Source organism: Uloborus diversus, chromosome 8 (assembly GCF_026930045.1).
Source record: "Uloborus diversus isolate 005 chromosome 8, Udiv.v.3.1, whole genome shotgun sequence".
In the NCBI taxonomy this organism is placed as follows: Eukaryota; Metazoa; Arthropoda; class Arachnida; order Araneae; family Uloboridae; genus Uloborus; species Uloborus diversus.
Window position 1 is genome coordinate 136,958,972 of NC_072738.1, and position 144,179 is coordinate 137,103,150.

At 32.4% G+C, this 144,179-nt stretch overlaps 2 protein-coding genes across 2 annotated transcripts; both read right to left on the bottom strand.

Moving 5' to 3' along the window:
* Window positions 1-9,536: 9,536 nt before the first annotated feature.
* On the bottom strand, window positions 9,537-11,205 carry LOC129228621 (THAP domain-containing protein 1-like). Its single transcript, XM_054863303.1, has 2 exons — window positions 11,053-11,205; window positions 9,537-9,821 (listed from the first exon to the last, which is right to left on the bottom strand). The coding sequence occupies exons 1-2, from the start codon at window positions 11,203-11,205 to the stop codon at window positions 9,537-9,539; spliced, it is 438 nt and encodes a 145-aa protein (XP_054719278.1).
* A 5,365-nt stretch (window positions 11,206-16,570) lies between these two features.
* On the bottom strand, window positions 16,571-63,868 carry LOC129227442 (4-hydroxyphenylpyruvate dioxygenase-like). The gene is made up of 13 exons (XM_054862000.1): window positions 63,683-63,868; window positions 57,807-57,833; window positions 47,558-47,620; window positions 46,280-46,427; window positions 41,400-41,482; window positions 37,019-37,108; window positions 35,855-35,958; window positions 32,129-32,206; window positions 30,578-30,740; window positions 28,538-28,609; window positions 25,671-25,787; window positions 23,964-24,086; window positions 16,571-16,810 (listed from the first exon to the last, which is right to left on the bottom strand). Exons 1-13 carry the CDS (start codon window positions 63,683-63,685, stop codon window positions 16,736-16,738), a joined length of 1,146 nt encoding a protein of 381 aa, XP_054717975.1. The 5' UTR covers window positions 63,686-63,868; the 3' UTR covers window positions 16,571-16,735.
* Window positions 63,869-144,179: the final 80,311 nt, after the last annotated feature.

Consider the following 144,179-nt stretch of genomic DNA (forward strand, 5'->3'; position numbering starts at 1 on the left):
TGTGCATTGATAAATAATGAATGTAAAGCTCAGCACACGATACATTTACACATAGTAGTAATACTCATCTACACTATTTTCTGGTTTTAATTTCATGTAGCGCAATCAAGCATCAGCTAAAAACTCTGGAAATTTTTAAACAAAATGCAACTAAAGCTGAAATAAACCTTTATGTATTAACTATATAACTGGATTTGAATGTTTCGAGCATAAAATTAAGAATCGTCAAAATTGACAGTAATATAAAAGTTTCATCGTAGTAAAGAGACGACAGTAATTATATGAAAAAAAAACGTTATCTAACTCAATAAGATGTTGCTATCTTCAGTTTAATTCCAGCGCCTCATGGCTGCATCAAACTACATCAAGAGCGAAAAAACTAAAGGCTTCAATTATCTTAAATGAAGAAAAGATGATTACTCCATCTTCATTACATACACAATTTTCTGACTTCAGAATTCAATTACACCGTCTCAGAATCATTTTCATTATTACAAGATTTTCAATTGCTTTTATTCTTAGTTTAACGTCATTTATGGAATGGCACATTCTTAAGTAGTGCAATAGTGTATTTAATTTGATACGTGCGAAAATCTTATTGCTTCTGCGAATGGTTAACTGGAAATTTTATTAAACTTTAATGGAAATACTACGAGAATATTGGATGTTCCATTATTTTCAATCAGAATGGAATTAGATAGTATTGAGACAAACGCCTGTTTTGTTTAGTTACTTATGAAAGAAAATGAGTGTGATGTTATTAGAAACAGATTATGATGATTAAAAGGACTGGAAATTCATAATTAGGAGCATTTATTGACGTTTAATAAGAATTGTAAAACTTTTTTCTTTAAACGGTGTGATTTTTAAACAGAACGATGAAGAAGATTCGTTAAAATGAAATTAGCTTCTATAACTTCATAATAGGAGCTAATTTATTTCTACATGAAATTTAAAATTTATTGGATTTTAGAATTTCAAAGCATGTAGAGCATCATTTTTCACTGTTTGTAAATTTAGACTTAGGAAATAGTTAAAATTGTATTCCTCTGTCCTGACAATTTTTCGTTTCCTGATGTTTTATACTGAAGAATTAATGAATCATATTCGCGCTTCCGCGCCGCAGATCCGGGTTTTATTTACGAGATGGGAACGCTTGACTCAGCATTTTATCCCTTTAGTATACCAAGGGTGTACTTAGCACTGGGGCGTTCCGCGTTCAGCTGATCACCTAACTGGAATATCTGTTTTTGCATCCTACAGTCCTCGGTCGAGGAGCCTGAGATGCGCACAGTAGGCCTTGGCCCCAATGAACTTTGGAGCCACTGAGTTTCAGTTTACTCGTATATGCATGTCGGTAAAATTGCTAAATGCGATATCAAACTTTTTGTATAACTGCAAACGATTTTTTTTCCCTTTAAATACCTTACGTCGGTTTGGTGGCGTATATGTAACACGTTGACCTCTTACGGCTTTTTTAAACATTATGTTACGTTTAAAACAAGTGCTACAAGTGTTTTCAGTGGATTTTCAACATGCAAAAAATACCCAGGGACCCATTTTGCACGACCCATGCTCCATTTTTAAGATCGTTTGAAGGTGTTATTTGGCATAGGCATCCAAAAAAATTAAACCCTAGCGCAGTTTCGCATAAGGAGAGCGCAGGTGCTTCCATCTGTCGGAGCACTGGGAGTTAAAGTTCTCTTTACATCATTGACATGTGCGCCTTAACGATAGCACATGAAAAGCACTTAGCAGATCAAACAATAGGTCTGCAAAAAACATTTATTTTTTACACAGCCCAATTAAAAAATATAACTTTTTCACAAACAATGTGTTCAAAATATCGAACAATGCGATACAAAATAAATAATAATTAAAACCCCGCCATTTATCGATAAAATCAAACTTTATACACACTACTACCTTTGGATGCTGTCTTCCATTCTTTTTTCTTTCTACGGGTATTAAACTTGCTTCAAAGCTACATAAATTTCCTTACTTTTTCTTTTTCCATTAAAAACTTCAAAAAGCAACAGTTTCGTTAAGTTTATTCGTTTATTTATTTATTTTTTTTTAGCAACAAAACATCTTGTGCAATTGTAGTATAACAGAAAACAACGAAAACATGAGGGAAACTAAAATACTCTTTATTAAAAACACAGTAAGAAATATCGTAACGTTGAAAGAAAATGCATTTTTTTAAATAAAAGTTTAAACAAACTGAAATTATTATTTAGTTCTTTTTTGACTATTATACGACGCACAAAAGAGACAATAATTGCTCTTCTAATTTTAAGAGGAAATGTTGTCGAGAGCAATTGCAGAAACGTTTGCCAGAGAAATGTGAGTTTAATGACTTTTCACTAAAGCTTTATTACTTTAAGATGATTATTTTTACCGGAAAAAATGCAAGAATAGCAATTAGTTTTTTTTCCTCCGTAGCAAGCAGAACATATTTTTTTTAATTATGAAAAGTCATTTAAATCGCATCGAATTTTTTATTCATTAGGAGCATTACAGCATCGTGTGAAATTTTTAATTGGAGTGTTAATAAGTATCAAAACACAAAAAAAGGTTTTAGACAATCGTGCTAAAAAAAACTCATGATCAGAAAGGTGAAGGGGTGACAAAACGACTCTGAACATAATCCAACATCTAAAACATTTGAGTAAACGTCTCACCATTACTTTTCAATGGATACCGTCACATGTTGATGTATTTGGAAATGAGATTGCTGATGGGCTGGATCGTCAGGGGAGCCGAGAGATTTCTCCTCATAACGGATGCCTTTCTTTTTCAGAAATTGCAACCCGTGTTAAGCAAAGCGTCAGTTCCTTTTGGAGACAGCCCCCTATACATGAATGGTACAAAGCATCCCGCCCTGGTGCTGCTTTACTTCGGGCAAGTAGTAGAGAATATCAAACCGTCCTAGCCCGACTGAGAAGTGTACACACTCGAGCACAGCGACATGTGGCTGGTATTAAGGTTTTCCCCTTGTGCCCAAAATGCAATTTGACTCAAGCTGCTCCCGCCCATATTTTCTCTTGCATCGGCTGTGACTGAATCAGCTGTAGTCTGACCCTTCTGCTGTTTTGGAGGAACTTTGTTCGCACGGCTCGAGACCCACGTGATAACAGGCCAGACAACTCCCTCCCCCGCTTCGTTACGCCACCAGTAGTCGATCTTTGAACTTGGCGCGAAACTTTGAAAGCAGTGCAGTCTACCAGTTAAACAATAGTGCTTCTTGGTCTGATTGAAATAGATGAAATAGGAAATATTAACTTCGGCTGCACATTTTTGAATACAATACTGTTGGATTTATCTCATCCTTTCCACGTACCGGAATTTAGAAGCAATTAAAAAATATATATATAATATAAGTGTCTGCTGAGTGAATTTGAGTCAGTGATTTCCGCTTCCGAACAACCTGCATGTGAAGAAAAAAGCTGTTCGTCTCATGGAATAAATTTTAAAGTTCGGAGGTAAGTACTTTTCTCAGATAAACAAATTTACATTTTATGTAGTTAAGATTACTTAAGTTTTCCTCCATTACACGAACAATTGTCAGTTTCCTTTCTGATATCTTTGTCTGTAATTTGTAATTTTAGTATATTGCTTTAATATTTGAAACGGTTAACTTGCAACTTTTTATTTCTTTATTTTTTCAACTTTGTACACGCATTTATTCGAAATGGATGTCAAAATTTTCTGCAGATATACTTGTTGCTATCAGAAGCAACGTAACTTGGTGTTGATATTCAGTTAATATGTAAGCAAGTTTATTGAAACAGGGTTTTAACTGAACTAATCTTATATTTTCCGTTTCGATTAAATTGTTTCATACGCTAGCATGTGTTATTTTGATCAAAAAACATTCCTTGATGGGCTTCCGTAGTTCTGAGATAGAAGATTAGATTTGAACGCCGGAGGTCGTGGGTCCGATACTCAAACATTTCCCCCCAACTACGCCCCTGCAATGTTATTCAAACAAGCTGGTTCTGTGCGTAAATTAAAAAAATATATACGGTTTTTTTTCACTGTTGTCTTTAAGTTTTATGATATTTATGCACACATTGTGGTTACGTTAACGGTATTCATAATTTCTGGGCTTGCGAAAGATTAGTTTTGAGCAGTGGATACACAACGTGTTTTTGCCAAATGCTCTGTGCTTGTTTGTTTATGCTTAAAAAGGGCAAAATATCTTGAACTACATATTTTTTTAACTCCTTGGGTTTTCTATTAATAAGCTTTCAGGAACTCTGAAACTGTAACACAAATTGAATTAAGGGGCTGTCTATAAAGTATTATGCAAACTTTTGAACAAATTCCCCCCCCCCTCCTCCTTGTTACATGTAACGCTGTTCAACATGAGCATATTGTTATAAACAACGCGTGATGTCACACTTCTTGTTATCCCCTCCCTTCCCCCTGTCACAAAACTGTCACATTGATTTCCTAAAAGAGCATACTCAGCAAAATGTTGATCTAAATTTAACATATATGAGGTTTTAAGTATTAAAGAAAGTTGCTAAAATGGTCATTCTATGAAAAGTTTTATGAAAAAGGTTACTTTGTCATCAATTAATGCTTTTTAAAATAATTTTTCAAAAGCCTAAAATGATGAACTATTAAAGCCCCCCCCCCCACACGCACACAAGAATCATTAGCAGCAGAAAAAGCTGAAAATGGAAAAGTAGCCGAATTCCAAAAAAAAAAAAAAAAAAGGCTGTTTAGATATTGAATACATTTTTTGGATGTACAACATACAGTATTCATGATGTTGTATTATACATTCTTTAATTAACGTTTTTCAAGTTGAATTCCCGTGTAATTTTTCGAGAGTGCCCACCGAAGGGGGGGGGGGGGGGTCGGAATCATAGTCTCATAGTAATGATAGCTTTTCAACGGCTATAGTTATAAATAACTGTGCCCTTGAAATTTTAAGGGAGATGGAGATGTTTTGGGGGTTTTTTTTTTTTTGAAGTTTTCATAATTGAAGGGGGTAGGGCACCGTCTACTTTGGGGGATGGCACCCAAGCATTCACGTCTTTTGAAAAGCATAAATTTGCTCAGCTAAGTTAACATTAATAATATGGTATTACGTACTTTAATTTGATGTTATGTCTTTGAAACATATTGCAGTCATGTTTCCCGTTTTCTTAAGTAAAAATGTTTATTTATTTTTTAAAATTTCATTTAATTCTTATTCAAATACAATAGTAATATTATTTTTTGTTTTGATGTAGTTGTAAAATGAAAGTTCATTTATTTATTTGAATACTTCTTAAGACTTAATGTTTCAATACAATATACGAGTAGTTAAAATGCGATTAGTTAAAAAACAATTTCCAATGAAAAATAAAACTGTGTTTATTTATCACTTTGTTTTAACATGATTGTAAAATAAAATCGTGTTTAGTTATTTGAATACTTTGTAATACTTATAAATGTTTTTATGTCAAATATTATGAATTAAGCTCAGTGTATTTTTTAATGTATGATTATCGGTTCCTTTTTATGTTTTCAAATGAAAAAGTAGAACTTGTAATGCTACTAAAATAACAGAAGTCAATAATAAATAAACCAAATAGTTTTATTTAACCAAAATATTAATCGAAGTGCTCACTTCCCAATATCATTGTGGATCGACAAACGATGACGTCATTTGCTAGTTGGATGGCCTTCCTATGTCGAAGGCCTCGCACGGCTTCATGGACTTGGTTTGATGTTTCTGTCTGCCAAGTGGGACAAGCAACAACAACATGATCAGAAAAAATTCGTTAGGTTTTGAAATTATACTAATAAGCATAATTTGTTTAAGGAATACTTCACAGGGGACATTGTGCGTTCCGAATGAGCTAAAAAAAAAAAGCGGCATAAAAAGGTGTCCCAACCAGCGCCACCTATATACGAGAAAGCCATGGCAGTCATCTGTGACGTCACTCAGAGCAGGGAATTGACTAGCGATAGCGATTGAAAATAACTAGTCTCGGAAAAATTTCGTTTACGCAAACATTAAAAATATCAACAGGGCAACAGATGCAAACTCATTAAAGTTGACCAATCTACTCCAATACATAGCACCGGTTATTTTGTTCTTTTTTACTTTTCTTATTCTATAAATCAAAATTACTGCCTTATTTCTGAATGTAAAACGTTTAAAAACTTTTATTTCAAAATATATTCATGAGCTGTGTTTTACAAAACAGCTCATATTTTAAAGTCACACTTAAAAAGCATTTTAGAAAATATTCAGCTAAAACAATGGAATAAGCGTAGTTTTAACTTTTTCATAACGGAAATAGAAATTATTACACTTACTTGCCATATAGATAAATAATTACCTGCCCATATTTTGGAAAACAAGAGTTTGGTTTAATAAAATAAACAAGAATAAAGAGACAAAATATAACAAAATTATTTTATTCAAAAATGTCAAAACAATACAAATAAAAAAACTTTTCCTGATATTTTTTGAATGGTAATAAATAACTTCTTCAAATGTGAGAACAAGACAAATGTATGTAAAATAAATGTTATGTTCGAAAACAAATGTATGTATAACTTTGAAAATGTTTGCCAAATATAACATGTCATTAAATGTTGTGATATCTCATCAAAAATATTTTCTCCTCATTAAAAGTAAAACAATAAAGAAAGATAGTTTTACAAAAACTGAAGGATACACAAAGCTTAAATGTAAAATTATGCACACGTAAAAAATTGGCTTCTGTATACAAAATCTGCACATGCTGACACACCATAGTAAAGAATATATGAAATATTTAAACCACAGTGTCAAATTTATTGTGATGGGTTAAAAATACATTTTTAATTTCTTAGGATTACTTTGGTGGCAGAAAGTCATGGTAAGAAGTGCATGTAAATTTTAAAGTTATATCTTCCCTAGTAGATAAACATTGTAAAATTTTAAAACTAATGTATTTAGCAAATACTAGGGGAACTCATCATAAATATACATTTTTTAATCAGGGAAAGTAAAATGACAAGACACTAGAAATAAAAAGCCGTTTAAAGAACATACAAACACAATGCTAAGTGAAAATTATATGAACGTAAGGATATATGTCATAACATAATCTGTTCACACTGAAATGCCTTTGTAAATAATATGAACCATTACTCCTTTGGCAAATTATTATATGATGACACTGTTGCAAGCTTTCTTTTTTTGTTCGCTTTTGTCTCATTTGATTTCTTAACATCATTTACCTTCTTGCAATAATTATTTAAAAATGAATTAGTAGCTGAGAAGGCCAAATATTTTATAATTGTATATGCACTGTGGTTCTCACAGCTGTCAATAAAAAGCTCATTTGAAATTGCATGTCTCATAGTTAAATTAACAACTGTTTGTCTATGATTCATGCCACCCAGAAATTCTTTTTCACTTTCCTTCGAGATTAATTTTTGTACAATGATATAACAACAAGTAACAACATTTACCACTTGCTCTTGAGGATAGAGTAATCCTCCTCTATCCATATTAATAATTAAATCATAATTTTTGTCTACAATTAATTCATTTTCTGTGACTAAAAAAGGTCTGCAGAGCTGACATTTTAACTTTTTCAAAGCAACACGAGCACAATAACCAGATATAAAGATCAAAACAGGCAATAGATTCTCCACACTCTTAAAATCTGAATCTGAAACATTTAAATCAAAGTTTGTACAGCATTCATTAAGTTGTACATTATCACTATCTGGATCATCTACATCTTTAATATTAATTAAACCATAAATACTTGATGTTAAGGTTAAGGGAAGAAGGTTCTGAATCCGTATCTTTGCTTCAGCCTCATATATTTGGCGCATTGATACTAAATACTGTGAACCTGCTAAGGACCTGTACTTCCCAAAACGTTCCTCTAAGGAATCTGTTTGAATTTTACCAAATAAAAAATATTTAAATTTCAGATCAGTAAGGCAATATTTTGACATTTCAATATGGGCTCGCGTCGTATGGGTTAAGGCTAAATGGGTTTCTCTTGTTAGAGTTCCACTGGAACAATTTTGAGCTTTCCAGTAATCTAACCACTCAACAAATTTATTCAGAAATTTTATTTGCTCTGAATGGGAGTCTGAAACTGGTTGCTGGAAGTCATCTCGGAGTCTCAGTCCTTTAAATGGGGTTTTGACATTAACAATGGACCACCAACGATAAATAATCTGAATAAATTTAGCAGTATTTTCTGCATTGAGTATATTTTTTCTTTGCCAACTTTATACAAAGCTTGAACAACATATTCATTAAAAACATTCATAACTAATTTAACATTTTGTCTTTCAAAATTAGTAGGAAACAAAGATTTTCTATTCAAACTGTAGGAATAACTGATCAAATTTACACTTTCTATTTCATGTAGTTTTTTCAAAGATAAAAAAGAAGCAGTTTTAAGAGGTTGGTTAAAATTATTAAAATCTGGAAAGTAAAAAGCTTGTTCACAATTTTTTTGATTTAGCCAATTGTTGCGAATACATTTGAATATATGGACAGGATCAATTACATAAAATAATGGTCTATTATTATCTACAGGATGTGGATATACAATGCTCAGTTCAGGAGGAGAAGAAAAAAAATGCATAGATTTTCTGTTGATGGAATTATTGTCAGTTGTAACTGCTATTACAAAGAAACCTAAATTTTCTAATGATATAATACAATTTAAAATAAATTTATGCCATTCCTCTGCTGTAATACTTTTGACGGGAACAATTTTAACTACTTCTTTATAAGAGGAAAGAAAGCTTTGGATCATTAAAACATGGGCAGTTGTTGCTACGGTATCCATATTTTGAGCCATACCAACAATATGACCACCTTTATAATCCAAGTATGGTTTAATATGGATTTCGTCAAGCATTATAGTAACAATTTTATCAGATGAATCAAGGTAAGACATTTTAGATTTTAAATAATTTGAATAATTCATACCTTCAAATTGGGGATTGGTGTTTAGTGAGGAGCAAATTCTTTGAATTGTTCTTGGATGAGGGAAAACAAGATGTGACGAATTTCTGAGGAACCTATAAGCATGTGCAGATATTGTGTACAGAATGCAAGCAAAAATCATGGTCTCTGGCGAATATCGGAGGCTTTCTTTTGCTTGCAAAGAAAGTTTCATTTGCTCACAAGCAAATTTGAAGACGTTTAATTTCTCTTCATCTTCCTCCAAAGTCATTCCTAGCAACATCTTTGAAAATGAAGAAACCATGTCTTCAAGCTGTCCTTTACTTTTCATGTTGTCAGAAGGGAGAGTTTCTAATACTTGAAAAATGTCATTGATATTTTTCACTTTATTAGGAAATTTCATGCTTCCCAGTTTTTGAATAAGTATGTTTTGGTGATGCACTTTTAGTTCCAAATTTTCATCAATTATGACTGAAGCTTTTAAATTTGGCGTAGGTTGGAGTTCAATCCATAAAAATATTATCAAATCAGTTTTCTTGATGAATTCCCAAGGTCTTGGAATTTGTTTACCTTGCAATAGGTTACATAAACCTGTTAGTCAATCAAATGTGTTTTTTGCGTCCCACTCCATTTGAACTTTCAAGCTGTCATTTAATGCTTGATTTAATGTATCATTTTCTATTCGTGAGCGCCGTTTTTCAGGGTCCTCGCGAACAATTTTGTTGGAAGACATATAGGCAGGACAATCAGGAAATATGGTTGGAATTGCACCTTCATTTAGTTGAAAACGTTTCAAAGGTGCAGTAACTTTTTTGCCGGTTCTGTCATCATAACACTCTGCCTCTTTACGAATGTCGCTGTCGTGAAAGTGTTGTTCGCAGACCTGAAGGAGAGAAAATAAACAAAATATATTATTTGAGTAAAATCATTTAATTCATTTCAAGATGGCATATTTTAAATACAATAAGGAAAATAGGCAAGACTATATCTTACACATATCAGTTCTAGCTATCTATGTTTAACATTAATAAATTCCACTACAATAAATAATTTTTAGCAGGCCCAATATTTTGGGAAGTCATTCCCAATCTTTTTGAGATCATCGCACCCCTTTAGAGGTTGACTAACAGCCATACCCCCCCCCCTCTTCTTCTTTGAAGAAAACAGAAAGTTGGCACTAGTCAACATCAACATTTTTGAAAACATAAATAACTAATTTTAATTTTAAGTAAAATGTAGATAGGAAAGCAATTTCATCCAGTCACTTTTAAACTGCACAAATAAATAAATAAATAAATAAAACTTGTTTTTCCTCATACATTTGCTTCTTTTTCACCTTGGCTGAACTTAATAGCTTTCGTATTAGTTTTCAATTTCAATATTTGCAGTCTTTTTATTATCCCCCCCCCCAAACACTCATTGCTCCTTTGAGGTGATCGTCCCCAGGTTGGGAATCATCAACTAAGAAGGGTCAACGACCCCCTCTGGCTTTGCCAACTTTGGTGATTTTTATTGTTTTTCATTTAAATTTTCATAGAATACATACCCTTTGACCCCCGGAAAAATCCGAAATGACGGTCCTGGCTTTCAGAGAATTTTTATGCATCTTTAATCTGAATTAGTTTGCTTAACTACTAATTTCAATTGCCAACTGTTAGCTCATTCATGAGCAACAACAAACTATTCTGTTTATAAGATGTTGATATTATTTATTCCCAAAATAACGGAAAGAAGAGTTATTTTTTTTATGTCAAACACGTTAGCTACTTTAAAAAAAAAATGTAGTGATAAGTAAGTATTAAATGATTTAGCTGACAAGAAGTACCAAATGATGTGCCTTAGTAGCATCTTGGCAAACTTTTGGGAAGTGAGAGCTTTTCCCACCCAATTATATTAGGGATATCATTTCATTTGACGGTAAAGAATAAAAATAATGCTTAATATTATTCTGAACCAAGAATAAAAGCCCATTTTAAGTCGAAAGTCCAAAATACACCTATGTAATATATTCCAGTCTAGAAATTGCGGCCGAAGCATGCAAAAATTTCAGTTCATAATATAATAAAGAAAACATCTACGTTAAACTTTGTGAAAATTTTAAAATATTTTCTTACCTTCGTGTACTTTGTAGGAATGAAATCCTGTCGATTTATTGCACTGATCCATTTTCGTTTCAGTTCGTCATCTTTGGGGAAGGAAAACAACTGCACTTTAGGAGTATTTGGATAATTTCCTTTACACCTCGGCACACAGCATGTATAAACCATTAAGACAGTTTCACAGATTCAAACACAGAAAATAAAAATATCAGCAGCAAACATTTTGATATGTATTGAACAAAGGTAACGCTCAGAACATCACAGCAGCATGCGCAAAGCTTTGTTTATATAAAACCGTTTGAGACATCATCTGTAACGAAGCTTCCGTGGCACAATCTACTGGCGCGTTTGACAGTAACTCGAATGTCTAGTGGTTCAAGCTCATCTAGGAAAGTGATAGGTTTTTTACATTTTGTATTTCTTGAATTTTTAAATTCTTTAGGTGTCCTATCTACTTGAAAAATGTATATAAGCTGTAACCAATGTAACTTTAAGCCTGCCCCAAAATATTTCACGAATAAGCTTTAGGCAAAATTTTCTGTTTTTATAACATGGTTTTAAAGAAATAGCAGTCGCATGACTGGCCAATCGAAATAATGTTTTTATTGCATAACACATGCTCATAATGTTAAAGCTAAAATAAAACAACAAATCAATATAACTTTCTTTAAAATACAGTTGAATTTATTAATTGAACATTCTAAGCTTATGGGTTTCATTAAATCCATAACTTCTGTCGGCCAGTCCCGAGAATGTGTTTTTTTTTTTTTTTTGTCATATAATAATTTAGCGGATGAACTTTGTACCTATACACACATTACAAATTTGCAACGAGTTTCCTTTGCAAGATTTGCATTACATTGGTTTGTTATGTAACTAAGCACTCTTGTTTTAAACGAATAATAAACGTCAGTGAAGCGGGTGAACGTAGTGCAGCGCAGAAAGCTGTTTTAATGCCAGAAAAAGCGAAGTGAGGCTACCTTTCATGTTCTAACAGATGGAGCATTTGCAGGAAGTCCTTCTTGAGGATAGATCGGCCTACATTGGCCAGTTTTGACGACCTATGAAGTTCCGTTTAAAAAAACATAGAAATTGTATCGGAATTCAGGATCTTAATGGGGGTTGTTCCCAAAATTTTAAAAGTATTTTTTTTTTCTGAAAGAGCACGTTTAAAAATATAGGATCCGACCATTTTTTAAATACTTTGACAAAGTTTAATATTTAAAAAAAATTACTTAAATCGGTGCGCTTTCATTATTTATGCTTCTGCCGATGACATCACAAATGATGAAATGCCATTTAGATTTGCCATTCACAGAGCAAAATATTTAATTCGCATCTTTACTCACGTGTGTTGGCAACGATATGGTTAATAGCAAGCGTAGAGCGCAATTTTAATTCATTCTTGATTATCATAACGTAGAAATGCGGTAGAAACATGCGCCACAAAGAGCATCATTTGTGACGTCATCAAGACCACGCCTAGTTTGAAAAATCGGGCATTTAAAAAAAATAATTAAAAATAACTGTTGGGAAAATAAAAGTATTTTCTGGGTCCATGTTATTGTTTTTTCGCTTATTCTATCAATTTCAGTGACTAAAAGTGTTACTTTTAACTGAAGGAAACAACTCCATTGCTCTTCCTTGATTCTAGTCTTCCTAATACTTTTTTGAATTCAATTCTGCCGAAATTTCAATACATATGTGTCGCTAAGTTTAGAAACGGCCCGCTTTAAGCTCTTACCAAATTCATGTTGTTTACTGTATAGAAACTACTTTAAAAATCCTTAGACATTGCAAACATGTTTTAAGGTAAGTGCGCAAAATAGTAAGATCATTGTTAGCTTACGGCGTAGTATCTCGCTTATTTATGATTAAAATAAGCTCCAAATTTTGCACATTCATCGCATGATTAATAAAAGAAAAAAAAATTACTATGCGATAGTCTAAGTTTCGATTATTTTTTAATCGACATTTTATCAGCAGTTTTAACAACTAAAGAATATATTTAAAAAATCTTTATTTTTTATGAAATCAAAGCGAAAGGTAATGTAAATCGAAATTAAGGAAGAAATAATTCTATGTTGTGTGTGCCATATAAAAAGGAACAGTTAAATTATAATACGACGTCCATCTGCTAGATTAAAACCCTTTTAAATAAAAAATCTTTATTTTTTATGAAATCAAAGTGAAACGTAATGTAAATCGAAAATGAGGAAGAAATAATTCAATGTTATGTGTGCCATATTAAAAGGAACAGTTAAATTATAATATGACGTCAATCTGCTAGATAAAAACCATTTTCCTCGGTACTTTTCAATTAAATTCTTATTCATTTGATGATTTAACGAAAAAAAGGGGGGGGGTTGTATAAAGAATATCTCACACTGTTTTACTAATATCAGAAAAAAAGCTCAGCTCTTAGGCGTAGAAGAATTTTCCATAAGGTTTTCATTGGGTAATTCTTTTCTGAGGAGCCTTTAGCTAACGCATTGACTTTCATAGATGAGTGCGAAAATATTCTTTCCTAAAATTACTTTATCCCTCTTTATGATAAAAGAAACCTCTTCCCTTTTAAATAAATAGAAATTTCTTTCTACTTTTTAATTCAAAAATTCAGTTGCGCGTTTTTACTTTTCTTTCTTACTTTTTCTTCACTACCTAACTGAAGATTTATTTCTTGAATTCGTTTAAGAGACAAATTCGAGATGTTATTTTTCGTTGATAAAATTCTTTAACAATAAAGTAAAGAATAATTCGTTGCCATTGGAATGTTGAAACATTTTTTTCCCTTAAAACTGCAAGGTGGAAGAAGGAAATTGGTTTTTGATCAAACATTACCTTCTTTTTTAGGAAAATATTTCAAAGAACACTTAATGCAAGAGAAAAAAATTCCTTTGAAGTGAGTTCCCTCTCAAAAATGCTTTAAAGGAGAAAAGGCAATACCTTCAATTATACGAAAAGGTTTTTAGTGCAGTTAAACGCGTAAAAAATGTTTTTAAATTTTAAAAACTACTAAGCATTGGATTGTTACGCATTGTATTAAAATATATCTTTTTTTTTTTTTTTATCATTGTGAATATTGTCAGTAGAATTTTGGAAGTATTCTATGAAAAGGATGCTCAAAAATTGTGTGGATCAAAAATTATAATTTTTTTTTTCCTTCAACCATGTGTGCACCTTCTCAATAAATACATCTGTGCTATAGCTTGCTAACTGCAGTGTTGTCATAAATTATAATGTAGTTTGACACACATTTTCAATAAATACTAGTTACTTCATTATATGCACTAAAAATAAAATCTTTTCTGTATTTCATATAACCTTCTGAACTAAGGAAAAAAACACGAATCATTCCACGGAAAAACTTTTACATTATATAAATTTTTAAGTAGTGTATTGAAGAAAGAAATGTGACAAACCACAAGGGTTGACTTTTCAATCAAAATGTTTGTTTCTTACAACTGAAGTTGAAATCAACGTGACTCTGAATTATGTCATTTGAAGAAAAACATATCTAGTTTCAATACCGCAGAATATAGAAAGTACACTGTAAAAACGATTCAGAAACGAACCTGGAAAATGATGGGCAGCTGATGTGCCCAATTTCTTCAAGGAACATACCTTGCAAAATCCAGGAACGTTTTCTTCTAATGTTCAGTAACCATCCTGAAACTATCCCGGAAACCTCCTTCAAAATTCAGAAATATTCCCGTTTGGCGATTGCTTGATTTATGAAAAAAGTTCCATAAGTAGTATTGCAAATATGGCCAAAGCAATGCCAGAATTGCAAGCAAGTAACGAGAATTTCATTCGCCTGCAATTCTTGCAAAGCAACGTTGTCCATACTTATTCGCTTCCTTTTGAAGCTTAACCAGCATGGCCGGGTCATAATTGAATTGAATTGAAGCCGATCCACCTTATAAATATTCTCAGTCAATCATTAAACTGGGAGTTAAAAATATTTTTCACAAAAGAGAGAAGTCAGCATTCGTGCAACTTGTAGCAATTCAGGAAACTTTTGACAATGCTACTTGATTTTTCCTATTAAGTGGATAAAAACCATTAAAATCCCTTAACGTTACATTGAAATACTCAGTAACGTTTTGAATATTTTTACAGTGTATAATACCTTTGAAAAATTCTATAAATAATTTTTATAAGTTGAAAATTAGCCTACTGAAATTCGCATCGTGTGGCATATCACATTCTTACCGCGAGCCCTTCATATTTGCAAAACATCAAATGATTAAACTTAAATAATATAACTTCATTCTAATCTCTTAACCCCATAAAGTCAGGTTTAGTAATCTTATTTTATCTATTTATTTTTTTCTTCTTATATTATGGGCGCTTTTCTTGAAACATTTTACTACATTAAATTTTTGACCGGGTAAAATAAATGATTGCGACGAAGAAAATAAATGAAACAAGTTGATTCATCAGATCTTACGCGTTTTTCAAATATAGACGAGCAATTCAGTGAAAAAATATAAAAACTAGCTGACGGCTTTGGTTCTTCTAAAACATCTTTCTTTTGAGGCTTGATCAGTAATCAATATCTCATCATGCCTGAGGCATTTTTGTATTTACTGACCACTTATAAAGTAAGTTGAACTGATATGTCTTCAGTTATTTCGTAGAAATAAGGGCAAATCTAGTAGCAACCCGCCTTGCCCAAGCACAGGAATTTACTACATCCATATATAACGTCAAATCTAAGTAGTAAAATGCAAAGTCACTTCTTAAATAATATTAACAGATATCACAAAATAAATACTTAAAACAAACAAAGACATAGTATGAACCATTTTATAGTAAGCATAAAGAAAATTGAGCTTGTTACGTTAAAAAGACATACGCTGGAGAACATTGGTTACTGATTGTTGTTAGTCAATACTTAAACATTATTACAACTCCCTCAGACACGTTTTAATGTTAAAATGCGCAAAATTTCAAAGGCTTTCACCTATTTTTTGAAACGTACGCAAAACGTTTCTCTCTGCAACGAAAAGACACATTTTCTCAGTTTGCAATGCTGTTTTGGCGTAGAATTAAAACAAATCAGCGTAAAACACAACAAAGACTTGAAATACACAACAGCGTATAATCAAATCCGCGAAAAATAAACCACCGTAAAATAAAACAGATTTGGGTGTACAGAAGATTATTTTTTTTTTTTTTTTGTGGTCAGAATTTTTACGCAAATTGGGACTCAACTGACAAAGTTTTAAATAAAATGAGTGCTTAATAAAGTAATTTTGAGCGACTTTTTTTTACGCGATTTTTTTTCTATGCGCTCCCTATCTACCGCACCAAAACAGGATTGGGTGTATTTAGAAATACTGAGTCGAATTTACCTCTTGCAATAAAAGACTGACTAAAATAAACAAGATACACATTTAATATTACAGTATGCTGGGAAAAATTGGTAAAATAATCCATACACTCATTATTATACTCATTTTTAAAAGTATTCTTTATTTAGCTTCATTATATGTTAGTCAAAAACAGCACAACATGAATTGCAATATTCTTTATTTAAAACAAAGTCATACGGTGGATTACAAAGAGCGGTATTATCTGCATCTACATAAGGTTGATGAACATGACTTTTAAGGTACTTTTCCTCAAAAATCCAGAAGTAGATTTATGTTCCTAAAACATAAAAGAGTTTTGATTTCATTATTCGCCAGATTTATAAGTTTCCTCTTTCAGCTTGATCCAGTTCAATTGCTTCAAATAAAGCTTTGAAATTTCCGGCGCCAAATCCCTGCAATAAAGATAATGTATCAGTTACAGAATCAAAGTAATAACTTTATAGTTTGAAAATAGGAAAAGAAATTCCATCTCTTTTTCAGCGGGTACCGCTAAAGCCAAGACATACCATTTGGTACAGTCATAGAAAAAAAAAACGAAACACTCGATCGTATTCAAAGACTATTGACACTAGAGACACGTGTGAGGTGTCATTGTTTCAGGAATAAAAAGTTCTACATAATTATGTTAAAAAATTGTCGTTAAGGGGTCGTCTTCATATTAAAACGAGCATCAACTTCAAATTTTTCAATGAAAACCCCCTTTTTTATCACATATTTGTGATCAGCACCCTTTTTTTACTTTGTACGCAAAGTTTTGTTTAATTCGATTCAGCCGTTACTTCAGAATCGAGTTTTGAAAAATTCCTCTCGTAATGTTAAAACGTATTTTGATATTTTTACTCATAAAACAAAAACTAGATTGGGCACGGCAAAGATTTTTTTTTATATCAAAATATGAATCGACCCAATAATAAAAACGCCCTTTACAACACCTAGAATGTAATTTTAGTTTTTTTATGAATTATTTTAATATTTTTTGAAAAAAATATGATCTGAAACCATATTAAATTTTAACAGAAAAACAATCTAGACGAGCTTTTATGCGGGAATCCAAAATTTGAGCTCAAAATATTCAATAGTTTTTGCACTATGCTTAAAACTTCGTTTTTTCTCACTTTAGGGGACCGTATACTATTTTAAAACAGAAATTATGAAAGTTGGTTTCCTCGTAAAAAATGAAAAAAAAAAATGTTCAACAAAATAAGCAAACCAATTATAACGTGGATTTTCTACATAAGAGTTACGTCTATGAATTTTTTAAATGCATAAATTTATTCGTTGCCTCTGCAGAAGAACAACACAATATTGCAATCGTCAGTTTTTTGTGGATATCATTCAAACGTCAATGTGTAAATAATGCGAAACACTACTTCATTGTTGATTAAAGAATATTTTATAGAACTTTTTTATTTAAAAGCTACACTAAAATACTTCTTTTTTTTTTTTTTTTTGAGCAATCACGATTGCTTATTGCTTTCATTTGACTGTATTTTTCGTTCCTTTGATTTTTCCCACCAGCAACCTCCACAGCATCACCGTCGACCGGGTCCTCACGATACTGCACCTCTAGCGAAAACCGTCTCCAGGTTTCGTCAATATCCTACACTTACACGCATACATACACGCACATACACATATATACATATATACACCTACACACATACACAAACACATACACACAACTACCCACAAACTAATGACTGCACACAGACACAAACACATATGCCTATACACGCATGCACATACCCCCCCCCCCCACACACACAACTACCCACACACTCATGCCTGCACAAAGACACAAACACACGTGCTAATACACACACACATACCCCCCACACACAAACACACACGCCTACATACACACTCTCGTGATTGCAAAAAACATAATTTGAATCCAAAATGAAAAATTCAAATTATTATTTTTTTTTTTTTGCAATAAACTGTAGAATTAATGGCTCTTTCCGGTAATAATTTGCTAAAAGGAATAATTATTGCCTTGTCTAAATCGGGGAAAAGCACTCGAAAAATAGCCGACAGTGTTAAGTTTTGTCTTTAACAGTATCCAGATGAGTCAATAGGTAATATTTGCTCTTAGATAAGTTTACTGGTTTTTAGGAATTATTATTATTATTATTTGTAAAGTGTTTGAATAATTTTCAGTGTGGTAGGAGAGGAAATTTTAGTAGCAGTAGAGGGCCGCGTGCTTTGAGCCTCATTCTGCACGAAAGTAGTAGTTGTAGCTAATTGTGAACTTTTTTTTTTTTTTTTTTTTGACTTCGTCAAAAAGTTAACAAAACATTAATTTGCGTGTTAGATTAAGTTGAGTTTTTGTCTATTCTTAATTATAATTTAAGTACTTTTTTTTTCTATTTTTTTTTCGGTCATTATCTGTGCATTTCACATTAAAACTATTCTTGCAAGACAAAGATAAAATTTCATTTTTTTTTTAATAACGTGGAAAAATATCGACAAAAAAAAAGAGTTGTAAAAAATTATTGATATCAACTACTAGATGTCTATCTTATTAAATGCATGTTTTTCAGAATTTAATATCTGAATATTCTTCTCCAACTTTATGACACTGGCACTCTAATTTAACTTTCTGGTCTTACTCTTTAAGCAAACACCGGTCACACGGACCAGCTACGAGGGCTAAATGTGGCCCGCGTCTCCACTAAGGTTTGATTATCCCATTCGATGGCTGCAGTGGGTCCTAATAATGAGCACAACAGCCCTTCACCGAACACCTGGTTTAACCGAGCAATGATGCAGGTGTCATGTCATTGAAGCCGAGAGTGCCTAAAAATTGGTGGATGAAGAAAATTTATCTCACCAGTGAGATGCCGTAAACATACAACAAATAAATTTACTTTACCTACCAGTTTATTCGCACTCTTAGCTTCAATGAGGTGACTTCTGCATCCCGCCCGATTAGTTTCGATTCCAGTCTGCGAAATCCGTAGCAAGGATGAATTTGTAGTCTTTGGATAGATTAAACTCACCTGTCGGGTATGCTTTGTGTAATATTGCTGTAGGTGCGATAGCCTCAGGGTATAGGAAATGTTCATTTGCAGGTATGTAGTACGCGAAACAATACCAAATAATAATAAGCTTTACATGAAATACACCACCATGTATTTTTGCTTTAGCCCTGGCTAATGGGCGGTAATTTAATGAAAATACTAAGCTTTGTTTTCATGTGTTAAGTTACAAAATCAAAAAAAAAAAAAAAAAAGACAAGAAGTCTGATTTTGGTTCATCTTTGTTTAAGCTAAAATAACTTTTGTCTTTTTAAATTACGGGTTGGACCATCTCGAATCCCGTTGCTAGAAACAGCATTGGGACATTACTTTCCTAAATTGCTTTTAAGAGCCATTACATGTTTAACTAAAACCGTCAATTGTGTTATGTTTTTTTAATATTACCACGCATTATGATCTTTCGCATCAAATTTGGATTTGAAACAAATTCTCTTTTTTTTTTATTACAAAAAAGCCGCTAGAACAATTACCGCGTTTGTTCACAGTGTTAATTCATATAACCAAATTTTTACCAAATAAAGTTCGAGTATGAACAGTTTGCTCATTAACGGGTATTTATATTCTCCTGTTTCTGTTTTATTTTTCAGATTGATACTTCGTTCATTTTATGTATATAGAGAAAATTTTCACGGAATAAATAAACCTTGCTTCGCTCGTGTCTCCAACCTATTTAATGCTGCGTCTTCCCACGTTGTGCGGTATATTTTTTATATTTTTGTGTGCGATGGCCCAAACTACTGTCGATGTTCTGCGAAATTAAAAACGCGCAATTCCATTTGACATCAAAAGACTTTCTATTCATTCCAAAATAAACCTGTAACATAGGTGCAATACATTTATCAAACATATTCACATGATGATTCTAGGTATAAGGTTTGATATTTACATTTCTTTGAGGCTAATTTGCTGAAAGATTATATAAGCAATCCAATAGGTTCATATTAGAAAAGGCAAAAAGTTCCATTAATTTTAATTTGTCCTTATTCGATTTACTAAACAACGATCTATACGATGGACCAGTCAAACCCGGTCCGTCATTCTTAGGTTAATCCTGATAGACAAAAATCTGTAAATATTTTAACTTTTTTTTCAAAAAAAAAAGTTTTTGACCGTAAATCGCTTTTTGGCGCAACATTATCGTCCCAAAAAATATCGTCCGAAAACTAATCGAATTACGGAAAAAAGAGAGAATTTCAAAAGATCATGAATTGAGCTGGATAATCTCGTTCTTTTCTTTGTTTACATTCCGTATTGATAAGCCGTGACCTTGAAAGAAACGTTTTCAATGTGGTGACGGTCCCTTAAACGTTTTTCGTTAATAACTCCTGTTCTACTGCACGGAATGCAGTGACATTTCATACCCTGGCTGTTTTTAGCGGTCTAAACATAATTATGTAGCAAAAAATAGGGGTTCCTATTTAAAAATCAAGAGTTTGTGCTCGTTTTGCTTTGTATATGGTCCCTTATCAAAATTTTGACTACATAGTTTTAAAGAAGACTTTAAACCAAGTCGGATGACACCTTTGTTTCCTTTCTAGCATGTATAATGGCCGAATAATTAAAAGTGTTTCGTTTTTTTTTTCTATGACTGTACCAGTAATGCTTATATAAGAGGCGTAAATACGAGATTGTGTTAGCATATTGTGTTATTATGGCCCAACACAGGCAAAATAAAAACAATTATAAGTATTAACTGCAGATTTACACTATAAATCTTCAATAGGGTCCATAATTAATTGGTATTAATACAGGCTGGTCAGTATTAGAGGAAGGTTGCCGTCAATGAACCGGTTCCCTGACTAGACTTGGAAGACATTTTCCCCACCAGAGCTTTCTCAGGCACGAAATCAGTTCTAGTGTCTTCTTTTTTCTCAAAACAATCCAAAGCAGAATCGTCAAAGTGCTTGAATCAGTACATCATATTGTAAAACGTCCAAATAGAATTCTACTGTTCACTTACTAATTATTGATGTTTGTATTTTGCTTTTACATGCTTTGAATATTACTGAACAACTAAATGGGAACATTTACTTGAAAGAGTACATTTTGAAGTACTATTCCCAATATTTAAAGTTTCATCATGAATCGCCACAACAGTGACAACTATGAAAACAGTCAAAACGACGCAGTTGCTATCATTGAACTACTAGGCGTTTTTATGAATGAACCAGCTAACAAAGTGGTTCATTCTTGGAATCCTATAAATGCTATTGAAGATTCAGCTCACTTATCTTTAATAATTGATCAATCTTTTGAAATAAATGTGATAATGATGGAAAAATATGTTTAAAATAAGTTTTAAAAATTCCTATCAGTTATCATATTTTCAACTTAAAAAGTTGTGTAGTTGATTCAGTATTTGTTTAAGTAAATTTTAATACCATTCCAAGTACGTTTGTTGTTCGAGAAAAATGCCAAAATAAGTGAAATAAAGCCGGTGGATAACTGAGGGCATGCAATGTGCTATAACAAAATCCTTGTTATCAAGTAAACTTTTTGTGGATCAAATTTTTTGAACTTGAATGAAACAAAAGACTCCCATTTGTTCAAAAGAGGCCCCGTGAAATTTTTGCTAAGAGTAAGTCACAAGTTAAAAAATATCAAGTGGTGGCGAGTTTTTATATTTCTCCTGTGATAAAAACAATTTTTAAAAAACCAATTTTCTCTTTTTAAACAATTACTGTTATTTGTAGTCTATGTTTATCTCCTGTAATAAATATTTCTATTTTACAGTTTGATTTTCTTATTTGAAAATGTGGTCCTTCAAAGGAAACTCAATGGTCCATCCATAGCAACTGGTTCCCATGAATGGACCACATGCTAAAATATTTCTTTTTAATTTTTATTCTTTATTGAATACAGTCAGCATAAAAGTGAATATTTTTATTAAAGGAGAAATATGCTGAGTTATTATTCCTATCGTCAATATAAAGTTTGAGACTGAACTACTTCCTAAACAAGTTCAAATGTGCTATGTGGTTCATTGACGGCTACCTTCCCCTAATACTGGCTTTGTTGTGTTAAAAGTTTAAGTAGTAAAATATTGAAGAAACTACAATAACTTGAAAAAAGAGTATTTTGATTAACCTTAAATTACAACATGTTTAAAAAAACGTTAAATTTACTTACAGAATGTTTATAGGCAATGCTAAAACAATTCATTTTAGAAGAAAGATTGAAGATAGCACCAAGAGATGTGCACGTTCAAGGGCATGTTTCAGTGTTTTAGTAACATTTTCAAACGTTGAATGAAATACGCTACGAAAAATTCCATATTTTTCGAAGCAACCTCAAGGAAAGAGCAGTCAAAAGTAAAGTTCATGTAATGTCAAGTAAAGTTCTAAGAATCATGTGTGTATATTTAATAAAACAATGTCTGAACAATTACGGAGTACTAATTTGACTCTTCTATTTATATGCATTGACCTAAAAGAAGCCAATGTAAGCCTCAAAATTAAAAAGTGTTAAGTGCAATTACATGCATAAAAAAGTGGTTTCATTTCGGTGATACAGTATTTTGATACAAAGGAATGCATAGTAATACTTTTTACTCAATGTTCAATGCAAATATCGTGTTTTTCCCCCCACAAAAGTCTGATTTGTCACCGACCGCAATAGTGGCGAAACTGAAAACTAAAATTGAAACTGTAATAAACATTTATAAAAAAAAAAATTGAACTGAGAGATCTGCTCTTGCGATAACACTGGTAATAAATTATTTTACATAACTGGTGCATGGTGCTATATAAACGGTATTATGAATAGTGAAAAAGCAAAAAAAAAAAATCGAGTTTAGAAGAAAAACTTACACACTATTAATACACACCCTGTTAGTTTGGACTGCAAACCAACCATAAACAAATCATAAAACACCTTTCGCGTAGATTGTGAATAATTTTTTTGAAAGTTGTAGTTATGGAAAACCTTGTTATTATTTTTTTTCCTTTTTTTAGCTGTGGCCTCTGCTGCGATACGTCTATATAAATTTGAGTCTGATTTTCTGGTGATACTGAGAAGTTATTATATGAGTTTGTGTGTGTGTGTGTGTGTGTGTTACACATATTTGTTACGCGTTTTTCATAAAAAATGCGTCCTTAACTTATCGTACAGATATTGGGAGTTGATTAGGTACCATATTAAAACGACGGTTTAATGAAGTTATAGTGATTGTCGAGAACAACAAGCAAGTAAAGGCTATTGCATTTTAAAATGTTTTTCTCTCTTATTCGTTTCTATTTTTTTCTCAATACATAAAAAACTTTTTTTGCTGTAACTCAAATAACGGTAATCCATGGCTGGGATACTTAGAACAAACCACTGTATGCCAACAAACATCATTAAGTCATAAAACAGAAATTGGATCTAAATTAAATTGCCTATTTTGTTATCCACAGTGCCATAAAACAAATGTTCAGGCAATTAAGTTTAAAGGGAAGTACATTAAGTATAAAGGTAAATTTACGATTTGTGTAAGAAGAAAAATATCTCAGATTCTAAAAATTACTTGATGGTTATGTCTCTGTATCACTTCCAAAAACAGGGTTGGTCGATCTTGCATTGGTTTCGTGAAGATCTGAAGTAGATAGCCGTTGTCATCATAATCTATTAGGATGTTCAGTTTCTCAAGCTGTAGAAAAAAACAAAGGACTCTTAGAGAAAGAACTGTCGGAAAAATATTATAACATTAATTGTAGTAAATAAAATCATAATACACAAAAATGCTTACTATTATAGGGTGTATTTGATAAGGTTCTTTAAAACAGAATCATATCTAGTTAAAAATACAAAAAATAAAGAGTTGTTACGTTTGTGAAAATAGTTGAGAGTTTTCAAAGGACGAAATTTTCGGGGGGAGGGGGTGTAAAAAATCAAATTTGAAAGAATGAATAAAGTTGCATTCGGAACATTTTTCGTTTGAGAGTTTATTTGCTAAGATATGCCTAAAAGCATATTCAACTTTGAAATAAAGAATTGATTTTTTTACAGTTATTTATGTAATAACAATTATTTTATGCGCTTAATTAGAAGTAATTTATATATTTAGTTTTGTATTTTGAATGTTTCTCGTAAAATTATCCCAGAGACAATGATGAAGAGAATATGTAAAACTTGCACCACAGAAAACTATGCTATGTTGTAGCTAATTTAATATCGCAAAAAGAGGAAGATAGAAAACAAAACAAAGACAAATCCTTCTCTTTGTTTAAAATAGTTTTTTTAATGAATAAATTGCAAAATGCATCAAAAGTCACCCTTAACTTAAATATACTGTAGTGTTCCAAACAGTAGTGATTAAAATTGTTAACGTAGGCGAACACCCAAATTATCGAAAAAAATCGATTTTGAGATTTTGAGAAATTTAGAGAGCTCTAGTGTTCTTTTTTCTATGTCCGCAATTGTTTTTTTTTTTTTTTTAATCGAGAGTTATTGAGAAAACTAGAAGAAATTTAATGAACTCAAATGCACTGCTTATAACTGAAATTTACTTTTTCTTCATTGATTTTTTCATAACCACGGTTTTAAGTTTTTATTTACGCCAACAGCTCTAGCGAAAAAAGTATTAACTTTAAAGATTTGAAACTTTGCAAACATGGTACTTGAACAAATTACTGTGATATAAACCTCGAAAAGTTAATGTACATGCAATGTGTGGGTTTGAAATAATTATCAGTTAAACTTAGGGGAAGTAAAACACGTTTTACGGGGGAAATTTTCAAACATATACCCGTAAAACATGTTTTTAGTAAATAATTTTCAAATTGGAGGGTCATATCACTCTCTCGTATCTCACAAAGAGATAGACACAAAAAGTTTTTTAAATTATGAAAAAATGAAAGCATTCGAAAAGTTAAGGAGACGGTAGTTTTTTGCTAAAAATATGTCACTAAAAAAATATATATCGAAAATTTGTTTTCAACAAGTAAGCAGTCAAAATGTGTTATTTATGTCATGTTCAATAATCGTATAAAATTTAAGAAAGGGGCAATGAATATTGAAGAAAAAAATATTTAGGGTGTTCGCTTAGAAAGTCAAATTATAAAATGCAACTTATAAATCACTTTTAAGCTCTCTTGATTCGTTTAATCTAAATCTGTGATACATTTAGGAGTGATCTACTACTGCAATAAAAGTTATAAATAAGTCCCAAATCAATGCGTTAGAAAGCTTGAATCTAATCTGTAAGGATTTGCCATGTAAACTTGAACAGTACCTGGTCCATGTCTTCAGTAATACGAATCTTGGCGCTTTTTAGCTTTTCCTTTAGCGTTTTGTAATATGTAGAAGGAATACTAAGAAACTCCATTCCTCTGGAGCGTAGGTGAGAAATCTGGAAGGAGAAAAAACGATTATCATGCATTAAATATTTTTACATCCAGTTAGGTTGAGAGCCTGTTAATTCTTATATTCTGCAAAAAAATATAACAAAAAATACGTTTCTCTGCAGCGTAAGTAAAAAATACTGAGATTAGACTACGTTAAGAAATAAGTACGGACTTAATTTTATTTATGTATTTATTTTATTTTGTTTATTTATTTTTTTTATTTTCACCAAAAAATGCGTTTTTTTCCCCTTTTCTCTCATGGTAAGTCTCTTGTGCATGTTTAAAACCATCTCAGTGTAAAACGAACTTAACAAGTCATTGTAAACTGAAACACTATTACCAAACTAAGATTTATTGAGCGAATTAGCACATTTTTCGAATTACAATGTCCTACAGCTTAATATGTCTTGACGTAAAATTTTGCCAGAAAATTATTCGTAATACTATTTATCTTAAGTTTATGTATTTTTAAAATGTTTTTTTTTTATGCTACCAAAAAATACCAATGGAAATATTTTTTCTAAAACTTTATAATTTGCGAATCGACAAAAAAGAAAACTAATTTTCAATTAACGACTCCAACTGAGTAGAAAATGCAAAATTGTAATACTCAATTTAAAAAGCAACAAAATAGTTATGATAGATTAAGTCTAAGTTACGTTATTATGCTTAGAACAAAGCAACACACGGTTAAATTGCGATTCCTCAAAAATTTTTTTTTAAGTTTTGGAAACAGGTGTCTTTCGCGGTATCACCTAAAAGTCCTTCAAACTAGAGAACTATTTCGAACACCAACACATTACGCGGACATATTACAAAAAAAAAAAGAAAGAAAGAAAAGAAAAGAAAGAAAAATAAATGGAACCTGGTTTTTATATCGAAGACGCTCAATGGGATGGTAGGGGCCTAATTTTTCTCAACTCTCCTAGTTATAGAAAAACAGAAGATTGAACTATAGCATATAATGGTTTCAATTTCTGCACTGTAAAAAAATTCCGAAACGTTATTGAGTATTTCCGTGTCACGTTTCGGAATTTCAATGGTTTTTATCCACTTTCTGGAAAAATCAAGTATCATTGTCAAAACGTTTCCTGATGGGCTACAAGTTGTTCAAATTCAGACTTCTCTCTGTTATAAAAAATATTTTAGCTCTCAGTTTGAAGACTAACTGAGAGTATTTATAAGGTACATCGGCTTCATTTCGATTACAGCTCGTTCATGCTGATTAAACTCCCAAAGAGAGCGAGTAAGTATGGACTACGTAGCTTTGCAAGATTTGCAAAAGTGAAATGCTATGTACTTACGTGCAATTCCTCCTTAGCTTTGGCCATGTTTGCGATACTTCTTTTGTAACTGTTTTGGTTTATTAGTTGGTTTATTTATTTTTAATGGCGCAAGAGCCCTTGAGGGCTATACTGCGCCAAATAACTGTCTTGATAAATTCGGCAGGTACCAAGCTGTTATAATGTCCCTACACTGTAAAAACGATTCAGAAACGTTCCTGAAAAATAATTGGCAGCTGATGTGCCCAATTTCTTCCAGTAACATATCTTGGAAAAACCAGTAATGCTTTCCGCTAAAAGTCAGTAACCTTTCTGAAATTAACCTTGAAACTTTATGAAGACGTGCAAAATCTGCCATGTTAATACCAGTCATGTCTGTAGAACCTTCTAGAAAAATTAAGTAGGTTCAGCATAATAGATTAGAACCTTCCTACTTTACCAAAAAAGCTCCATAAATATCAGAGCAACCACGGCTAAAGCTATACAAAAAGGAACCAAGCATATCTATTGCCTGCAATTCCCGCCTTGCAAAGCTGTAGCTATCCATTGACATTTTCGCTTTCATTGGGAGCTTAGACAGTCTGGACAGGACATAAGCAACTTTAGGCCGATACACTTAATAAACACGCTCATGGAATCTTTAAACTGGTTGCTAAAAATATTTTCCACAACAGTAACAAGTCTAGACGCGTGCAACTTGTAGCGATTCAGGAAACTTTTTTGTGATGATACTTGCTTTTACGGGGAAATAGGTGAAAACGTGTGAAATCCCGAGACGTTCTACGGAAATAGCCAATAACGTTTCGGAATTTTTTTACAGTGTACCTAAGATTACTCTGAAGTTCCAGAGACACGACTGGCTTTTAACGGAAAGGTTTCTGGATTTTTCCTGGAAGGTTACTGAATTTTAGTGGAAAACGTGCTTGGTTTTTGCAAGATATAATACTGGTAGAAATTGGGCTCATCCGCTGTCTATTATTTTCCAGGAACGTTTCTGAATCGTTTGTTCAGTGTGTTAAAAATCCAGTGTCCATGTATGAAGTAGTCCCAATTCAGTTTTTCTATTTAAAATGTGCCTGAATTTTTTTTGGATCCTGTTCGATATACGCGACTTGCGCGATTAAAATACACAATGCTCCTTGTTACTGGTGCACGCCTCGAAAACGGAGATCTCGCCATCGAATTCAGTACCCTCAATATATATAGGAGTAATTTATCATTTTTTTTTCCTGTTTTAAACAAGTTCATACCATCTCCTCGCTAGAATTGTTTCAAGGCTAAAGGATTGGGAAACATTTTCTAGTGAAAATAACAAGATCAAATGTGTTCAAGCATAAATGTTAAACAGATTTGTGCGTTATTGACAGAGATCATTAGAAAAACATCAGGGAAAACAATGCAGTTTTCTCAATTATCTCTGTCCAAGAGGCGAAAACTCGGTTTACGGTGATTAATATAATAAATTTACTTACTGCTTTTATAATATCCTTTGTATTTAGCGCTATATGTTGGATTCCAGCTCCGCCATAGTAATCCACATACTCCTATGAATATCACAAAAATAATCTATGACTTTTATGCATAATAATTGCTCTAAATCGTTTCAAATACATCACATGGAATAATATTTTCACAGAAAGAAACTAATTTCGCAATGTTCCATATTGTTTGAAGTTCAATGGTTTGAGTTTGATGTTTGTACATATAGCTCGCTTTGATTAAAATTTTAAATGTAGATTTAATCCTTGCACTATGTCAATGAAAACTGGTTGCGCCAGCGTACTCACGTGCTGCGTATAAACCTTTACCAATTCCAACAAAAAGTTATTTTTGCAGAGCTAAATAAAATAATTTTTTTTGCAAAAAATACCGTAAAATAACGCTTCTAAAATAAATAACGTGCCGAAGTTAGAATGTTTTCCGTAAAGCTCTACAGAGCTTAAATATTTTTTAAAAGTGGTATGCATTTTATTTTTAAAATGCTTATTTTTCTTTTCTTGTGTTCCTAACGAATAAAGTTAAACATTTAACACATGATCATATATTCATTTTTTTGTAGCACACCTTCACTACAATTATAATTAACAAAACTTTAAAAGTTATTACTTAGGTAGTACAAGCTTTTTTAAATACGCACAAGCGCACATTTTTTTTAATTGGCACCCTCAACGTTTCTTTCGCCATTATTATTCATTACAGTTTCACACTCATTACTGTTAATACTGCCCCGATAAACAGTTGAATTTAGTTAAAACGAAATGTGAAAAATGCACGAATTTGTTCGTATTAACCTTTATTCGTAACAACCGTGAAGGAGTGATGCGGTGAAAAAACGACAAAATGCTTACTTATATATTTAAAAAATTTTAATACTAATACACACATTGTAATCTAACTATTAGTAAATTCAGGAAAAATCACTTATTTGTTATGCAAGAATGTGTTTGGAAAATATGAAGAAAGAGGCCGATTACCGACAATATGTGTAATCTACGATGGATGATGAACAGTTTTATCTCCAAGTAAATTGAAATGTCCGCAGGTAAACAAATGAACGAGAATTTATTGTATTAGCAAAAAATTTAATATTTTCTTCTCGATACACAATGGGACTTCTACTACCTAACAAAATGATGAATAATTTCCAAAATGGAAAATTATAGTATTCAACCACGAACATTTCAAGCAACATTTCCAGTAAATTTTTGTTCGTCATAGCCGAGGCTTTAAATTTAATGTACGTATAATACTGAACTTTTTAATGCAATTAGATAGCAAATCAAAGCAGAAAATCTTCGTTATAGACGTGATTTCGTATTAAATGGAATCGTATTAAGAGTGTTCAAATGTATTACACTATCATGTTATTTTTTAACGTCCTTTATAGCGACTAAAGTTGAACTTGTAATATACATGTTTACTATTTTAAGTATTTTGCTTCAATGATTTGAGTAGTGTTTATGTTTTAACTGCTATAGCTACGTATTTATTTTCGTAAATGCTGTTTTAAATGATATTATAAAATAGATAGATAAGATAAGATTTATTAACAAAACAAAATACACATATATAACAGTAAGCAAAATAAAATAAAGTTAAGTTAAAAAACTTACGTAAAGTTATAAAACATAAATTACAAACGTCATAACAAAACATTAAAAAATCTTGACTATAGTTCAACATGAGTTAGTAGTAAATTCAACACTAAAGAGCGCCAAAGGCACTGTCCGCAGTGTTTTTTAATTGGTTTAGTATGGAGTACAAAAATATGTATTAACAGTAATATTTACAAATTAATTTTACACAAGTAATAAAAATTTTACACAGAACAATTATTGAACTGTTTGACTCCAGAATGAGTCAACAGTCCAATTCTATATATATATCTTCAATTATCTATATATCTATCATGAATGTGTAGATATATAGATAGATTGATGATTTTCGTTAAATGGAATGGTATTTATGACGTTAAATGGAAAATGGAATAAAAGGAAAAAGTAAAACAAAACCTGAATTTGAGACTTCTTCTTCCCTGGTGCAGGCTCGTTAATGGGCATCTTTATAGTTTCTTCATAGTTGGTAACAACGATGGATCTGAGAGCAGAGTACTCCGTGTGAATTTGACTGTCGTCAACAGACCAGAATCTATGAAACATGAGACTACGCTCGTACCTGGAACAGAGTTTTATGTTTGGTGATTCTTCTTTTAAAACTATTCAATAAGCTAACCTTCAATATTTTTTGTTCATTTGAATAAAGTTTCATTACGGTAAGTGCATGTAAATTATGCAAATAAAGAAACTTAAAAAAGTAATGTAAAAACTCAGAAAAACTCACAGAAATTGATGGGTGTTTAGTGTGCTAAACTTTTGCAAGTAACGTCTCTGAAGAAATATAGAAAAGTTTCCTGCTAAACATCAGTAACCTCACCGAAATTCGTATGGAATATTATATGGAGGATTCAGAAAAATTCCCAATAAAAGTCAGTCACGTTTCTAGAATAAATCACGAACTTTCCAAGTGAACTTATGTATGCTCATCGTAACAACATAGAAGCTTTCTGATCCACCAAGAAGGCCCCAAGAGAATTTTAGCCGAAGCTGTGACAGAATTTCAAGCCAACGTCGAAAAGTTAATTTGCCTGTAATTCTTGTAAAGCTACATTTATCCTGAGACTACTTCATCCTAGTATGGGGCTCAGGCAGTATGCAAAGAACACCGCCAAGCTCAAGATGATACACTCAATCAAATCAGAAAATAGGCATATCGTCACATGGGTAGCTAAAATTAATTTTCACAACAACGAGAATTATGCATTCATAAAAATTATATAGCAATTCAGAAAATATTTCTCTAAGATAGTTGTTTTTCACAGAAAACTGGTGGAAACCCGTAGGTCCTGAAAAATTTTCGGACATTTTTAACAGTCTGACTAAAAGCCTATGGATTATTATTTATTTAATTAAATATATTTACTGCTTTTACAAGATAACTTCAATTAAAACAACTGAATTTTTATAGCTTCTAAATTATTTTTAGGCACAGGCTAGTTTGGTCAGTGACTTCGTAGTTAATTAATCAACGAATATTTAAAACTAGGTCAAACATTTATTCAGTAATGGAAGGACTATAATATTTAATAGGGTGCAATTTTTTATGTACTTAAATTAAGAGAAATTTAAACAATTAATTTACAAAATATGATGTAGTGCAGTAAAACTCAATTAGTAGTTTGTACACGCAGATTGTGTGACATCAACGTGATTCTGATGTTAAAATTTAAATTTATACAAAATTTAAAACTTTGTAGCTCACTTGGCGTCGAATCCTTGTAAGGATTTTAAACGTTGAACTTCTTGAAATGAAAGAAAACCTTTCATTCATAAAAAAATATTTTTAAAAACCTTTTTCAAGTAAGAAAGAGTACAAATGGAAATTTTCCTGTCCCTTAAGTTCTACTGTATTCATTTGTGGAGTCATTAATAGTAAATGCGCTTTGGCTTCCAACCAAAAATGCATTGTTAGCGCAAAAAGTCTCACAGAGTAAGGAATAAGCTTACCAGTTTGTTGCTGGAACCATATTGTTGTCTGGTTGATTTCCCACACAATGGTCGATAAAATCTAGGCCGGCTGGCAAACTATTAAACAAAAGTAAGAAAAATCTGAATAAAAAGCAGATTTTTTCTTAAATTATTTTTTTTTACATATTACATTTAATAATACATATATATTACAAAAAAATATAACAATATAGCGGACAGGAAAACCTTTCATCGTGCTAAAAGATAGAGCGAAGCCTTGCAGACGTTGCGTTGCAAGAAGAAAAATAATGACTTTAACTTTCAATTTAGAATGCCATAAATAGGAATTTAACAAAGATAGCGATATAAGTTTGTGAGTAAAAAAGGCGCTTGATATTTTGGTGACTGATTGTAAATAAATGTATATATTTATGTTTTTTAATTTTGCGGCTTAATATTTTTATTTATTCAACCTTCTGATTAATTGTTTGATATTCGATAATAATAATATTCAAAACATCAGCAACAATATTATATCCTACCTACTGTGTAAATTCTATATCGCTACTTTTTTTTAAAATTTAATTTTTAGGTTATGTATATATACAGGTTGCCATGAAATAGACTGTTTATTAATCTTTTAAATATAAACAATGATAGTACACTGTAATAACAATAAAAAAAATTCAGAAACGTTCCTGGGAAATAATGAGCCTGTAACATATTTAATTTCTGCCAGTAACATATCATGTAAAAAACACAAATGTTTCCCATTAAAATTCAGTTACCTTCCTGAAACTATCCTGGAATCTTTTTCTCCAGAATTCAGTAATCTCCCCGGTTTACCCCCCCCCCCCCATTCATATCTCTATAACCTTCAGAAAAAAACTTAACGTAGTTTTAATATAATAACTCGAAACCTTTCCTGCTGTGACAAGAAAGCTCCAAAAGCATTATTACGAACATAGCCAAAACTAATATAAGACATAATAGCACGCAATTACGTACCATGAACTAAACTCGCTTGCAATTCTACTAAATCTGCGAAATCCAGAGAATTATTTGCTTTAATTAAGAGCTTAGTCAATCTGGAAGAGCCGTAACTAAGCTGAAACCGATACAATTATGAAATACGCTCAGTTAATATTTATATTAGTAGCTAAAAATATTTTTCTTAACAGTGAGAAGGGACATAACAAAAATAATTGATTGTTACAGAAAAAGGATAAAATGTGAAATCACGAAACTTTCCACATGAATAATCAGTTACGTTTCGGAGTTTTTTGATGTTAAAGTTAACGTATCCGCTTCGGGCTTACTTCCTCTACTAGACATACTATTAGATTTGTGTTAATGTATACAGAACAGCTTTACATACATAGAGGCAGCGTACAAAGCGCCTTGCCTCTGGTAACACACAGAAAGATATAAAACTCAAGAGAAGGAAATAACATTCAAGGTACCGGCGGGAATCGAACCTACGACCTCCGTCTTAGAAGACGAAAAAGTCTCGCAGACTCCCGTAAAATTTTATTTTTAATATTATATAACTCTTTGGCTCTCTGCTATTTCCAAGTTTTTACTTTAGAGGCTGAAACCCCTTTCTTCAATACTCTCATATACTCTGTGGGGCCACTAGCCATTCATTTGGTGACGCATTTTTTTCAAAATGAAAAAGCAACTGAAGTTCGATGGTTAAAATACTAAAAGATCTTGATTATATAGTGGTGCAGAAATGAAGCAATAACAATAAAATATTGATCTATATGCAAACGCTCTAGAAATGTTCCTACATCAAATTAAAAAATAATCCTACATTACAAATAATAAACCTAAGTCTGCCATAACGCGTTTTTTTATTTTCTACAGTTTAGTTCAAGTATTTTGTATGTAATCAATGTGAGTTTTTTTTTTTTTTTTTTTTGTAGGCAACAAGCAATGTGCTTTTCGAAACAAAATATAAACGTTTAACAATGCTTCTATAACACTTGCTTTGCATTATAACTCCATTCGATAACTTTGCGCCAGTGATGTCCAACTACGACTCGCAGGCCAGATGTAGTTCGTGGAGCCGATCCATATTGCCCGTGCCTATGTTCAACGTTACGAATCGAAAAATATACTCTGGAACTTAGCAAAACAATTGATAGTCTTTATTCGGTATAAGGTAAGGATTGTTGCAAATTTTAAACAAAATATTTCGATCTTTGCTTTAAAAAAACTGATGGGAACTTCTTATCGAGTATGTCGTAATGATAACACTTCTTGGTTTGAATTTTTCTTTCGTTTTCCTATTGAGAAAACAAATGCAAATATATTTTTATATTGTATGCTTTAGTCTGCAAGATCTTCGTATGAGGAGCGAAAAAAAACGTTGGGCACCACTTCCATAATCAATAGATAATTCAGTGCGTCACAAAATTTTGTAGACCACCTTTTCTCTTGAAACCACGGGCTGACTAAACTTGCAAGCGACACGAAAGAATTAATGACATAGATAAAGTAGTAAAATGCTCAAACAACCTTTACTGCTCACATATATATTTAAGGAAAATGATGTTCCATATATATCTAAACAGTTATAGTTAAAAACTGATTTATGGATTAATATTCAAAAACTGCATATTACAAGGTTTACTAGTGTCGCGAACGTTTTTTGACTTAAAAACGAAAAGGTGTTCCCGGTTCGGGAGAACGAACTTTTTTAAAGAACTATGCATAGCAAGATGCCTGACTATGTGTAGTTCTTTTTCAACGAGAAAATTAAACAATTAGAGAAAGAAAGGTAACAAAACAGCCAGGAACTCGCTGTCCCCATCCCTAGCAAGCTCGAATCATTCTTTATTCTTTAAATAAAGTGTTCAACACTTTCATAGGTATACTTAAGGGGTCTAAGGACCTTTAATCTTCAGAATTTTCGATTTTCTGGAAAAAATATATGTTATGCATAATTTTATTCTGAACAATTTGATACCTTATTTATTACCATGCGCCAAAAACTTTTCGAGTTATTGGAAAAATGCGTAAACTTTCCCCGTAGAGATTTATGTTAACAGCAGTTGTTTAAGCCTCTTTTTCTCAGGTGCCGATTTCTTCGGTTTTCTCGTTTTGCGCGCATGATATTTCAGAAAGTTTTTAATATATCTCCGTAAATCTTTTCATGCATATTTGTCTGATATATCTTAATGATCTGAACCTAAATTTCAACTAAAAAATTAAAGTTAATATTTAAAAATAAACATTTTTTTACCCAAAGTTTTGGAAATTTTCGATATTAACTTACCAAATTTCAAAGAAATAAATAAATAATTTTAAAAAAATAAATAAATTTAGGTTCAGGTCATAAATATAAACCAGATAAACATACATTAAAAGTTTTACGGACATATATAAGAAACTTTCTGAGATATCATGCGCGCAAAACGAGAAAACCGAAGAAACCGGCATCTGAGAAAAAGAGGCTTAAGCAGCTACTGTTAACATAAATCTCTATGGGGAAAGTTTATGCATTTTTACAATAACTCGAAAAGTTTTTGGCGTATAGTAATAAATAAGATATCAAATTGTTCAGAATTAAACTGTGCATAACATATATTTTTTCCAGAAAATCGAAAATTTTGAAGTTTAAAGGTCCTTAGACCCCTTAACTACCAGTGTACGCCAATCCGCCGATTCCTTTTTCATTCATCGTGACATAAGTACAATCTACCAACTACAGTGAATACATCGTTTTCCACAAAGATTTTTTAAACATTGAATACTTACAGCTTTTGAAGACTGATATCACGATGGAGAGGCTTTTTGTACCCAGGTAAAAATAATCCTTTGTATTTACCTCGTTCAACAAATGTATGTGTTGTATCTCCAAACTATAAAGCAAAATGAATAAGTAAAATTATACTAAAACATTTTCATCTAACGATCAAACTTAAAAAAATTCGTTTGCAGTATGTATTTTTTTTAATGCAGCGCAAAGTAAGGAAATTGTGCTGTTGAAAATACCTTTTGAATAGCGTCTTTGAATAGAGTAATAAGCGTTAATATAGGCAAAAATTGAGCTATTTGTCTGTTAATCTCAAGATAGTGAAAACATTCAAAAAGTATGGAAAAAACTGAAATCAAGGAATTGCAAACACAGCAATAATATTCTGACAAAATCAAGCAGTTGTAGCATGTGTGCTTTGATAAAACTTTGGTATGATTTTTTTTCATATGAGACTGAAAACTTTACAAGAATGAAAACAGATAATATAACTTCATACAATTGGTGATATATATATATATATATATATATATATATATATATATATATATATATATATATATATATATATATATATATATATATATATATATATATATATATATATATATATATAGTTTTATATATATATATAGTTTTTTCCTTTGTTCGAAGTCTGAATTTCCGTTGTATTTTTACAATAGTTTTCTAATTTAATATCATTTCCTACTGATTCGAGGTAGCACTGTATGTTGTTTGTTACATCATAATTTTAAGATCTGAGAAACTTTAACTATTGCCTTGAAAGAAACTGACCTACGCTATATACTTAAACTTTTACTGCCACAAAATTAGGATAGAACGAAGCATGTTTTTCTTTCATTTTCTTATTGATACGTATAAGTTTCTCCGGTTAAATTCATAAGCTATAACGTCGTCACTTAAACTGAATGAATGAGAACGAACTTTTACAATACTTACAATTTTTGTGAAATTTGAATTTTTTGTCGTCAAACTTATGAGTTTTGTCTGTAAACCATTTTAGATACCACATTCTTATATTTAATAGAAATAAATTAAAAAAAGAAGGGAGGTAAATAAAAATAGACTTGATCTTTTTGGCTGAATTTCAACCATTTACTGGATTCTTTCAAGTGCAATATGAGTTTATCAAATTGTTTTCTTACCGTGCGCACAACAGCAAATCTTACAGTACCACCTTCATCAGTTTCTTCCCAAATGTCTCTAACGATTTCTGCTCCACGTTCTTTTGCCCTCTATATCAAAAGAAAATATTGCTATTGAAAATATGCATGTTGATTTTCTCAAAGAAAAAACATGTTAAATCAATCACTTAACACAACGATGTACAACAATCATTTCGTTCACGAGGCTTTAATCAGGTATTTTCATTGAAAACAACGGTTGGCGAATTTATTTATTTTCATTATTTTTTGGAATGTAGGGCAAAGTGAAGAGGTGGATATATACTATGTTTTAAGCATCACCTATTAGGTAATATTTTAACTATGCAGTATCCCATGTAGTCTATTCCAGTCAGAAAAAAAAAAATAACAGATCAATGCTTCTGCAAGAAATTTTCAAAAATTGATACCTATATTCCAATATTTTTGTCGTAAATCAAAAAATTGTTTTTGTTTTTTGTTATTATACAATGTTACACTTCTTGCTATTAACATTTTAAATATTAATTCGGACCTTCTAGTTTTCGGAACACTATTTATTTCTTTAATATTTAGCTTATATTATTTTAATATTTTGGGCAATTTGTCAAGTGCTTGGTCAAGTGCATGCGGGGCAAAAAGGATGGTGGAAACTGAAATAGTTAATTTCACTTACTAATTCAATCATTCATTGAATCAATTGCATATTCGTGTATTAATTCATTTATTTGCATTCCTCAACTTTATAATTCACATATTCATCCATTAAGTTCTCTTACTTTCCTTTTTATTCACCATTTTATCCGCATCTTTAGTTTTTCTCACATATTAATTAATTTTTATTCGTTTATTGATTTGTTTATTCCTTATTTATTTTATTTACATGTTCATTTGTTTAAGAATATTTTCCAAAAATTAAAAAAATATATTTATGAAAACAATACTGCAATTTTCACTTTGCTCATTAGAAAAAAAAGTGAAACATTTCTACTTGTTTTTGAAGCTATAAATTTACTGCGAAAAATAATGTTCTAGTTCAAGTTGTATTATATTATACATTGTTCTAGGTTTATGTACTGTAATTTTTAAAACAAATTTTTAATTCATTTTTTTCGAAAAAGCTAAGCTATCTGAACTTTTTCACTTTGCCCCAAAGTCCCCTAAATTCAACATTGCATATCTATTAAAATGTGCAAATCTTTTTATTTTTATTATACACTAGTTGCACCCGCACGGCTTTTCCCGTAGTAAAAAAATTAAAAGGTATTTTGCGTCGCCTGCATATTTACAAATAATGTACGGTGATTTTCTCACCAATTGACTTGCCCATGCTACGGTTCCACATTATGATAACTTGGTAATTTACTCGTCCATATTGCGATAATTTTGCTCGGGAAAATGCTCTTAAAATTGGAATAGAAAAAGAACAAAATCGAATTTTCGAAAAATCACTTCGAGGTGCACATCCCATGCTACAAACTAATTCTGTGCCAAATTTCATGAAAATTGGCCGAACGGTCTAGGAGCTATGCACGTCACAGAGATCTTGACAGACAGACAGAGATCCGAACAAAGATCCAGAGTGACTTTCAGCATTATTATTATTAAAGACTACTCAGCTCCTTATCTTAGTAACTAAAAGTAAATGCCACCTTTAAATAAGAAATGGAATATTTCTTTTTAACAATCCATGAACAGATAACTATGTAAATAATAGTAATAAGTCTCATAACATTCAAAAATATGAAAAATTTCACACAATTAACCATTTTACATCCTTTTACAAAAAAGGAAGTATTGTGTTCGCAAAAATATTTTCACTCAAAAATCGGCCTTAATTTCCATTTTTCTCGACCCCGAATAAATGTTGAGTTTTTTTTCTTCGACTCGACCACACGTGGATATATGCCTAGGAACGTACAGACACCCCAAATATTCATTTGGACGACCCTCGAGTTAATTACAGCGAATTTTCTCATGACGTCTTTATGTACGTATGTATGTGCGTATGTTCGTATGATTGTATGTGAGTATGTATCTCACATAACTCAAAAACGGTACGTCCTAGGAAGTTGAAATTTGGTACGTAGACTCCTAGTTGGATCTAGTTGTGCACCTTCTCTTTTGGTTGCATTCGGGAGATTCTAAGGGGGTCTTTTGCCCCTTTTTGGGGGGAAATCATTGTTAATTTCAATGTTAACTCAAGTGGTGTTATAATTTGGGGGACACTTGGCGATATATCGCCAGTCTTTTGGTCGCCAAGTTTTGTCGCCAACTTAGCGACAAATTTGGCAATTTTTTTTTAATTTGGTTTCAATTTGGCCATTGTTGGTGATATTTAGAAAGTAAAGAATTGAATCACATTAAAATAGCCAATAATGGGGAAATGATATTAAATTGGAGTAAAAGGAAGTCATGTGATGCACACATCAGCTCGTTTATTTAATTCCAAGCTGATCTCAATAGCAAAAGCAATCTTTTTGCTATCATTGCACGACTACAGAGAAAAATGCCTTTTTACGCTTCGAATATTTGACCGCAAAGTGATTGATGCAGCGCACTCGAAGTAGTAGGTCATTTAGGTTATGACTGAAGGCCATCGTTGAAGAAAATGACTCTTATCGTCCTCGATGCTCTTGACTGCTTACGTGTGCATAAAACGTTATATTGACGTGAAATATTTGAAAACTTTTAATATCAGTTGAAGCGGAATACAGCTTCCGCTTACTACGTTCATTTTTATTCAAGCACAGTAGAACCTCTCAATAAGGGACACTAATGGGACCCAACATTATGTCCCTTAAATAGAGGTGTCCCTTCTTCGGAGGTATTTTAGTTTACACATGCGAGATGTTAACTCAGTATAATTTTGTTATGAACTTACAAACACTATTAACACTTAAGATTAAATACTTCTCATTTTTCACACACAACTAAATCAAATTCACTCTTAATGATTTTCTTCAATTTTTATTATTTTATTAATTATAATTGAGTTAAAAATTTGGTAAGTTCAAAAGTTTTTCCCCATAAACCAATTATTTTGAAGTAATTCATTGCATGAATTTGCTTCATTGTGATTTTTTGAAAATTCGATTTTGTTACTTTGCTGTTCCAATTTTAAGAACATTTTACCGAGAATTATCATAACAAGGACGAGCAGATTACCATGACGTGAACGGGCAAATTATCATAACGTGGACGAGCAAATTACAGTAACATGGGCGAGCAAATTAACATAGCTAATTGGCGAGAAATTCATCATTCATTACATTTGTAAACATATAGGTGAACCAAATGACCTTTTAATTTTCTACTACGCGCAAATCCGTGCGGGTACCGCAATTTCGTTAATAAAATCCTGATAAAAGTCATTTCTCGTGATTTTTTTTTCTTTTGTTTTTTTACGTAGCTGCATAGTGTAAGACTAGTGTGCACTTATAAGAGAAAGTAGGTAAACTAACAAGTGGCCATGTGCCATTCATTAATTACGTAAGGGTTGATTTCGGCAGTTTTTGACCCCGCTCCCCCCGTGTAAGGATATGTAAGATTTTTCAAACCCCTCTCCCATTTTCTTACGTCAGATTCCATTTCGTTTTTTAAAACAATAATAAAAACGAATTTTACAGCACTGGAATCGTTATTAAGTTCACTATAATTAAATTAAACCTTTTTGTACAAAGAAATATTTACTAAAAAGTTGGAATCTAGACTGAATGCTTTTTTGACATTTTTTTTTCTATATTATATTTTACACTATTCATTTTTTGTAAAACATAAAAAGCAGCTCATCCTAATACGTTTTTTACCTTTCAGGCGCAAATGAAATATGATCCCTGCCAAACCACTTGACCGCGCCATTTCTGATATAAAATATCGACTTGGAAAATATTATGTAAGAATGGACTTGCCCACTCCCCCCACAATAAGTGTATGTAGAGATTTTTCCAACCCCCTCCCCCTCGGGATCCTTACGTAATTAATGAATGACCCCATGGTTAGACGTTTTTTCGTGAATTATTTTCTGCGGAAAAGAAATAAGCAATCTTGCACAATTAAGTTACAATAACTAAAAACGCAAAAAATGATAATAATAATAATAATAATAATAATAATAATAATAATAATAATAATAATAATAATAATAATAAATAAATAAATAAATTAAATTAAATTACATTACATTAAAAAAAAAAAGAAAAATTAAAAGAGAGCCGATAGAATTTTTTTCCTTCCAACTGCAGTATATTTTTAGCCTACCTTTTAAGTAAAACAAAAACACAGCGCCAAAAAGAAGATAAACGTTTTTAAACCGAAAATATCCTTTTTATTTATATCCAAATCCATACTTTTAATTTTTAGAAAACTGAATTATGCTTTTTACCTTTATTATTGATTCCAAATCTTCCACACAAAATGCGATGTCTTTCACACCATCTCCATGAGTTACCAAATGATCGCCCATTTCTAAATGATAAAAGAAGAATAATGTTCCACGAAGATTATTCTAATTACCTTAAGTACAGGTCGATGATTTTAATGATAAGTTTAACGATAAGTCAATAATTACGCTCGTTACTTACTGTTAATAAGCACCAGTAATATTTTGCAAACAGATATACCCAGACTGAATGTCCAATTAAATAGATTGTGAAAAATAAGCACTCACTGTTTTTCTTTTCTAGTATTTAAGAAAACTCTAATAACTAATCAATCAGATCCTTAATGAGAATAATTAAAACTTATTACGAGCGAGTAGTTATGAATGTGCTTAATCAATGTTCCTGACAGTTACATCAAAAATGTGAGTTTCCTTCAGCAAAATTAATTGTTGTTTTTACATTAGATTGCATACTAATTATCGTATTTAGTATTTAAATATCTATGTGTAAACAATATCCTTGTGTACAAGAAAAAATATGTGCTTTATCCTTTCACTGTAAAAAAAATTCCGAAACGTTACTAATTATTTTCATCAAAAGTTTCGGGATTTCACAGGTTTTCATCAGTTTCCCTGTAAAATCAAGTATATTTGCAAAAACGTTTCCTGAATTACTACAAGTTGCACGAATTCAGACTTTTCACTGTTGTGAAAAATATTTTCAGTTACCAGTTTTGAGATTGACAGAAGCATGTGTATTGGTGTATCGGCTTCAGTTCGATTACGCCCCGTCCAGATCAACTAAAATCCCAATGCTAGGAAATAATTCATTGAATAGCTGCAGCTCTGCTGAGCAAGAATTGCAAGCGAGGGAGGTGCTTGGGTTTTACTTGCAATTCTGTCGTAGCTTTTGTCCATGGAAGTAGAAAAGCTTCTGGGGCTTTGTTTGTAAATCAGAAAGGTTCGAATCAATTACAGTAAACCTATTAAGTTACTCTAGAAGGTTCCCAAGGCATGAATAGCTTTCCCGGAAGATTTCCAAATTCTTCAGACAGTTTACTTTCATTTAACGGAAAACTTTCTTGTTTTTTTTTTTTTTTTTTTTTTTTTTTTTTTTTTTTTTTTTTTTTTGCAAGATTGCTGGTAGAAAATGGGCACATACTACCCATCATTTCCCGGGAACGTTTCTGAACCAGTTTTACAGTGTAGGCTTAAACACCATCAGCGGATTCCGCTAAAAAATTTCAGTTAATGTCCATTGGAAATTGGGGGGACTATTAATATGGGGACTAAAAGTCATTTCACCCACTGACATTAATAATGAATCAGAATCCTGATGTTTTTGTAATGGATACAATTTGTTCGCACATCCTACGTTTAAAAAAAGAGTTTTAAGTGCTTGTAGCTTGAGTTTTTGAGCTGTTTTTTGCTCTGTATCTTTGTTATTTTCCTTTTCTCGATTTTTTTTCTTGCCTTGGCTATAGTTGTTTTAATCTGATAAGATATGAAGCAGTGGGAAGCAAAGGGATGTTAAGTGGCAAAATTAAAAATTTGGAGATAATCAGTACACATGGTAGGGGTGAACCTCTCCTCTGTCTTTGGGCAAGAGTAGTACTACACTGTAAAAAAATTCCGAAACGTTACTGGTTATTTCCGTGGAACGTTTCGTGATTTCAGAGGTTTTTACCTATTTCCCCAAAAAATCAAGTATCTTCGCAAAAAAGTTTCCTGAATTCCTAAAAGATGCACGAATGCAGACTTTGCACTGGTGTGAACAATATTTTTTGCTACCAGTTTAAATATTGACGGAGCGTGTTTATTAAGTGTATCGGCTTTCGATTGTTTATGGCCCTTCCGGATTGACTAAACTTCCAATGGGAGCAAATAAGTCACTGGATAGCTACAGCTTTGCGAGGCAGGAATTGCAGGCAAGAAACTTGCTTGCAATTTTCGCGTAGCTTGGCCGTGACTGCTCTAATATTTCTGGAGCTTTCTTGGTATTTCTGGAGCTTTCTTGGTAATCAGGAAGGTTCTAATAGAATAAATTAAACCTATTTAATTTTTCTCGATAGTTCACGACTGGCTTTAATAGGGGAGATTTATTAATATTTCAGAAAGGTTACTGACTTTCATCAGAAAACGTTCCTGGTTTTTGTAAGATATGTTACTGACTGAAATTGGGCACATCAGCTGCCTATTATTTTCCAGGAACGTTTCTGAATCCTTTTTACAGTGTAGTAGCCCTGGTAGTTGCTGCTATACACACTGTAAAAAAATTCCAAAACGTTACTGGTTATTTCCGTGGAACGTCTCGGGATTTGACACGCTTTCACCTATTTCCCCGTAAAAACAAGTATTTTCACAAAACACTTTCCTGAATCGCTACAAGTTGCACGCGTGCAGACTTTTCACTGCTGTGGAAAATATTTTTAGCAACCAGTTTAATGATTGAATGAGCGTGTTTATTAAGTGTATCGGCCTATGGTTGCTTAAAGCTTGTTCAGGTTGACTAAGCTCTTAATGGTGAGCGAAAAAGTCAATGGATATTTACAGCTTTGCAAGGCAGGAACTGCAGGCAAGAAATATGGTTGGTTCCTTCTTGCATAGCCGTGGTCACTCTGATGTTTTTGGAGCCTTTTCGGTAAATCCCGAAGGTTCTAATCAATAACACTAAACCTACTTAGTTCTTCTAGAAGGTTCTAGAGAAATGGGGGAGGGGAGATTTCGCATTTATTCAGAAAGTTTCAAGGTTAATTTCAGAGAGGTTACTGACTTTTCGCGGAAAATATTCCTGATTTTTCCAAGATATGTTACTGGAAGATATTGGGCACATCAGCTGCCTATTATTTTCCAGGAACGTTTCTGAATCGTTTTTACAGTGCAGAATGATTTATATAAAAAAAATCAATGAAAGCCTACCTAGGAAGTTATCTTTAAACGCGTTTTACACAAAACTTGAAAATGCGCAATTACATCCCTTTGCGTCTTACTGCCTTATATGATTCCACGAAAATGACAAACAAGCATAAAGTCGAATATTTCTTTTTTTTTAAATTTGTTAATGAATGAACTTTAAAGACCAAATATGCTTGAACAATATCATTTTCGCAACAAACTTGTGTGAGACTGCATCAATTACATATGAAATGATTCATAAAATTTTCAATATGCTCCACATATTTATTAAAAAAAAAAAAAAAAAAACTATCTGTTTCCGACTAAACTTGTTTAGATGCCAAGCACAACAATGGCTTTGACTTCATTATCAGTCGAATAGATAACGGATAAGTTCATCAATATTACAGTAATTTATCAAAGCAAAAGATCCAATTTAATCAATTGTATCTTTAAACTGGAAAATCGCCCGTCAATGTATGATGGGTGAAAATTGCTTCTACATTTGAACGAAGCCATTGCCTGTTTGCTGATATTTTTATGGTTGACATTTTAACCCTACACTGTAAAAAAATTCCGAAACGTTACTGGGTATTTCCGTGTTACGTCTCGGGATTTTAGTGGTTTTCATCCACTTCCTGGAAAAAAATCAAGTATCATTGTCAAAAAGTTTCCTGAATTGCTACAAGATGCACGAATACAGACTTATCACTGTTGTGAAAAATATTTTTAGCTACCAGTTAAAAGATTAACTGAACCCATTTATAAAGTGCATCGGATTTAGTTCTCTTATGGCCCTTCCATGCTAATTAAGCTCCCAAAGGGAGCAAATGATATGGACTATGTTGCTTTGCAAGACTTGCAGGTGCGTAAAATTGTCGTTACTTGCAATTCCGGCTTAGCTTTGGCCATGTTTGCAATAATTCTCTTGATCTTCCTTGATAAATCAGGAAGATGCCAAGCTAGTATATTTTACCTTTCTAAGGTAACACTAATTTTTCAGAGACACGATTGGCTTTTAAGAGAAAGATTTCTGAATTTTTCAGGAAGCTTCGTCGATAATGTCAAGAAGGTTACTGAATTGTAGCGGAAAACGTTCCTGGATTTTTCAAGATATGTTACTGGTAGAAGCTGGGCACATCAGCTGCCCATTACTTTCCAGAAACGTTTCTGAATCGTTTTTACAGTGTAGCTCCAGTGGATTAACCCTAAACTCCAGTAGGTAACGTTCATTGTTGACCATTTTTTCGTTCCGTCATTCCCCTAAAATGACACAGGCTTACCCTGTAAAACAGTTAAGTGACCGGATCGAGTTCGGCTTTGTCACAATAAAGCCTTTCCCTGCATGTTAAAAATTACCAAGAAATTTTATCAAATTATCATGCCGTGGCGCGAGTTTCATTGTGGAAACTCGCTGGTTACTTGATCATTGGCTATTATATATATGAGGATTCGTGTGATTTTCCAAGCATACCACAGGGACAAAACACCAGGAGGGAACAGAAGAAAAATTGAAAAATTGCAAGACGTAAAAACAAAATTGGAATTTTAAAATATTTTAGCTACTCCATTTATTATGTTGCACAATATTAAACCCTCAAAATTGTTCATGTTTTTGAGCTACATTTTAATCCATTTTATTCAATGCTTGTAGTTCGTTTTTCTTTTTATATTTTAGGAGTATTGATTTTTTTGCGGAGTTCCTAAGTCCTTTATAAGTTGTGGCTGCGAAACATCTCTTTCGTACCAAAGCTTGTTTAAGTAACAAATCCTCTGATACTCATAAAACAAGTAAAAGCTAAATCTGAACACATACGTTGTTTATACTAAAACAAAAATAGAAATAACAATATATAGCTGTGAGAATTTAACGTATGAATCAAACTATATTAGACCACCCATCGTAGTCCCAACTTCAAATATTGGCATTAAATTTTTTATTAGAGCTTTAGACTTATATATTTTCAATAAGAAGGATAAAATGGTACCTTTGTCTCCCGGGTTGTATGGTGAAATAAACACAAATATTATCTGGTTTTGCTTCACTGCGTGTGCAGCAATTTCTCTAGAACCAGTTTCTAATCCTCTGTAAGCAAGTGGTTCAAATCCCATTTTCGAACAGTAATAAGATGCTGCCTGAAATCAAGAATGTAAGATTTGTAAATCCGTAACATGAAAATGTACTAGCCTCATGGAAAATGTTATTTATTTCACATTTGTGAAAAAAGTTGGGTGTATTTATTTGTTTTAATGTTTACAGGGCTTTATTTTTCGGCTTTGAGTTACATTTATTATGTTTAAGTGTAAAAAATTTCATAGGATTAAAAAAGCGACCTGACGTTTAAACTTAATAATAAAATAATGCAAAGCTAATATTTTGCTGCATGAAAATATTGTAAAGTTAAACAGAAATTACTTGCTTTTTGAGTTAATACAAAGAATAATAAAAATTACATTCCGTTTTTTTTTTTTTTTTTTTTTTTCAATTTACGAAACATTTTTTTGTGTTCTTAAACATTTCTTTACATTTCACAAAGGTGATATGCATTAAAATTTTATTAATAAAAAGGAAAAATCTTGATGTGCACTAAAATCATATTTCGTTCAAAAATCATATAATAAATTGCTTTTTCTTTTATATCATTTCAGCTTTTCTAACGGCATGATTTTAATAGATAGTTAAATAGATATGTAGAGAACCATACCGTGATTTGATTCAAAATTTCATTACAAAATTAATATTACGGGTAACACACAAGTAAAAGTTTTCTTTAACTGGTCAAAAAAAAAATGCTTTTAATTAGTTATGTGTCTGTTTCTGCTGTTTGAGCATTTTTGATAAACTTTGTAAAAGTAATAGTTTCTTTAGCAATTTAGTTACCATAATAAAATACCAATAGGATGAATCATGGTTGAGTTGGCACTGTTTACCTTGTGTTCATTTCTATCAAGTCAATAGATTTCGTAGTCGAGCCCCTACTAATGTACAAATCCAGAACATAAAAGCGGCACGATGAAAACACCACCGAAGCTATTATCTGATTTTGGAACTTAGTACAAACACCACATTATATCGCTTTTAAAACCCAACAAATATATATAAGCTTGCAAAGTTCTTTTGACTTGACGGCACAATAGTATTTTCCTTTTCATATTCAGCATAATTTAAATAATATTTGTTATAGTAAATAAAGAGAACATGTATTTTTTTTTCTTTTTTTTTTCAATTTATAAAATCACATTTCAAACCTTGGTGTTAAAATTACCTGTTTTGCATTTCCGACCCAGAACGTAATATGATCAAAGTGTAAAAAACGTCCTTTGTCGGGCTGTAAAAGAGAGAGAAATACAATTATTACAAAAATTGATGCCGTTTATAAACAACATTTTTCTGAAATATTGATATTGTGCAAAAATACCAATTAAACTAAATAGTTACAGAACAAATATTTGCCAAAAGGAGTGTTCCGTCTGAAGGTTTAATATTACGGAACAAACAAAGGATTTACTTGAAAATCTTACGCAGTTATTCATACCTTGAGCTTCTTATAACATTTTTTAAAATTCTCCGGAGCCGCATCCGTCAATTTTGCAGGTAAAATTTATAGTGAGTAGTTATAGGTGAAAGAAAGGGTACTATTGGGTATTTGGACAGAAATTACGAGAAATAGAAAGCTAAGACTAGACATAAAATGCTTTCTCTATAGTACAAAGACTTAATCTGTTTTGAATGAACCTAATTTTTTTACCCGAAAATCAAGGAACCAGTATATACCAGTACATAGTTGTTCATGAAAAATTATGCCTCATATAGACCTTGATTTTTTTAAATAATTTCTTAAACCTTCTGACGCAACCCTCGCTAATTTGTTTTAAAAAAAAGATTAATGAATAAAAATAATTCTGCAATATTTTACATTTTATTCATGTATTGTTTGAACACTTTGTGGATGTATAATAGTGTCGACGGTTCAGGGGGAGTATGACCTCCATGACCCTCCCCATGTATCCGTTCCTGCATAATTTACGATGAGTTATAGTAGATGGCGATAGGTTTGAAAAATTGCGTTTTTAACAAAAATGATTTTGTATGGTAGTGGATTGTGTAGCAAAGTGAAATGGTTAAGATGACTGAGCTTTTTCAAAAAGATCAAATTAGAAATCTGTTTTGAAAATTACCGCATTAAGAAATAACATTGTATTTTATAATAAAACTTGCATTGAAACATTATTGTTATTATTATTTTTGGAAGTAAAATTGTTCCTTAAAAAATAAAGTGGAAATTTTCCATTTTTTTTCATAGGGCAAAGTGAAATGAAATATTTTTTTTTTGATTGTGAAAATATTTTTGAAAAAATCAATTAGCAAATAAAAGGATAATTAAATAAATTAAAAGATAATGAAACATTAAATTAAATTAATTACTTAATTAATACATGAGGAACCATAAATGAGTGAATAAACTAGTGAGTTAATAAGAAAATAAGTGAATGAATGAAGTAATATGAGAGAATTATTAAATGAAGGAATGTAAATAAATTAATTGTAAGTGATTTAGTAAATGATTGAGTGAGTAACCGAAATGAATTAAATTCACTTTGTCCTGCATGCACTTGACTGATTGTGAAAAATATTTAAAATACAAATAATCTAAATATTAACTAAATGACTATTATACTGAATATTAGCAGGCCCCAATCAATACTTAAAATGCTAATAACAAGAACTGTATTGTTTGATAAATTTGAGCAAAACCCTTTTGCTGCATGTAATATTACTAGGTAAATGGCACTAAAAGCGGAATAAATATTTCACCATTTCACTCTGCTCCACTATTTCACTTTGCCTCATATTCCCATACTTGTATTTTAAATGAAAATAAACCTATAAACTATGGAATCAATGTAACACACAAAAAAAAATTGCAAAGAAAGTAGGTACATATCTCAGAGATGATAATCCTCAAAGTAAAAAGTAAATGTTCCGTCTGAAGGGTTAATTATACAGAACAAACAAAGGATTTATGTAAAAGATACTTTGCATTCATTTATACTTTGAGTTTTTCATAACTACTTTTAATGTAGTGCGTGTTGCTTACAAACTCTGCACAGCAGAAAGCACTTTAATATACCAAACAGAACGTTATCTTTGCCGAAAAATTGCTAAATTATTCTTCCAGCCTTTTCTTCGCTCATTCCTAAGCCAAGCATAGCTAATTTATGTGATTTTAGCGTAAAATAAGTAAAGGCTTTTGTCTTGCTTCTCAAAGCGTAGGTCATTATCATCATACCTCACAGGGAAGTTAGGCGTTTATTAAGATGGCTTTTTCTTCAACGAGAAGTTTTCTATCTTTGCTTTAATTATGAAGACATTAGCGGTAAGCAGGAAAACCCAAAAGTTTGCTCTTTGAAGTCCGTTTACGTCTGAGGAAAAAATATTTTCTTTTAATGACTAGCCATTATTATTGTTTTTTACTTAATTACAACGAAATACTGTCTTTTTACTGATAAGTCAAGGTAAAGCTAATTTGTTGGTACCATTAGTGTGCGTTTGTGTTAACGTCAAATGTTAGTCTTTTCAAATCAGAGGCTAAAGAAATAAAAACTCTGTTAGTCTTCTGTCTTTAAATATAAAAAGTAAGTCTTAGCAAGTGCGGGATAAATTAGGTCAGTTTTGGAACAGATTTTTGGTTTTCAAACCATTACACAGTAAAAACGATTCAGAAACGTTCCTGGAAAATAATAGGCAGCTGATGTGTCCAATTTCTGCCAGTAACATATCACGCAAAAACCAAGAACGTTTTCCGCTGAATTTCAGTAAACTTCCTGAAAAATCCAGAAATCTTCTCGTTTAAAGTTGTCGTGTCTCTGGAACATCAGAGTCATCTTAAGTAGAGATAATATAACAGCTTGGCTCCTTCCTGATTTATCACGACTGTTCCAAAAACAGTATTGCAGTCATGGCCAAAGCTAAGCCAGAATTGCAAGTACGTATCAAGCATCGCACTTGATTGCAATTCTTGCAAAGCTACGTAGTCCATACTTATTCGCTCCCTTTGGGAGTTTAACCAGCATGGACAAGCCGTAGCTGAACTGAAGCCGATACACCCTATAAATACTATCTGTTAATCTTTAAACTGGAAGCTAAAAATAATTTTTGCAACAGAGAGAAATCTGCATTCGAACAACGTGTAAGAATTCAGGAAACTTTTTGACAAAGATACTTGATATTTCAGAGAAGTGGATAAAAACCATTGAAATCCTGAAACGTTACATGGAAATACTCAGTAACGAAGCGGATTTTTTTTTTTACAGTGTAGTAAACCGGTCAATTTAGGACAGACTCCAAGCATGTATGATAGGAAGTTTCACAGCATTAAACGAATGGCAGTTCCCTGGTGATGTGGAACGCAGGTGTGTTCGTGTTAAAAGAAGTATTCCAGTCAGGCGTAAAGAACGCTTTTTAGTTGCACATGAATAGAAAATTCCTTTAAGCGAAATACAACTCTTATATTTTATTTATTTAACCTCCACCTGGAGGGATCTTTTAGAACTATACGAGTAACTACCATGATTAGCTTACTTTCCCGTAAAAGTAAAAGAAAGAAGCTAAAGTATGAATGAGGGCTTAAAAATATCACCTAAGACAAAAATAAATAAATAATTATCGAAAAATTAAAAATAGGAATGTTGGGTTTTAATGTAGGAAAAATATGTGTGCATCGGTCTGTCTGTCTGTTGGTTTGACCTCCCTCCGTAATTACATTTGAGTGAAAAATCCAATTCGAACCAGATTTTTTATTTTAATTTGAAAGATCTCGGCAAGGACACCTCAGTCTCACATTTCACTTTTTGATTTTAACAATTTTTCGTTCAATTATGCACAGAAGCCTTACCATTAGCTCTTACGAGGAGATGTTAAATCGTTCTAAATCCTGAACGTAACGACAGATTTGCTTCAAACAAACTTCGTTGAGAAAACTCTTGATGAAGAACACGTATAAAAAAGATTTTCTTGATTTATTTATTTAAAGATTATTTTTTGGAAACTAAAATTTTTTTAACGTTAAAGACAACATTATTTTTAGTACCGAAACATGGAAAACGTTGCACAGATTCTGAACATGTTCTCATTTTATGGTTTAAAGAAATAAAAAAAAAGTTATGAATAAAAAATTATTGCGATATCTCGTTGACTTGACTTTGACGCAAGTTGAAAGATTTTGTTCGTTTATTTATTATTTACGCATCTTTTCTGTAGATGAGAGATTAATATTTCGTTTTCACAAATCAACTTTAAATGTTAAAATTGTTCTGTTTGACATAATTAGCTTCTTAGCGTCTTAGCTAATTAAGAGAATAATGAATAGATGCTAGAAAGTCAATGTTGGTATTCGGAAAAAAAGGCTCATTTAGTTCTAGACGGAACTTCTAGCGATAATGCATTATTTTTTTTTTGAGATTATTAGATTAGTACTTTAATTATTGAAGTTCGTCGTCTTGATTTTTAACAACTTTACTCCAAATTCTGCATAGACATTGTAAACATGTTTGGTGTATCAAAATTCAGAAATATGGCTCCAGTTGTCTAAATGGGTTTCAAAATGCGCTCTTATTGTGCTCCGTGTAAAAAAAAAAAATCTGAACGTGTTACAAAATCATACCATAACTTCTTCCAAATTTCCTCTCACCCATAAAGCAATGGATGACTCCAAACGCACCACAAAAAGTTGTCTGCACGACAAGTTCCACTCCAACCCGTTTTAAACAACCAGTCATTGTTGCATCTATACTAATAAAAAAACTGAAATTCTCTCTGTCTGGATCTCTGTGAAGCACATAGCGTTTAGACCATTTGGCCGGTTCTTATGAAATTCGGCACAAAATTAGTTTGTAGTCATTGAGGTATGCACCGCGAAGCGATTTTTTGAAAATTCGATTTTGTTTTTTTTCTACTCCAATTTTAAGAACATTTTACCCAGAAAATTATCATAACGTAGAAGAGTAAGTTGCCAAATTATCATAACGTGGAACCGTATTATGGGCGAGCAAATGAACATAACTAATTAGCGAGAAATTCATCATCCAATATTTGTAAATATACAGGCGAACCGAATGACATTTTAGTTTTCTACTTCGGGCAATGCCGTGCGATTACCACTAGTATTTGCATAAATGTTTGACTTTTGAGGAGGTCCAAACAAGAAAAAGCCAGAAAAACAATGATGAAAAAAAAATGTTAAGGTGAAAATACTGTTTTTTAAGGGACATACACTGATTATGTACCAATAATAAGACATCATACTCATCTTCCAAGAAATAAATAATAACAATAAACAAAAATGCATTTTTTTTTTTCAAAAATATTAACTTACAAGCTTATTGTTGATAACGAAAGGTGTTGATCCATTAATTTGATATTTTCCAGCCTCCAGCTGTTTCGGCTCTTTAAGTTTTAAATTTTTAGAAAATGATCAGCGAAATGTCACATTTATTTTTCAAAATCTTGAGTTTTCTTCATGTCGTCAGTGGCAAAAGATAATACCTGATTGTGCTGAAAACTGATGCCTGCCTTTTTTTAGTGGCATAGGTGCACAACTTTTCCCCAACCAAATGTTCCATTATTTTTCGTCCACCCTATTAAACTGGGCACTACCCTACGTAAGTAGGTCGGTCTTGGTCTCATCTGTTTTAACAGTCACTGATCAGAGACTGTAATGCCTCTTATATAGTTTATTTGGATTGTGTCATTGTTAAGCAATCGAAGTGAATTAACCACCAGAAGAGCAAATAGTTCGGTTAAATGAAAAATTATATCCTCACATAAATAATAGCGAATGATCAAGTAGCGATCCTGACGTCATCAACAGTGAAACTCGCTCCAAGCCATGATAATTTAATAATATTTTTTGGTAATATTTGACATGCAGGAAAATGCTTTATTTTGATGAGGCTGAACTGGATCTGGTAGCTTAACAGCTTTACTGGTAAGGTTGTCATTTCAGGGGAATGAAAAAACGAAAAAGCAATCAACAATGAACGCTATTTACTGTTGTTTTTTTTTTTTTTTTTTTTTTGGGAAAATTCACTGAAGTTTAAAAGGGTGAAGGGTTAAAATTTCAACAATCAAAATATCACTAGACAGATAATTGCTTCGTTCGAATGTTAAAGCAATATTCAAACGTTATACCTTGACGGCGATTTTCTTGTTTTCTTTAGTTACGAAATAGTACAGGCGATGGTAATATTTTCTCGGCCAAAACCAAGCAGTAGATTATCCACATCAAATACATTCAATGGAAAACAAGCCAAACATCTTGCAGATCTGCATCACGATCTTTCTTAGAAATATTTCCTGAATCTTACTTTTGTTTTCGCTTTTTTATTTTGACCAAATTTAAATAAAACAAAATTCAACAACACGTAAAAAGGACTCTAACTATTCTAAGCAAGCTTTGTTTTTATTCGTTTCTCGAAATCACGGTAATTAGTTTTAGATCAAGATGGAAAGATTTCTCGCAGACAATAATTCGATAATTCTGAGCTCAATCTTATTCTTAACAATTCAAATTCTTCCTACTGTTGTTTAATAATTACTTAAAGAGTTCCGTGACAACAGTAAATGTAAACTATCCTAACAAAACTCTACTTCAATTTACGAAATATCACATCTCGCAAATGCATTTCGATAAGATTATCTCTCATCAATTACGAACGTCAAAAAAATCTGATTACACAATGATTAAACTTATACAACTTACTCCCAGCGGAAAGACGTCAAAACTTTCTTAATTTGATGTGAGGAACTTGCTAGATAATTTAAGATAGATATCTGAGGAAATGAAAGATTATTTACTCCACAGCATCAGTTGCATAATCAGGAGTGTGTCTTTTCAAAAAAAAAAGTAATAAAAATATTAGTCTAATATTTTTCAATATGGGTACATTATTTCAAGGCATTGCAAAAGTTATAAAGAGGAATTAATAATTTATTGAAAAGTTTTAAATGAAGTTTTATCATTTACTAGTGGTACACGCACGACTTTGCCCATAATAGAAAATTAAAAGGTCTTTTGGTTCGCCTGCATATTTACAAACAATGTATGGTGAATTTTCTCCCCAATTGACTAGTGCCCATGTTACAATTCCACGTAATGATAATTTCGTAATTTACTCGTCCATCTTACGATAATTTTGTTCTTAAAATTGGAATAGAAAAAGAACCACATCGAATTTTCGAAAAATCGCTTCGAGGTGCACACTCCATGCTACAAACTAACTTCGTGCCAAATTTCATGAAAATCGGTCGAACGGTCCTAGGCTCTATGCGCGTCACAGAGATCCTGACAGACAGAGATCAGGACAGACAGAGATCCTGACAGACTTTCAGCTTTATTATTAGTAAAAGATTTCATGAAATATTAAGCAAGACCAGTTAAGTTGTTCTGCTTACCTATACCGCCGTGCTAAGAACGTCAAATCTGCAATTTTGGCAAAGATGAGTTACTGTCACCAGGTAGTTCTTTGTCACACATTTTACCCAAATGCAATGTTTTATGGTCATTTGTCGATGAGAAATATTATTAAAAAAATTACGAGAAATATTCATCTGAATCAAATGCGTGGAGGCATACAGCTATAAACGGGAATTTCTCATTTTGAACTGCGCTTAGTACGGCAGTATACCTGAATTTCAGTTGAATACAAGACACTGTTACTGTAGTTGAGAGGCTAACCTAACCAGGCAGCATTTAGAAGGCTACGCAGACCCTAATCACCTGCATTATGACGCTGACAGGTTAGGCTTTCCCAAACTCTAGTCACATTTATTAAGTTCAAACTACTCATTTTAATCTTGATATAAATCCGTAAATTTAAATGCATCTTTCTTCGTTTGTTTTTGTCCCATGGTTCTGGCATATTCAGCGATCCCTACAATATTTTCTAGACAGTTTAATTACAACTAGGAAAAAAATTGTATTTGTAACTTTAACCTCGATTTAGTAATTATTGATTTTAGATTCTAAATATTATTTCTCAAATACAAACCTTACGAAATCTTGGTTTTCTAAATTTTAAATTATTTAAAAGCTAAGAATCTCTACATAACGTATAATAATCTATCAAAAGGCTTTGCAATGGATAAAATTGTCTTTGCGCGTAAACCTGAAATATATTTAAGCTTTGAGAGCTTATCGGAATTAAGTTTAGTGTGTCCGTTATTGTTTAAATAAGAGTTTGGAGAAAGTTAAACTCGAGACGCTGTTTAATGTGCAGATTATTTTATGTGTATATGAAATTCATTGTGTGCACAATTAGAAATTTATCTTATGCTTGCTTTTGAAAGTGTTACATATTTGCAGTTGTGTTAAATATTCATGCATTAAGAAAAAAAAAATCTTACTTGAATAAAATAAAATTTTAATTTTTAATGATATGTGAAAGAAAAGGGATGACTCCGTACTCCTGTATAAACAAAAACCAGTTGACCCGTATAAGTAATGTTTGGTCATTAGTTTAAGTATTTAACATTTTTGCAGTTGTGTTCAATATCCATGCATTAAAAAAATCTTACTCGAATAAAATTTAATTTTTTTTTATGATATGTGAAAGAAAAGGGATGACACCCCATACTCCTTTATAACCAAAAACCAGTTGACCCGTATGGGTGATGTTTGTTCATTAGTTTAAATATTTAGCATTTTTGCAGATATGTTAAAAATGTATGTATTAGGAGAAAAATCTTACTCGAATTAAAATTTAATTTTAATAATATGCAAAAGGAAAACAATGACTCTGTACTCCCTCATAAACAAAAACTAATTGACCCGCATTAGTAATGTTTGTTCATTAGTTAAAGTATTTAACGCTTTTGCAGTTGAGTTCAGTATCCATGCATTAAGAAAAAAAATCCTACTCGAATTACAGTTTAATTTTTAATGATATGTAAAAGAAAAGGGATGACTTCGTTCTCCTTTATAAACAGGAACCAGTTGACCCGTATGAGTAATGTTTGGTCATAATTTTAAGTATGTAAAATTTTTGCAGTTGAGTTCAATATCCATACATTGAGAAAGAAAAATCTAACTCGAATTAAAATTTAATTTTTAATTATATGCGAAAGGAAAAGAATGACTTAATACGCCCTCATAAACAAAAACTAATTAACCAGCATGAGTAAGGTTTGGTCATTAGTTTAAGTATTTAACATTTTTGCAGTTGTGTTCAATATCCATGCATTAAGGAAACAAAATGTTATTTGAATTAAAACTTAAATTTTAATGATATGTGAAAGGAAAGGGATGACTCCGTACTCCTTCATGAACAAAAACTAATTAAACCGCAGGAGTAATGCTTGATATTAGTTTTAGTATTTATTTTTTTTAAATATTTTAACTCTGCTAGACAATCATAACCATTTTGGGACTATTTTCTTTCTCATATTTATGGTAATGTTATCACTACAAGATGGGCTCAAAAATTATGTTCAGATCTTTGACATGTTGATTCAAATGTTTCACTGTAAAACCGATTCAGAAACGTTCCTGGAAAATAATGGGCAGCTGGTGTGCCCTATTTCTGCCAGTAACATATCTTGCAAAAGCCAGGAACGTTTTCCGATAATATTCAGTAACCTTAATGAAATTATTTCGGAAACCTCCTTAAAAATTCAGAAATCTTCCCGTTTAAAGCCATTCGTGTCTCTGTAACTTTAGCGTAAACTTTGGTAGGTATAATATAACAGCTTGGTCCCTTCCCAATTTATTAATAAAGTTCCATAAGCAGTTTTGCATACATGGAAAGAGACAGAATTGCAATCAGGTACGTCGAGAATTTCACTCGCCTGCAACTCTTGCAAAGCACCGTAGTCCATACTTATTCGCCCCCTCTTGGAACTTAATCAACACGGACGGGCCGTAAGTAACTTGAAGCCGATTCACGTTTTAAATACGCATAGTTAATCCTTAAACTGGGAGCTAAAAAAATTTTTACACCACTGAGAAGTGTGCATTCGTGAAACTTGTAGCAATTGATGAAACTTTTTGACAATGATACTTGATTTTTCCAGGAAGTAGATAAAAATCATTGAAATCCCGACACGTTACACGGAAATACTCAGCAACGTTTCGGAATTTTTTTTACAGTGTTGTGATTAACGAGTGAATTTGTTGATAAAAGTACTTAAAGGTAAGTAAAAAATTATACATCTATCAAACTTCTTTAGATGCGTTAAAATTCATTAACTAATTGACTCTACCCACAGCACCTTCTTTTTGTCTAATGCGTTTAAATGTAAAAGAAATCGTATAACAAATACTATCAACAGGTTATATGGAAACCAGTACTGAGTTATACAAATTTGTTATCAACATTTTATTTTAAATATCAAACTTGTTCGCCTTGCGCTAGACACAGAATGGATCTTTCGTAAATACTGCCTGTATACACATACATGTATTGTATATAAACAAAAAACTTTTTTTTTTTCAGTTAGATAATAAAACTGTTGCTTACCTTCGGCCCTTTATCTGTATACGTTGTCTAAAAAAGAAAAGGAAAGAAAGGATGTGTTAAAATTATTTTAACGCACAACATAATAATGCAACAATTTTGCTTAAAAAATTGCTATCTATTATATATAGCTAAGATGTTTGCATTAAAGTTTGTAATAATTTACAAAATTTGTCAGATAAAAGAAAATAAGCACAAAAGTAAAAATCATTAAAGCAACCATTCATTAAGATAAATAAATATCTTTGTGCTGAACAGTAAATTAACGTAAAGTAGCAACGTCTAAAAAGCACAAATTCGCAGATTGCTGCAGACATATGTTTCTGCGAATTTGTGCTTTTTAGACGTTGTTACTTTACGTCACTTTACAACCATTCATTCTTGTTTTTTATTGTTTTTTTTTACAAGTGGTGGCATTTTAATTTTGTATTTGTGAAAAATTAGGGGGAAAATGGCTAAGATTATATTTTTAAAATGCATTTTAAAAAGTATACTTTGGAGGGAAAAAGGAATTTGAAATATTTGCTAAGTGCTAAAAAGATGAAAGATGAAACTGAGGGAGTAAACGTTTGTGTTAGGTCATTAAATACATTATTACTTATTGTATTTAGTAAATATATAGACGTATAGATTTTGAATATATTTCGATTTTCATTTTAAGAGTATAGGATAACCCCAGTAATTGGCACTTTAAGAGTTTGTCCTTAAACTTACCTCTGTTTTCATTTGTTATAAAAGACATATTTACTTGTAAATATTTTTGCATCAAAGAATGCACATATGTGCAACTATTTATTTCACTAAAAGCAAAAACATTTGAAAAGATATTTTTATAAAAATATATGTGTAAAAAGTTACTAAAATAACCAGTAATTGGCACCTGATACCCTACACTGTAAAAAAGATTCAGAAACGTTCCTGAAAAATAATAGGCAGCTGATGTGCCCAATTTCTTCCAGTAACATATCTTGGAAAAATCAGGAACGTTTTCTGCTAAAAGTCAGTAACCTTTCTGAAATTAACCTTGAAACTTTCTGAAGAAGTGCGAAATCTCCCCTGTTAAAGCCAGTCATGTCTCTAGAGCAATCGGGAAGACTTAAGTTTAGTGTCAATGATTAGAACCTTCCTGATTTACCAAGAAGTCTCCATAAAAATCAGAGCGACCACGGCCAAAGCTATGCAAGAAGGAACCAAGCAAATCTTTTGCCTGCAACTCTTGCCTCGCAAAGCTGTAGCTATCCATTGACTTTTTCGCTCTCACGGGAGCTTAGTCAACATGGTCAGCCCGTAAGCAACCGTAGGCCGATACACTTAATAAACACGCTCATTCAATTTTTAAACTGGTAGCTAAAAATATTTTCCACAACAGTGAAAAATCTGCTCGCGTGCAACTTGTAGCGATTCAGGAAGCGTTTTTGTGAAAATACTTGTTTTTACGGGGAAATAGGTGAAAACGTCTGAAATCCCGAGACGTTCCACGGAAATAACCAGTAACGTTACAGAATTTTTTTACAGTGTAGTGTATGACACCTTGTAATCCAGTGATTGGCATATGTTAATAGAACTAGAAAATCACTTTATTTTTCACTTTAAGATTGCATACAAATTTCATCATCATAAAAACAAAATTAATGTTATTTTAAAGTAGGTGATTTTCCTAAATTATTGTTAAATCATAGATCTTGACATTAAAATGTATTTTAGAGAAATAAAAATTTGGAATGTTACATGGAAAAAAATATCGAAATTATTGTTTCATCAGTCGGCATGCAGTTTTGCTTTTACGAATTATAACTATTTTCACATAAAAAGGAACATTTACCCGATGATTCAAAGATACTATTAAGAATGGAACATTTCTCTACAGTCGCAATATCTGCCTGCAATGGCCAAAAATTTTTTTTAAATTGTTTCTCTTAAAAATTTAACAGTATATTCTGTAGAATTCAAATCATTAGTAGAACCCATATAATAGTTGCTGAAAAAGTACCAGAAATCAAATTAGTGACGTATTCCACAACACATTAGTGTTTATAGGCACATGTGCTAATTACTGGAGATAAGCAAAACTGAGCACCACTAAATGGCATTCATCATTACTTAAAAAATCCAAAAGGGGACAAAAATATACTTCTACCCACTCAAAGTAACACCTTTCAACTAAACAAATTTTTTGACAACAAAAATGTAAAAATATTTTAAGTCAGATTTTTATGGATTGATGCGCATGCTTCCCTTAAGCCAGAGAAAACGCTTTTGCAACAAATATGGCTGATTTGACAGAAGCCACAATTGTTTCTCATTCCAATGCACTGCTACCATTTAACAACATGATTGTAAGATATAACCTTTAAAGTAAATGTACATTCAGTTGGTATGTAGCCTTCTACTTTAAAAAGATTGGATACGAATCTTACTTTAGGAAATTTTTGTTGGAAGTGCCAATCACTGGTGACCTGCCAATTTCGCGGGGTGTTACCCTATTAAGATTATTTTTTTTAAGTTTTGATAAGCTTGTGTATCTCTCTTTCTCTCTCTCAGAATTAATTCAAAAGTCTGCAAAAAAATCTAGCTGACAATAGCTTCTTTTATTGAAAAACAAATTAAACACAATAACAAGCAAATACCGAAAAGTTCAGTTAAAGCATTTAGTATTTGGTTGCAATTCTGCCTCAGCTCCAGCTATGGGGTGGTTGTTCATAACTTTAAACAGATAATTACTCACAACTCATTAAAAAATACGTTTTCTCATCATTTTTGAACAAAGAATTGGTTCACTGTTTGTAAATTCAAACAGGTGTGGCGTATGAATGCTGTACGATCATACATACGCTTAATCATAAGGTATCGGAGTAGTGTGAAGTCGCTAATTATGATGAAATTGGCTATCTTTTTTTTTATTATTATTACTCACATTCACTAAATACTTGAAATCTCTGCTTTCAAAAAATACCTGGTTCCTGCTTCAATACACCTTTCTTATGAAGTTTCATTGTTTTTTTTTTCTTTGTTAAGTGAAACCTCTAGTAATGAACCAGAAATGTATGTATTTCAATACATTTTTGCTTTTCAAAATGAAATGTCAAGGAATTCAGTTGAAAAATGTTAATTAAGGCAAACCTTAATCGGAGCTGGTCAGTAGTTTTTTTTTTTATTTATTTAATTAATTGTTGGAGTATCAAAATCTGGCAACAGATTTTGAAGAACTTTGGTTTCTTTAAATATTTTTCTCTGAAACCAATTTTAGTCGTATCTTACACCACTTTAAAAGATATATCTCAAAAAGTTTTTCAAATAATTACCTACTTGAAATTTAGAAACATTGCTAAATGTGTAGAACGATTTTTTCTTCTGAGAACTAAGAAAGCAGAGTATCTATATAATTTTAACTAGTTTCCGTTCATAAATGGGAAATTTTTGGAAAATTTGCTTTTCTTAGTATTTTGATCCTTAATTCAGTGATAAAATGCTCATGCTAAAAGCTAATAGAACAAACCAATATAATAATCTTCTGAAAAAACTGGCACATGAGAATTTTTATGTTATGAAATAACAAGTTTGAACAGTGGGTGTGGTAATGTACAAAAAACGCCGTGTTTAAACATAAAAATTGCTCAGTAAGTTATCGCCCTATAGCCAGGACTAAGGCAGAAATACATGCACGAAACTGCAGTCCTCGGCTGGAATTGACTGAACTGGCGGTGCTTTTCATGTATAAAATTTCTCATTTCTTCAAAGGAAAAAAATTACTTTTGCCAATTTTAAAAGTTTTTACCTAGAACTGAAAAAAAAAATTAGCTTAAAAGATAGATAGCTATAAAAGAAAAAAAATAGCTATAAAGGAAAATAGTCGTCGTGACCAGTAAGATACCCCACTGGAGTGGTTCCAGGCTTACACTATAAAGCTCTTCAAGTACAGACTAACCAAGGTTTGTATGGAATTGGCAAACATCCAGTTGTGACGAGTCTATCTGAATGAGGAGGGAAAAAATTGATGCTCGTGTTTCGCTCATTTGAATGTGACTCCGCTTAATTGAGAGTCTAACATACACCTGCAAAAGCTGACATCCCCGAAAACTAATAGATGCCTCCATTTCCGCCTGTAAACCGGATATTTTTCTTTCCATACAATCCGTGGTCAAACAGTACGCAATTTTAGTTGTGAAACACCATAATTTGTTGTTGAATCTACACTGTAAAAAAGTTCAGAAACATTACTGACTATTTCCGTGTAATCCACACTTCCTGGAAAAATCAAGTATGATTGACAAAAAGTTTCCTGAATAGCTACAAGTTGCACGAATGCAGACTTCTCTCTTTTGTAAAAAATATTTTTAGTTCCCAGTTTAAAGATTAATTAAGAGTATTTATAAGGTGTATCGGCTTTAGTTCGTTTACGGCTCGTCCATGCTGATTAAACTCCCAAAGGGAGCGAATAAGTATGGACTTCGTAGCTTTGCTAGAATTGCAAGCAAGTGATATGCTTGATACTTACTTACAATTCTAGCTTAGCTATGGCCATGCTTGCAGTGCTACTTTTGGTACTGTCTTGATAAATCAGGAAGGTGCCAAGCTGTTATATTATCCCTACCAGAGATAAGTTTGAACTTCCAGAGACACAAAGGCTTTAAACGGAAAGATTTCTGGATTTTTCAGGAAGGTTACTGAATTTTAGCGGATAACTTTCCTGGTTTTTGCGAGATATGTTACTGGCAGAAAGTGGGCACATCAGCTGCCTATTATTTTCCAGGAACGTTTCTGAATCGTTTTTACAGTGTAGGTAGGAACTGTACTTTTACTCAAAATGAAAAAATATATATTATGCGCTCTTATTAGTTGTGTTCTTGCTCATACAATTTTAAATTTTATGTATGAGTACGGAATTTTAAAAGTCTACTAATTTGAAGTGGATTATCCGGATATATACATAAACGATGGAAGGATATCAAAGATTCTCTTCTATGTGCATGCATACATATCCACATCTAAGGGGCCATTCATAAATTACGTAAGGGTCTCGAGGGGGTGGAAAAATCTCTACATAACTTTACTTGGGGGGGGGAGGAAAGGGGTCAGATCCATTCTTACGCAATACTTTCAAAGTCAATATTTTATATTAGAAACCGCGCGGCCAAGTGGTTTGACAGGGATCTTATTTCATTTGCTTCTGGAAGGTAAAAAACGTATTAGAGTGAGCTGTTTCTTACTTGTTTTTCAAAGAATGAATACTGGTATAAAATATAAAAGAGAATCGCACTGGGTATGGCGTGTCTTATTTTTAATTACTATCGCATTATTTTCAAAAAATATTTGTCAGTTAGTAAATATTTCTTTGCACCAAAAAGGTTTTTTAAAAATTTATAAAAAAGTGAACTAAACAACGACTCAAGTGATATAAGAATCGTTATTTTATTATTTTGAAAAAAAAATGGAATCTTGCGTAAGATAAGGGGGGGGGGGGTGAAAAATCTTGCGTACCCTTACATGGAGGAGAGGAGGTCCAAAATCTAAATTGGCCAAAATCATCCTTACCTAATTAATGAATTGCCCCTAATCAGAAGAGAACATCATTTAAAAAAAAAAACTTTTTAAAAAATGCAATATTGAAATAGTGTCCCAAAATTTTCTAAATCGTCCATTAAAATTTTCAGAATAAAACACTTTCTGGAAGGTCGCAGTGACCTCTCAGCAGGACGCCCTTGTTGGCCTCTAACATAGCGGGGGCAGCGTTAGAGCCTCTAACAAATATCATCGACGATTCTAATGCAGCGCAATCTGATCACATCATGTGGATGGGCCCCAAGCGAAAATAAATTATGGAAGCAATCACAGATAAATACAATCTTTATAAATATTAAAATAACAAACATATTCCTTACCATGACTATTTTAAAAGCAATAGATAATTCCTGAATCCTATTGAGACCTGGCTCTGACAAACCCTGAGAACTAAGATCGCTTTCTATTTATACTAAACCTACGATTAGGAGATTATAAGATGTAGTCTCTAGAAATATCTCATGATGTCTATCTTATCCGCATCATTCGTCAAAGATTGGCCCACATTCGCAGATTAGCAATACTTCCTTTTGAAGTGATGAAAGTGTCTTGATTTCTACGATTCAAATTTTGATCAAAAACGCTATCGAACAACTATGCTGTTTTATTTTCTTCGGTTAGATAAGATAATCGTTCGAAGCTAAGAAAACGATAATAAATTATAAACAAGAAAAGAAAAAAATAGGAATATATTGCATATATTTATCCGAAAAATTTTGATGGCTTGTTTCAAGGTTTCTCAACCTTTTAGGCTTTACGCCCCCCACCCTCTTCCTTTGTACACTGACATGAGGTCACGCCCCCTTAACCATACGCAATTAATAGGGGAGACTGGGAATACTTGATCCCCACTTTTGTTTTCAGTTTCTTTCTCTGCTGCAAATCATCAGGTTTTTTTTTTTTTTTTTACTACGTGAAAAAGCAATTTTTTCCTCTATCTGACAGCCATTTTTTTTATTTGAAAGTAAACAGATAGTTTTAGTAAAATATTTTTTTTTTCAATAATTTCCTAAAGAGATCATGTGTCCCCACATCAAGGGATACAGGATCCCTTCATGGAGGATACATGATCCCACTGAGAAAATACATAGACTTTTCATTAGATCAACAATTTATTTATGGATTTTCGTTTTGCACATAATGTTTGTAAAGAATAACATTATTTCTAATTTTATTTATTAGATTGTAACAATGTAAACACAAAATACCATTGTTTTAAATTCCGTTAGGACATTTTAAAAAAATGTACACAGCTTTAATGACCTTATAATGCTTCTGATCAATTACTGATTCTCCATTACAGTAGTGAACAATATATTTTGTAAATAAAACTAACCATTTTTGTTTAAGGTAGCGTAATGAAGTTAAAATTACAAGAAATAAAAAAAAATGGATGACAAGCACAAAAATAAACTTTTTTGCTTATTGTCTTACAATAATAAAATTAAGAGTTTTATCAATCGAATTAAATTTTTAAAAGAGGGAAGAAAACTGTAAGTATTAATGTACTTATATAAAAACAAGAAAGCCTAGCATATGTTTTCAAAACCTGATAAGTCAAATGCAAACAATTCGCTCGTTGTAGTTCTTAAAGTTCCGCTCAACCCAACTGAATGTGTAAAGCTTAACGCATTTTGTCAATTTTTCAGGAGAAATAGATTGATTAAGCGTAGTAACTTTTCATTTTAGAAAACGTATTTCAAACTCTAGAAATCCAACTTTGCATTATATCCGCTACTGGGTCTACATAATGAGCAACTCACTTTTTTGTTGTAAATCAAAATAAAGCAAAATCATTGTTTTCCTTCAAATAAAGATTTGACATCTATCTCTATTTGTTCCAGCTCATTTGGCTTATCAGAACATAACTCATCAGTAGAGTTAGTTTATGTTTAGATCTTTGAGGTGTTATGTGGGTTACAAAGTGCGAACTAATATTTTATTTGTTTTTAGCATACTTACTGCAGTGATTGTTTAAATATATCACTCATACTGTAATAAATTTTATTATGTCAACATGGTTTTGAATGTTTAAAGTTAATGTCAACTAAGTAAACAACAGTTATATTGTTTAAATTGTGCTTATGTTGTCATATGGATACTTGATCCCTGGGATTATGTATACCTCTAAAGGAAGGGAATAAATATCCCTAATATGCGATTTTTGCAAACATACTGGTTCTATTATTAACAATCAGTGGCAATTTACTAAAAATATGTCTCAATTATTAAAGAATGTCTAGACTTTAACATTACACTTCGGTATTTTTTTAAGTTGTATATAACGGATAATGTAAACCTCAGAATGCTTTCCTAATGAAATTGATCTTGACTTTCAGACATTGTCTTTTCAGACAATCATTTCTTGAGCTAAAACATAATGGCTGAAAAAAGCAAAATGTTGCCAGTTTTTTTGTAAAAGTATAACTTTAATATAATTGTCAGGTTTCAAATCTCTGCCTAATGATTTTGGTACATTTTTGGCTGTGGGATCTAGTATCCCCAGTCTCCCCTACATGCAGTACAATAGAAACAAAAACTAGTTTATAAGTAAAATCTGGATAATTTCAAGCACATAATTTAGCATTACTATGCAAAACTTTATTTTGAACATAGTATTATTATTCAAACGTATAAAATCCAATACGCGACGAAATTAATACATTTTTTTATTTAAATTTATTTATTTATTTATTTTGAAGTATGTAATTTAGGATCTAGGCGAAGTTGAAATGCGCATCAGTCTCTTTTCCATTGTTTTAATATTCACTCATCATAAAATATTGAATAATTTATTGCTTGTTTTAATTTTTATTTTATCCTTTTTTACACTCACGCCTCCATTGAAATTTTTCCACGCTTCCCTAGGTCAAGAATAACTGGTTTTTTTCATTTTATCTAAAACCACTTTAGATGAGGGGTCGACTTTTGCACCATTTTGGTCCCACAACATCTTTGTATCCAACCTTGTTTCAAGTAATTTCAAATAAGTTATTTTAGTCGCTGGTTAGTATGTTGTAAATCGATTGATGATAAGTTGAGTAAAACGTTACTTAAGGTAAAACCAGAAATATAATGTATTTCACATATTCAAGAAGAGTTTATTGGGAAATATTTGCTGTAATTAACTCCATTTTCACACCTTACTTGTTTTAAAATCTGAATTAATTGTATATTTTTCATTTGTTGGATGAAGTAGTCAAACATCAATCAGGAAAAACATCTGAAGCAAGGACACCAGTTTCCTGCTACGTGGATTTTGCACACATACAGTAGAAAATCGGTTTTCCGGGCCCCGTTTATCCAAATCTCCGATTTATCCGGATTAACTTTGTAGTTTTAAAAATTTATTTACTTAAAAATTGGTTTAAATTATAATTAAAAGAATATAACTATAAATACACTAAATGCTCGGTACTGATTTTGATTAGACGTCAGCTTCTGCATAGAACACACAATAAATCTCATATAATTGGCCCCCAATCATCCGAATCTCCGGTTAATCTGGATCAAATTTGTAGCATTAGAAATTATATTTATTTTTAAAAAAAATTTCAAACTACGGTTGAAAAAACGGAACTATAATGACGCCAAAAATTCGGATTTTGTTTCAATTAAACGTGCAGCTCTTGAAAAGAACGTACAATAAAGCATAAGTCCTAATTTAAAAAACCATATTGCGTACTTTCGAGCGTCAGTCGGACACCACTGATACTGAACTATAAATGATAAAGCATTTGCGAGAAACGGTGCTATGTAGCTCTGTTACAAAGTTCTGTTACCGTTTACTTTACTAATAATAAAGTTGAAAGTCTGTGTCTCTGAATATCTGTCTCTGGATGTTTGTATTTCTGAATGTCTGGATGTCTGTTACGTGCATAGTGCCTAGACCGTTCGACCGATTTTCATGAAATTTGGCACAGAATTAGATCGTAGCATAACGGTGAGAACCACGGAGCGATTTTTTGGAAACTCGGTTTTGTTCTTTTTCTATTCCAATTTTAAGAACGTTTTACCGAGCAAATTATCACAGCGTGGACGAACAAATTATCATAACGTGGACGAACAAGTTACCGTAACGTGGACGAGCACAGTACCATATGCGACCATGCACTGTAAAAACAATTCAGAAACGTTACTGGAAAATAATAGGCAGCTGATGTGCCCAATTTCAACCAGTAGCATATCTTACAAAAACCAGGAACGTTTTACCGATAAAAATCAGTAGCCTTCCTAAATACTGAGAATCTCCACTGTTAAAGCCAGTAGTGAACCTTCAAGAAAAAATGAATAGGTTTAATATATTTGATTAGAACCTTCCTGGTTTACCAAGAAGGCTCCAGAAGCATTAGCGCAATCATTGCCAAAGCTGCGCGAATAATTGCAAGCAAAATCCAAACATATTCCTTGCCTGCAATTCCTGCCTCACAAAGCTGCAGCTATCCAGTGACTTATTTGCTCCCATTGGGAGCTTAGTCAATCCAGACAAGCCGTAATTAAACTAAAGCCGATACACGAAATAAGCACGCTCAGTCAACTTTTAAACTGATAGAAAAATAATCTTTCACCTCAGTAAAAAGTCTGCATTCGTGCATCTTTTAGAAATTCAGGAAACTTTTTTCCGAAAATGCTTGATTTTGCGGGGAAAAACCTCTGAAATCACGAAACGTTCCACGGAAATAACCAGTAACGTTTCGGAATTTTTTTACAGTGTGGGGAGCAACTGAACATAGCAAATTGGCGAGAAATTCTGCATCCATTATATGTAAATACACAGGCGAACCAAATGACCTTTTAATTTTCTACTACGAGCAAAGCTTTGCGGATAGCACTAGTGCTGTCATAAAATAAAAGTGCTTATTTAAGGATTTATTTTGTTTATTACTCACATTATCCGGATTTTCGTTTGTCTGTATTGTCTTTGTTCTCAGTTCGGAGAAACGAGGACATCCGTACAATTCTGGAACCAAAATGACGGATAAGTCAGTTCCCCTTATAGATTGGCTTCAACACTAACGAAGAGACGGTATGCACTTGTTTTTACAAAAAATAATTTGAAACGCATTTCTTATAGTTATTATTTACTTATTTATTTAAACCTCACCAATCACTAGCGTACCTGTCCTGGTGAGGGTTAAACCGGATATGATGATAGGGGGAAAATAACAATTCACGAGCGACCGAGTACTCGCTGATCGCTGGTGATCTCATGTATATTTATTGAGATGGCGAGGATCTAATTTTCCACAACTTTTTCGTTTTCGAAATATGCGCAATTTCAATGGCGTGAGTATCTTTAGTGAGATATGCAACGCTTATCAGACTTCCCAGTAGTCATTGGTCAGTCTCTTAAATAGCGTATTAGTTTTCAATTCTTGCATGAAATTATCAGGTGTCCAAGCGTAAAGTAATTGCAACTTGGTAACTTAAGAGATGCATTAAAATTTTCCGGATCCTTTTCAATTAACCGAGACTTATGCCATTGAAATAGACCATGATATGCTATATTTCAGTCGCGTATATCTCTAAACTATTATTTGTGTTGCGGTTTCTTAGTTTATCCTCAAAAGAGTGTTAGCTTTTAATTAGTGTTTCTACATGTATTGTAAATATTAAAACTAATTATAGTGAGGCAGATTAAATGTTGCACCTTATAGAAGGGGCAATTATTAATTGTTGAGACAATTGCTGATCATGTTCGTTTTGAAACGCGTTTTCGTTTTCATTTTATCACGTTAAGCTTGTTATTTAAAAATGAAATGTTTTTAAAGAAATCTTTTGGATAAATTTGAAACTTTTATAAATGGAAAAAAAAATCTCAAAAATTACGAATCAAAATTCGAAACAATTGCATGTCATCTGAATAATCTTTTAGCTTTTACTGTTACTGGACATTAAAAAAAAAAAAAGTAACGAAAAAAAGTTAAAGAACTCCAAATGCTGCATTGATAGACAAACTGTCAGAGTCAACTTGAGAAAACTTCGAAGAGCTTTCTAAATTTTTAACTTATAAAAAAAGTGCCACAAAAGATTCTTCAGTCTTTTTTTCCCTCCCGTTTTCTTCTTTCTTTTATTTCTTTTATTTTAGTAAATTTATTTTGAAACGTAATATTTTTTCTTAAAAAAATATTCATTTGAATTCTTTCTATAAAATGAACGTTTCCCTTTTCATTGCTGACTCCTTTTACGTAATGCATTCTATCTTTCAGTGAACATGCAAAGTTCATTTGTTTGAGATTAATCATATTTTAGTTTCGTTTTCATTTATTCACTTTCAGAGTTTTGTTTTTGAGGCATATTTGATTAAATACAGTTTCATATGATTGCTTTTTTTTTTTCGTCCTTACTTACTGCTATGTCTAATATATAAAAAAAGAATTATCGTTATTAAAATTTCGAATTTTGGTGGAGGTTCTCATAGAAAATTTTAAATTTGAAGCTCACTTAAAAATGAAGACAAGTTTTTAACTGCAACAAAAGACAGAATTTTCTGTGAATTTAAACGAATGCTTTTTTTTTTCATTGCTGTATATTCTTTTAATATGTTTTCTGACAATGGATATTTTACGACTTTTTTAGAAAGTGAGCTTTCTTTTGTAAATTTTCGTTTTTGTATTGAAATAATTACTTTTGACCATTCCCCTGTTGTCATGTAATGAACTTGATTATTAGTTACAGTCAAAAATCTACATTTTTGCAAAGAGAAGTAACTTTGAATCAGAAACAAAATAGAGTACCGAAATTTCTCAAATATAATAGATTTAATAAAAAAAACAGAAAAATAATATACTGTATCCACTGCGTAACAATAGAGCGCGAGCACCCGACAGGGTTAAGTTTTTGGCTGTAAGATCGAAAGTGGTTTTAGCTACTGCTTTTTGAGTAGTGTAACGTTCTAACTTTTAGCCAACGAGCAAAATTAGATTAACACTTACTTCAGCTTCACCATAATGTGGCGAGAAAGATCCCAAATATAGAATCCCCCTCTTATATTTCCAGCCATTTTCTCCCTTTTCGATGAAGAAGCACGTACTGTAGTGGTGCACTAACTCTAGAACTGTACAGTTATGTGGGCCTCATTTAAAATGTTAGAATGAGTGTTTTTTATTATTATTATTATTGTTATTAACTAATGCGTGCGTTACGGAACCAATTCTCAACCAAAGAAGGTAAAAAAAAAGTAAATAAATAGATAAATAAATAAATAAAATAATAATCATTTAAAACAAAAACCTTATTTTAGTTGAACACAAGAGGTTTCATAAAATAATTTCATGTTTTTGTATCAAATGCTCAGGAATAACAATATACCGTATAAAATCTCCAAATTAATGATTAATTCTTGTTTGCCTTTTAAATAATTAACTATTTATTTATTTAGAAAAGATTTAAATTCCATTATGTTGACAAAATGTAATCTGCAATCAATGTTCCATGTTGCTTATAAGGAATAATCATTTATATTATTCTACTGCAATTTCAATATTGATGCAAACAAAACTTTTCCTCGATTTGTAAATAAATCTTTCCTCAAGAAGAACGAAAATTTCCTAATCTGCGAAGCCGAATATTTTATCTTAAGAGGCTTGCAAAGGATAACGTTCATTCGTCAGACTCTGTCATCTGGACTGTAATCTGCTTGTAATCCCGATGGGCTGCCACTCTTGGCGCGCTTGGCGCATTGGTGGGCTACAAACGCCAGGATAAAAGTTTTCTCGCCATATAGCTTCCTTATTTTTTTTATCTTTTTAAAACTTTTATTGAAAAAATAATTATTATTGTCGTTATCATCATTATTTCTTTTATTGTTTGAAATAATTTTTCGATTGCCTTTTGAAATAATATGTTTTATTATTACAAATATAGGAGAGTAAATAACACATTTTTAAAAAAAGGCAAGTACAGTGATGGAGGGAGAAACTTTCGCTGCAGGGCTTTTTAGTTTTATATATACATATATATATATATATATATATATATATATATATATATATATATATATATATCGACATATAATCGACATATATATCGACATAGATAAGTAGAACGGTAGACACAGTCATAGAAATTGTTATTCATTGAAGAAAAAGTTATTTTGAAATGATTGTTCTCGTAAAGATCAAAGTATTTTGCAGTGATAAAAGAAGTTATTTATTTTTTTGCTTATGTAATGTCGCAGTTCTTAAGAAATATTCTAACAGTATTCTGACAAACACATACTATATAATTGCAGCACGAAAACGTAACGTTTATACATAGTGTTGCTCTGACATTGTATGCTGTATCCTTGACAGTGTTAACTGTTTAGGAGGGACAAATTGCACTGAGTTGAGTTTGGTTGCCTTCGTAATTGTTTTGCAAAAATATTTCAACTCAAATCTGTGCCAATAACGCGTTTATTTTCTCTCTATACGTCCCAAAAAGAAATAAAGATTGTCAAAGTTTCAACTTATCAGAGAAACACTGTACTCCCAAACTGGTTTTTATGCGTTGGATAGGGACCGCAAAAAAAAAAAAAAAAAAAAAAAAAAAAAAAAAAAAAAAAAAACATAAAAAAAAAACTTACTCGAAACTTCACGAGCTATAAAAAGTTGTTTTTGCAACACCGTTAAAAAATGCATTGGATAAGGTCCTCATAAAAAAGCCTCTCGCAGAAAAATAACCCAAAAACTTACGAAATAATCAGGAATTGCTTCCGAAATCAGAATTAACCAAGTGATGATAATTTTGCCGAATAGTCGGACAAAATTTCCCGAATAAGTTAAATTTTTGGGAGGTCACAGTGACCTCCCATCAGGGCGCCCCTGTCGTCACTAGAAGATACTACATCGCATTTGTTTTATTAATAATTTCATATAGTGAGTCCTAGCCTGATTGAAATTTTCATATACCGCACAAAAAATAAGACCACACAAAAACAGGTTTGAGTGTAAGGAGGAGAACCAACAAAAAATAAAAACATAATTAATTACACATACAGTTTTAAATCTCAAAGAAATGAATCATAGTCACAGTAACAATTATTTTTATGTATTCGTTATATAATATGCATATCTTATGGCTTATACATACTGATTAGGGATTTAAATACTTCTCCTTTCATACTCTGATAAAGTTATTAAATTAAAATTATCATTTCTTATCATGTATTTCATAGATGTCTAATGTATCAAAGTGTCATTCTCTCTCTTGTCACCACTGTAAGCAAAATAGTAGAAAGATGATATTTATAAGCCAACAAGCAATAAATTCTGAATTTTATGCTTTCAATTTCAATTTGTTGAACAACATGATGCAAAAATGCATTTTAAATTTATAGTCTATGAAAAGAATTGAATAAGTTCGTTCCCAGTGAGGTGCGTAATTATCTCACAATAGTTACCCATCAGAATTGCAATAAAATAAAATAAAATAGCAAAATGTTTAGTAGTTTAAAAGCTGGTGGCGCAGACAAAAATTGCAATGTTTAAATCTTCAAGTTGTTGAAAATTCCCCAGTGGAATCAATCTGAATTTACCATACCAGGTAAATTTTTTACAATAATCATCAACTCTCTTCGTTTTTTAAGCTAAATAAAATTAAATAATGCATGGAAACTGCATAATCAAACGTAACTTCCTTGTTTAAGAATATTTGTATGTGATTAGTTTTAGACTTTTAGTAATCAATTAGGTATTAATTCTGGAATAAAAATTTAACAAAGTCGTCATTCCTTCACCTACTATGCATAACGTGAGGGAATGGCTCTAAAAAGTTATGCATTCAAAAGGCTTTCTTTTACTTTAATTACATTCTTTTATAATTTCCTTATTCAAAAATATTTTCATTTATTTATTTGCTTCCTGTTTTTCATAATTATTCTAAGCATATTATTAACTTTTAAAACTGATTTATTTATTCAAATATTATGAAAACTGTACAGGAGGAATATTTCTTTTACACACACACACACACACACACACACACACACACACACACACACACTCACACACACACACACATACACACACACTACCACACACACACACACACACATACACACACTTACAACGGCATTGCATACGCCTGTCAATGAGAAATATTTTGACAATTTTTGTTTCGCACGATTTTTTTCCGTTCCTGGAACTCAAAATAGCCATTTTCAAGAGAATGAGCAAACTGTAAACGATGAAAAATAGGTAGCAATTAAAAAAATAAGATGAGCATGCACCCTAAATTTACAACAAATATAACTCCAACATGCGTCATTACTTTTATTGGTCATTAGCGTTTTTATACACGTACATTTTCAGTCTAATGTATAATGCAATATTTTATAAGTGAAATTATGTTAGGGTTTTTTTTTTTTTTTGATACATGTTAATTTGTACCTTATTTTCCTTCTTTCCTTTTTTGCATCAACAAACTAATCTTCAAAATGCGTCGTTGTTTTTTCAAAAGCAAGTATAAATATTCTTAAGTAATCAGGATCTTATTTCCTTACTCAGCAAGGCTATTTTCGGACTTCATGAAATATTAGCACATAGATTCTTTACACCTTAGTCATGCCAAAACCTAAAATTGACATTTCAAGGCATTCCTTATGTAGCGGAGAACGTTTTAATTTTTGTTTAAATTGTTCAGCATTTTAAATACAGGGTTAGCATAAAAGACTTTTCCGGTTTTAGAAATTTATATTTCGTAAACTATTACACTTAGCACTATAAATAATATAAAAAAATAAAGATAAAATGTCCAAGTTTTTTTCACTCGCAAATGTTCTATGTGTGCGCCTTTCGTAACGCGACACAAATCTCAAAATACATTTTGGAGTACATGAAATACACCGCCAGCTCAGTCATTTCCAGCCGAGGACTGCAGTTTCGTGCTTATTAGCAGTCATCAGCCCGGCACGAAACTGCAGTCCTCGGCTGGAAATGACTGAGCTGGCGGTGTATTTCATGTATTTCTGCTTTAGCCCTGGCTAATCGGCGGTAATTTACTGAACATTTTGGAGTGTTTCAATAGAAACTTTTCGTGATGCTACACATATGCGATCTTTCAGTTTACCCAATGTTTTAGGAAATGGTGGTGTATAAAAACTGTCCTTTACGAAGCCCCATAAAAAAAAGTACATGGGGTTAGGTTTGAGGATCTGCCCGGCTAAAGCTTAATGAATAAAATATCATCACCTGCACGGCAATCCAGCGTTGTGGAACGTCAGGAGTCCAGTGAATTGTGTGTGTGTGTGTGTGTGTGTGTGTGTGTGTGTGTGTGTGTGTGTGTGCGTATGAGAGGCAGGGACCCCCCCCCCTTGAGGATTTGGTTTTAACATTGTTTCCAATCCTAATACAGTAGTTAATATACGCGTAAGGATTGTTTTGAACAAAAAGAACCCTCTCCAGAAGGAATTTTTGGCTGCGCTAGTGCGGAACGTGCATGTTTAGGTAGTAACGTACTTTCAATAAAACTTGAACATCTTTATTTTTATGTATAAGTTATATTGGTAAGTGTAATAGTTAATGGAATATACATTTTTAAAACCGGGATATTCTTTCATACTAACCCTGTATACTAAAGCGCAACTGTAAAGTCTTGGAGGTGGAGGTTAAAACTTCCTGATTTTGCCTCTCAATTCACCTGAGTTCTTAAAAAGTTTAAGAATCTCACAGGAAAAAATCCTGATAGCGGCACAGGCAATCATCAAATCATTTTTTTTTTCATTTCTGAAGCTGTTATCAAGCCGCAGGAACATCTGAGACACCAAAATCGGTAAATGCCTCGCCTGGTGCTTGAAATTTCATTGAGATACCATTATAATATCAATAAACTTTCTGACACGAAAACAGTTTATCACTTTTATTTACATGGCATAATGTTTTTCTTGTATGTTATGTTTACATTTCTCAACTGAATCGTTTTCCAAAATTAAGCAGAAGTTTGAAAATCAAAAGAATATATTTTTCATTTCCGAAACCCTTATTCGTTTACAGTGCTTAATATCATCTGCTATCCAAAAAATAGCTTTACTAGATTTTCCTAGTCTGCTAATAGATTTTTCAAATATTGGAGAAGAGAAAATTAAAAATAAACATTTGATAAATAATAAATATATTATATTTCGTAAAGGAGCAAACGAAAAATTGTGTAAAGTTCAATTTTGAAGTCGAAGAGAAATTGAAGTTTACAAACATTTTATTGGATATTTTTTCCCCAAAAAGAAATAACCTTAATAATTTTTTAAACACAAAACCAACTTTTTAAAATTAATTTTAATTACAACTTATCTTTTGCGTTATGTTTACATTTCTTTTGTCAACAGCCTTTCAAAAGCAAGCCGAAGTCAGTGAACAAGCAAAAAAGCATATTTTTCATTCCTGAAGCTATTATCGAGAGTCCCAGGGAAAAGAAAGATATCTGATGCCTCTATCGACAAACCCCTCACCTGGCGGTAAAGCGACTTCGATCGATTTTCTCACGTGTGGGACTTCTTCAGTTCGTAACACTTCAAATGCAACAGCCAGGTTGATCAATAATTTTTCTCTCCCTGGATCTCTTAAGCTGCCGCACAGTCCTAGGCAACGTGGAGATAATGGTGTCAACTTACGGCACGAAATTTGTTTCTGCAGTCCTCTGGAAAGGTTTGATTGGACAGTAAAATAGAAGCGCCGGAACTTGTGATGAAAAACAAATAGAGGAAGATCGAAGAATAAGGATGAACCTCTTTTATTAGGCTTGCATAAGGTTCTATAAAGCACATTACAATTTGAGGCAATTGGCATCAAAGTCAGTTCAATTCATTTTTTTTTATTTATATAAGATACAAAGAACTATTTCACGATTTACCTACTTTTTTTCAAAGAAATTTATTTCTGTTTGAATAATCTTTGGTGCAAAACTCAGTTTTGTTTTCTTTTTTAAAACAGCAGTATTTTCGGATAAACTACAGATAAAATTATTATTTAGATATAGTTGTGTTTGAATTAAAGCGGTTGTTTTTTTACAATTTCATTTAAATTGATGTGGACCTCAATTTTAGGCAATGTATGAGCCTCTTAAAATAAAAAAGTGCTTAAATTATGCACCTTATTATAAAAGTGTTTTTGATGCTACCCGTGTGTTTTCACTGTGACCAGTCAGTAGAAGCATTTTTTGAGCTGATTTTTCAGTAAAACAGCTATTTGACAGCGGTTTTCGACCGGATTGAGAGGGATGCATTTCCAATCGATATTTGGTTGATCAACCAAAAAGGGTAAAATTTCCAAATAAAAGCACTTTTCAATGTCCGTGGGTTGCACTTATTTCTAATGTTAAGCGCTTGATTTAAGCATTGTTTTAAATACATTTCTTATTTAAATAAAAGATTACATTTGATATTTTAAAGACTTATAAAATAAATTAACATTACACACAAAAAATAGAAATGTAATTAAAATTAATTTTAATATCCTGTGCCACTAAAGTTATAAAAGTTACTTAAATAAAATCAAAGTAGTAGTTTTTCACTAACTAAAACAAAACAGTAAAATTTACCTAAAATAAATATCTAAATCATATTGAGGGAGAAATGCCTCTCTGCCGCACTAAAAGTTTTAATTCACTTGCCTTAGCACCCTAAAAACAAAGTTGCGTCTTAAAACGTAAAAACAATTACAGATCATCGTACATTTAACTTCAGACGAACTTTAGACGAACTAGTTATGCTACAGACTTGTAACAGTCTTTGAATAAAAAAAAAAGCATTAAAAATAAAAAAAAAACTTAGTTTTATGCAGTTGGAATCAAAAATTAGTGAAAAAGTGTGCTTGTTTTTTCGGTATGTTGGTGCGAGAAACGCAGATCTACGCCTTTTTCTACTAACGTGTTTTTCATTCATTAGAACAATCAACTATAATAAAAAAGTGCGTGCCATCAGGGATTTCTTTTTTGAGATAGTTAATCAATTATTATTATTATTATTAAGTGTTATTGTGATTATTATTTTTATTATTACTTTGTTGATTTTATTCTTATTATAATTGTTAGTATTTTTATTATTTTAATTATTATTGTGATTATTATTATTTTTTCTATTATTTTATTCTTAGTGTTATTATTATTTTTCTTCTTACTATTCGTACTATTTTCATCTCCTTCTAAATAATAATAATATTATTAATTTTTTTTATTAATATTGCTAGTATTATTATTATTTATTGCTGTTATTATGGTTTTTATAGTACTCATTTTCTTGCTTTTGTGATTTGCGCAAAGCAAATCATATATTGCTTAAAAAGTTACTTCAGGAAACTTAACTAGTGCTTATATATACGAGTTTTGTTACTCATAACCAACCCAATTGACGCAAACTCAAGAGGGAAAAAGTCCTATACTAACTAATTGCATCTGATTTTTTTTTTTTTTTTTTTCGCAAATAAAGTTATAGCGCCGATTTTCTTTCTATTTTCTAGCCATTTCTTTCAAAATAGATTTTTGTGTATTAATTTTAATTTCTATTTTAAGATACGGTAACTGAATAATGAATCTTACGCATAGAATGAAACTTAGACCTTTCTTATATCAACGCTACTTGTATGAAGTTATTTAGAATATGTTTTTTATTTTCTATTTATCTGCTTTAAAGTATATAGGCTTTAAAAAAAATTGTGTTAACAGTATCTTTTCTTTAATATTTCAAGTGCGCCCACTTTTTACTGCACATATATGCTTTAATCACGTTTTGAAGATTGCTTTTTTTTGCGGATATTCTTTTAAAATATTGCAATTAGTGACTATTTTGTGAATGGGTAAAATAATAAACGGATGAATTGATGTACATGCAAAATTACTATTTTTTTAGAGATTCAAAGAAACTGTACGGCTTAGAAATTCGAAAGAAAAAGAAACAGGACGTTCCCAAAGAATAATAAAACAACAATGTTTTACAACTTGGTGGCAATTCTTGATTGCAGAAATTATAATTTTCCAGAAATGAAAATGGTTTTTTTTTTTTTTTTTTCTGAGGCATCACCTGAGCAAAATGTTCCAACATTTTCCCGAACATACAACTTTTTTATCGCCCATTTCGTTTTAAAATTTGCACCACGTTACATTCTCTTTATAAAAGCACTTAGTTTTAACAGGACTTCAAACAAGCTCAAGAGAACTTTTACCGAAAAAATATTTCGTACTTGTCTCTCCTGAGAATTTGTATTTTGGCTTCAGAAACTGAACTGGGACTCCTCAGAGGAGATTTTAGCTCTGAAAAACGTCTTCGATGCCTCAAGTTTGAAACCGAACTTTTTCCTTATTGTAAATTAAGTTTACGCATTACGGTTTTAGCATCTGAATGTTTCTTTTATTCACTTCAAGTAACATACTTTATGCGGTTATAATACCTTCAAATGATCTTTCCTCAATTTAATTATTCTTGTTTTCATTTTCTAAGACGAGTACTTAAATAATGTTTATGTATATAGAGACAGTATTTTTTATCTTTTTAACTCGACTACTTTGAAAAAAAAAAAAAAAAAAAAACATCAACTTTTTAAACAAACAACTTTATTTCCTCAGAAACGTACTCCATAATTTTGCTAAATACGCTAGCAGACATTCTTTGAAAGAACAAAATAATCTTGGTAACTAAGCTGCTTTATCGTTATTTAAGTGTAATAATATTGTTTTTCTTGCAAAGAAATAACACAATATACTTTCCAGAGATTAGCTTTGTTGGAATATTTTGAAAGACGAACGTAACGTAGTATTTTTTTTTAATTCTGTGGTTTTTTCGTTTTTTAGAGTGTTTCGTTTCTAGATATTAACTTTCTATATTCGCCTTGGAATCTTCAAGTCTTCATTCAAAAAAATCCAAATTTCAAACATCTGAAAAAGGGTTTATATTAATTATAGATTGTAAAACAAATTACTAAAAAAAAGGGTTACTGCAAGATTTTTTTTAAATGTATCTCGCTATGTCAAACATTTCGTTTAAACCGTTAAACTCTTTTTTATCAGACTGATGTTTTTTAATTATGTATATTATTCAAAAGGTAATAACTCCAGCTTAAATTATAATTTGAGCAATTTGTTCTTTTTTTTTTTTCTTTTTTCTTTTTCTTTTTTTTTTTTTTTTTTTTTTTTTTTTGTTATTCAATATACGTAAACTGTTGTATGTTTTGAACCTAAATCTAAGGAATTGGTAAAAACAAAACACAAATTTACACTGTGGCGTTAGTAAAAAAAAATGAAGTGCATTTCTGATGAAAAAAAAATATAAACACGATATCCTGAGGATTTTGTTTATTAGTTTAAAAACATAGAGCGGGAATATGATGCATTATTTGTCACCAATATTTTATCTATGGGTGGCTTAGATCTTTTGTAATCATTACTACAAACTATGTTAAATATTTAAATAAATGATAATTATATTAACAAAAGTAAATGCTGTTCATATTGTTTTCAAAGGAAACATAAAAAAACGAAATGCACTGTTCAATGGTAAAAGTCTAGTTTTCAAACTCAAGTTTTAAAAAAAAATGTTCAAACTAATATTTATTAGCTTTACATCCGGCAGCAGCATTTAATGACATCGATTTTTGTATTACATATTTTAGTCACGTCATAAGGGTAATAAAGTCAATTAAAAATCATATAAGCAGTTTCAAAAGTTTCGGTTTCTCCTTTTCAGTTGCTTAAAAGAGCAGGATAAAATTTCTTATTTTTTAAGTTGCCCTAATAAATTTCTCGTTTATTTTTAAAAAGTGCATGGACGTTTGAACTAATACCCTCACTTGGTTAACCATTAAATTTTCATTAAAACTCTAATATTCTTAACAACTAGAAAATCGCCCGTCAAGGTATGACGAGTGAAAATTGCATTTCAGCGAAGCAATTGCCTGTTTTATGATACTTTGGTAGTTGAAATTTTAAACCTAACTCCAGTGGATTAACCCTGAACTACAGTAGATAGCTTTCATTGTTGACCACTTTTTCATTTCTTCATTCTTCTAAACTGATAGTTTTACCAGTAAAACAGTTAAGTTACTGGATACAGCTCAGCCTTGTCAAAAAAAAAAAAAAAAAAAAAAAAAAAAAAAAAAAAAAAAATGCATTCCCCTGCATATCAAACATTGCCAAAAAATATTATCAAATTATCATGGCGTATAGAGTTTCATTGTTGATAACGTCAGAAGCGTTACTCGATGATTTGTTTTTATGAATGTGATGATACCCACAGAAAACAGCATTCCTGTCTTTTAGATAATTTCATTACAAAGATTAACTAAAATTCTTTGCTAAATAAATGTTGAAGAAAAAAAGAAAAAAACATAAAAAAGCATAAGACCCAGGCGCAAACACATGTATACTAACTTCTGTACCGTAATTTCATAGGATTAACGCAACCATTATCACGAATTATGCACATTTACGCATCGTCGTAGTAAATATTGATTAACGTTATCGCTCTAACCTGAAACACTACAGATTTCAAGAACTTATCGATTGATGTACCTTCAGAAAGATTATGAAAGTTTTATCGAAACAAGCTTTTCTGTGAAGTTTCATCTTGAATACGTTAGTGGATAAATAATAAGAAACCTTATAACTTCGTTTCATTCGTTTTACTTTTTTTTTTAACTTATGAATAAAGAAAAGTAGCCTCAAAAGGGATTATTTTTTGCATTCTTAACATATGTTTAGACTGTTCATGCTAGGAAACTACTTGCTGTGTGTAGTTGTTTATCTATGGCGTAAACAAAATTGCAGCATATTGCACGAAAATGCTGCCCACATTGCTAGGCATAATTCATGTTACTTAAGTTCACTATATTTTGAAGCGACATCTGCTGGCATCTCATGAATCCTTGTCAAAAAAGTTTCCAGAATTGATAAAAGACGCACGAATGCAGACTTTTCACTGTTTTGAAAAGTATTTCAGCCACTAGTTTAAAGATTGACTGAGCGTGTTTATTAAGTGTTTCGACTTTAGTTAGAATACGGCTCGACCAGATCGACTAAGCTCCCAACGAGAGCGAACAAGTCACTGGCTAGCAGCAGCTCTTCAAAGCAAGAATTGCAGGCGAAGAATACGCTAGGTCTTAACGTGCAATTCTGTATTAGCTTTGGTCGAGGGTTTCCTGGGAAATTAGAAAGGATCTAGCCCATTCAGACGTGGCGTCCGGTATACCGGACATGCGCTTTAAGCAGCTGCTAATCATTTATTAATTGAATAAGTTACTCGATTTTTTTTCGTAGTTGACTCTTTACAGTCTGCTTATTATTATCCGTACAATATTTTTTTCATTTTGGGATTGACAACACAAAGAAATAGAGGTTGGGAGAATGGGACTGGCTCATTTTCCCAACCACGGATTTTCGTCGCAAAAGCAAGTTTTGTTTCTGTTTTTTTAAAATATATAATTTTATATTGATCATTTCAAATGCTTATATTATGTTTTATTATTAGTTAGAGAATATTTTACAAAGTAGTTTGATGTTTCATCGTTTTATTATCTGAATTACGTATTTCAATAACATATATGTCCGGATTAATGAACGTGTCGTAACTCTTTCAATTTCTTATCTATAAACTTGAAATTTTGTTTAGAAAATACTCTTTACCATAGTACACTGTCTACCAAATAAAAATACTTTTGGTTAAATATTTCAAAATTCCGTCTGAAAGGGGTAAATAATTACAATAAACCTGCGTAATTTTTCTTGAAGGTTCTCGAGACCTGACTGGCTTTAACAAGAGAGATATCCCCATTCTTCAGAAAGTTTCAAGCATAAATTCAGGAAAGTTACTGATTTTTAGCGGAAAACGCTTCTTTCTTATGTTACTGGTAGAAATTCGGCATATCAGCTGGAACGTTTCCGAACTGTTTTTACGGTGTATATATATTTATTTTAGAAAAAGAAAGGGAGGGCGAAAAAAGACATACACATGCCTTTTACACATGACATACTAAAGACATACATGTATTAGGGTAAAAGTAGAGGTATGTAATTCCAGTATATAGTGTAAACTAGTATTGTAAAAAAGTGTATCAGAATTGTTCCTTAATCTGCAGGTAACATATCCGGGAAAAAACAGGAAAGTTTCCCCCTAAAAATGAGAAAATTTCGAGATATAAACCTAGAACCTTTCCAGAATTTTGAAAAACAATAAAAGCCAGTCAAGCTTCTGGAATGAATTAGGAACAGCAATTTAAAAAAAAACACCATTACAGAAAACCAAGGTTTTACAGTAGCAGCTTTAAGCGATTTAGTCTCAAATATTACAATGTAAGCAAATAATTTGCAATGAGATGTTTAATAGCTATTTTTTGTCTAAATTAACAACGCAAACTCAAAGTTTGAAAATTTTTCTTTTAATTTATGAAATTTTAATGAAGTGTCACTACTAATTATATCGCTTTTAAGTCAACACCCACCAGTAATGAAAGCTAACTTAAGTGTTTGAACTGTGTAAGTTTTGTGTCAAGAAAAAGCATTAAATTATTTTTAAGTCAATAATAGAGGTATGTAATTCCAGTATATAGTGTAAACTATTATTGTAAAAAAGTGTATCAGAATTGTTCCTTAATCTGCAGGTAACATATCCGGAAAAAAAAACAGGAAAGTTTCCCTCTAAAAATGAGAAAATTTCGAGATATAAACCTAGAACCTTTCCAGAATTTTGAAAAACAATAAAAGCCAGTCAAGCTTCTGGAATAAATTAGGAACAGCAATTTAAAAAAAAACACCATTACAGAAAACCAAGGTTTTACAGTAGCAGCTTTAAGCGATTTAGTCTCAAATATTACAATGTAAGCAAATAATTTGCAATGAGATGTTTAATAGCTATTTTTTGTCTAAATTAACAACGCAAACTCAAAGTTTGAAAATTTTTCTTTTAATTTATGAAATTTTAATGAAGTGTCACTACTAATTATATCGCTTTTAAGTCAACACCCACCAGTAATGAAAGCTAACTTAAGTGTTTGAACTGTGTAAGTTTTGTGTCAAGAAAAAGCATTAAATTATTTTTAAGTCAATAATAGAGGTATGTAATTCCAGTATATAGTGTAAACTATTATTGTAAAAAAGTGTATCAGAATTGTTCCTTAATCTGCAGGTAACATATCCGGAAAAAAAAACAGGAAAGTTTCCCTCTAAAAATGAGAAAATTTCGAGATATAAACCTAGAACCTTTCCAGAATTTTGAAAAACAATAAAAGCCAGTCAAGCTTCTGGAATAAATTAGGAACAGCAATTTAAAAAAAAACACCATTACAGAAAACCAAGGTTTTACAGTAGCAGCTTTAAGCGATTTAGTCTCAAATATTACAATGTAAGCAAATAATTTGCAATGAGATGTTTAATAGCTCGCAAAATTTTGAGCTGAGTCCCTTTCGTCGCTGGGATGCGAGGCGTTTTTAATAGCATTAACGTTTGGAAGAATAGAAGGCAAAATTGCAAGCAAATGAAGAGCCACAACGTTTAGACACAGCATTTAGCCCCAGTTTGGTGTTTTGTCAATCGAGGAGTACTTTTAAAAAGCTGAAGGTGAAGCACTTAAAAAAAAGCTGAGCATATTGCGGCACTGGTAGCTAACAATGTTCAGGAAATGTTTCGAAAATATACTTAGTTTTAACTGGAAAGTGGTGAAAACCCATGAAATTGCAGAATGCTTCCTGGAAAAAATCGATGATGTTTCGGAAATCTCTTTCTTACTGTGTAGGACTGCCTTCGTAAGAATAGTGCTCAGTTATTTTACCGCTTGCAATCCATCTGGTAAAATACCTAACCTTACGGTAAATCGATCAATTTACTCTTAATCCCTTAGGATTTTGAGCAATCACGAATTGCTTATTGCTTTCATTTGACTGTTGAATGATGCCGGTTCTCTTTATTTTCCCCCGCCTTCCTCATCAGCACCACCATTGATTAGTCCCTTCCGAAGCTGTTCTTCTAGCGAGCACCGTCTCCAGGTTGCGTCGATATCCCTCGCACACTTGTACATACACAAGCACACACACACCTGCACACACGCACGCGTACAAACATACATACACAAACACACACAAGCCTACATGCACACACATTACTGCTCACACATACACACAAACGCTTACATACACGCGTGTATATACACATACACACGAAAGCCTACGCACACACACACGCGCGCACATACACAAATACGCGCCTACACAAACACACATGTCTACACGAACTCACACACGTGTTACACGCTCGTGATTGCGAAAAACATAATTTGAACTCAGTATGCTAAACATTTAAATTACATTTCTTTTTTAAATTAATTGTCGCTTTTGTGCGCTTTATGAGTGTCGTGCTGTGTTTTTTTTTTATTTATACAACAAAAAATCTTGGGGTTTCTAAAAGGGTTGTAGGAGTTATCTCCGCTACTTTGTGTGAGAGAGTTTTTTTTTTTTTTTTTTTTCCGGGAAATTGTCACCTCTTTCAGTTTTTTCTTAATAATCATTATTTTTTTCGTAACTTGAAGTTTATATTTTATTATCATTGTTGTTGTTGATGTGTTCTCAATAAACACTAATGATAATGGATGCCATGGGCTGGAGAGGTTGTATTTATTTTTTGTATTTACAGTAGGCTGGAGAGCTCGCTGACGCTCACCAACCTCCGACGATTTTTTCGCAATCTTATTTTATTCGCTAAGATTTAACTCGTCTTTGTAAAAGAATCAGATTAAAAACGTGTTTCAATTTCCGTTTTGAGCCCAAGTATAGATCTCATAATTGGAACACAATCCCGTTCCCACCCGAAGACAAAAAAAAAAAAAAAAAAAAAAAAAAAAAAAACTTGATAGAAATATGCATTACAAGGATATTTAAAATAAAAAGCGCTTTAAGAGTATCCCTTTTTTACGCTCCAAACTAATATGTACTACCTAGCACTACTATAGGTGCTAAGATGCTCCTGAGCATTGAAAAATAGCAGTTTTGTGCGTTTGAAAAGGCGCTTTCAAAATCGAGGCATCCAGTGATATAGTTTGCTCTTTCGCTCCATGCTTAAATTAAGTTGAGCCTAGAAAACATTCCTAAAATATAAACCCTTATATCTGTTGTTCTATTTAATTGAAAAAATTGGAACATGTTTTATATGATACAGAAAAAAATCTCTTACGAACGACATAGAATATTGAGGGGTGTGGGAAATAATTTATCTCTTTAATAGGCAATATACGTTAAATTTTAGCTTAAAAAATTATTTAAAAAAAAATAATTCGAAATTTCGAATAAAAGCCCCTAGGTGCAAACCTCCGGGACAAAAGTTAATCTTTTAACCCTTTAATATGCCATTTACGTTAAATTTTAGCTTAAAAAATGAATTTAAGAAAAAACTAAACCGAAATATCGAATAAAAACCCCAGGTGCAAACCTCCGGGGCTCGAAGTAATTTTTACGAAACTTCAAGGCTGTAGGTGATATGAGGTCTCCTGAACGCATTTATAGCCTAAATATTATTTGTATGAACAAAGCAAAATGTAACTTCCGTTCGTAAATTTGTGCTTGCAGAAACAGATTACAAAAAGTATGCCAAATAACAAAAACGAAATATAAAGATACCACCGTGTTTACCATTTGCTTACTATTCAGGAAAGCGCATCTTTATTCTGGTCAATCAAAATGTTGATTAGTTTCCCGTTTGCTTGAAAAGAGTCTGGACAAGATTAGGGACTTTACCGCTAATAGCCTTTTAGTGAAGATAAATAATGCTCCAAAGCACTGAATAGAAAACCAGTAATTCCCCATAAATTCGCCTATTGTTTTCTATATTGTATGGTTTAATGTATTTTGTAAATGTATTCTTGTTGGTCTCAATCACTATTGTATTTTTGTTGCCTAAACATTTTAAATGTATATTTATTTAACAATTTTATTTTTAAAAAATCTGTCAAGCATTATTAGACGGATGTCACCACAAATTGATAGGGATCAAATTTAACAATCCTGGAAATTTTAAAATTTCAACATAAAAATACGAATTAATTAAAGATAGTATGTGTACATAAAAGATAAAACTAAAACCCAAGGTTGTTACAGTTTAAATGAGGGAGAGGAAAGGGATTTTTTTTTTTCAAATTGGCTGGGGAAAAAATTTTACGAACAAAATGGCAAGAAATTAAGTAACATATAATATTAATAATACTGCTTCTATAAGAAATGTTACAGCTCCTCCTTTTACATATTTTTCTTTGCAAGGAAGTGCACAGCTATAGTGAACCATTTTTCTTACACTAGGGTGTTTTGAATAAGAAATTAAACTTAGCGCTTGGCAAACCTGATTTTCTACAAATCAATAATATGGAAGACGTCGTCTGCTACAATCAACGCCGTTGCTACGATACCCACCAGTCACATGGTTTGGTTTGTGAGCAGCAAAAGGGTTGCAATAGCTTGGTCTGCTCCTATTATTTATCTGTAAGTAAAACGGTTGCTTTTGAAAAATGAAATTCAAATTCGTAGTCTTCAGTAACATTTTGCTCTATAGGTGCTTAAATTGAGTTAAGCCTAGGACTTTCGCTAAAATAGAAACCCTTATATCTACTGTTGTCATTAATTTAGAAAATTGAAACAAGCTTTATTTGATGCAAGAGAAGAATCCTTTTTGAACAACATAAAACACTAAGGGGTGAAGGAAATATTTCATCCCTTAAACAAGCATTTTACGTGAAATTTTAAATTAAAAAATAATTACAAAAAAATGAATTCGAAACTTAAAATAAAAATGGGGTTCGAAGTAATTATAAGTAATTATTAACATTTTAAACTCATTTGGCAAACATTTCAGGTTGTTTCACGTTTATTAGTGGTCTCATCTGAATCAAAGACCATGTCCTTCGCTGTGTTGATCTTTAGCATAGAGAGAAGACACATTAAAATGTATTTGGGCAGGTAAACGATAGCAGTGTGGGCCAGGCCCTCGAGGGGGATTAATATGGGCCCCCTTACAAGCAAACGCTAATCAGTTAATCAGTTTCCGATAATTTTTTGAATCAGAGGTATCATCAGAGAGAAAATGAATCATGATCTCTCAGGAGCTTTAATTTAACCTTACCCTCATGACAACATTAATTAAAGTTATTAGTCAAACTACGCTCATCTCGTCCAAATAAAGTACCACAAAACTGACACTCTTGATTCATTGATCCACAAGGATGTTCTGTACGTTATCACGAATACAGACACCTTTCTAGGTAATCCCAACTCGATAATATTTTCTGACTACGTTCAATTCTTTGCCTAGCATTCTGACGTACATACTAAGCTGCGGCACTAATATCCATAGTGAAACACTAAATAAAATAACATGCTGTTCAAGCTTTGTAACTTTAATTTTAACTGTAGGTGGCGCAGTTGGGAAACTGATATACATATATATTTGCATGTCTGTTTAATTTGTTTTTCTTGCTGTTGTTTTGTTTCTTCTGAGTTCTTGTACTTAGTTCATTTAGCCTTGTTTCGAACTTTATCTCTTGAAATCTTGAATTGATATAGTTAACTTTAATTTCGTTAGTATTATTTACAAAAGCTTTAGTTATAGTTGCTTGTAACATTTTAAGTAAAATAAAGGATTTTTTGCGAGCTTTTTGAGTTGTGGACAGAATTGCAAATTTTCTGAAAATAGCACATGTTTTTGGTGCGATACACATGCAGAAACGAAACAAATCAAAAGAGAAAATTGGCGAGAAATGACACCAATTCCTATGGAGCACCTAAAACATAAGAAATGTGATTAAAAGCACTAAATCTATAGGTAGAAACATAGCAAGACAAAGCAGAAAACTTGCGAGGGGAGCGATAGAGTACGCGGAGATGCAATATCCAACGTGGCTGGTAAACATTATGTCCGTTGTCAACGACGAAAAAGAAATACACCCTCCCTTCGGTAGTTTGAGCACTATATACCTTATTACCCCGCATTATGCGGAATGCCGGAAAATTCGAGGTTTAATTTGCAACAAAACGAAAGTAAATTCCCCTATTAAGTTCCAATCAGAAACCAAGCTATTCTAAGAAACAAAATAAAAAATACCGAAAGTAATCTTCTTTCAATAAAAAATGTGTATGCATATAATATGTGCTTGTTATTTATGGTAGGTCATTATTAATGGATTTAATTATATGCCAATAAAATAAACAATTCAGAAACAATCATCGTTACTGCGATTTGTTCATATTTTTTTTAAATAAATTATTTTAAGTTCCTTTTAGAGAGGTAAGTTAAATTTTTATGCATTGAATAGCTATGGTAAATTCTTTAGCACACTGGTTTATGGGCGGTTAATATTTACTGCTAAATACTTGCTTACTTAGTTTTAATTTAATTTTTATATGATTATTTGTCATTAAACAATATTTTTCCTGTTAAAATAACAAATGAAATAGTTAGTATAATTTTTACAAAACTAAACTGTTTTTGAATTCTAATAAGATATGTACTGAACTTATATTCATTTTTAAGCTGAACATATATTTTTTATAGTATTTTTTACCCCTAATCTCAGTTTTTTCGGCATGTCGGAAAGGACCAGGCAAGTGTTATTGAAAATCTGGTGACCACCGAATTTATCGGCATGCCAGATAATGCGTCTTAATACGGTATATAGATTATTTAAGTTACCATTACACTGTAAAAAAATTCCGAAACGTTCCTGAGTGTTTCCGTGTAACGTTTCGGGATTTCAATGGTTTTTATCCACTTCCTGGAAAAATCAAGTATCATTGTCAAATGCAGACATCTCTCTAGTGTAAAAAATATTTTTAACTCCCAGTTTAAAGATTAACTAAGAGTATTTATAAGGTGTATCAGCTTCCGTTAAATTACGGCTCTTCCATGCTGATTGAATTCGCAGAGGGATTAAATAAGTATGGACTACGTAGCTTTGCAAGAATTGCAAGCAAGCGAGATGCTTAATACCTGCAATTCTGGCTTAGCTTCGGCCATTTTTGCAATATTGCTTTTGCAACTGTCTTGATTAATCAGGAAGGTGCCAAGCTGTTATATTATCGCTACCTAAGATTACTCTTAAGTTCTGCGGACACAACTGGCTTTAAATGGGAAGATTTCTGGATTTTTCAGGAAGGTTACTGAATTTTAGCGGAAAACGTTCCTGGTTTTTGCGAAATATGTTACTGGCAGAAATTGGGCACATCAGCTAACTTTATTTTCCAGGAACGTTTCTGAATCGTTTTTACAGTGTAGCTTTTTAAAAGTCTACAAATTGAACCGCATAAACCGGATATTTGGATAAACGAGGGCAGGATAACAGTTATTCTACTGCGTCGAGTTGTCTGCAAGATAATTGATCGATTTAAAGTTCATTATTCATTTACAGCATCTAACATCAAAAAAATATCTCTTAAGAATTCAAAAAGTAATACATGATATTTTAGAAATTTGTCAGGATAATTAAGCGAGATATAACAACTAATGATAGTGAAAATATTCACATTTTAATTGCTTATCTCTTCGTTCTGAAAGTAATTTGAAAAGTGAATAATTTTTCGTATCCACTTTCTCGTTAGTTACCTTTTATGACTCTTAATTTTGCAGTTAATTCCTTTTTTAGCGACTTGGCACATTAAAAATGAGAGTAAGTATTTTCGATTTGAACTTTGAAAGTAATGATCATCTATTTAGCTCTTTAAATAAACATTTTATTCATTTTCAAATACTTCGTTTCAGCTTTTGAGGTGTTTTGCAATCATAAATTTCACCCGGTTGTTTTAATTCAGTCCCTATTTGTCAACATATTAAATTGTGTTTCATGTGGGTACTAAATTTGCGAAACACATTTTGAGGGAAGAAACTTTTATCTTTTTTTTTCAGGGCGAGTATTTAGAGCTTTTATATTTGTAATCAAATTGTACCAAGTGAAATTGAAAGGAATGTGACGTTCATATTTTGTTCAGTAACAAAATCAAAAAATGAACTGATATTTAATGTTTCATTTGTAATTTAAAAAATGCAGTGTAAAATCATTTGTAATTCAACCCCCCCCCCCCCAAAAAAAAAGAAGAAAATAATTGAATTTTTGATATCTTGAATTCTTATTATGCTTTTTGCAAGGACGAGTGTGCTTGTATCAGGGCGTGTATGTGTGCATGTAGGCGTGTGTGTGTGTGTAGGCATGTTTTGTAGGTGTGTATTGTGTGCGTGTGTAGGTATGTTTCGTAGGAGTGTGTGTTGTGCATGTAGGCATGTTTTATATGTTTGTGTTGCGTGTGTGTGCGTAGGCATGTTTTGTATGTGTGCGTTGTGTGTGTAGGCTTCTTTTGTATGTGTGTGTTGTATGTGTGCGTAGGCATGTTTTGTAGGTGTGTAATCTGTGTGTGTGCGTAGGCATGTTTTGTATGTGTGTGCTGTGTTTGTAGGCAAGTTTTGTATGTGTGTGTTGTGTGTGTACGTAGATATGTTTTGTAGGTGTGTGTTGCGTATGTGTGTGTTGTGTGTGTGTACGCGTGCTTGTGTGTAGGACATGGACGTTGCCACACAGGAGGAGACTATTCCGGAAGACAGAGCTGCTGGTGGTGGCCCAGAACCAGAAGAGCGGAACCTGGAGACAGTGGTACTCGCGGAGGACTCGAGGACAAGAATTCTAAAAACAGACGAACGTGGAAGTCATTCAACTGTCATGTGAAAGCTAAGCAATTCATGACTGTTCAAATATCTCATAAAACCGCGCAGAGAAAATAAGTTTAAGGGATTGTCCATAAATGAGTTTACACTTTTTTATTCATCACTTTTTACCCCCTCCACCTTTGTAACAAAATGTCAAACTTCACCCTACACCCTCTCCTACCCTTGCCCCATGTCACGCAATATTACACAAACACATTGTTAAAATAATACGTGTTGTCACTCTTCTTGTTACCCTCCATTTGTTTCAAACTATTACAATTTAAAGAACCCCTGTCCCACTTAAAGCGTGACATCATTTATGGACATCCCCTTAACGAGTTTAACTCCATCTCAGCAATTAAAAAAAGGGGGGGGGACTCAATGGGCCTATCACTGACATGCTTTCTTTGTTCAGTGATCATTTGTTCGCACATTTTTTTGCACATTTTAGATAAGCGTTCTATCTACAGCTTAATAAATGCGAGAGATAGTTGCTTTGCTTTATAATTTACTATAGTAGCTAATAGTTAATAGGGCACTGTAAGAAAATTCCGAAGCGTCGCAGGTAATTTCCGGGCAACGCTCCGGTTTCGCATGATTTTTCTGCGTAAAACAAGGATATTTGCGAAGCATTTTCTGAATCACTACAAATTTGTTGAATGCAGACTTCCCACGGTTGTGAAAATCATCTTCTGCTACATGGACGAAGATATACTCAGTGTAATTGTTATTAGGTGTTTGCTGAGATAAAATGCCGGTCTTTTCGGTATCAACGAAAAATAAAAAATAGTATTTAATTAAAGAGTTTTCAATTTTACTTATTAGATATCTACTGATATTTTCAACATAGGTTTCTTTTCCGATGAGACAGTACCGACATCCATCTCTTTATGCAAAAATTTGGCTTCAAAAGCACGAATAACTTATTCCAACCATCGATTACAGCAACATTTTTTTTTTTTACTTTTGAATTCACACTATTGGATTTCGAAAAAAAAAAACGTTTCTATTAGTATAACAAACGACAATTTGTTGTCACCGGTAATGTTTTGCTGTCCTGCTTCGTTATTTTGCTATACATCTGACGAGATAATAGCTAGCAATTATATAGTTCCTTGAAAATTTGTATGAGTGGAAAGGCATAATTAACTGGAACATGTTTTCAGATACTTACATGATTGGAGGGAATTTCGAAAAGATCGAAAATGAACAAAATAAACTAACCAAAGAAAAAATATAAAATTTTTGTTGAGTTCACCGTAAATGTTATACCAAGGTGTTAATTAAAAGCAATCAAAAAGCAATCCTGATCAAAAAGTAATGGTAGAAGATCATGTTAATGTTGGAAAAGAATTGTCTCTGGAAGAAAAACTACTAATACCAGCTAGTATAAATGAAAAAAAAAAAACTTATACACTGGAAAAACGACTCAGAAACGTTCCTGGAAAATAATAGGCAGCTGATGTGCCCAATTTCTGCCAGTAACGTATCTTGGAAAAACCAGGAACGTTTTCCGCTAAAAATCAGTAACCTTTCTGATATTAACCTTGAAACTTTCTGAAGAAATGCGAAATCCCCCCTGTTAAAGCCTGTACGTCTCTAGAACCTTCTAGAAAAATTAAGTAGGTTTGGTGTTATTGATTAGAACCTTCCTAATTTACTAAGAAGGGTCCATAGAAATCAGAGCGACCACGGCCAAAGCTATTCAAGAATGAACCAACCATATCGCTTGCCTGCAATTCCCGCCTTGCAAAGCTGTAGCTATCCACTGACTTTTTCGCTCATCATTACGAGTCTAGTCACCCGGAATAAGCCATAAACATCACAAGGCCGATACATTTAATAAACACGCTCATTCAATCTTTAAACTGGTTGCTAAAAATATTTTCCACAACAGTGAAAAGTCTCTACGCGTGCAACTGGTAGCGATTCAGGAAACTTTTTTGTGAAGATACTTGTTTTTGCGGGGAAGTAGGTGAAAACGTGTGAAATCCCGAGACGTTACACGGAAATAACCAGTAACGTTTCGGAATTTTTTTACAGTGTATAAAAGAAACACACACACACGCAAAAGATGTATCCAAATCTATTGCACAAGAGATATAGATTGAGAGATTTGAAGACTAAGGACTTTGAAGACTTGGAGGCGATAAGAAAAGGTATACCACGCATTTTTAATGGGACCATCGGTCTACCCGAATTTAGAAACAATATTTTCAACTACAGGAAAACTATGCACAACAATATATAAGTTCTAGGCTTAATAAAAATTAAAAAGGTGCAAAAGATTTTTCCGCCGGTATCATGTTTTTAAAAATACTGAATACCGGTATTGCATTTTTGTTCCGATATTGCAATGGGGTCGTTTCCAAAATTTTAAAAGTATTTTTTTTTCTGAAAAAGCATGCTTAAAAACATAGGACCTGACCATTTTTAAAGTAATTTGTTTAAGTCTAATATTTTTAAAAAGTTACTTAAAATCGTTGCGCTTTCATTGTTTACACTTCTGTCGTGTGGCATCACAAATGATGAAATGTCATTCAATGTTGCCATTCACAGAACAAAATATTTAATTAAAATCCTTACTCACGTGTATTGGCAACGATATGGTTGATAGCAAGCGAAGAGCGCAATTTTAATTCGCTGCTTGATTATCATAAGGAGAAAAATGCGCCAAATTGCATCATTTGTGACGTCACAAAGACAACGCCTTGTTTCAAAAATTGGACATTTAAAAAAATTAATTCATAAAAAACTGTTGGGAAAATAAAAGTATTTTCTGGGTCCATGTATTTTTTTTTTTTTTTTTGTCCATTCTATCCATTTTAATGATTAAAAGTAGTACTTTTGACTGAAGGAAACCTCCCCATTAACAGCTGCGACACCTTCATAATTTACCAGTAAAGCTCTTAGAGTAAAAATAGTCGAAACTGAGGCAGAATTGCAAAGCAACTACTAAGTAGTTTACTAATTTTCAGTCCAAATCATATGCATTATTGCGAATGAAATAGGATAAATTCTGAAAAAAAAACATATACTTAATGGTAAATACAAACTAAAAAAACAATTAAAAATTTATAAATTTTTGACGCATAGGAAATGTGCAATTTCGGTCACAACAGAGAGATGCGTATATGATCTCCGAATTTATTTGTCGGATGCAAGTATTAAAAATAGCTACTCAATATTATTTTCTACCGTCAAATAAAACTTCACCCATATAATACAATAATGTATTTTTGTTATTTTTTCCTCTGATTGTTTTTTGGAATGTCTTCCAATTTTTTCGCTTAATCCCGAAATTCCAATAATCACAGTATAAAAAAAGGATTTTCTCACATCTCTGTTTCACAGTGTAAAAAAGATTCATAAACGTTCCTGGAAAATAATGGGCAGCTCATGTGCACAATTTCTGCCAGTAGCATATCTTGCAAAAACCAGGAACGTTTTCCGCTAAAATTCAGTAACCTTTCTGTAATTATCCCGGAAGCTTCTTGAAAAATTCAGAAATCTTCCAGTTAAAAGCCAGTCGCGTCTCTAGAAAATTAGACTAAACTTAACCTAAAGATTACCTTCCTGACTCATCAAATAAGTTTCAAAAGCAGTGTTGCAAACATGGCCAAAGCTAAGACGGAATTGCAAGTAAGTATCAAGACTCTTACTCACCTGCAACGCTGCGTAGTTATATGAACTTATTCGCGCCCATTGGAAGCTTAATAACTCTGGACGGGCCGCAGTCGAATTGAAGCCAACGCACTTTATAAATACGCTCAGTTAATCTTTAAATGGGAGATAAACATGTTTTTCTCAACAGAGAAAAGTCCTCATTCGTACAAATTCAGGAAACTTTTTGACAATGAAACTTGACTTTCCCAGGAAGTGGATAAAAACCATTGAAATCCCGAAAGGTAACACAAAAATACTCAGCAACGTTTCGGATTTTTTTTTTTTTTCCACAGTGCACTTGGAACTATTACAACAAATTGCAAAAAGTTCTTACCTTTTTTCAATGTTCCAAAGTAGTTAACTTATTTTCATCTTCACTTTCTCTTCAGTTAAAATTTTATGGCTCCTAATTATGCTTTTTACACTCTTTAACTGCAGAGTAAGAAAACATAAATAATTCAGATTTAAGTTAGAAAATAATGGGTCTTCTTTTCATAGAAATAAATAACTGTGTCGTTAGTTCCTGGCGCTCATTTTTGCTGTTGAATTTTTCAAAAATTCGTTCGTGTTAAGAAATTTTGTTTCTTTATTTTTTTCTTTGTACTACAACTTTTAAACGAAGTCTTTTTTTTTCGTGCATAATTACCTTGTTTCTTTTATTTTCGTTTGATTTAAAAATATATATATATAATTGTTTTAGAATTATATGTGGCATTGAGAAGCAAAGGAGTGTAACGGTGTAAGTGGATGTTTTAAATTTTTATGCAAAACGAATTTATAGTTTAGATCCTTGATAGGTTTTAACTGAAAGTTATTCTAAACAGGGTTGGGTTTTGGACTGTCCAAAACTGGTTTAGGACAGGAATGGTGTCCAAAACTGTCTAATACTGTCCAAAAGTGTCCGAAACTGTCTTAAACTGTCCAAAACTAAGCTGATGCTAAAGGAGTGTAATCTAATTAATTCGTATTTACTGCAATATTTATAATGCATAAATATAAATATTGATGAGGTCAAAATAATGTGTATTTGATAGTACGTTTCTCTGAAACGTTCATTTTAAAAACATTTTACTTAAAAAAAAATGCCAATATCTGTTACATAAAAACTTCCTTGTTTAACAGTTGGTAGAGTTCTTTAAGAAAATTCACAACACTACCTAGACAACTAATTTCAGTTACATTTGTAACTCAAAAGAATGTTATTAAATGTGCAATATTTAGGTGCAAAAAAAAAGCTTAATATTTTAAGTGGTTTTTGCAAATAAGTTTTGCATAATGTTTTAACAAAAATTATTTTTCAAATCATAGAGTAAAGAACAAGAAATCGATGGTTAAACACTTATATTATTAAACTTGTGCTATTCTTTTTTTAGTTCATAAACTTAATATAATGCATTCTGTAACTACAAAAAAAAATGTTCTTTATTGCATTTAAGCCGATTATTGCGGTATAGTTTGAAAACTTTCTTTTGCATACATGCATAAATGTCGAAAAATTTGGTAAATGAAAAAAAAAAATTGAAATTTTTAATGAAGAATTCAATTTTTACTTAACTAGATTAAAGTCAGATGCATAAATAAGTTACCATACTTGTATGCTCACCTTGAATAAACATATTAAATAGTCAAAAATATAATGTTGACACATTTTGTTCCGTTTTTGATATTTTCTCATAAAATATGGTTTCTCAAAATTTGGACACATTCGGACACAGAGGTTTTGAACAGGATGAAAAAAACCTCTCGAACATTGCTTTCATTTGCACACATACATAAACATAGAAAAATTTGGTTACTATTATGAAAAATTACATAAATAAATGAACTCATTCATACAAATTGAAATTTTCATCAAGAATTCAATTTCTATGTAACTAGATTAAAATCAGCTGCATAAATAAGTTGAATGTTCTCATTGGATAAATGTTCAATATAAAACAATAAAACATTACTTTGATACATTTTATTCTGTTTTTGATGATTCCTCACACAATACATGCTTTCTAAAAATGTAGTTTTGTACACTTTCGGACAGTTTTGGACACTAGGGTTTTGGACAGGACGGTAAAAACCAGGGTTTTTACCATGTTTTTTACCGTTGTATCCAAAACCTTACCAACCCTGATTCTAAATCATTATGTAGAGCAGCATCCACCAGGACTACTAGATTTACCTGCAGTCCCAAAACAGAGGAAAGGATCTTTTACCATATAGCAGGTGATCAAAAATTCATGTAGACCATCTTCATATATATGAAAGCGAATAATCGAGTAACGCTCCCAGTGGTGTAGCTAGGGTGAGCTGGAGGGGCGGTTCGCCTTGTGCTACATACTTTTAGGGGCAGTGATTTGGCATAGTTGACGTGGAAAAAAATCTAAATAAGGGACTCATCCTTTAAATATATTACTGGAGACAAGAGAAAAAAAACCTTTTGAAATGAAGGTTTTGGTGTGACTACAAGTGCGCTTTTCTGTGTTTAAAGTTAAAATATTTCCGAACTGAGCCCTAAATCTTTCTCATTCCCTTAACCTCTTCTAAGACGGACCTAAATTATATTTTTATAACTCAAATTTTGGAAAATGTTCAAGAGAATACCCTGACTCAGTAACGTCACCAAAAGCTAAAACTGACTTCAGTTTTGACGAAGATTCGGGAGAGAATCCCATTTTCTCAACCTTTAAACTGCGATTTGTAATTTATCTGAAATAGGTGGCTGACACCCCCCCCCCTTTTTTTTATAGAAAGAATACGGATTAAATTAGTTTCCTTTTTCTTCCTTAAATGAAGTTTTCAACTTTAAGTTCAATAATTTTCAATGGTTTAATTTATTAGAAAGGATCTCAATGAAAGGGTGGCAAATAGGGAAAACCACCCCGAGCGGCAGAAGCCGTAGCTAAACCATTGAGTTCTCCTGACGTCACCAACAATGAAACTTGCGCCACGACATGCTAATTTGATAATATTTTTTGGTAATGTTTGACGTGTAGGGAAATGCTTTATTTTGACGAGGCTGAATTGGATCCGGTATCTTAATGTTTTACTGGTAAGACTGTGTCATTTCAGGGGAATGATGGCGCGAAAAAGTGGTCAACTATGAACGCTATCTACTGGAGTTTGGGGTTCATACACTGGACTTAAGGTTAAAATTTCAACTATCAAAGTATCACCAAACAGGCAATTGCTTCGTTTAAATGTAGAAGCAATTTTAACCCGTCATACCCTGACGGGCGATTTTCTAGTTATAAATATAAAAGAGACATTCAATAATTAAAAAGACAAATTGCTGAGGAGGAAAGACTGTTGGTAGTACATGGTTTGATACATTTGAGATTTTAAGCTAGCCTCACTGTAATGAGCTCTTATCAGCATATTGACAGAATTTTTAAGTTTATAGCCTCAAAATTAAAATGAAAGATGTCTTGCGTTCTTGAAAATTCCCCATTGGTTAAAAAGTTTTTTGATTGCTGGAGGTGTAAAACCAGCTAATGTATTCTGTAGAATGATTAAAGAGTGTGGTGAAGGTTAAATGAACCGTAAGATATTTTACAAGTTGATTGAACAGTTCAAAAATGGTCGGCAGTCACTGTGTGACGAACACAATTCTGGCCGACCTATTGAAGTTTCAGCTGGCTCACTTCAAACTCGAACTGATGTCATTATTCATGCAGACCGCCGTGTCACGGTAGAAATGATTGTAGAAAAGGTTCAAGTTTGTGTTGGTTCAGTTTATACTCAGTAGAGAAGTGTTATTCACCAACAATACAACGAACGTCCTCACGTTGCTCAATTAACCCATGAAAACATAGCTTAAATTGACTGGTAGGTACTGCTTTTTCTTCTTTATATCCCCGATTAAGCACCCTCGTATTTCCATTTGTTTGGTCCATTGAAGGAGGCATTATGTAGAGGGTAGTTCCAGGACAACGAGGATGTCAAGAAATTTTGTGGAACATTGGCAGCAATTAATAAACCATTTGGAAGAGAGTGCAAATATTGATGGGTATTGTGTTAAAAAGTAGGACAAGTCGTATTTTGTAGAAAGAAACTGTTCTTTCCCGATGTTAGTTTGTCTCATCAACTGTTGAGTGACCCTAGTATTTTGTTTTGTTGGTTTTAAATGCAAGTTATTAAGTTATTTGTTTAATTGGCGACACTATATCGTCGTTGGCAACACTCTACATAGTAGGCGTTCTAGTTAAGGCAGTTTAGGCATTTCGAGCCACATTTTCCAACCCCTGAGCTAGAAGGCAACCGTCTAATCTTGCAACAAGATGTAGATACTGATCTAAGCAAATTTTATGTCGTCCGCGCCAAATTTTCACGCGAGCCAAAAGATTTAAATTAGCAGGAGCAAAGTCCAAGCTGAAAATATCTGTACGTTCTTTTTCAAAGTTTGATTAGTAATTACACTCTTTGCTATAACTTACGAAAGTTTTCTCGCATACATTAATCACTTGCCGTATTGCATTCCATATCTTCTTTCTGATTGTTAAAATCGTATGCCAGAATACAGCATACAAGCTCACAGCAAGCTCAGAACTGACGACTTGGGGTTGATGTGATACACGGGTCCATTAGAGACTGTACAGTACAACATCTCAGCAAGCAGCGCCATCGGATATGTATGCGGCCGTGGGCAGGAAAACTTAAGTATCTGTACAAATTAATTAAATTTTCAAATTGTTTAAAGAAACGCGTTTTGAATTCAAAACTTAAAATAAGAAAATGTGGGAATTCGCCTTTTTTCATCCGAAACCACATAAGCAAGCTTGAACAAAAAAGATGACGTACAATAGATGACTATCATTCAAAAAAAATAAAAATAAGAAAAATAAACATGCAGTTACTGCCCTTTACCGAGGCAGTATAGTAGTTGTTATTTCACAAACGTTTTGACATTGAAAAAGATAATCCTTGTGTAAGTGAACTATCATCAAAATATGCCACTATTAATTGCTATAAATATTTCGTTGCAAAATAGAGGATTTTCATGTTTATGCTGTTAAATAGTTTTTAAAATAATAAACATTTGAGAATAAACTTGATTGCCCTATGTATTTTTTTACAAATAAAAATGAATTAGATGACTGCAATGTATGTATGACTGATATGTATGATGTATTGCAAAAGATGAATATCGTTTATATCAAAATATAAAAAAAAAATTTACAAATCCTTTAAACAAACAACATGTGTTCTTCCCACGCACTTTTTTTCCCCTTGAGACATTCAGTGTTGCATTAGGTCCATTAATCTTGGTAATACATGGATTCATAGAACCAGAAGTGTTTTTTTGCCATCGTACAAAACGTGTCGGATAAAAGTCTTTCGCCCTTATGGTAGAAGTTACTGAACCATAAAATTTTGCGACAGAAATGTTTGAGATATGTCATACCCTATTTTTTCCATGGTAAGAAGAACTGACGGTTTTCCTTTATGACTTAGTTGGTTTGAATATTAGAACTTACAAGAGAGAAAATATTTGGGTATATTTTTCCAGTAACGTAAAAATCACTTTAGAAAAATTTTTTTTTGTCTTTCTGAGTATTGAAAGCCCCTAGTAATTTCCGGTATTTTATGCACGGAGTTATATTTATAATGTAAAGAAATTAGTATTTAAAGCCGAATAGGAAATTTGTATTTCCTTGGAGTTTTTTTTTTTTTTTTTTTTTTTTTTTTTTTTATTCACCAAACACACACATTTTAGAGAATAGTTTCCCCCTTATTCTGAACTAAAACATATTTTACCTTAGCAACGTGAAATTGTACTTACAGACGTGCATTTTGCATTAACATTTTTTTTAATGAATTCAAATCAAGTCTGCCGTTGTTTTAATCGTGAGAAACTTCCTAGAACTTTTTAACTACTTATTAATTTATCTTCTGCTGCATTAGGCAGTTTATTTTTTTCTATTTTTTATTTGACTGGGGGCTCTGCCCCCGGCTCGCTTACGCTCACCAACCCCGAAGATTGCTTTGCAATCTTGATTGATTCGCAAAGATTGAAATCATCAATTCAAAAGAAACAGATTAAAAATGCATTATAAGTTCCATTTGGAACAAAAAGCATCCCTTCACCGGGTTTTAAAACAACTTGTACAAACTTGCTGAGCCGCAAGCTCTAAGGGGCTCCTGAGCATTGCAAAAGTGCAGTTTTGCACGTTTAAAAAGTTGCTTTCATATTTGCGGTCTCTAGTAATATATTTTGCTCTTTAGCTCGCGGCTTGAATTGAGGACTTAAAATATGTGAACAAGAAAGAAGAAACAAACGAATATAAAAGACGTAACTATAGCAACGCTAAATAAAACATCAATAAATTGAGTGGAGATGAGATTTTTTCGAACTTAATTGAAACGGCTTGTAATGTTTTTTCATTGGAGATAGAAGCTTAGGTTTTTGACAGTAGGTAGAATTAGATCTGGGGTTAAAAAAAAGCCGCTCTTTCCAATGGAGTTAAAAAGAAAACAGTGGCACAATTCCTTCACTTTTTACTGATAGATTTAATGAACAAAGTAATACCCAAATTTCGGGTAGGATAAAAAAAAAAATAGAGCTAAAAACGCAGATGACTCCCGCCGTAAATAAGTTAGAGCATAGAAACAAAATACGTAGAACGCGGAAAATTCTACCCTTTCCAACGATATTAATATTTGCAAGTATTTTCTCCCCTTTAATGAGCAATCTACGCGAAATTTGAGCTTAAAAAAGTAATTACAAAAAAAAAAACTAATTCGGAATTTAAATAACAAAACCCCAGGTGCAAACCACCACTGCTCGAAGTAATTTTGTACAAAATTTCAAGGCTGTAGGTGCTATGGGGTCTCCTGGACGCAGGCCCGCCAGACTTCCTTTCAGAATTTCTTTGACCTTACTTTGTTTTAATATAAAGAGATTATTGTATACCTGTAAGAAAACATAATACTGTCTGACCACCGATGAGATGGAATAGACGCATTTATTATCCTACAGGGGTGGTAGTTTGTTCGTTACTGTCGTGCATTGCCTCTTAATTATTTAGATGAAATTTTGCAAAAAGGACGGTTTGTTCACGGTAATATTTTTTTAAAAATCTGATACTATATTCGATTCATATTCTAATTATAAAAATTAGTTGTTTTATTTTTTAAACATAATCTTGAGCTTACCATTTTGCTTTTACATTTCCGGACGGAATGAAAACATTTTATTTTCTTTTTGTTGCTTCCATTAAAACTCTTTTTGTTTAATAGCAAATGATCGAGTAATGCTCCTGACTTCGCAACTATGAAACTTACGCCAGGGCGTGATAATTTTATAATATGTTTTGGTAATGTTTGGCATTCAGGGAAATGTTTTATTGTTACAAGACTGAACTGTACTCGGTCACTTAACTGTTTCACCGGTAAGACTGTCATTTTAGGAGAGTGAAGAATCAAAAAAGTGATTAAAAATTAACGCTATTAACTGGAGTTTAGAGTTAATCCACTAGAGTAAGGGCTAAAATTTTAACTGTCAAAATATCACCAAACAGGCAATTACTTCGATCAAATGTAGAAGCAATTTTCAACAGCCATACGTTAACGTGCGACTTTCTAGTAAATAAATAAATTTTAGTGACGTTATAAAGCACTTGAATCAAAATCTCATTTCTATTTTCCCTTCTCCCTTTCTACTAAATTATTTTCTATGAAATCGTCGTAACTTGGAAGCTTTCCGGTTTTCACGTCTTGCATGGGCAAACTGTACGATTTTTAACCAATTTTTTTCTTTGTGAGTTCCCAACTATACCTCAAGCTAAAAGTTCAGCTGGTCTATAAGATTTATATCTTGTGTAGATAAACTAAAAATAAACCTGCTGTAGCATTGGAAAACATCTAGGAAATTGGGCTTCCACAAAGGTTTCTAGAAACGATGCAACTTCGTCTGAAGACGCATTGTAACTACAGCTTCTTCTTAACAACACCTATCATGGCCCCACTTAATTCGTATAGGCCGTAACAATCACTGAAACTCATGGCAACCAAGAGGGAGATACAATGAACGTCTTTTTCAATTACGTTACCATTGATTGGTGGAGCAGGTGTTCCATACAGTGACTATTGCGGTCGTACAATCAAAAATAAACAAACATTGAAACGTTGGATTTTTTTCAGCAAACGAGCTGTTTTTTTTTTTTTTTTTTTTTTTTGGGTTCTTCATTTACTTACTTATTTATTTAACTATTTTAATTATTGAGTTTTTAAGAAATTCGGTTGAACAATTTAATTTAATATTTTCCTAACCACTAATCATTAAATGATTATATGCACCACTAAGGCAAAAATTCACAAACATCAAAATAAAAATCTCTAATTGAGTATTTTTTTCTTCACCTTCTCACAAATAAAACTGAGAAGTTTTCTCTTGCTCCTAATAAATAATTTTTAGTAACGCTGTTAAGGGGGGTTTTCTACTTTTATTTTATCAATTCCTTTTAAAATAAAAGGAAGCATTAACCTTCTTCACAGTATGTCCTTTAAAGTTTATTGAATGAAAACCCTAAGAGTGAAAATAGAAAGATCGAAACTCTTTTCATATAGAGCAAGTTTGTCAATGTTGGGAATACAAATGTTTCCAGCTCTTTCATTCATTTAGGAAAACAGGAAAACTCCAAATATTTGTTCACTTCTTGTGTAACTACACGAACAGAGGTGACACTTTCGCTTTCATTGAAGTGCGGATTCTGATAGCTGTAAACTTTCCGGCAAGTTTATTAAAGAATTCATTTTTAATTACCCAAATAATGTTTCATTGAGTATTTTTTATGTTATTCCGACAAAAGAAGAGTCATAACATTAGAAGCAAAGCGAAACGTGCCAAGCCGAGTAATGAAGGTGCTGCAGTAGCTACACGATCAGAGGTGACACATCCGTTTTCATAAAGTACGGATTCTGATGGCTGTAAACTTTTCAGCAAGTTTATTAAAGAATTCATTTTCAATTACCCAAATAATGTTTCATTGAGTATTTTCTATATTATTCCAACAAAAGAAGAGTCATAACATTCGAAGCGAAGCGAAACGTGCCGAGCCGAGTAATGAAGGTGCTGCATTAGCTACACTATCAGAGGTGACACTTCCGTTTTCATGAAAGTACGGATTCTGATAGCTGTAAACTTTTCAGCAAGTTTATTAAAGAATTCATTTTCAATAACCCAAATAATGTTTCATTGAGTATTTTTTATATTATTCCAACAAAAGAAGAGTCATAACATTAGAAGCGAAGCGAAACGTGCCGAGCCGAGTAATGAAGGTGCTGCATTAGCTACACGATCAGAGGTGACACTTCTGTTTTCATAAAAGTACGGATTCTGATAGCTGTAAACTTTTCAGCAAGTTTATTAAAGAATTCATTTTCAATTTCTCAAATAATGTTTCATTGAGGGTTTTTTATATTATTCCAACAAAAGAAGAGTCATAACATTAGAAGCGAAGCGAAACGTGCCGAGCCGAGTAATGAAGGTGCTGCATTAGCTACACGATCAGAGGTGACACTTCCGTTTTCATGAAAGTACGGATTCTGATAGCTGTAAACTTTTCAGCAAGTTTATTAAAGAATTCATTTTCAATAACCCAAATAATGTTTCATTGAGTATTTTTTATATTATTTCGACAAAAGAAGAGTCATAACATCAGAAGCGAAGCGAAACGTGCCGAACCGAATAATGAAGGTGCTGCATTAGCTACGCGATCAGAGGTGACACTTCTGTTTTCATAAAAGTACGGATTCTGATAGCTGTAAACTTTTCAGCAAGTTTATTAAAGAATTCATTTTCAATTACTCAAATAATGTTTCATTGAGTATTTTTTATATTATTCCAACAAAAGAAGAGTCATAACATTAGAAGCGAAGCGAAACGTGCCGAGCCGAGTAATGAAGGCGCTGCATTAGCTACACGATCAGAGGTGACACTTCTGTTTTCATAAAAGTACGGATTCTGATAGCTGTAAACTTTTCAGCAAGTTTATTAAAGAATTCATTTTCAATTTCTCAAATAATGTTTCATTGAGGGTTTTTTATATTATTCCAACAAAAGAAGAGTCATAACATTAGAAGCGAAGCGAAACGTGCCGAGCCGAGTAATGAAGGTGCCGCATTCGCTACACGATCAGAGGTGACACTTCCGTTTTCATGAAAGTACGGATTCTGATAGCTGTAAACTTTTCAGCAAGTTTATTAAAGAATTCATTTTCAATAACCCAAATAATGTTTCATTGAGTATTTTTTATATTATTCCAACAAAAGAAGAGTCATAACATTAGAAGTGAAGCGAAACGTGCCGAGCCGAGTAATGAAGGTGCTGCATTAGCTACACGATCAGAGGTGACACTTCTGTTTTCATAAAAGTACGGATTCTGATAGCTGTTAACTTTTCAGCAAGTTTATTAAAGAATTCATTTTCAATTACTCAAAAATTGTTTCATTGAGTATTTTTTACATTATTCCAACAAAAGAAGAGTCATAACATTAGAAGCGAAGCGAAACGTGCCGAGCCGAGTAATGAAGGTGCTGCATTAGCTACGCGATCAGAGGTGACACTTCAGTTATCATAAAAGTAAGGATTCTGATAGCTGCAGATTTTTTAGAATGTTTATGACGATTTATTTTCAACTAGACAATAATTTTTTACTTAGTAATTTCCATATTTTTCCTACAAAAGAAGAGTCATAGCATTAGAAATTAAGTTAAACGTGCGAAGCCGAGTAATGAAGGTGCTACATTAGTTACAGGATCAGCGGTGACACTTCCGTTTTCATAAAAGTATGGATTCTGATAGCTGTAAACTTTTTAGAATGTTTATGGGGTTTTATTTTCAACTAGACAAATAATTTTTCATTTAGTAATTTCTATATTTTTCCTACAAAAGAAGAGTCATAACATTAGAAATTAAGCGAAACGTGCCAAGCCGAGTAATGATGGTGCTACATTGGCTACACGATCAGAGATGACACTTTCGTTTCTATAGAAGTACGGTTTCTGATAGCTGTAAACTTTTTAGAATGTTTATGAGAATTCATTTTCAACTAGCAAAATAATTTTTCGTGGAGTAAGTTCCATATTTTTCCTACAAAACAAGAGTCATAACATTAGAAATTAAGCTAAACGTGCCAAGCCGAGTAATGAAGGTGCTACATTAGCTACACGATCTGAGGGGCGTTTACAGCTATCAGAAACCGTACTTCTATGAAAACGGAAGTGAACATTCCGTTTTCATAGAAGTACGGTTTCTGACAACTGTAAACGTTTTAGAATGTTTATGAGAATTTATTTTCAACTAGCAAAATAATTTTTCATGGAGTAATTTCCATATTCTTCCTACAAAAGTAGAGTCATAACATTAGAAATTATGCGAAACATGCAACATGTGGAGAAGTGAAGGTGCTGTATTATAAATTTAGTCGAAATTAGCTACGAATTTGTTTATATATTTTTATTCATACGAGAAGGGTCATTTTACCAGAATATTGCTACCTATGTTTGAAGATTCGTGCAGTTATTCAGAGTTTTTGTGATCCGTATTTTTTTCTGTTTTAAATTCCCTACTTATAATTTCACAAAATTAATTTAAATATCGGTAGGAAGGCGGACAAAAACTTCCAAGCCTTGTGTGAGTGCCAAAAACCAAGAAAAATAGTTATTATTGCGAGAAATATATACTAATATTATAAAGAGAGAGAGCGGATTTTTCTTTATATGTTCGAAGCAATCGCCAGAACCATTACAACTATATGAAAAAATTTTGACTACATGAAAGGTGCATTCTCACTGAGTGACATAGGCTATAAATTATCCACATCGCTCGTTCACTGTAAAAAAAATCCGAAACGCTACTGGTTATTTCCGTGGAACATTTCGGGATTTCCGATTTTTTTCACCTATTTCCCCGCAAAATCAAGTATTTTCGCAAAAAAGTTTCCTGAATTGCGGAAAGATGCACTAATTCAGACACTGGTGTGCAAAATATTTTTGCTACCAGTTTAAAGGTTGACTGGGCATGTTTATTTAGTGTATCGGGTTCAGTTTAATTTCGCCCCATCTGGATTGACTGAGCTCCCAATGCTGGAGTCACTGGATAGCTGCAGCTGTGAGAGGCAGGAATTGCAGGCAAGGAATTATTCGCGTAGCTCCGGCCATGGTTGCGCTAATACTTCTGGAGCTTTCTTGGTAAACCTGGAATGTTTAATGAAATACATTAAACCTATTCAATTTTTGTAGAAGGTTAACGACTGGCTTTAACAGGGGAGATTTCCCAGTGTTTCCGGAAGGTTACTCACTTTTATCAGAAAACGTTCTTGGTTTTTGTAAGATATGTTATTGGTTGAAAATGGGCACATCAGCTTCCTATTATTCTCCAGGAACGTTTCTGAATCGTTTTTACAGTGTTATTGTTGTGAAAAATATTTTTAGTTCCCCGTTTAAAGATTAACTTAGTGTATTTATAAAGTGTATCTGCTTCAGTTCAGGTACGGCCTGTCCAGACTGATTAAGCTTCCAAAGAGAGCGAATAAATCCACGGACAGCGTAGCTTTGCAGGAGCGTGGAAATCTTGAAAATTTCTTTCAATTCTGCCTTAGTTTTGGCCAAGTTTCCAATACTGATTTTGGAACTTGCTTGAAAAATCAGGAAGGTGTTGAGCTATTATATTATACCTACTAAAGTTTACTCTAAAGGCTTTAAACGGGAAGGTTTCTGAATTGTTCAGGATGCTTCCATAATAACTTCAGGTAGGGTACTGAATTTCAGCACAAAACATTCCTGGCTTTTTCAAGATATGTTACTGGCAGAAATTGGGCACATCAGATGCCTATTATTTTCTAGGAACGTTTCTGAATCGTGTTTACAATGTAAAATATTATGTTCAAAACCCTAAGAGAACCACGTTTGGTGTCAAAATAAACATGTGTAAACGTGCCCCGTGTCTCGGGCAAGTTTATGCAACCGACTTGAACTCAAAAATACTTTTTTCAATTGTTAAAAACACTAACTGAGCAACAATTGACTATACCAATTTTGACTCCATTAACTGCTTTATAAAACTGCAATATTTTTTAAGTTTTCCAAGTTAAAACATAAAATTTATAAAATTCATTGAAAAAAATCCTCGTAAATGTGCCCCGGTCTACCCTATGCGAGTTGTATTTGTTAACAAAGACAACTGAGAACGAATTTATCTTTTTTTCAGTTTGTGTAACTTCGTGTGTGTGTGTGTTTTTTTTTTTTTTTTTTTTTTTTTGACAAAGAATCTTGGTATCAGAATAAATTTGAGGATCAAATCATGTAGGAAGAATTTCCCATCCCATTTATTTTGATAAGATGTCTTTTTCTAGGTAATTTTGCGTTACTTTCTTGTAGTAAATGAATCGAGAAACGCTTTCCGTCATCTCCTAAACGGGCTCTTATATATGTTCCTAAGATACAGAGATTGTACAGAGCTCTTAAAAGGAGACGGCTTTCATCAGATTTTGAAGTATATCTTCCCTAGGAGGTTTTATGAACGTCAACGTCAAATGCGAAGGTGACACTTCTCATAATTTTGACGGAACCTTTTTGACCCTTTAACGTTCTAGCTACGCTTTTTCTATCCGAACGGTGGCTCGTCGATTATTCGTTCCGTATTATGGAACAAACTTTTGAAAAAGTTCTGACAATTGCCCGTTTTTTTCATATGAAACATACAGAGTCTTTCTGGAGATCATATTCAAAGTATTTTAAATGCGGAATGGTCAGTCTTTCCACAGCTAAGAAAAATTCCAAGAATTCCGTAAAAAACCATCGCAAAGCGAATTTGCCTGTTAAAAGATTTTTGCTGTTAAATGTTTTTAGGTTTAACCATTTACACAGGGTATGACCAAAAAATATTAATATACCTTTCTGGTTTTCAGGCTATTAACTATAATGTCATAGGCGAATCGTTGATAATGTACTATATTGGAAAATTGATTAGAAATGTAAATTATTTAGTAGGCGGTAATCACGTACTAATCATGTTTTTACAGAGTTGTTTTTATTGATTCTCTGCGAGGGTGATAAACTAAAGTCCCCTATTGTGTTTTCGCTGCATTACCAGATTTTTCCTTTTATATAACTTAGACTTTGGTTTAATTCCTTACACATTGGTCGACAATCAAAGTTTTTTTGCTGACGCTCTATAATCAGTATTTCGTCAGAGTTCTTTTTTTTTTTTTTTTTTTTCAAATTTGCCAAAAATCAATAGGATCTAAATCTTGTCATAAAAGTTAAAGTAGTTATAAACAATTCTCTTAGTTTAGGAGCGGAGTCAGAAAGTTTCATGTATATAATAAGAATAGTTTCCAAGTTCGTTTTTCTATGGAAAAATTGCTTTTATCACATACCTCTACCGTTCTTTATTTCTTTTAGCTATTTATTTCTGACAGGATATTTGTAAGCTATATCATTTAATTACATGGTTTTTAAATGCTTAAATACGGTCATCATGAAGAATAGTTCTCCAAATATTTTTTTCCCCTCTTCTTAGTCAAGTGCTTTCCTATCGAATGTTCTTTTTCGTTATTTTTTTAACTCTTAGCTTTGAATGCACGGTAATCATGTGCAATTGCTCTTTGAGTATTTTTCTCTCTCTTTTTTTTTAAACTAAATGTTCTTGCATGAATGTTTTTCATTTCGAATTTGATATGAATAAAAAACCTTAAAAGATAGCACGAAATACTTGAATAAGTACAACTTTTAGAAACACTTATTCTTATTGATATCGTCTGTCTGCACTACTTGAATTCATAAACGAATTTGCCCGAAGCGAATCTCAGTTATACTTCGCTTAGATAAATGTTGATGCATAATCATTCTGTGACTCTAAATTGCTTGCACTGTCCATGGCTAATGGAATGATATATACCTTATACTCTGCAGCCTCAAATACATGTCAGGTTTTTGAAGGATTATATGCTGACATCGTAAACCTGTTTTCGTTCATGCGTCTCCATCCTTCAGCATTAAGTTCAAAGATAAGCTGCACAATGTAAAAACGATTCAGAAACGTTCCTGGAAATGAATAGGCAGCTGATGTGCCCAATTTCTGCCAGTAACATATCTAGCAAAAAATAGGAACCTTTTCCGTTAAAATTCAGTAACCTTCCTGAAAAATCCAGAAATCTTTCCGTTTAAAGCCAGATGAGTCTTCGGAATTTCAGTGTGATGCTTGGTAGGGATAATGTAACAGATGGGCACCTTCCAGAGTTATCAAAACGGTTCCAAACATGACCAAAGCTAAGACAGAACTGCAAGTAAGTATCTCACTTGACTGCAATTCTTGCAAAGCTACGCAGTCCACACTGATTCTCTTTCTTTGGGGGTTCAATCGTCATGGACGTGCCGTAACCGAACGGAAGCCGATACGCATTATAAATACTCTCAGAAAATCTGTTAACCGGTAGTTAAACACATTTTCTACAACAGAGAGAAGTCTGCATTCGAACAACTAATAGCAATTCAGGAAACTTTTTGACAATAATACTTGATATTTCCAAGAAGTGGATAAAAACCATTGAAATCGCGAAACGTGACACGGAAATACTCAGTAACGTTTCGGAATTTTTTTACAGTAAAGAAATGCGAAATCGTACAACTTGTAGCAATTCAGGAAACTTTTTGACAAAGTTACTTGATTTTCCAGGAAAAGGATGAAAAACATTGAAATCCCAAAACGTTACACGGAAATAATCAGTAACGTTTCGGAATTTTTTTACAGTGTACCATCGTTAAAACAAATCTAATTTAATACAGTTTGAACAGTGTATAAAGATACGAATTTTTAACTCAATAAAATTTAATGGTGATTTTCAACACTAAATAGCCTGAAAATACTAAAACGTTTTAAGACAGTTCGGAGCGAAAAAAGCGTCAAGGCACATTTAGAAGTAAGACACAGTAAGAACTCGCGTAAATGTGCTCAGAAGTCAACGCGCAAACTCGCCCCGCTGCCAAGTTTGGATTTACTTTTAATGTGCAAAAACATTTTACAACATTTCAGTTCATACAAATACAATTGTCAAAAAAGGATAAAAGTCTGCTAATGTTTATATGCTTGTTCTTTCTTAACTAAGCATTATTCATTTACAATATGCTTCAAAACATTCAACTCAAAATTTACTCGACTTGGTAAAAAACAGATTATTCTTTCTTCATGCTAGACCAAAGACCGACTGATGCTCAAAAACATGCGAGGATATTTGTTAGGGCGCAGCATCAATCTGTTATGACAATTGGTTCTCCAGTTATAATTCGTTTTGAAAAAAGGGCACTGCGTAAACGTGCCCCAGTCTACCCTACATACTTCACTAAGGTATTTTAAAAATGAGCTTTTGTTCCTTAAAAGTCAACAATATATTCATTTCCAATCGTGTGAATATATGCTTAGATCTGTATTTTAAAAGTTCTAAAAAGGGTGTAATTTAAGTTCTAAGTACGTTGGAAGTTTCAAATAAACTCCAACACGCGCAGGAAATTTCATTCTTTTGATTGCTTCTGATATTTTAAACGTGCAAGTAAGTTTTCATAGCCAAAATTGTGAAATATGTTAATTTTACAAATCGTAATTAATACCTCCGGTAATTAAATTCCTACAAAAATCGGACACAGGTCAGAGCAATCAAATTTAATTTCGAACAAAAAAAAGACAATTATGAAAATGAATTCATCTGTTTAGGAGCACCAAAAATCATTACTGTTAAAAGTTCAGATTATGATTGCATTAAGAGCAAAATATTACTTTTCTTTATTTTGTTTTTTTTCCCCTCTAAAGGGTGATATTTAATTCCTAACGCCCTTCCCTTTGAGCACAGCCTTGCTCTGCAGACAGACACACAGACACATCAACTTTATAACCCCCTTTTTTGTTGCGTCGGGGGTTGGAACGTGGACAAAAATAGTAAGACTATTATTCCAAAACAAACTATTCATAAAAAAAAATCATTTCTCCATTTATTATTTTACTCCATTTATCAGGCATTTTTTTGGCATAGACAACTTTTTTGAACATTAAATTTCCACCTCCCAAACCTAATATACACAAAAGTTTCCAAACTAGAAAATATTTAAATATGATGCTGATACAACAAAATGAATAAATAAAAAGTGTTCTAAAAATTGAAGGATAAATTAAGAAAACTCTTGAGAATTAAAATGACACTAAAACTATTCAGAAACGTTCCTGGAAAATAATGGGCAGCTGATGTACCTAATTTCTGCCAGCAACATACCTTACGAAAACCAGTAACGTTTATCGCTGCTAAAACTCAGTAACCTTCCTGAAATGATCCCGGAAGCTTCCTAAAAAATTCAGAAATCTTCACGTTTGAAGCCAGTTGTGTGTCTGGAACTTTAGCATAAACTTTGGTAGATATATAATAGCTTGGCACCTTTCTGATTTGTTAAAAAAAGTTCTAAAAGCAGAATTGCAAACATGGCCAAAGCAAAGCCTGAATTGCAGTACGTATCAAGAATTTTACTCGCTTGCAAATCTTGCAATGCAACGAAGTCTATACTTATTCGCTCTCTTTGTTAGCTTAACTAGTATGAATGGGCTGCAACTGCGCTTAGGCGTCTACACATAATAAATACGCTCAGTTAATCTTTAAACTGGGAGCTAAAACTATTTTTTCAGTGCATAAGTCTGCATTCGTGCAACTTGTAGTAATCTAGGAAAGGTTTTGAAAGTGATACTTCATATTTCCAGGAAGTGGATAAAAACCATTGAAAGCCCGAAACGTGACACATAAATACTCAGTAACGTTTCGGGATTTTTTACAGTGCAGAATCAGATGGTTGCCGTCCGCAGATGACCTAAAACAAGCCACCGCCCCTCATTATTTCCCTTTAAGTAATTGGTTTTTCAAGTCAGCCAGATCCCAACGGTTGTGAGGTGAACTATACTGCAGTGGACAGGTGAAGGGCAGTAACTGCAAGTTTTTCGATTTTCATTTTTTTTGCATTTTCGCCGTCTGTTCTACGTTAGCTTTACTGTACAAGCTTGCTCATTTCTTTTCCACTGAAAAAAGAGGGGCGAAAAAAACGTCTAACTCTAACATTTCCCTATTGTTAGTGTTGAATCATACACACATTTCTTTAAATATCTCGAAAACTCATTTCTGCACATACTACTGTTTACGTGCTCACGGCAGTATACCCGACTTTTTCTCAGTTACATAACAAACTTTTTTCGTTCTAGCATACATTTATTTCTACATTTAAATATTAGTGAGAAATATCATCAACTGCATGTAATTTTACTTTTCATTAACTTTTTGACAACATGTAATTTATTCATATTGTCCGGGTTATAATATTACTCGATATCACCTGCTGTATTTCAGAAAGTGAACATTACAAGCACCTTCTGCATCAACATATTTTTGTCATTTGGGATCCATACCTTCTGCACTGCCAGAAGATATAGCTTGCACTTTTAGCATGAATGCTTTTATTTTTGGGAATAAGGCAATGTCCGAATCGTGACAGATCGCACTAATAGACAAAAAAAAAAAAAAGAAAGAAATCCTGCAAAGGAACAACAAAACATTTCTTTTCACATACTTCATCTTTGAAATATCACTATACAGTAGATTATTCCACAGGAAATGTTCTGATTAGCAGCGAGTACGTCGCAACACAACCTACGAGGCGTAAAAATAATCCTTTGCGTATAGGAACAAATCCTCCTACAGTTAGTGACAATCCTGCTTGAACTTTTGTCATGAATACAACCATTTCTGAGGAATAACCCGCATCGCTTCCAACATCGCGTAATGCGTTGTAAATTTCAGCATTTGCATTTGGAATTCCAGCTGCAATTAGCAGCATCACGTACAAGAGACAAGCAAAATACACTGCCAATACTACTGGAGCAAAACGGACAAGAAGATGAAGCGATTTATAGTCAAAAAATTGGAACATCGACATGTACACAGATATCGATGCGTACATTACAGAAGCAAGAGTCAGTGATTGCGAATGTGTATCTACAGCGAGTACGACTTTCGTCAACTCGTCGTAATGCTGATGATGTTTGAAGTGTTGCGCAGGTTTGCAATTTTAAACGCTCTGAGAAATCTATAAGAACTTCTTTTATATGCCAAGAAATTATGCAATAAAATGCTCCATATGCATTACAAGGTATAACAACAAAAATGGTTAAAAATAGAGAAGATATTGACATAAAAAGTTTTATGATTAAACTTCTGTATTTTTCTGAGTTGACAGTGTCAAATAACATAGGAAAGTATTCTTTTCCAGTATTGTAATCTTTCTCATGAATGGCTATTGACTGAACTGCGAATAAAGTCAAACATAAGAAAGCTGCGAAAATAATAGGAACACGAGTAATAACTGTTATTTTTTTGTATCTCGTTCCACAGTCTATTGGTAAGGGTAAGCGAGAAACAGTATGGAATACTTCAACAACATCCTTTCGCTTATAGCTTAAAAGAATACTCATATACATTGCCATGATTGTGTAACCGGTTTGTCCAAGATTCTTTTGAGTCACCCCTTGCTGGACCAAATCAGTCGAGCCACATAACACAACCGTCATAAGAAGCGCTGACATTCTCCAAAAAAAGCTAATCACTGTTCTGAAAACTTTTGCACCTGGTGTTAAACGTTTAAATGTATCAATGCCACTGCAAAAAAGCAATATTTTTACAGGTTTATAAAAAGAACGGGTGTCGGAAAAATTATCCATTATTTCTTTTCTTTTTGAATCAAATCGGCATTCCATTTCTTAAGTGTTGCTTTAGGTGATTTTGCATTAAATATTTTTCCATGTCCCATTATTTGATGAACTTTGCGATAGTGCTAACAATTGACTTTCAGTTTAGTCATTGCACTTGCATTTAAAATGATCTAAAACTGAAACATGTTCCCATCGTCACTTCTGCTTCGCGTTTTCATCAATCATATATAAGTTTCAATTAAAAAAACTCACCATAGCTAATATTTTGCTGTGTAATGAGACAAGCCTGTCGCCAATTAATTTACGAAGTATTATTGATATCTCAGGTGCACAATTGATGCCGTCTGTCCACATTTTTCCATATCATATATACCATATAAGGGTAATGTAAATTAAGGTTTTGAAGTCCTGACTGTACATTTAAATAAGTAATTTATATACGGAAATTTGAGAAACATCTCCTCGTTATTATTAAAAGGAACATGAAATATAGAACTAAAGTGTCATTGATATTTGAGCTAAATGCATGAGCATCATCTTTACTCATAGTATAAAAATTGGAGATGTTATTCATTGCACCACATTAGAATGCGTAAAAGAAGTAGCATTTCGCTTCGAGATGTAATCGAATGTCACTATATGATACATACTTTAAACATTGCGTATCTAAGATATATAACTCACAATACTCACCATTAAATTTCTATTCTCAACATTTAAAGAAATGTGATAAGGTTCTCTACACTTCTCACTCAACGACGTAATTTCGTATTCTAACATTTTTATTAGTACAGACTTGACATAGTACAAAGTTGATACATGTAAGTTGTGCTACACAACTTAAGTAATTTTTCATTCTAAACGTATACCTACAAAAATGAAGTCTGAGTTTGCTCAGCGAAATAATTCAGTAGTTTACATTCAAATTAGTGTTAACGATTAGGCTATAAAAAGTTCATAAACTCGATATCAAGACCATTGCTCAGTGAAAAAAAGGTTTCATAATAGCCATTTTCTTCTGAGTACTTCCTTTAAACACGGTCCTAAATTCTGCAGTAATCTTTCAAACAGCGCATTGTCCATAAGTCAATTACCTAGAACGGTCAAATTAAAAACATCAATAAGAGGTTTTTCTCATTTTCCGAGTGGTTTCATGTTGTGATAAAAAAAAGTAAACAAAAAAAAAAATTCAGCGACACTGTCAATGACTAAACCTATGTGTTTCAATTGAATTATTTTACGAAACTTGTCTGTCTTCTTCTAAGCCTGATGTCTCAAATGTGATGAATAAGAAATCAATAGTCAAAAAGATATCAATTTTATAAAGTTTCTTCCGATATTTATTAATTGATTTTTGCTAACATTAAGCAGTTCGTAATGAAAATCAAAAGTTTTTCTTTTTTTTTTTCAAAATACCAGTTTTTTTTTCTTTTATGTCAAAACATTGATCACTACCCACTCAAGTGAAGCACATTGAAACTTTTATTGACAGTAGGTGGCTCTCTTTTTCAAGTTTAAGCTCACTTTTTTAAGAAATAAACCACAAACCACTTTTTTTCCCTCTGCATTGCTGCTGGGATCATTATTATTGTTTTTTAGAAGTGGCAACACTACCAGTCTGCGAATTCTACAAATATTTGAGGTTATTTCAGTTTTAGTATCTAATGAGAAAGAAACAGCTGTTGTTGTGAGGTTATAATAAGCACTCTAGAAATATTTCTACAAACGTTTTGGTGCCTGCTATAGTTAATACGTAATTAACACTTATTAATAAAGCAATGTTACTGCAGTTTGAGATAAAATTTCAATATTTGAATGATATTGTTGCTTGATATTGGTCAAAACTGTTTTTAAAGTAAACGCACATCGATGAAAGTGGAAATATTCTACGTATTTGGGATGAAAAAAAAATTCCGTTGTTTCTCTATTAAAAGCACATTTAGTTTTTTTTTTTTTTTTTCATTTTTGGTTCAATAACCCTCTACAAGAGTATATTTTGTAAGGCTGTAGTAACATCTTGTGAACAATACGATATTAGTGAAATTTATGCAGTAAAAAGATATGAAAATATACATAGACTATGTATGGTATGAAAGCAAAAAGCTACATTTAAGAAAGTCGTCAAGCCCACATTTGAGCTGCTATTCTCTGCCTTTGCCCATCGTGCACGAAATAAAATGTGCTTAAAAATTTTAGCCTTTAAAGCAGAAAATATTGTCAAAATATTTTTACATTTAAACTCCTCTCCTTCAAACTCGTTGAATTGAACGTATTTATAGTAGAGCTCACATTAACAGTGTTTTTTAAAACAAAAAGTTCTCTTCTTTTTTAATTTTTATTATTTAATACGCCATCCCTTTGTAAATATTAACAATGTAAAATTAAATAAATTATGGGTTCAAGTATAGGAAAATTTACAAGCAACCCACATGGTTAACATTCAATTTTGATACATACAGAAAACAGTTTTGTTCAAAAAGAAATAAATATATATATATATATATATATATATATATATATATATATATATATATATATATATATATATATATATATATATATATATATATATATATATATATATATATATATATATATATATATATATATATATATATATATATATATATATATATATATATATATATATATATATAGTATATATGTGTGTGTTATATATATAATTAATACTTTTGACTTCGAAAATCTTTTCACTAACATTCCCCACAAACTCATAATCGATGTTTCAAATAGAATTTTCAACAGATATGAAAAACACATACATTTAGAAAAACACTTTTGGATTTACCTTGTTTTTGTATTTTTGAGAATTACTTATACAATGGCTCCAATTTCTACAGACAGAGCAATGGAATACCGATGGGGACATCTTTTTCTAGTGCATTTGCAAACCTATTTTTGCATTTTTATGAATCTGTTTTTTTTTAATAAACAACAGTATAGAAGCATTTAGATGTATTAATGACATTATTATTTTTAATAACAATGATTTTCACAATTTACATAAAGAAATTTACCCAAATGAACTACTGCTGAAACAAACAAATAAGGATGAGTCAGTTAATTTCCTTGATCTCAATAGTCAACTGAATAATAAAGTTCCCAGTATAGCTGTGTATGATAAACGTCAGGATTTTGATTTTAAAGTGTATTCTTGACTTTATTTTCACAGTTGTGTCCGTAGAAAAATGTTCAAAAATATAATGATTTCTCCAATTTTTATATATAAAAAAAGCAATAATAAATCAAATCTGAAAACTGCGATTCGAATTTTAACTGCATCCCTAACTGACAACCAATATCCGGAGCATCTTACGAAACATTTCATTTGCAAGCTTGTGGAGGATTAGCGGTAGTCAATTTTCAGTTCTTTGAATTTGATTGTTTTACGTTATTTCTTTTGATTTTGACTTCATGTATGAATTTTGTTCTCTTGTAGTTTAAATATTATTCTATATTCTTTATATAAATCTTGTAGCTTAAATATTGTTCTATTTTCTTTATATAAAACTTGTATTTTTCGTTTGCAAAAGGTTCAATGTTCTTATTTCTTGTTATGCTGATATTCTGGACATTCAGTAAACCTATGGCTAGTTTTTTGAGATGTCGGGGACTAGTGCTGCTTTTTTAGGCAACTTCGCCAGCAGCACTCATGAAACATCTCATGGTTTTTCCCTACCCTTGGGGAGTACTCCCTGATGAGGCCCAAGGGTATTTTGAGATTTTATATATATATATATATATATATATATATATATATATATATATATATATATATATATATATATATACATATATATATATATATATATATATATATATATATATATATATATATATATATATATATATATATATATATATATATATATATATATATATATATATATATATATATATATATATATATGTGGGGAGGGATCGAAATAAAAATGTTCACATAAATGTGTATAGAAAACTGAATAAATAAATAAAATAATATTTAAATTTTTAAAAATGGTTACATTTCCTTTATTCTTCAATGAAGTACAATACCAAAGCAATACAATTTTAAACTGCTGCTTAAATGTACAGCAAAAAAAAAAACAAGCAAATGGATACATTTTGCGATTATACAAATGATACAAAACACGTTACAAAACGCAAGTATGCTAATGGTATACCTGCTTTTTAAAATCTCTACGCGTCCTTCCTCCTATATTTTAGAACATTTATCATTTCTTTTTCATAACGTTACTATTTCTTTAGAAAAGAATTCGAGATTTAAATGTATAAACATTTTAGAAATTGAAAACCGAGAAGAAAATCTCTTTCCTTGGAGTAAAACTTAAAAAATCAATTTGATTTTAAGAAAGTTATTTTGAGAGAAACGTACATGAAACCAGCAAATATGATGCTGTGCTTTATTCGTGGCATGTCTGTGAGACAGAAAGAATTACGTATCTATCAAAAAGCAATTTTTGCAAAAATGAGGAGAGGAAATCTGAAATTCATGAAAGAGGAAAAATCAGATGAAAAATATTCAAATGCATATTTTTGCTGAATACCGGAAATTTCAAATAGAAAACAGTTTTTTTCATTGTACTCTTGCAGCTGTACTTTGCTGATATACTATAAAAACATTACGAAAAGTTACTGATTATTTTAGTGTAACATTTCGGGATTTCAATGGTTTTTATCCACTTCCTGAGAAAATCAAGTATCATTGTCAAAATGTTTCTTGAATTACTTCATGTTTCACAAATGCAGATTTTTATTGTTGTGAAAAATAGTTTTAACTCCCAGCTTAAAGATTAACTGAGCGTATATATATTAAGTGTATCGGTCTCGCTCCGATTCTGGCCCGTCCGGACTAGTTAACCCCCACAGGGAGCGAAATGGGTTTCTGGGTACCGCAGCTTTGCAAGCAAGGGAATTTCTTGCAGTTCTGTCTTAGCGTTGGCCCTAGTTGCAATAATGCTTCTGGAGCTTTCTTGGGAAATCAGGAAGACGCGATGCTATTATATTTAACCTACGTTAGTTTTCTCTCGACTGAGTTTAGCTGGGGAGATTCCAGAATAATTTCAGGAAGGTTGATGACATTTGAAGGAAAACGTTTCTGTGTTTTGCAAGATATGTTACTGGCAGAAATTAGGCACATCAGCTGCCCATTATTTTCCAGAATGTTTCTGAATCGTTTTTACAGTGTATAATCAAAAACAAATGAAAAGTCATTAATATTGTGTTTCAATTAATTTAATATCATTTACAAACATGTTTGAATTATACCATTGATAAATAATTGTATTGGTATGCATGTATTTAATTTATCAATTTATGTCTCAGGGTGGCAGTGTCTTAGGAAGGCCTTGCTTTTGGCTTCTGATGACGCTGCAAGCAAGGCAGGTATATTTCAGGAAGATTACTTTCTTTTAGCTGGAAACTTTCCTGCATTTTCTAAATATATAATTGGCACAACTTAAGGATGTTAGCTGAACACTATTCTCCTGGGACGTTTCCGACTTTTTTAACTGTACGCAGGGGTCACTTTGGAAGGAAGTGATTTAGGCTATAAAATGTGCAGGCATCTGTCTGACCGGGTTTCTATTGACTTGAAGAGAAATCAATTGAAAGATCTCCAAGTTGTCACTATTTTTATCAAGTAATCTTTGGCTTTTTATATTTCGAGCAAGTATCTGACGGTTGATGTCTATAGTTGGGGAAAACCTAACCTGGCAGCATTGTGAAGGCTATGTAGACCCAAATCACAGCATTATAATGCAACCAGGTTACGTTAAACTTAACCATAATTAGTTTCATTTTGGCTCTCACTGTAAAAAGATTCCGAAACATTACTGAGTATATATTTCCGTGTAAAATTTCAGGATTTCAATGGTTTCTATCCACTTCCTGGAAAAATCAAGTATCATCGTTAAAAAGTTCCTGAACAAGTTGCACGAATGCAGAATTCTCACTGTTGTGAAAAATATTATTAGCTCCCAGTTTAATGATTGACTGATCGCATATATATATATATATGAAGTGTATCGGCTTCTGTTCAAATATTGTCCGTCCATGCGAATTAAGCTATCAAGGGGAGCGAATAAGTATGGACTACATTGTTGTGCAAGAATTGTGAGCGAGTAAAATTATCGTTAATCGCTTGTGTGTACAATTCTGGCTTAGCTGTGGCCATTTTTGCGGTACCGCTTATGAAACTTAATGCATCAGAATGGTGACGAGTTATTATGCTATACTTAACTAAGTTTACTCTAAAATTCCAGAGACACAACTGGCTTCGAACGGGAAGATTTCAGGAGGCTTCCGGGATAATTTCTGGAAGGTTACTGATTATTAACGGAAATCGTTCCTGGTTTTTTAAGGTATTTTACTGGCAGAATTTGGGCACATCAGCTGCCTATTATTTTCCAGGAACGTTTCTAAATCGTTTTTGCTGTGTATTTTTGAAAAAAAAGAATTGATAATATCGACAAATGCCTTAAATTTAAATTAAACACTATTTCTTCTTATTAAAAAAAATAATAAAATTTATCTCCAGCAATACTACTGCAACACTTATTTACAACGAATATAAGGAGAGGAAAGATAATTTACCGAAAGCAATTTTAAAGCACTAAGTAATTTTCAAGTTCTTTAAAAAAAAAAAAAAACTTTATTTTCCCTTTTTTACACCAGAAAAAGTCAAAGATAAATTATTGCAAGTAACTTCTTTTTTGTCTTCAAATTACTAAGAAGAAAATTAATTACGTGACTAAATCCAAGCGCCATATGAATAAAGCAAGGAAGGGATTTTTTTTTTTTTTTTTTTGAAATAAGGTTTAAAAAACTGAATCTCAGTTTTTGAAACTAACCACAACGATGCCTCTTTATCTCAAGAATTTAATTAAATGTTACTACATAATGTTTTTACGGTATATTTAACAACCTGTGATTAGAAAAAAAAAATACTATTTTGTTATTAAGTTTAATATCCTGATTTTTTTTAATTTATTTACTGATGATACCGTTTAAATGAAGAACATATGAAACAATGTCAAGCTTTATACACTTTAAAGTTTTTTGGTTTAGTACTGACTTTTAACTTAAATTTGTCACTTGTACTAATTGCACTTTTTATTTTTCTAAACTAAAAACATCTGGAGCTATAATTATACTTGTTTGTTACGGCGAAACTAAAAAGGAACTAAAATAATGAAAAAGTAATTACATAAAAGCGTAATTTCTAGCTATATTTCCATTTCTCTTTTTTCATCCTTTATATATACTAGAAGGTAATTTTATGCTAGTATAATAAATTTGTTAAATTTAAAATTAAAATATTTTTTTAAAAAATCTATTCTTCCTAACATTGTACAAGACCTTTGAGTAATTATTCAAATGGCATGCACACGCACAGCACTTCGGCTGATATACACAGGGTGGTTATAATTAAAGTTACCCTGTTTAGACCCCTATAGTGACCGTTCTACGGATCGGTTTCTGATGAAACTTGGAATATATATTATATAGATCATAGGGAGCAGGATTATGCAATAAAAAAATAGTTAAAAAATCGACGATAGGGGGCGCTCTACACTCGTAAAACATCCGGCAACAACAGTGTTGTGTATGAACAGTCACTGCATCTCGATTACATTACCATATGGTGTGGTTTCACCGTTGATTTCGCCCTGGGTCCCTGTTTCTTTGAGGAAGCCCCGCCCCTAGGTCCTAAAAGGTGTTCCATCACAAGTCCCCGATATTGCGCCTTTCTTGAGAGGCAAGTCATTCCAGCTTTGCAACAACTAGCGTGTTTGGACTCAACTGTCTTTATGCAAGATGGTGCACCCCCTCACATTGCTCGTCCAGTAAAAGCACTGTTTCGTATGCATTTTGGTGATGACAGGACAATTTCTAAAGCATTTTCCTGCAGCTTGGCCCCCTGACTTCCTGAAAGATCGGGTCTATGGTGAAAGCATACGAACGGTGCCTGAATTAAAGGACAGCATAAGGCGCCAGGTTCATGCTATTGATAGGGAAACCCTTCGTGCAACTGTGGCTCACGCTATAAACACATTTTGAACACGTGAGTGACGCAGATGGAATGCACACTGAACAAATTCTGTAAATAAAATCGATTTTGTGTCACAGTCTCCGTCTTAATTGATTCATGCGCCCTTTTATACCCTGGTGGTAGATTTTTGAACTTTTTTTTTTTTTTATTGCATAATCCTACTCTACATGGTCTATGTAATCTATATTCCATGTTTCATCGAAATCCGATGCGGAGAACGGTCACTAGAGGGGTCTAAACAGGGTAGCTTTAATTATAACCACCCTGTAGATGCCTCAGTTGCCAAATCGACTAACTCCACTTTAAAAAAAATCCTTATTTCTGCTTCAATAGTGCTTAATCAATGCTTAGAATTTGAATTTATACCAAATTTTTGGTTCAGTACATTTCTGATCCTGCAATGGTAGAAAATGTAACACGAGGACCCATTCACTGCTACACTGTAAAAACATTCCGAAACGTTACTGAGTATTTCCGCGTAACGTTTCGGGATTTCAATGTTTTTTATCCACTTCCAGGAAAAATCAAGTATCATTATCAAAAAGATTCCTGAATGGCTACAAGTTGCATGAATACAGACTTCTCACTGTTGTTAGAAATATTTTTAGCTCCCAGTTTAAAGAATAGCTGAGCGTATTATAAATTGTATCGGTTTCATTTCGGTTACGACCTGTCTTGCTGATTAAGCTCACAAATAGAGCAAAAATGTATGGACTACGTTGCTTGCAAGTACTGCAGGCGAGTGAAATTCCAGGTCTTGCTAGTAATTTTGGCGTAGCTTTGGCCATGCTTGCAATACTGCTCATTGAACTTTCTTGATAAATCACGAGGGCTCCAAGCTATTAAATTATATCTACTTAAGTTTACTGTAATGTCCCGGAGACATGACTGGCTTCAAACGGGAAGATTTCTGAATTTTTATGAAAGCTTTCAGGATAACTTCAGGAAGGTTACTGGATTTTAGCGGAAAACATTCCTGGTTTTTGTAAAGTATCTTTCTGGTAGAAATGGGGCACATGAGCTGCCCATTATTTTCCAGGAATGTTTCTAATTCGTTTTTACAGTGTATAAATAACACTATCTTCTTCATCACTTTTCTCAACTTTTTATTTTACGGAGTTAATCGATTTGGCAGGTGAAGCATCCATATAACATAACGACATTAGTTATTATTTTGTTGAAGGTGAATGTTATATCTTTTTAAAGTCAAATAAGTAAAAAAATGCGGAACATAAATAACGTAGCAAGGCACAAATGTTCCGGGAAACTGCATACACTTGTTTCAGGGTTACAAGGAACCCTTTTTTCACGCAGAAGAAGTGAGCTAACGGAAGAAAAGATATCCGACAGCTCACCCAAAATTTCACTTGTTTTTTCATTGAAAATGGGATTCATTGTAGCCCAGAAATACGTTGATGCCGTTTTCATGCAAATTTATGCATTTTTTCATTGTTTTTTCGCTTTTCAATAGTAATGTGTAAGGTTTTTGCTTGGTTAACTCCTACTGAGTGCGGGCCTTGCAATATATCTCGATACTAAAAATTGATGCTTTACAATACTGTATTAATCATTGGACACTTATAAACATAGAGAATTAATTTTTTTTGAATGGAATCATGGCCCCACTAGACGGCGCTGATGCTTAACGGTTCTTCACAATTTATGACTTTTCTGTGTTAAACCGATGCAGTTCATGCGTCCACCAATCAATGGCAAAGTTTCACCCATTTTGACCGCAAGGGGCGTTGAACGGAACTCCTGCATCTACCAATCAATGGCAACGTAATGAAAACAGGTGTTCTTTGTAGCGCCCTCTTTATTGCCGTGAGTTTCAGCGATTGTCACGGCCTATAAGAAGTAAGTGGGGCCATGATGGAATAATACTCTTAGATTAAAGTTGGGAAATAAAATAAGCAACTAGTGAAGGCAGAGTCTACCCCAAGCAGATTAAGTTTTGTAAACAACAGGTGCGATGTTTCTTCCAAAGTAAGTACTGTTCTAATGAAATGATTGCTGAAATGTGTTTAACTGCAATTCCCCTTTTCTTTCTTAATATTATTTTTTAAAGCCTTTGCTGGAAAGAATTATTCACAAAAGAATTTGAAATGTACCATTCTCTATCAAATTCTTTTGACTCCCATCTAAGAAGTTAATTAAAGACGCTTAATATGAGTTCAACTGCATTTGGATATCTATTCAATGAAACTGAAAGAATTGCACTTAAGTAATTTCTTATTTGAGCTATAAGATAATTGAGTTGTTTACAAAAAAATTAGAAATACTTTCGTGTTTAAAATTAGTTTTCATTTTTTCTCCTGCATGGAATGAAAATTAGCACTTATAGAAATACACATTTGTTTGGGCTCAATTCAAAATACAATTTTATCAACTGCGCTTAGAGAATAGTTTAGAATGGGACTTTTATCAACTTTAATTGAAAGCATTGAACCCGACAGCGAGTCCTCCCCCCCCCCCCCTCCGATTGTCTTTTACTAGTTTGTTAATATTTATTTGGAAGCTAAAGTGCCAAATTCATTTTATTATTTGAAGTTTGTAGCATATTCTTGTCAAAAAAATCAATTAAACAGATATATTTAAATGTTTAAAGTTTTTTGAAATAATTAACAATCGTAATTGGTGTACATTTATTTAAGGTAATTTTGAATCGCGCCAGTTGACTTTACTCCGTTACTAAACTTGCTTTAAATTAAACTAGTCGACCCGTGCGGAACTCCGCACTGTGCTTCGAATCGTTTCATAAGGCATTTCGCTCTTTTAAAATTTCAAAGAAAGAACAATATGAATAAGAACCGAAAAAAGTAAACGAAAAAAAGTAAGCGCACAAGAGAAGGCATGTAATTTGAAGACACCAGTAACAAAACCTCGTTAAATACAACATTGTGATAATTTGATCATCGCTCACCTTTTGGTTGTACGTATTTTCAATGCAAACATAAATAATATTAAAAGTGTGGCTGAGTGACTCGTGAAAAAGCAGTAATTTTGCATATGAAAAAACAGGTTGTGCCAAATACAGTCCTGCCCATGTGAGCATCTGATGGGAAAAAAAGAAACATCAAAGAGATATTTATTGGCGCAGATTCGAACTCGCGCCATTCTGATTAACAGCACGACACTCCAACAAACCTAGCGATTGCTCCTTCCTTTTCGAATGATATTACCGCTCGTCCTGACTAATTAAGCTCCCAAAGGGAGCGAATAAGTCTTTGGACTACTGGGCTTTGCAAGAATTGCAATCATGACTTGCAATTCTGGCTTAATACTGCTTCTGGAGCTGTTATGTTATTCCTATCTCAGATTCCTTTGAATTCTAGAGGCACGACTGGCTCTAAACGTTAAGGTTTCCGGATTTTTCAGGATAATTTTAAGATGGTTACTGAGTTTAAGGGGAAAACTTTTCTGGTTTTTGCGAGGTATGTTACTGGCTGAAAATGGGCACATCAGCTGCCTATTATTTTCCAGGAACGTTTCTGAATCGTTTTTACAGTGTAATTTTACATGTGAAAAAAACAGGTTGTGGCAAACACGGTCCTGCCCATGTGGGCATCCGACGGAAAAAAAATAAACATTAAAGAGATATTTATTGGAATGGATTCGAACTGGCGCCATTCTGATTAACAGCACGAAGCTCCAACAAACCTAGCAATTGCGCCTTCCTTTTCGAATGCTTTTCATTAAAGGAATGCGTAATAAAAAACAGAAAAAAAGCTTTTTGCCAAAAAAAAAAAAAAAATAAGATCATGCGCCTATGTTTTGTCATCAGCCAGCATGATACAATTTAAAAGTATTCGTAAAACAAGGAATTTCATTAAAGAATGAGGAAGATCTCACGTAGCGATTGAAACAAACATTCTAGAGAAGTAATAAATTCGGTTGAAAAAATAAGTGTTTTTATTTTTGAATATTCAACAACTTCTCATAGCGGGCTTCTTTACCCTGTATGGCTTAAAAGCCCGCACTTGTTTTTATTTTAATCGAACACTTAAAATTCAAAACCAAAACCAGTTGAACTGAGTCCGTTTTTTAAGTGTAATTTTTCGAACGTAGACAAAATGTTTTTTTTTTTCAACCGAAAGCTGAGGAGTAGAAAATGATTTCTTACTAATGAAGTTGATAATGATTTTAATGTTTTATATCGTATTCGAATAAATAATTAAAGATTTACTGGTTGAAACTCGAATTTTTAATTTGCGTAGTATTTTTTCATTTGTGCAAAAGTTAGATCACTGCTTTTAGAAAAATCTACATTTCAGCATACAATGAAAATGTTTTTCTGCACAAAAAGATTTCCCTTGAGGTATATCTAATACTTTTTTTTTTATGCTTACATTATGCTCAGTGGTCTGGACGGAGTCAAAGCTTAAAAACAAAGGGAAGAACACCCTTCGATTAGCAGTCAACTTATCTGAATGATAACTGTAGCCTGCATAAAGGAGTCGAAACACCAAATAGCATTCCCACTGCATTTATTTTATTACGTGTGTTATCTGTTGTACCTTATGAGTACATATAATGAGTAATATTACTGTAAATTTGCTATTATGTCGGACAGTCCGAACTGGCCCGAAGTTCAGACAGTTTATAGCCGAACGCTCTAGCGAAAAAAAAACTTATCTATTTAACCGAACAACTAAGTCCAGTGCTTTTAAGCTTTAGTAAAAAAAAAAAAGCAAAAGAAAAAAGAGAACACACACACACACTGGTTAATTTTATTTTTTTTTCTTTGCCGAAAGCGACTTAAAAACTTGTAAAATTGTATTAGAACTTTGCTTAAAAAAAAAAAAATCTGCTTAAGAACTTCAGACTGCATCAAGGTTTTGCAACAGCAAGGGGCGTATCCGAAAACTTGATTTTTCTACCGTAAGTCAATTTTTCGTCATTAGCCATCCTGATAAGTTTTAAAATGAGAGAGAATAATATATAAGATAAGATATTGAAGAGAAATGGTTTTATTTTTGAAAATTTTTACAATTTGTTACCGTAGGCTGCTTGAACCGTTATGACTTAGATGGCAGCACGTGTTCATCATTTAACAGCACGGTTAAAATACAAAATAAATTGAACTATGCTCTTTTTTTTTAGCGTAGCTTTTCGAACGTCGTAAAAATGTGATAAGCTATTTTTTTTTTTGCAAAAAGAAGAAAAAATATATATTTTACCCTTCAAATGAGGTAGTAATTTTTTTATTTGTACAAAGAGTCAAAAACTCATTCGAAGAATATATATTTCAGTATACGATTTATTTTTTTCTGAACAAAAAACAATTCTATTGTAGTCTGAAATCTTAAACCTGATACTTAAATTTTCGCTTACATTATGCTTTAATTTTCTTACCAGAGCCAAAGCTTCAAATAAAAAAAAAACTTACAGTTTAGAAGTAATTTAGCGCAATGTTACATCAAGCTTTCATAACAGCAAGTAGCGTTTCTTTCTCATGTATTCTATTCCCTCATATTTGTTATTCATTTTATTAAGTGTTCATGCAATGCGCGATAATTCTCTAATTTTTTGATGCAGATTGTCTGGACGTGGGCCCGAACACTCATTCTCCTGGTTAAAAGTCGAACGCTCTGCCGATCAAGCTATTCAGCTCGATTATAGTGCAAGTTAAAGTTATAAATTAAACCAAAAACCTCATTCTGGTTCTTTAAAACAGGTGTTTTGGCAGAAAAAAAAAACAATTTTTAGACCGTGGGTCTATTTTTCGTCAGTAGCCTGCACGATAAGCTTTAAAATAAGGTGTAAATCAAAAATATCGATCAAAAATTGAGGAAGATCTCACGTAGATACCAAAAATAGGCTACAGAAATAGTATATAACGATTTACAAAAATACCTAGCTTTGGACTCTCCCGGCAATCTTATGCACTTAGTAGTATGTTCTTCCTTTTTCACGAAAAAGCGTTAGAAATATCGTGCACTGCCAATTGCCTCATTCTATATCTGTATTATAAAGCTATCTTTGAAATTTTTGAATTTGCATAAACCAGGAATGCTTTGCCTTAAAATGTAATACCCTTCTTGAAATTATGGGAAAATTTCTAAAGAATTTGGAAATTTGGAAAGTAATTTATTACGATCCAAGTTCTAACGGAAAAACCAAAGACCCTCTGGTAAGATTCTTGAAGAAGTATGAAGACGTAAGTATCAATACGGTAAAAAAATTAAAAAAAATAAAAATAAAAAATAAATAAAAGTTAAAATTTCGTTTCAAAAGATTCCAGTAAAATGAATTAAGTCTTTATAATCAACAAAACGCTGCAGATTTATTTTAATGTAAATACACTCAACTGGAAAATTTAGTGATTTATAATAGCAAACAACGAGCCTTAAACTATCAGTATTCATAATTTGCTAGAAAGATACTTAAATTCTAAATTAAAATTAGATTCTCAACTCTTTAAAATTGCTTATTTTAGTTACACTCCACTCAATCCAAATTTAGACATTTTGCATATACTTCCATATTTTTATGGTTACACAACTCTTAAAAACTGATGTATTGCAAAAAAAAAAAAAAAAAAAAGAAAAGAAAAGAATGATTTTAAAGCTACTAAATGCATCACATTATAAACTTAAATTGCCCAAACCTTTTCTACAATTACATTTTTGTATGAGATCAGTTATGCGGTTAAGTATAAATTACAAGGATATAAAAGATGTATCGCATGAATTTTTGCTGAAACTCAAAAATTATTTCTACAATTATAATATTATATTCAAGAGAAAAATGTGAGATTAAGAATAATATTATAAAACTAAAATACTTAAAATTTGATTTTTAAAGCAGTGGTCTGTAAAACGGACGCCTTAAAAGTTGTACTGGTGCATGATTTTGCAAAAAAAAAAAATCCCCATTTTTTAAGTTTAAATAAATACTTCCAAGGCAATGAAACGTGGTTCTTTAATCTGACGTCACGTATTTAACTCTATTTTTTTTTAAGTTCTTAGTTTCCTCAATGAAGTAATTATGTTTTACTATTGCTTTGTTCTAACTATTTACTATCTCAACTAAGAACACATTTTCTACTTCTTATCCTTCTTACCATTATTCTTCCACAAGTCACGAAATGCTTTTTCCAACTTTTCTAGTTCGTTAGCAGTAATTACAAGATTTTGCCCACTTATTCCTTGGCTTCTCAAAAAGAGTAAAAAAAGGAAGTTTATAACCCGAGATAATTCAAAAATTTAAAATTTTCAGCTAAAGAATTTACTCATTACTTACTTCAAACGTTCTAACAATGGAACTTTTTAATAACTACCGCAGAGTACCGTACCCATTCTCGATTAAGAATTTAATTATCCATTCTAGACAATTGTGAAACAGAGTTTAAGGCACTTTGTTTTCTTTTGTAAAGTTAACAAATTTCTCAATTAAGGTGTTATATCGTATTTTACGAAATATTTTCATCATTGGCGATAATAACTTCTTGAAATGAACTTTTGTATTAACTTTCCCTTGAAATCAATGTAATAAAATTAATGCTAGAACCTTTTTCCACCTTTTTGTGAACAGAAGGCAGTTACATACTTTTGATAGCGAACTTCTTTATATGTTGATAATGTTTCATTGCGGTAGTGATTTTTGTATTATTTTGATAGTAGTTTATTATTTACAATGTTAAAAAAAAAAGAAAGAAATGTTCCTCGAAAATAAAGGATAGTTGAAGTGCCTAAGTTTTGCTAGTAACATATCTGGCAAAAACCAGGGAAATCGACCGCGAAATATTAGTAAACTTCATGAAGTTAACCTGAAATATTTCTGCAAAATTCAGAAACTTTCAAAACCAAATGTAGTCATGATTCCAGAAGAGCTCAGGAACTTTCAGTGAAAACTTATATACGTAAATGGTAATGGCATGTTCATGGTTTACCAGGAAAGTTCGCAAAGCAGATATTGATGAAGCTAAGACGGAGTTGCAAGCAATTCCTATAAAGCACCCGGAGATTGCATTTCGCCCGTGGTTGATGCTCAGTCAATCCGGAGGAGCAATAGTTGAGCTAAAGGAGAAGCACCAAAGATTTCTGACACATTTTTAACTAGTAGATAAAGATGGTATTCACCACAGTCTAAAATAGCCATTAATGAAACTTGTTTCGATTTAGGAAACTCTCTTTTTTTTCACAGGAAAGTGGTGTGAACCCTTGCAATCCCGAAACGTTTTCTGAAAAAAAAAAAGTGTCTTTTCTTTTTTTTTTACAGTGCTCTTTTTCAGTGTTCTTACAACACTGCTCAGAACAGTTTTTCAGCTCAGTACACTTTTTTGAACACTTTTGAGGAGGCACTTGAGACAAAAAATTGCGGTTTTCAATGTATCAGTGCATTGTATGTAGAATCCCATCCTGCATGGACAAGGACAAGGGCGCCCATATGGGGGGTGGGCAAGTGGAGGCTCAGGCCCTCCCCCCCCCACTTTGAATTTGAACTTCCTTGCTTTTAGTTCTTTTTTCTTTGCAAAAATTTAAAAACATTTTTTCTCGAGCAATTAATGAAAAAGTTATTAAAAATGTCAAATTTTTATAACTTTAATCTGTATTGAAATTGGTTTCTGTAGTTAAAATATCTGAGCTCCCCTCCCTTAAAATTCGCTTAAGGGCGCCCTTGTGCATGGAGCCATATGAACGTAATTCTTTTAAAAAAAAATTGTAATATTTTCCCAGTTTTAAAAGAGCGCTAGTCCCATCCTTTGTATGCACTAGACATATGTCCCCCCCTCCCTCCTATAAAGTAGCGATTATGTGACTTACGTTAGACTGGATCTGAGATTCAGATAGGTCTCTTTCTACTTTTGCTTGAAAGCTTTGGTGTAGACATTTCAGAAAATTATTAAAACATGTATCTTTTTCCAAACATGTTACATTTTTGTTGTTAATTTTAAATAAACCTCACGTAGCCGCGTAGAGCTTCAGCTGCCAGACAGTTCATTTCACAGTCTTCTGCCAGGGATAGCCGTCCTTTATACAGAGGCGATGATAATACGCAGCGATTAGTCATAACAAAATATTTACTTGTATCACAGTGTAGTATTCCATCATCTTGCAGTAATAGAAATCTGCTAAATTTAAGTTGGTAAGGCAAAAAGTGAGGATTTCACTAGTGTGTCTAAATGTTTTCCCATCCTATTCTTATTGGATTTAACAAATATCTTGAACGGGAAACATTTGGAATAGAATTAGAGCAGGGCTGTAGACATGGTGGGGACCGTCGGGACAAATTCTCCACCAAAATTTTAACCTCTCTACAAAAATAAAGAAACGAAGACTATATAATCAAAACTCTTCCCACGCGACGACTCCATTAGTTGACCTTGTTATGCAAATCTTCTTTCAGTCAGCCCTCTTCTCCTAATCGCCCCTCCACACTCACATACCATTTTTTAAAAAAAATCATAAACTCCCAATTTTTTTACACCTTGGTCCCTAACATATTGTTAATTACTTATATTAAGGATATTAATTTACAAACATTCTTTGATATACACTTTAAAAAGAAACGTAACATATTTGCATGATCAAAACTACCATTTCTAATCCAATCATACTTTTGATTGAATGCTTGTAGATTTCAATAAATCAATGCTAGTAAATGCATATTTGTAGCCTTTAAGGATATTAATTTATTTTTTGAGGAGGTGATTGTAGATTTTTTTTCAACTGTGACTAGTTTAACTTGTTTGTCTGAAAGTTATTCTAAAAGCCCCCGTCGCATATATTTGCAATCGTAAACATGCAATAAGCCGCCTGACTTAACTAGTGGTCAGAAAAGTCTGACTGCGACAGGAAGGTTCGAATTCGAATCCTGGTGCGGGCATGGACGTGCTTTCTCTCTTATATCCTTGTCATTTATTTGTGTGAATGTGTGTTAAAAATGGTTGCCTACTCTATAAACGGGTCCTTATGGCATGTGAGTACAGTAGAAGTCTAACTTCACACCAAATTACGATACACTTCGAAAAGTGAAGCAGCGCACCCTAAATTGCCAGTCTAGCTGACACACGACAACAAGAACAACAACAACATGTACACTGTAAAAACGATTCAGAAACGTTCCTGGAAAGTAATAAGCAGCTGATGTGCCCAATTTCAGCCAGTAACATATCTCGCAAAAACCAGGAATGTTTGTCGCTGAAACTCAGTAACCTTCTTAAAATTTTACTGAAAAAAACAGAAATCTTCCTGTTTGTCTCCAGAACTTTAACGTAATCTTAGGCAGGGATAATATAACAGCTCTATAAGCAGCATTACAACCATGGCCAAAGTTAAGCCAGAATTGCAAGTAATGATTGCAATCCTTGCAAAGCTAAGTAGTCCAAAAACCTATTCGCTCCCTTTGGGAGCTTAAACAGTCTGGATAAAGCGTAGTTAAGTTTAAAACGATACACCTTATAAACACTCTCAGTGAATCTTTAAACTGGGAACTATAAATATTTTTTACAACAGAGAGAAGTCTGCACTCCTGCAAATTGTAGCCATTCAGAAAACTTTTTGACGATGATACTTGATATTTCCAGGAAGTGGATAAAAACCATTGAAATCCCGAAACGTTACGCGGAAATACTCAGTAACATTTCTGAATTTTTTTCTGACTCAGTATGATTCTACACTGAATTCATCATACAGTGTAATAAACACTGTATGATTAATTATAGACCATATAAATGTAATACAGTCCTCTTATTTTGTTGAGTCCCGGATGATCATCTGATGGAGATAGTGATATAGATCGTACATAAAAATGCTATTACTCCCTGATGAATAATTATGGTATAATATAAATTAATTATCAAATATTGACGCATTAATTAAAATAATTATTTAATACATTTTTATTTGCATTTAATTTTCATTTTTACAAACAACATAAGAAAAGTAATTATTAAATGCAATTTTCCCTATTGATCACATGTGTGGAACCATTTTTGCCTCCCCAAAGAAATATCCTGGCTATGGCCTTGAATCAGAGCATATTTCAGAACGCTCTGTTTTTAACGGAGCACATTTCGAATTCATTTTAGTGTACATTCAGGCAATTGAAACATTTTTTCTGAACTGAACTGTTCCAAGAGTTTTTCCAATGTGTTCTGGGAATTTGCAGACACAAGACCTAGTGTTTATGTCGCTAAAAAAAAACTAAACGCATGACTTACACTTCCCTCAATTTTGTCCTCACAATTGATTTCGAAAAACGTTTAATTTTTTATGACGGAACAAAGAGATACGTAAAGAAACACTTACACACGAACACAAATAGTTTTAAAAACCTAAATTACGTAAGTGGTATGAGCATTTGGTTTTACAGTATACTAAAGCAAGAAATTAAGATAGGAGACTGAGAGAGTGAACTCATTTGACTAAAGAGCAAAACAATAGTTGGGATGGCAACAAATGAAGCTCAAGATTGGAAAAGGTTACACCGGCACACTTTTTTAACACTTTTGGAAAAGTTTTTCAGAATTTTATTCGATAAGTCTTTTTTTTCTTTTTCGAAGCTGTGTAGCGCACGTTTTGCAAAAAAGCATTATAGCATTAACAGAACACTAATTTGCTTCTGCGACTAGTGTTTTGCTGGTAATTTCACAACAATTTCGCCAGGAAGCTGTCAACCACCGCTCGACACTGGGCGGTGAAGAGGAGGAGGGGGGGGGCACGGAAGGTTCATCCTTTTTGGCAGCGTTAACAATGCCACATGGCAGCAATTCATTGCTACAAAAATCTTGTATCTTACTGAGAGATTCCATTAATTGATATTAAAAAGTAAAAAAGAAAAAAACTGTTGAAATAATATTTGAATGCAAGAAAACTGACGTTACAAGCATGCTCAATTTTTCCCCCAGTCTGGTCTTAAATGTGCCCCCAATATCCTTCCAACTATACTCCCAAGCTTAAACTTAGCAAATATCCTGAACGAGTCACATTCGGAACAGATTCGGAGGACTTTTCAGTACGCTTTCTTTTTAGTGGAATTCATTCGGAGCGTTGTTAAGTTCTTAAGGGTGATTTTAGGATAAAGGTGTTATCAGGCAACCAGAATACGTTTTCTGAATGAAGGTATTCTAAACGTGTTTTAGATAGGCATCGGGGATTTTCTGCGAACCACGAAAATATAAAGTACGCAAAGGTTGAAGCTGTTCCTCATAAATGCATTTCAAAGCCTAAAATTTGAAAATCTAATTAGAGTTAAATAACAATAAACAGCAAAAATATACCTGCAAAAAATTGAAATTGTTAAATAACAAGCAAATAAAGAATAAATAAGTGAATTAGAGAAGTACAAAAACGAGGGCCAAACTTGTGAAAATACAGGATAGAGGAGCAGAAATTACCCAAAATAAGTCTTAAACGAATGAATTATGCAATGTTTTGATGCAGAAAAATTGCAAATTACAGCAGACATGTGTTTCAGTGTTACAAGGAACACCTTTTTCAACGCAAAGAAGTGTGAGCTTCGATAGAATAGTGATCCAAGTAAAATTGCAATTTTTGTGCATCAAAACGATTGAGAATTCTTTGTTTAATTTTCAAGCACAAAGGTATTCATTCATTATCAAATTAAGTCTTATTTCTCTGTAGAAAACTTGCTAAAAATTACTGTTTTTTCTCTCTTTATAAATAAATACTGTAAAAAATACATGTTTCTTGGTGTCTCCAAACTAAATTTTATCCTTTTGTTACACTGCGCGTACTTTGGTTGAATCCTTTATTAGATTTTGTTCCACAAAAATACCGTCCTCCTTAAGAAATAAAGTTTCGACCGTCGTCACGCCATTTCCTTTAAATCCTGAAAGAAAGTCCCGAAGGTGAAAATAGATAGAACGAAACTGTTCCATAAAGATAAGACTTGTCAATATTAGTAATACATATTTTGCTAGCTCTTTTATTCAATTAGAAGAATGGGAGATCTTCAAATATTTGTTCGTCTCTTACTTGGGGGTGCTTCCGGTGGTCTTACCTTCCCAATGCATCACGTTTTGTTACATCTTCAAAATCTTTAAGAGGTTTTGAGGCATTTATTTTCCATTCATCATGGCATTGTCCTTAAAAGAACTTTAATAAACGTTAAATATGTAATCAGAAAGCAACGCTGTTGAGTTTTGAAAAGAAATAAAGCCGATTGATTTTTTTAAAATCAGTTACTTAAAAGAAAAACTAATTAAATTTCAGTTTTTATTTAAGCATTTAAAAAAAAAGATAATGATATTTTGTCGGTCTTCATTTGTACGTAAGGTAGTTCAATCAGAATCAACTGCTCGTTTTTTTTTTTTGGTAAATGTTGCCATTTTGAAAAATCTTATTAAAAGAAAAACTAATTATTATTTTTTTTGTTTGTTTTACGCAACTTTTCTTTTGAGAATTCAGTTAATAATATTTTTTTGTTCTTCATTAATAGGTGAGGCATTCCTACCAGTAAATGAACTCTTCTTTTTACTAAGATTATAAACTTTTTTTCATAAATTGATTAAATTATTGATATTATTCAAAGATTGACAGTATTGATTGAACTCTTTACATGTTCAAAAAGAAAATGATTGCCAACTAATATATTTTACTACTGGTTGGGAGGGGTCCATGCTGACTTACTTTATCGGTACATTTTTTTCAAATCAATTCCCCCAAAAAACCTAAAGCAAATCTGTAAAAGTTCTTCCAATTTTTTAAAAATAATTACACACATTCACTAAAATGCTTTTACTGTCGTATGCTAAATGCTGTTCTCGTTTCAATGACATTATGAAGTTATGAAAATGAAATTGCGCTGAGATATTAACTTACTGTTGGTACTTCCCTACTCTAAAAATAATAAAAATTTGTTTACATCTATATTCAATAAACTAGTGGTACCCGCACGGCTTTGCCCGTAGTAGAAAATTAAAAGGTCTTTTGGTTCGCCTGTATATTTATAAATAATGTATGGTGAATTTCTTGCTAATTGGCTTACCCATGTTACAATTCTACGTTATGATAACTTGGTAATTTACTCGTCCATCTTATGACAATATTGTTCGGGAAAATTTTCTTAAAGTTGGAATAGAAAACGAACAAAATCGAATTTTCGAAAAATCGCTTCGAGGTGCACACCCCCATGCTACAAACTAACTTTGTGCCGAATTTCATGAAAATCGGCCGAACATTCTAGACGTTATGTGCGTCACAGAGATTCAGACATCCAGACAGACAGAGATCCAGACTTTGAGCTTTATTATTACTAAATATAAAGATAAGCGTTCTGAGATTCGTAAGGAGTAGGAAATTTTATGAAAACGTCTCCTGCCACTGCTGTCACAATTTAATCAAAATACACTTGTTTTAACGACATTTAAAGCTTTGGATGGGTTAAAAAGGTATACACATTAGAATGCTGTAGAGCATTTGCATTAGCGTTTATTACTTTCTCAACCTACTTAAGGACAGAGCTGTATAGATATTGCTGCAAAACACTGTCATATGTTTTATGGATCCTTTTTTAGGTTAAGGAATGCACAGAGATAATCTTGAAAGCAAGAATGTTTGTGTTGTATGGAGTTTTAACTTCAGTGAACTTAATAGTATAAAATGATCAGAGCTGATTTTGTGATAAGAAATTTCCTCACAATCTGCAAAAAAAAGAAAAAAAAAAACGATTAATCCGCTTGTTAGCCGATATACACTATGAGACGCGAGTAGAGAAAGAATGGAGGAGTACTTCGTGTCATACTTTACGGGTGTACCAATTGGTGCTGAAATCGCTTACTTTTTTGGTACAATTTACCATAAAAATGTTCTTTACTTTCACAGGAATATTAACATTTCTTGAATATTTAACAGTATATTCTAGGATGATTACAGATTCAAAAGTTTTTAAGCATTAAAAAGAAACTTTAAACAAAACGTGTTTTTATTTACTGTTCAGACTATTGTAAGTTTTTTTATCGGAGAAAATCTGGACTTTTCATGCAACGCAGAATAAACATCAGAAAATAAAATTAAAAACTTGTTTTGCCTATTTTTCGCTATTTTTAGTACGAAATAGAAGAAGAGATCACAAACGGGAAACAAAAAGTAGTTTTCGCCGACTGGTGAAAAGCAAGGTGATTGATTGATGGAACTGTCTGATTCAATTTACGATTATTGTGCCATGTAACTAATTGTACTGATGTCTGATCGTCTTGCTGTCGTCAGCCCGAAGAAAATAATAGCCTGACATTGAGCTTTGTTGTTGACAAAAAATCTGGATGTTTTATTTTTATTTCTGAACATTCTTGCGTGCATAATTTTAACTTATCAACTCAAAAAAAAAAAAAACTTATCAAGTCAAAAAAAAACAGCAACGGGGAAAATCAAAGTTTTATGCAATAATAGTTTTAAGCGATTCAGACTTAAATATTACAATACGAGCAAAACATTTCGAACATTTTTCGTCTAAATTATTAAATTTTAATGATGTTTCATAATTGGTTATATCGTTCTTACAACACCACGCGCCGGTTATGCACTGTAAAAAAATATCTGAAACGTCACAGATTATTTCTATGGAACGTCTCAGGATTTCACAGGTTTTCACCATTTCCTGTGAAAGTTAGGTTGTTTTTGTCAAAAAGTTTCCTGAATTACTCTACAAGTTGCACGAATATAGACTTACCACTTTCGTGAAAACTATTTTTAGCTACCAGTTAAAGACTAGAAGAGCAAAATATTTACAGGCAAGTGAGATGCTTTTGCTACTTGCTTGAAATTCTGTCCCTGCGTTGGTCATGGTAGTAATAATGCTTTTGGAATTTCTGTGTCAAATCAGGAAGGAGCCAAGCTTTTCCTTAAAACCTACGTAAGCTTTTTCTGAAGGTTCTAGAAATAAGACTGGCTATAACTGGAAAGATTTCTGTATTTTTTAGAAAGATAATGGCAGGAAAGTTTTTTCTCCCAAGACAGTTACTGGCTTTTTTTTAGGAACGTTTCTGAGGTTTGTTTTTTGCTCAAGCCCCCCTCCCCCCTAGAAATTAGAACTTCCTTCCTTTCAGTACTTTTTCCTCAAAAAATTAAAAACATTTCTCCTCCAATATCCAGCCATTAATAAATCAGGTATTAAAAATGTCAAATTTTAATAACTCTACTCTGTACTAAAATTGGTTTCCATGGACAAAATATCCTGCAAAATGAAGGGGAAAATATCTGATCCCCCCCCCCTTAAGATTTTCATATAGGCGCCTATGTGTGTAAGCTAATTTTGTACGATTTTTTTTGGCAATAAAGAGCATGAAATTTAGATTTTAAATCAACAGCAGCACTTTTTTTTCTTAGATTTTTAGTTGTGTCATTTTCCCTTACAGATTGCGATATGTAAAACTTAAAAGCTCTATAGAGAGAGAAACATTTTGCCTCAAATTCATTTGAATGCTATACAGTAATTTTGAAATGAGTTTAATTGAGCAAACTATGTTCTTAATTAACCTATTTAAAATGGCTTTCTTGGGAATTCTAACAATGCGTTCTGCATTCAACGACTGGCCAACCATACCAATATTTTACCGTATTTAGCTCTAGTTTTCAGAAGCATATGAATTTAATTTCAAAATTAGCTTTGCTCTAAATGGACGAAACGCAATATTAATTTTACTTGAAACCAGTCAATGTGGAAAAAGATCATTCTTCAGTTCAACGCTGAATCCAGTCTTACGATTTAAAACATTCTGTTAAAAGTTTTGTTCTTTAAAACAAATTAATGATCCAAAACCATTTCCGTTTTGACACAAATGATTGGTATTATCCACTGGTTGAAAATGTGGAAATATGTTTTAAAACTTTCAAATTTTTGCGACACATTGCTCTGCTTAAGCAATGCAAATGATGTATTGATTTTACTATACCCATCTTATTACTAATTTTGTGCTTGGTTGATAAAAAGTCACATGTTCCATTGCCATTGCTTGAAAAATATGTTCAAAATCAGGTGTGTGATAATAAATATTCGTGTCTGCTTCTCATAAGTAAATTACATTATCCAGGTTTACCTCCCTTTTTTGGGGGGAAAAGGATTTTTTCCTTGTTTGATTTTTTTTTTTGTGATCATTATTTTATTTCTCTATATGTTTGGAAACTTTTCAAAATTTTAAACTCTTAGATACGATGGTTGTAAAATCAATTACTGATACCTAACTTGATAATTTTTGTGCCTTACGTTAAATTATTTTTTATGAATAGGTTTCTTTTTTCTAATATAAGTACTTTTCCCCAGAACATCTCATTTAGGATTACTGGTAAATATCTTCAATTAAAACCAGAGTGAAATGTAAATGTTAAATGGGTAAACATAAAAACGACAAAAAAAAAAGTTTAGTTTAAACTTAAAGCCAATGGCTTATCCTTAAGCCTCAGAGCTAATACATCACGCACCCGCTCTTCGGTTACAAAACTTCCTAATGCCAAATATGGAGAAGGGGGGTTGCAACGTAGAACTACTTCTTCGTGGTGCCCCTGGGCAATGTTATTGTAACGGTAAAGTGGTCTAAAACTTTCGGCATGTTCTCCCTGCGTCATTTCAGCAATCAAGTATAAAACATACAAATTCAACATTAAAAATTTTAAAAGAAAATTTTTCAAAAAATAAATTGCTTGTTTCAAAATCTAGGAGCCATTCTTGACTGTGAATATTTTAGTTAATCAAAAACATTTAGGTACTTTTTTGTTTGTTCTTTTAACCAGAACGAATGCGATTAACCATCAACAATTGTTATTTTAACGGATGATATTCACAAAAAAATATTTTTAAATTTTATGTTTTCAAAGAAAGTTTATTATTTAATGGCGAACAGAGAGAATACATTTTTGAGAACCCTTACACACCGTGACATAAGATTATTATACGAAAGAAGAAAAAGTCTTTTAAACTTTTAACTTAGTTTTAAAAACTACCAACTTTCTTAGAAAAGTGCCTTCAATTCGTTATCGTAGAGCTGCACTTAAGAATTTCTAAGTATAACCTTTTTTTCAAAAAATGCGCAACTTTTGCTGTTTGGAAATTTCCTTCTTGTAAGAAGAAGTTTCTTCTTAAAGCAAGAGATTCCACTAATAACGTATGTCAAATTTAATCTTTTGAAGGATAGTATGAGAAGTTTTACATCTGTTACCATCCTAGAGAAATGCTAAGCTTCCGCGAATGACAAAAATTCCCACATGTGGGCGTTGTAATTTCAAACTTTTTTTTTTAACAAGTGGAAACAGACTCAATAGGGAGAGAAAAATATTTCAAGTTGAAAATATTTCTATTACTTGTTTTTTTATTCTTCATGGAGGGACATTCGAGTAAACATATTTGCTATTTTGTCCAGGAATTTCAAACTTTGACCTTTAATTTTTATATATTTCAGTATACTGTATTGATTTAAAGTATCAACTTTCAAAAAACATACTTCATATTTAGAAACTAGTAATTTGTATGTGTAGCGGGTGTTACTTTTTTTTAATACAAAACATTTTTTTTAAGTTGATACATTGTGTATTATCATGGCCCTTCGTAATTTTCATTTGGCCGTGACAATCGCTGAAACTCATAGCAACAAAGAGGGAGCTACAGGAAACCCCTGTTTTCCATCACGTTGCCATTGATTAGTGGATGCAAGGGTTCCGCTCAGCGCCTCTTGCGGTCAAAATAGACGACGTCCAATAAAAAATAAACTATGACAACAACTAACTAACTAAACTAACTGACTAAACAACTTCTCATTCATTGGTGCATGAACAGAACAGATATTAGTTGCATCGGTTTTGCTCAGAAAAGTCATAAATTGCCAAGCCCCGAAAGCGTCACACTGTAAAAAAAATCCGAAACGTTACTTGTTATTTCCGTGGAACGTCTCGGGATTTCACACGTTTTCACCTATTTCCCCGTAAAAACAAGTATCTTCACAAAAAAGTTTCCTGAATCACTACAAGTTGCACGCGTGCAGACTTTTCACAGTTGTGGAAAATATTTTTAGCAACCAGTTTAAAGATTCAATTAGCGTGTTTATAAAGTGCGTCCGCCTAAGGTTGCTTACGGCCGTCCAGATTTGACTAAGCTCCCAATGAGAGCGAAAAAGTCAATGGATAGCTACAGCAGTGTAAGGCAGGACTTGCAGGCTACGAGATATGTTTGGCTCCTCCTTGAATAGCTTTGGCCACGGTCGTTCTGATTTTTGTGGCGCCTTCTTGGTAAATCAGGAAGGTTCTAGTCAATTGCACTAAACCTACTTAATTTTTCTAGAAGGTTCTAGAGACTTGACTGGCTTCAGCAGGGGAGATTTCACACTTCTTCAGAAAGTTTCAAGGTTAATTTCAGAAAGGTTACCGACTTTCAGCGGAAAACGTTCCTGGTTTTTCCAAGATATGTTACTGGAAGAAATTGGGCACATCAGCTGCCTATTATTTTCCAGGAAAATTTCTCAATCGTTTTTACAGTGCAGCGTCAACTAGTGGTTACCTTAGTCATTCGTCATACACTGTTAAAACCAGGAGTGCCACAGGGGTAAAGAATTTCACCCTAGGGTGAAAAAACAGTGCCGCGGGGTGAAACGGAAGTGTCGTCAAGGTGCTTTTGGTTCCTCAGTGGGTGAACGACGTTAACAAAAGTGCTTCAATAGGAGAGCGACTCATTGCGCATGCGCTCTGACTTATCGTCCAACGACGACTTCAGTTTGAATGGCGAACGAAGGAAGTTGCAACGAAATTTGATTTCACATTGAATGAAGTACAAAACTGAAAATTTCGTGGATTAATCTTCGAAATATCGCGTAAGTAAAGGCATTTGATCATATTGTAGCACTTAGAGCTTTCGAACATATTTAAAGTGCTTAAAGTATGTTGATAACTGCTTATTGTTCCATTTACCTTATTAAATATTTAATATCTTGCTATTTACATCCTGCAAAACTGTTACCTAAAACTATTTATCAGTACTATCTTGAACAACAACAACATTAAAAATAAAAACGTTTAAATCAGCTGATAATTGAATTGCTAATTCCGGAATAAAAATGCATCGACGTGAGCAGCCAATATACCAATATCTATTTCTTCTCAAATGAAATACCACGAACAAAGCAGCAAAGGCGGAGGGAAAAAAAAACCGCCTGAAAAGAAATCTTTCTCACTCAGCGTTTGACTCATGAGTTTAAAATCGTGTTTTGGTTAACGTATCTTTCTTAGGCGTTATTGCATGAAGCGAATGTAGTTATCTACTCGTTTTTATTTTTAATCTGACGGAAAACTTGACATTGGAAAGAAGGGCTTTTATATCAGTATTTATCTTGTACGCATAAGGATACTCAAATATCGAATCTTATACTAAGTATTGATATGTTACGCTCGATTAAAATTTTAAACGTTTATGAACGCTTTTATTTTCCCATGATTCTAATCTAATGTTACCTAATATTTCTGGTTGTTCCGACAAATGATTGATAACTACCTTCCCTGTTCATTTCCAGTACGGATCTTGCAGTAAAAGTTGTCAACAACATATTCATTATTGAGCAATCCAAGTGTGAATATAAGAAAGTTAGTGCACGAACAGACAAATTAAAGTCATGAACACTTCTAAACTATGTTCGAAAGTTGAAATGTGATCAAATGCCTTCGTATATATAAATCAAAATAAATAAAACACAATTGTATTAAAAAACGCAAACACGGGGGGGGGGGATCTCTCTAGGAAGCAATAAAGGTGCCATTTTTCTCACCTAGGGTACCAACCTTCACCTACGGTGCACGTTGGGTGAAGGGAGCCAGTTTTTCACCCTTGCTAAGGGTGCAATTTCGGTTCTCTATCGGGTGTCGCTGGTGAACAAGCGTTTCACCACTGAAAGGTGCCAAACGCAACCTGTAGTTTTAGCAGTGTAATACGATTAATTGAGGTTACATGGGATTTGAGATAACTAAAAAAGGGTGGACCATAAATTATGTCACACTTTTTTCACATTTCCCCCCCCCCCGTTCTCTCTTTGTCAGAAAGTGTCACTTGACCATATCCGTTTGCTTTGCGTGGGAAGAGGTAAGCAACTCGTGTTACCACCTTTCTCCCCTCTGTTAGAAACTGTCACAACTTCACAACCCCTCTCCCTCTTAATGCGTGACATCATTTCTAGAAAGGTCCTGATTAAACGTTGCTTTATTTACACTGTTAAAAAAATCCGAAACGTTACTGGGTATTTCCGTGTCACGTTTCGGATTTTAATGGTTTTTATCCACTTCCTGGAAAAATCAAGTATCATTGTCAAAAAGTTTCCTGAATTGCTACTAGTTGCACAAATGCAGAATTTTCATAATGTGAAAAATATTTTTATCTCCCAGTTTAAAGATTAACTGAGCATATTTATAAAGTGTATCGGCTTCATTTCACGTGCTATTTATAGCTCCCAAAGGGAGCGAAACGTATGAGCTACGTTGCTTTGCAAGAACTGCAAACTAGTGAGGTGCTTGATACTTATTTGTAATTCTGGCTTTACTTTGTCCACGTTTGCAAAAAAATTCTCCTTTAACTTCCTTGATAAATCAGGAACATGCCAAATTATTGTTTCCAGAGTCACGACTGGCGTTAAACGGGAAGATTTCTGAATTTTTCAGGAAGCTTCCAGGATAATATCAGGAAAGTTACTGAATTTTAGCGGAAAACGTACCTGGATTTTGCAAGATATGTTACTGGCAGGAACTGGGCACATTAGCTGCCCATTATTTTCCAGGAACGCTTCTGAATTGTTTTTACAGTG

Coding starts and splice junctions, on each gene's coding strand:
- LOC129227442 (XM_054862000.1), bottom strand. Junction 37,109..41,399: donor ATTTGGAATCAATAATAAAG/GTAAAAAGCATA, acceptor CTTTTGATATAG/AGGGCAAAAGAACGTGGAGC. Junction 16,811..23,963: donor TACAGAGACATAACCATCAA/GTAATTTTTAGA, acceptor TCTTTATTGCAG/GGATTTGGCGCCGGAAATTT.
- LOC129228621 (XM_054863303.1), bottom strand. CDS start 11,205: ATGGTTTATACATGCTGTGTGCCGAGGTGTAAAGGAAATTATCCAAAT. Junction 9,822..11,052: donor TTCCTACAAAGTACACGAAG/GTAAGAAAATAT, acceptor TCTCTCCTTCAG/GTCTGCGAACAACACTTTCA.